The 144,179-nt window shown below is 46.2% G+C and overlaps 1 long non-coding RNA gene and 1 pseudogene across 1 annotated transcript; both read left to right on the forward strand.

The window, feature by feature from the left end:
* The first annotated feature begins 4,690 nt into the window (after positions 1 to 4,690).
* Positions 4,691 to 49,629, forward strand: LOC144139397 (uncharacterized). The gene is made up of 4 exons (XR_013316183.1): positions 4,691 to 4,769; positions 18,355 to 18,422; positions 48,496 to 48,567; positions 49,424 to 49,629. It is a non-coding gene; the product is annotated as an uncharacterized LOC144139397 (long non-coding RNA).
* On the forward strand, positions 22,622 to 27,749 carry LOC144138954 (uncharacterized; annotated as a pseudogene).
* Positions 49,630 to 144,179: the final 94,550 nt, after the last annotated feature.

The raw sequence follows: 144,179 nt of genomic DNA on the forward strand, positions 1-144,179 counted from the left end.
CTAATGAACCAATCGCATTCGCAGTTGTTTCCACTGTTACACCCACTTCCAAGCACACATTTGATGTCAGCGGGAGTGAACGCCGTCACGAGAGTGTGAACACTCGGACCTGAGTATGAAGTAAGTATACAAGAGTCAAAGCGTGGTACCCCAACTTGCTCCGCGCTGAAATTCTTCCATAATGCGCGCGCGCGCGATAGAGACCAATCACCGGACCACAACTCGCCGCGCGCGATCTCTTTTCCACTCCTACTGCGCATGTGCGCGCAAGATTTTTTCGAAGGTTTTTCGGCTTTCGTCGCGTCCTCTGGCGCGGGTCGTCGGCCACCCCAAAGGAAGCTCGCGGATAATTGTGGGAGAAGGAATACGCGCATGCGCCGCAAACCACACATATCACCCGGACCTCACGATTGCCCCGCTTTTTTATTTATATCCTGGCGTCAGGCTGTCTGCTAGTTTACAGCCGTGACACGGGCCGTTGGCGAGCATATAAGCGTGTCGCAACACCTGAAGGTTTGTCACGGAAAAGATGTATGTCAGGGCCTCTCATATCACTGTACTGAGGCTGCCCACCGCATATAAATAGTACGCCATCCGGGACGCGACTAAGACAGTAGCCTCAGCAGCCCTCAGCACCAGCAGGTGCTGATAATTGAAGTAGGAGCTGGTCATAGCTGCTTCTCAAAGATGGTAGTAAGAAAAACAGAGGAATTTCGACAATGTATTCGGGCGTGGGCACAGCCTGCTACATTATGATAGAGCGTCCCAGTGGCTTCGCACAAGCAGCATGGCGCTGAATATACGGTGGACTGCAATATACAGCATTTGGTGGGATGAGAAAAGGTATTCGTCTGGAGTGCACAGAGCAGCCGTTCCTCCTCTTTCGTTAGGTGTTGATGGAGGGCTGTATAGATGACGTGCTGTAACCTATAGTGTTGAGGTATCTCATGATACATGATCGACGCGGTTCGCATATCATCTTCCCTTCGCGGGGCCCGGCGGGATACTTCCGCGCCAGCAGGTGGGAGATTTTGTTGCCTGGGATGGCATAGTTGACGGGTGTCTAATAAGCATAACTGATCTGCCTGGTGGACGCTGCCAGATGATTTGGTGGGCTGTCTGGTGAATTCGGCCGCATGAGAAGTTACGGAACGCTGGCTGTTAATAGGTGATCATTACTTTGGCGTTAGTTTGCGTTATGGCGAGAGCGATGGCCGGTTTTTGGCTTTTAAGGGGTTGTATCCTGGTAGGGTTACGCTGATGACGTGCCTATTTAACAGGACAACAACGACTGTGATTGTTCTTACGGTGGTATAGGAACACGCGTTCGTGTATGCTGTGGTTGGTTCCTTCCCGTAATAAGTGTGGATGGCCTTGGCTCTTGCTTCCGTGTGCCGCGTGTTATGCAAGGGGTGGATGTTTATAGGGAGCGGCGCAATGCAGACCTCTTTCCTAAACTATTGGGAAAGAAATATCTCATTTGAGATGCATGACGCTGCAGAGGGGATATGAGCACCAAACGACATAGAAGAACGCTCCCTGTGCTCGTGACTCCCAGCTTCAATGTCGGCTCGAAAGATGGGCTCCTATGATGGCGTCAGCGGTATTGCGCAGGCCGAGCTTTAATTCACTGTCGGTGCCATTGCTGACGGGAAGTCAGAGAGCCTGGTAGTAGACTTCTTTAATAATAACGACCAGCTTCTCATTTATGGTTTTGTGAAAAGAGCAGTGGCTAGGATGTACGTTTTGTTTGAGATTATGAATGGTGCGACCAGGCGGAGGGTGTCGTCCTCCCGCATTGCCTTTCTTTTGGTGGTAAAACACCTTATGGAATGTGTGACTTGATCGCAGGTATATTTCAACGTACTATTAGAATGGAGTTTGTGCAATGTCCCGGCTGTTGCACCTCACGTGGATTTAGAAAATTGGCGCAGCCAGTTCTTCATGACTGGCAGACGTCGATCGCTTTGCCCGCACGCTTTCCCTTATCTCCAAAAGTGGACCGCGTTAGCACGTGCCGAACCCACGAAAACCGGCCTCATAAAATCGGCGTCGTATTATAAACTCGGGCACGGTGCACCGAACTTCAGAAGCGAATGCACGTGAACTGGCGAGGAAAATCTGCACGCGAGATATCACGGCACAAACGCAATCGCACAGAAGCCGCTATCATAAAGCGAGGGACTCAAATTGGGTTTCGACAACGGGAGGCGTTTTCTACCGGTTCGTCTTTTTGTTTGTTGTAATGTGCAGCTGTGTTGAATTTTTTTTGTCTTGGTTAATTTGGGGGGTTATGTAAGGATTCATTCTTTTGTATGTTACTTAGCTGCCTTATCCTAAAACCAATGTGTACAGTTACCGTCACGTCTCGTAAAGAAGCGGCCTAGGAAAGCCAGATAAAATGGTTTGTTAGGGTAATTCGTTGTTACTTTTATATATGTTTTCCAAATAAAAATTAACCGTATTGTCCTAATAGTTGTGAAATTCTCATCTGTGCTGTTTGAGTTGTAGGTGTTGCGCACTGCATTCCCGCCCAAGCTTTCTTTATAATCGGATGCACATGTTATTGTTCACCGGCGCTGCGATTCCCGTAGCAATTGCGCGCTTACACGGCCCTACTGTTAAGTTCCTGGTTCTGCGTCGTAAATGTACCGGGTTCGATTCCCAGGACCTCCCTAACCCCACTTTTTTTAGGAGCGTACACCCAGCACTTGCTCGCAGGCTCTTTGCTGATCGCCCCTTCCCTCACTATTCTCAGCCTAGCATTTTTCACTCTGTCAAAATTGGCCGATGACCCACGAGCATCCACCAACGTTCCACGCCGGAACAAAAATCCTAAACACTTCCACTGTTTAAAAAGTGGACACCTCGCCACGACACCATGCGGAGGTTGCACTCGAAGAGAGAGAAGAAATATTCTCCGTCGCCATGTTACGGCTTCTTTATGTCATGTAACTATTATATATAAAGCTCTATCTTCTTGCTTTTTATTACCTTTATATTCGTCACAGGGCCATTTGTATAAACGCAAATAAGGCGACTCGGCATGCATAAGGGCCGTTCTCCAATGGTTTTCCTAATGCAAAATTTTCCTCAAAATGTTTTTTTTTATTGAAAAAGCGAGAGATTCTAGTGATAGTAGACAATTCCTACCGCCCCCCCCCCCCTCGACCCTCTTTCCGAGACTTCATTGCGAATCGCCAAGTTGTGATTAAGGCCTACACGCAATAGACTTCGGAAAAAGCCATGTTCAACACACACTCTCAATGAGCTTATACGCAACATGGCCTTGCCTGCAGAATATTGCACTGCGTGCAGTGAATTCTAGCGTATGTGGCTCCCCGGGAGCTGTCGTCTGTGCGTTCCGGCATCGTATTGCGCGCATTGAACTGGAAAGTCGAGAACGATAAGCTGCAGTCCGTATCCATAACACTTGGAATTCGTCTACCGTAAAGAGGGAATAGTGATCCAGTAGTGTTTCCCCTCTTATGCCTACTGAGTACGCCTTCAGTATTCTATTCAGTTTTTGTAGTGTGCGTACACCCACTCTCTATTTATTTCTGTGGACTTTGTTGTCGACATGTGTATACCAAACGTGCTGCCATTTGTTTGGCGAACGTTTTTCTGTAGACGAAGCGTGGGTTTTGAAACGTACAAAAGACGTTTTACTCACGAAATGGTGGATGGCCACAGTAGTTTTGATCTTATCTACGACATCAGTAGTTCTGATACAAAAAGAAGAACTACAATAAAGATGCATACAAATCATAGTCTCAGTAAGAACAAAATGCCGAGTACCAATCGCCATGTGCCACCCTCTTCAAGGAACATAACGGAAAGATTGTGGCAGACGTGGCAGCTGCGGCGGAGCTCAGGCTACGACGTATTTCCTGTTGGTTCTTTGCACTCACTCTTCAGTCTAACAGCATGGCGTGCCCAGATTGGGGTCGGGGATCCTGCCTCTTTTTTCTGGAATTCCACCGTTTTTAATAGAAGTATTGTTAAAATATTTCGATAACAGGGAACTATTTATTGTGAGATTGCTACTGGTCATCATTTAGTTAGGTTCTAACGGCTTTTCATGCTCTCTTTAGTTTAGAAGGGAATGTAATTATAAAATACGTTTCTATTAAACTACGGTGAGACATTTTGTTGCTAGTAAGTTTCAATACCTAATATACTTCCTTTTGTCCGAAATTCTGAAAGCTACAAGCGTTACGGGTTTGGAATTCATGGGTTTAGAAGATCGTACCAGTGAGTGCATAGTTAAAGAAATCTTAGTTATTGCTGGTATAGATGCTAATACAATAGTGTAATTTGTATGTACTTGAGTTCGAAGAGAGTTTTGTGGATGAAAAGTTCAGTTTTCACGTCGCAGCAGAGAACTACCACTCTACTCGCTCCACTTCTTGAACACGCCCTTGAATTCAAAACCATTGGAAATTTCAAAAAATGGACAGCGTCGAATTTAGAAGCCACTAAATCGTTCACCTGTCACAAAGCATTTCAAAGAGAATGCTACTCATTATCTGAAGAGAGAGGCAGATGACCGCCGATGGCATGTTTAAACACGAGAATATTGCAAATGCCAAGATACTCAATCAAGATACTGACTCCCTCGCTCACACATACTCACGAGGGAATGCATTCTACGTCAGCCGGGCATCGGCACACCTATAAAAGTCAGTGCGTAGCGTTGGCAGCACAGAAATAGAAGAAGCCAAGAATGGAACGCTACCAATTGTGCGTCTTCGTTGGCGTTATTCTCCGTAAGTGTCCAAAGAGATGCCTGTTTTAACACACTTTCGGTTTCTGCTGTTAAACTACTGTGACACTGACAGCCACCTGAATTCAACAGAAGTAGAATGCTGAGACAATTCATAAACTAATAGCCTGTAACCGTTTGTGCAGGGTGAACCAAATTTTCTGTGAGAAATTGAAGTTCCCCATAATCGTTTCTTTTGGTGCTTATTTTAACACCAAGATACAATTAGCGGGTTGTTCGCAATGTATTCTAGAAAAAACTTCCAACTCAACGAAACCGCAACTTTCACTCTCCGCGGTTCATAATCAGTTACCTACTGTTTAAGAGACAGCGTGTGTGCTTGTATATTATCCACGACACAGATAAATGTACAATTAAGGTTAAATGACCTTTATAAGGTAAGTAGCAATCAGACACCGTGTTTAGAACTTGTGAGGAATGCTGCGATAGTTGTGAGTCTAGGTTATGCGGCCGTACACACAATGTAATATTTATGTATGAATGTTTTACGAATACCCTTGTTGGTCCGTTCGCTGTTCTCTTGTTTTAATACAAGTCTCGACTGTCACAAGGAAGTTATCAGAAAGCCTTCCTAAGCGGTGTTGGTATTAGCACATTCTGTATGAACGATATCCTCCTAAGAGGATTACTACAGTGCAACATTTTCCTTCATAAATAAATGACATCTGAAAAGTTATTTTTACCTTAACATTCCTGCCGAATTTAAAACATGTGCTAAATGAACGCAATAAAAACGCCAATTGGGCTTTCAACGGTCCTGTGGGAACTTTGCAATACGCTCAATAAACCATAAAAACAAAAGCATAATCAGGACTTTCTCCCCAAAGAATCATGTTACTAATTTGAGAGCCAACGCAGGCCATGAATTGATCCAAGCCCAAGCATAAAGACACCCAAAACGCCAAAAAGCTATCCACAGAGCTATGAGGCACGCTAGGGCAAGAATTCTTTGTATAGCCAAACGGAGACCATCTTCCTAATTTGTATATATTGCGATGACCTCGAACTGGCGACCACGTATAACTGAATACCCTAGGGTAGCGCAGACACCATCGGGTAATGCCTTATGCATAGGGTGACCATATGCTCGAGTTTGAAAGTGGGACACCTCAGAGCAGGAGGGATGGTGGGAAGCGTGCTAAGGCCAAAACGTTGAGATATGAAGAAGCCTCTTAATTGCGAGAAGTGGTTTAATTTAAAAGGTAACATTTTGCACTTTTAGCAGCCCTAATTCAGGCCACGGGAACAGGGACACTCACATTTTAATTACGTCATTCTTTTTAAAGGTCCCGTTTCAGGTCCTTCCTAGGCGTATCTTGCCGACGATTTTCCTTGAGGTACGAAGCACCTTAGGGGCTCGAAGTGTCGGTGTCTCGTGTCGTCGTCGTCTCATGTCGACGTATTCCCAAATGTTCACGATGTTAAAGCACCGGATCACACGTTTTGCAACAACTTGGGCTAGAAAGTTTCATCTCCATGGGCAAACACGAACTGATTGAACACACCGGGACACCAATTTTTCGTTTGCGCTAGCTCGCTTGCTTCTGTTTCGCTCCGTACTAGCTTTAATTATAAAACTTGCAGTTCTCCGCTTTGAATTTCACTTTTTCTCTGTCTTCGTACTTGGGATGTCGCCTATATCATTGCGTACCGAGCGACAAGGGAGAGTTGCAGTCTTTGAATACAGTTATGCACTGCACGCTTCGCCTCTGCTATATCTCACCTTAGTGGAGATGGTCAGGATTTTTTGATCATGCAAGGCTAAAATTGTAAAATACTCCACAGTTGTACAAAGCTCAGTCGCACAAGTAAAACTGTATACATTGTGGCAGCAGTTTTATGTCCACGTCGAGTGCACATTGGAAAAAACTGCGCTCAACTACAACCGGTCATTGATTGATTGAAGTGTTTAACGCGCCGACGCAACGCAGGCGATGAGGCGCGCCGTAGTGAAGGGCTCCGGATTAATTTTGACCACCTGGGGATCTTTAACGTGCACCAAAATCTCGTACACACGGGCGTTTTTGCTTTTCGCCTCCATCAGAAAAGCGGCCGCCGCGGCCGGGAATAGAACCCGCGACCTCGTGCTCAGCAGCGCAACACCTTAGCCACTGAGCCACCGCGGCGGGTGCTCAACTACAACCATGGTTCTGGGAAAATACAGCACCCGTTCAGCGCATCGAGAGATCTCAGCTCCGCGAGCATACCTGTTGTCATCTCTGAAGGCGTTTACTGAAAATACCTGAAAAGTTGTAAACTCTTGACAACGGCAGAGAGTGCAATGATTTGCTTGACAATGGTCACTAGAGAAGTTGTGCCTTATCAAAGCAGTCTTGGGGAAAACTCTTTAAAGCATTCTTCGGTTTGCGTACATCCAAATATTACTGACTTGTTAAATATTTTGAAATATTTAGGGTATTCTTAGTAAATTATACTTGTAGCGAGTCAGCACACTTATGGTTCTATTACTTGCTTTCCAAGTATTTTGAAACCATGCAGGCCTACGAAAACGGGACTGGATTTTTTACTGGTAAAAAAAGTCAGCATGGCCTCAACGGATCTCAAAAACGGGACTGTCCCGGCAAGAAATGGGACGTCTGGTCATCCTACTTATGCACTAATCGTTCCTATGACCGCTCGTAGACATAAGCATGGCCGAAGGACGGCCAGACTCCAACGCTGCTCATTATCCTCCTAATTCTGTGAACCAATAATGAATTTTCTTTCTGTTGTATGAACTCCGAACAAGATGCAGTATTTGCGAACAAAATATACTAGTTATTTCCTCGATTGTAGTGCTGACTTGAAGAGTTTGACGAATAACGTTTAAGGTAAAGGTTAAAGTTTGTTCGATTGTAGTTGTGGCAGAACAATAAATCACCACGCTTGTGAACCAAACTGTATAAAATTTATCTTTGGGCACAAATTATTATTGGGGAAGTGGCTTTGATTATCTCTTCGCGTCCAGAGAAAATTGGTTGAGAATCAAGAATTTAATTGGAGGACACTCAAAACATGTCACTTCCAGCATACAGAAACTACAGTTAGTGTTTAGTGAAATTGCATGCGTCATTGAATTTATAGGCTCTACTTTAGCCGCGATTACACATACTGTGTACCGTAGAGACAGCTGCTGTTACTATCGACAAGTGCTGCAATTTAGGTAAATGTTTTCATAATTCCTTATTTAAAAATATGCATACACGTAAACGTCTTCGAAGGGGCAGTCAATCTACAGTATATAAATATTTTTTGACGTCACTCTCCTTATACGGATCTTTACACTACTGTGGTAGATGTGAAAAAAGTAGCGACATTACAAAGCGCTTTATTACTAATGGTGCCTGAACTTGCCGGAGTAATTGTTACCTTTGATTATGAGCCCCGTTGTTTCCGGTTCAGTTTTCTTCAGAAGAACAGCCCTATAATGACGCAATGCTGCCAGCGGCACTGCCATCATCGGTAACCTACAATACATTGCTTAGCTCCGCACGTTATTGGTCAAACTTTTTTACATTCGGCGGCCTTAGTTTTTCGTTTAGTGTAAACAATTTTAAAAAGAAAAGCTGCGTAAATAACTTTTTTCTCTACTTTTATTCTGCATAAAGGGCGTTTCTTTTTCATGCCGCATAGCTAGGTTTCACAAAAACCTTGTGGTGGTCTGTCAGCCCAAACAAATGTTTTTGCGTACATCTGCTACACTGAGAAATACAGAATAATACGAAAGCTTGCACAGAAAACATTTTTCAGTGTTCTTTTATATACTTTGCGATATTTCTTGAGCGGTTCGTATTTTTTACCTCACGCCTCCTGCAAGCCAGAAAAAAATATCCGCATTGGCCGAATCTAACAAAACTGTTAATTTTGCCGCTCTGGTTATAAGAGCAGAAGTAAAGAAATAATGATAGGTATAAAACAAAAAATGAATTGTAAGAAAAAGCCAAATCTTTTTACTCCAATAACGAAAGATGAAACGCCTCTGAATATCATCCCAGTTACTTGTAATAACCCTGTCAGCGCAGTAGCTTTATTTAGAGGAAACAAATAACGAACGGAAATAATTACGCTCGACAGTACACTTCGAAGACAAGCCTATAAATATTTGAAATAATAAAGTAATAATTGACTTGAAAAACATTTGCTCCCCAAATATTAGGTTAAGGGGAGCGCTAACGAAATGCAAATGCAAGAGTACGTTGTAGGAGCACACGCGAACCCTTTCTGTGTAAAAATAAATGTAAAGATAAAGACGAAAATGTAGAATTTTGAGAATGTCCACAGCCCTCTACAAGTGAATTTGAACAAAAAAATGTTCATTTGGGCGATTACCTTTACACACGTTTGAATAAAAAAATTCCCCCGCATTTCCCCGAGGGGGAGAATGTGAAAGTGCGAATGCACGGTTGTCGGCCCGCTTGCGGCGCTTGCGCTCGGCCCCCGCAGCCAACCGCCTCGCCGCCTTCTCTTCCATCTCTTCCATCGGGTTTGTAGTATCACGTGTACACCACGCAGTTATCAAGCCGCTATAACGCCGCTGAGTCGCCAACGCACGCCGCTGACGACGTAGTTTGAATGCGTTAAAGATATAAGGCGCGTCTAACACTGATATCACCGTCGTGTCCGTAGCTTGGTCGGTAGAGCGTCGCGCTGCGGCCGCAAAGTTCTCGGATCGAAACCTGGCGCCGGATGCTGTTTCTTCTTTGAAGAGCACTGCGGACGCCGCCGACGCCGCCGCCGCCGCCGGCGGTGGATGGTTTGGGGTCGCTTATAAAGTGCATTCGCACTTAAAACGGATCATGTATTGAACTGTACAGTTTGTTGTTCGGGTTCTGTTTCAAGAAAAATCTTCCAGGGCCTCTTGGAATAGCTGCGAAGGGTGGTAATGATAGGAAACGCCGGGCAGGTACCATATAACGGCTGCTAATGTCGCAACGGCGAGTACGCTCCAGGAGTTCAGGCTGTTGGATACTTCCAAATCACTGTTCGTTCTAATGCCGTGCACCCTCCGTCTTAAAGATCCTTTTCGCCAACCTAACGTTATAACACTATGGTTACTTTTGGGCCCTATTTTACAATTCAGTGATTGACAACCATCTTCACATGTGCAGGTGAAACACAATGAACCTAAATAATACCTCTTTTGTTGCAATCTATGTGGAAAAGTGTTGAGGTGGGTGTATTCATGTCTTCCGATTGGACCGATTTCAGTAATGACTCAAAGAACGTCTTATTTTATTTTAGTACCTGTTGGAAATCAAAATTCAGCACACAATAAAAAACCCTAAGAAAACGCTTTCGCATGAATGCCCCCGGAAAACCATTTCAAACCCAAAATGAATTTTACAAGTTTCAGGGGGTTGAAAAAAGAAACTCGACAGTCAAGATGTGAGCTGTGAAATATTTTAGGTGTCTCCATAGCAAAGAAAAACATATGGCGTGTGAATTGTTCACTGAATGTCACATTTACAAAGGCAGATGCTTTAATGTACAGCACCACAACTTGCTCTATTTGAAAAGCTAAAGAAAGATTACTTGAAAGTTACATTTTTCAACGCTACGTTTCACAAGTTGACGACGTATTTCCATACAATGAACCATTAATTCCTACACTGAACACTAATTCTGATACGTTTAGCTATCGTTGTGGCAAAACTATATCTTTCAACTAACACAACTCGCTTGTGAACATATTTAAGTATACGAGTGGTAATGTAGTTGATAAGAATCAAGATTTCTCTGTGGGGAAACTGTCAGACTGTAGCAGTCCACGCACCCTAATTTTAACACCAATTGTCTCTATAAATTCCTTCCGCTATTACTTCAAGTGCGCACCCGCCATGTTGGCACAGTGGCTAAGGCGTTGTGCTTTCGTAGCACGAGGACGCGGGTACAATTCCCGGGGGCGGTGGCGGCCGCGTTTCTGATGGAGACGAAAAGCAGGAACACCCATATGTATGACATTTCGGCGCACGTTAAAGACCCCCATTTGGCAAAAATTAATTTGGAGCCCTCCACTACAGCGCGCCTTGTCGCCTGCGTTGCGTCTGATTGTTAAGCACCGCAATCTATCAATCAATGCTTCAAGGAAGCCCCTTTACGGCTCGTAAATATATTCTGAATATAAAATCTCTAATTATAGTACAGCTACCCCCCCCCCTCCAAAACGTTTTTTTCCATAAACAATATTTCCTGCGACTCACTGTTATTTTCAGATGATCATCCTACTTAAAATTTAGAAAACTAGAGGTGAGCTGTCCTCTTTAGTGCCATGATCTCGAGGTAAATAGCACACTTATTCTTAGGCATGACGTGGAATAAATCTAAAACTTACTTTAGCACAATTCACTGGAATTCTTCCTAGTGTACGACTTCGTGGCGGCAGATTGTGAACAATTTATGTTTCTGATGCTACAAAAGCTATCTAAAATATAACTGAACCTTTACGCCACTTAATGTTTAGGTACAGTTTATTGTCGTTTTTAGAGCATGCACCTAATTTATTATCACAACTGCAGTCGCACGTGGTAGAACAGTTTTTATAATTTTATGCACCAAGGGGCCGCAAACTCTCATTTATGAAACATTGGGCATCCTCGATTTACCAGTCCTGGAAGGTCCGCGGGAAGTCCGAGGACTGCTTACGGTTCGGAACTCCCACAGGAATACACAGAAAAATCGAGCGCCGGATCGCGTGTCGGGCAGTCCGCGGGCGATCCGGGTTTGATAATCGAGGAGGCCCATTGTTTTTAGTAATTTTCGGATAACTTGATTTCTTAATCACGAGGCTCCCTGCAGACGGATTATGTTTCTGTTGCATGGTTCAGGCTGTACGATTTAATATTTCCCACGTTTGAAAATTTCGCCACCCCTAAAGTGCCAGAATAATCTTGTCGCCTGCAAGGGAAGTGCACGTGGATCATATTCCATCAGCGCGTTTACTTATTTTTGAGCGTTGTGGCGATGGCTATATGCAAACAATCCGCAACGAGTGAGGACGCAGCAAGTCAAATGTTTTTGAACTTAGAAGGCTTGTTAAACGTTTGTTATAAACGATGCCCAACACTCCGAAAGTGACGGCTGAGACTGTATCGCTTTGAATGTCATGTCTGGTTTAGTTGTTACACTTTTAGGGGTACAAAACAGTAATACTTTCAAAAATTTTAACAAATATCCTACAACCATCCTTATTATAAATTAAATTTAGAAGGAGGAAGGTTCTCGCTTGTTTAGCTGGATCACAATTGCCGCGTCCCTCTCGCAAATGCTAAAAATCAGCGTTTTCTGCTACTTCTTTAAGGGAGAAAAATCTCGTTCGTGTTTTTTTTTCTCTTATTCGGGTCCCCTGTAGCAGAAAATATGCCCGCTAGTGAACCGCACGTAGCCTTCTCCAGTCCTTTAACCTTAACTTAAAGCTATAATACCCTATCGGCTTGTTAACCTTTGTGGGGTCCGTGAGCTCAACGAGAAGTACCGCTAAGGTTCCCTAGATAGACAACGTGCGGCCATTGAACGTTACCAGGGTGAAATTCCAAAGGCGGCCTGTCCGGACCGAGAGATTCATACCAACATCGGCTTCATCGCTGTCCTGACCACCACCGAGGACAGGTGATATAAAGCCCTGGGGAATGAGGGCCGCGAGTTGAGTTGGTGAGTCATGGGAGGGGGCGGGCGACTACTACACCGAGGTGGGGAGAATTTTTTCTAGTGAGGGAGTGCTGTTTATGCCCCTACAATCCTTCTAGCATGGTTGAACCTTACTGGAGTAGCCTCTTAGTTATCCGGGAATAAGTTTAATACCGTAGCAGGCAGCACTTCATATTTGCATGAGTTCGGCACAGAGAGCCGAAAGAAAAAGACAGAACGAGCAAGTTTCGTGCGGAAGACGTTGCCGCGCACGCCTGCACTGATATTGAGTCAGCATTGGTCAGTTTTGCATTTTATAAGTGTGGTTTTGAATTATTAGGCGTGGACGCTGGCTTGCTGATGATATCCACTGAGGTCTGGCCGTTGCAAAGTTAAGGCACTGTTACGCTCAAGTCTACCGCTACAAAAAATAGCTAGTTTCAAGAACAGCTGGCCAAAAGGGCCACTGAAGGTCTATTATTGACGTTCTTGGCTCCTCGCTGTTATAACCTGGAAAACTATTTATCGTGTGCGCCTGCCACCACAGTGACGTTTTGGCAGGGACACGCAAAGGTAAACAAGCTTGCGCTTTTAAAATTTCGTAAATATTGGCACCACGCCCGGTGTGCAACAGCTCTATCTTCTTATTTTCTACAAAGAAACGATTACCTATCTTGATAGCCTCTGCTCAAGCGGTCACGATGAGTGGTTGAACTTCTCTGTGCACCCAGAGATTGTTGAACTATTCAAAATTTAGCGATGCGACCTGTTTCACACCGGGTCAATTCTTTTCCTAGCCCGGTATGTGCCGGATGTTTGTAACGTGGCGCTGAAAGTATATCAAGTTTTTCTCCTTCGTAACTTAGTGCCCGATGCTGCGGAATGTATTATTTAGCTTTGCAAAGGTCTGTGACCCCTGCCAGGCAAAATATATCTTTCCTTTCAAATTAAACCCCGCCGGCTGAACCCATTCATGATGTTTTGATTTTAATGACGCAAGGCCAACTAAACGCAAAGAGGGCCTAACGAAAGTTATTTCATGAGAGTGACATGAAAGTAAAAGTAAAGCATTTTCGTAAAAATAAACGAAGTAAAACGCAATGTAATGAAGATGACTGGTGTAAAGGCCGGGTTGACAAGATATATGGTAAGAAATGGCATGTAAAAATTTTATGTCCACAAGAAACTTAAAAATCTCGTTTGATTGAAGACAAGCCTAACTGGCAGAACCGGTTAGGCTTGCGGTTACTGTGGGTTGTTTAAAAGGTCTCTCGGCCAGCGCTGGTATTACACAGCCTTTCTTCGTGTCTAAGTGCCTGTCTAATGCAACGGAACTGTTTTTGACCTGTTTTAACGGTATAAAGGCCCCTTCGGTGAAGTACTTGCTTATTGTGCAAGTTTGGACAAGCGGATTCGCCGTGAGGAATACGCTGAGTAGTTTCTGTATATTTGGACGTTTGCCTCTAAATTTACGAAAAATGCGACTAGCCAGCGCATTTAGCTAGAAAAAGTATGGGAACTGCCCCGCGATAACCCGTGTATGGCCGTCAAGGGGCCGCCATTTAGCCGACATGAGCTAGGTTTGTTTTAATTGCCGAGACGTAAGGTGGGACTCGAGCGAGACGGACACCCTATCGCTGAAAACAACGAAAACGAATATATCTCTAAAACCTTTGTTGCTAAGACATTAAACTTCGGTAAGAAAGGTGCGCTAGAAATTTAAGAAAGAGTAATGTGAAAGGATTAAAACGTAGAACGTAGATTTCCCGATAAATACCTGAAACTTCCGGCACCTCCGTCCAAGCACCTTCGCCATGACGGAAGGTTCTTTACGCCGCTCTCCGCTGTTATAAAACACTGTACGAATTTCAAACAATGAGGTCCGGAGTTTGTCTTTCGATGAGCAAACAATGGCACTGCTTAGGTCGCAAACTTCAGCCCAATTTCTAAACCACGACGACTGCCGGTTTAATGTGGTGCTTGAAAAAGGCGCAAACTCTCCCCCATCATTAGCTGATGCTAAATATACAAAGACCGGTAGGACAAAGACGGATTCTTACTGCACTGAGCTACTCTTGCCGAACTAAGCCACAAGTACCCTAGAGAACAGCGCCTTCCTTGAAGTAGATGTACCCACTCAGGAAATAATCCTTTGTTGTTCGGGGTTCTTTCCTCCTAAGCACTGTATATACCTTCAGTTTGGTTTCCCCAACTCTTCTAAATGTCGTCCAAATTCTCCTTGTTGATGAAGAATTTATTTGCGTTAACATCTGCTGTAGCCCTTTTGCAAAACATGATCATTTTTCGGAGAAATAACATCCCAGCTTTTTATCTACGCTAAGCTGGCAATATTTCTCGAGACGGCAGTAACATTAGGTAAACTTTACCATGGCAGTCACAGCATTTGCCAATGACGACCTTTTGGTTTGCTCTGAATGTCATTTCTAAACCAGTGTGTTCAGCACAATATCAGCGTTAGGTTTATTAGGGTTATTTCTTACTAAAAATCACGTTTGTTAGTAATATCACGAGCGCGAGTACTTTCCTCCGGTAGGCAGGGTAGCCGGTACTCATCAACCCCGTAGCACAATGTTGATGCGTCGCGTGCTTCAAAGTACTGTGCATTCTATACCACGTGGTTTCATGGGCGAGCGTTTTTTTGTGTGTATTTTTAACATTACTTCAGTCCGCACTTGCTTTACCTTGAAAGATTGCTGCAAGAGTCTCTCTTCGCGACACACACTCGCCATGTCCGCTCTCACACCACCGTTTGGTTGTCGTCGTTTGAAGCTCTTGCGTGGCTTGTTGGTTTCCTTCCCTCTCCTGTGGTGGCAGCTGCATCACCGCGTGGCACGCGCGTCAAAATTTTAGGGATACTTAGTTTCGTAAGGCACTTCACCACTACGCAATTAATTTACGGTAATTTATATAAAACCGGAAAGGTAAGGCAATAATTATTTGTGCGTCGCAATTGCCACGCGCTCCAGCGACCAAGACAATATACAAGTTCATACCCTTGCTCAAAACTGTGTAAACACAACTTCCCTGAGTACGAACGGCTCATGATATTGCGTAATTCTTCCCGATTTACCGCGTTTGTTGCTATATATGAGGCATGGCGAATTGGACAGATTCTGTGGTAGTGATCTCAAACAGTAATTCTATCGACCATTCTAGCAACTGTGTTTGCACGAGTCGTTATTCCCCATGATAATGGCGACGACTACTTCACCAGTTGTTAGCAGATTGGCAAACCTGCTGCCTCACTTCTACCTTGGCCGTGACAGGAGTGTTCAAATTGTAAATATTTAAGTGAAAGCATTTTTGGTGGTACCGATGGCGTCCTGTGAAAAAATCTAGAGCATTTCCCCATACGCCCCCTTGTCCACCAAAATGCTCTGGTTAGATCTATGGGAACACGACGCGTGCGTGAAACCGGACTTCTGTTGTGCTTTCACAGTTACTTAAAAATTGCAAAAAACGATCATTTGTATTTACGACAATACAGAAATCGATTATGAAAGCCTACTATCACGCTATACATTTTTCTCATAACCCCGTATCGGTATGCATTCAGATCCTTCATACAGCCGTTAATTAGCCCGCGGAAAATCGTCGCATGGGTTTGTTCGTAGTTTGCCGTTTCAGTCTTTTAATATCAGAAGATGGATTGGACTCCGTTTGAGCGAAGGTTGGGCGAACATTTCGCTTTCGGGCTTCTCATAAGTTTTGTTAGGAAAAGCTTGTGATTGCACGAAGAAGACACAGGAGGAGCTTTGCTACCGTGCACGTCTCGGCAGTAGCTCCTATGGTTCGAAATATTGTCAGAATTATCAATATAAATTAGGAACATACTGGACCAGTGTAGTTAAAATTACATAAGAAACTACAGTTAACCCCAACATATTTTCATAATACGCGATCTACAGGTATAGGTGCTGCGCAAACTACTAAAGCTAAAATTCTTGCGTACATCTACTGTTTCCTTTGCACCTAGACTGCAGATACATTCTCATAGGTGGGAAGCACAAATATAATACCACCTTTAGAAGAAACACGGCATGTGGAAAAACCCCAAGCCCACCGTTCTTACCATAGTTAACAGTGCGGAGGCTCTAAGTTTATCGACAATCATCCGATTTAGCAGTCTTAACGCATTAAGAGCTTTGCATTCGAGAGAATAAATACCACTGAACGTTCATTCTGCATGACAGCCAAGTCTTGTACTACAGCAATGTTTAAGGCATACCGGGAACCATTGAGTCAATTTTGCTTTGCTGGTTTATTCAGTTTTTTTTTCATTTATAGTGCACAGCAGAAGCTGTTGTCTCTTACACAGCCTTCTGCCATCTAGGCTGCTTCTATGTATAGACTCTTCCGTCGGCCCTCCATTACGGTGGCCACTGGATGAGCGGAGATGGAAACTCCTGTGACATTTTGTTAGGGAAAGGGCGAGACAGAAGTTCATTCTCCTTTAGATCTTTATTGGTACGTGTGGTGCTCTAGCAGGATGACTTATGGCCATTTTTATATTTGTGAGACGTTCTCGTTGAAATTAAGGTGTCTAGGCAACCCTCCTAAAGCACTGAATTGCAAGACACATTCCGGCACACTGATAGGTGATCACATGCCAAAATTAAACGGTTTTCGAAACCGTACTGAAAAGACCATTAGCAAGACAGAACAGGTATAAGACAGCCGCATAAAATTTACCCCTCATTCCTGGGTTTACTGTAGTTGAACTCCGTTTAGCATTATTCAGTCAAGCAATGAACACGTTTTCTCTAAGGTACACTGAACCGGTTTCGTTGCATGCCTATTTATATGCATGGTACAGAGCAGCTGAAGTAAATGTCGCTTGCGCCTTCATACACGCCCGAAAGCAGCATTTATTTTGTAAACGGATGAGAATGAAAACGTCATGCGCTTGGCTACTGTAACAACTACAGCATGGAAGTAAAACTGTGAGAATATTAATGAAATGTGACTTAGTGATGAGCACGTGTGTGACGTAGTGATGAGCATGCAGGAATATTGTTGATATTTAGTTGATGTTTAGTGTGGTCGTTATCCGTTTCGATCTAGTTCCTCGGAACGGCATACCTGAGGGCCCCTGCTATATTGTGTCCCGACTTCTAGGTGCGTCATAAATCGGTGTACAGCGCTTCTACGACGACGTATGGAGAATGGCTGAAATAAGCCTACCACCACCACTAAGGGTGAACACGTATCGTACATGTCGCTGCAAATTATCGATAGTGAAGATTGCACGACACGTCGCTGTTCTGAAAACACAGAAAGCCAGGCATTGCACTCTGAAGTATTTACCCTCTTCGTTCGAATTCAGAGCAGTAAAATCTCGATTGCCCAGTTAGATATAATTAGTTGAAACTGCAGAAGAGATTCCTCTAACCTTTGTTCTAAAAATGATAATATCAACAAATAAAATGACGTTGCCTTTATTGTGATAAATCCTGAAGTGTGCAAACAGCTTTAGAAAAGAAAATGTTTTTTTAAACTAAGATACACACACCTATAATTTCTTACCTGCAACATACATGCACCTGGTGCATTGTCGTGTAAATATATCTAAAAATCATATCACGCATTTCAAATAACCGCCAAAACAGTTGGTGCATTGTGTAGATACGTTTGGTGCAACGTGTAGAAAAAAATCACGGAAATTAGTTTTACATCACTTGTTCCACAATGCACTTGGGCTAGCAGTGATCCAGCGATGATTTATTCATTGAATTTAGTCTGTTGTAAAACCAGATTCCCAGAAATAAAATCAGAACATATTTTGAAATTTCGAAAAACGTTATGTACATTTCAAAGCAGTCGATTTTATATCAAATTTGGGCTGCTGCAGAAGCTCATCGGCTCATTGACCATAGTGTTTTGCAATAGGTTAAGCTGCAATAATCACTGTATGTTTATTATAGTACTGGTCCTCTGGCCTTGTGACCATGGACACATTGGCGTAAGAGCCTCCCATTATAGAGAAGATGGTGTAAGTAGGTTTTCGTTATAATTCATGTTTCGCTTTGTTTAAAGAGTGGCATGCAATAAATGAGTTTTTCGTTCGGCGCACGTATGAGGAAGCAGGCTCTAAGAACCACTGATGCTAGATGTTACGCCAGCCTGATAAACGTAACACTGCCCTTACCACAGGGATCAGTTTTCAGGTGCTTCTGTAACACAACATAGAGCCGGTTTGATAGAGTTCTGATTGTTAAGCTAAAGGGGACAGTCGGACAAAGCATAGACTTGCAGTGAGATATTGAAGCACTGCAATTATTATCCTCTTTAGAGGGGTCTTTGATCAATCTAAAATGGAAAAAATGTGACCACTGAGAACATGTCGTATCTTTGTAATTTATTTTTTTCATTATTCCCTGTAGGACACAGAATATACAAAAAGAATTTCGACTTTGTCATTGAAAACACCCAGCATTGTAATAGCTCTCCAGTGAGAAGGTCTTAAGTTTCGATTTTTGAATACAGTGAGAACGTTATCTGAAGTGCGCATTTGTAAGTGTAACGGGCAAATAAATTTGAGAAATGTGTATACAAACCAAGGATTGAGAAGGATATCCCGAACTAGGTTTTCCTCATCTAATACGCGCGAAAATTGAATTTAGGTTGAACACCACATGAACCTCTTACAATTTCTTGCGGGTGTGCGTAGGTATCGAGAGTTCATACGTGAAAACCTCTGAAGTAAAGCATGGCTCCAGTAATACGGATATAAGTAATGACCCATGGTCCTGATACCACTCATATAATGCAAAGTAATCATCATTAACATTCAATATTATTGTTTCAAATGAAAAATTACTTCGTGTGAACAGCACATTTTTGTACTATTTTTACTAAAAAATGTTAAACCAAAGTCACCAAGACTGCCATGTCCCCAAGACTTCATATACTATCTGCAAGACGTGATATATACAGGTTTCATTTTATCACAACTTCAACATTATAAAAGGCCTGATATACTAGAGGTATTGAAATGTAGATGTTTTTTGTTGACAATCCAGTAAACCCTGCCTTTTTTCATGCGTTTTTTTTGTCTACGTTGTAAATTTGCCTGCATCTGTCAGGAATATCGGCTGGACTTCGTGACAGGCTACTATGTTCGCTTTCGCTAGCCAACATTGTACAAAGGGGCGAACTAGCGACTTCTGGAAAGAAACATGCTTGGCAGATTGTAAAATGTGTTGAATGGATAGTTTATGAAGTTTAACATTTGTTTGGTCCGGGCAACGTAGTCTCGAGTGGCAGGTGAACCAACGGCCGCCTTTGAGAGCACGCAGGCAGCCCACACACGTGGCAGGAAAGTAGCCTTCAATGACACTAAAAGAACAACGGTTACTCCAAGCTAAGCAAACTCACCTCTTTCCGCGGGAACATGACCCCGGCTCCATTGAAACTATTGGGGAATGGGGGAAGGAGATGGGGTTAATGCAGAATGTCACCATTTGTTGCAAGCTTTCAATGGGAGAGTGTGCCTTGTGTGAGTTGAAAAAAGGTTTGTATAGTTGCGGCTAGCCGCGTTGATGTCTTTAAGGTTGTCGCTGCTCGATTAGACATTTCCATGTATATTGTGCACATCAATCATCTGACACTCTGTAATATTAGGGTGAGCCTCCTCCGACTATTTAAAACACCAATTTAAAATACCTAGTTTCTGTCGTCGCTAGTGTTTAGGTATTGGAGATGACGGAAAGTACTCGATAATAATGAAATAAGCTAGCTTTGTCAGTCCAAATAAGAAATCTAAAAGCAGTGCATGCTGCTGCTGTTGACATACGGAGATGAGACTTGGCGCCTTAATCAACAACTAGAAAGCAAACTTAGGTCTGCTCAATGGAATATGAAACAAATAAAGCTAGGAATAACACACAGGCACAGGAAACGGGGTACCTGGATCAGAGAACAAACCAGAGTGTAAGATATCTGGTTAAAATAAAAAAAAACAGTAATGGACTTGGGCTGGCTACGTAATAAGGCTAACTGACAACTGGTGTACAAATAGTGTAGCTGGGCGAATAGCAAGAGACAGGTGTTGAAGAAGGGGAAGGCTATCACCCCATAGTAGGGTGAAATAAGGAAATTGTGGGGTAAATTATGGAGCCGAGAAGCGCCGGACAGGAGCGGTTGGAGGTGAATGGGAGAGGCCACCTTCATTCGGCGGACTTGAATAGGCTGACGATGATGATGATGATGAGTGTATGTGTCCCTTTCGCAAGAATTTCTCTGCCTATGAATTGTTTATAAAAACACCTGAAGCGTATATTTACCACATGATAATCACTTATACAGGGTCTAACCAGACACGACGCCCTTCCATATTTGTTGTTCCGTCTGGAGGGTAATTAAACGATTGTTTCTTTAAAAGTCTTTACAAGAAAACGCATGTTCTAATGGTGTTGCCCCTGTGGAAAAATCTTGATATATTCTTAAGGGTAGGACCAGACACTTCTCAAAAGTAAAGCTTTTTTTTCGAATCTTGTTTGGTTGGGACTATACGACATGTATTTCGGTTAGTGCAAGCCTAATCACATTACCTCGGTGTTTTGATCACTGCGGGTGCGATTATTCTATATCTTGAATTCGCCCGCGTGGCACGCATGCAGGCACAAAGGGTGTGAGGCGCTAAGTGAGTGTGTTGCTAAGGTGACGCCGCCACATGGTGTGTCACTTTTACGTAGGGCTCCACAAAATGGCGGTACTTGCGGTGCTGGCACCCGATAAAGCTCAGCACCTGGCAAAAGCAAGAGCTGCTTCATGTTTTAAAAGGTGCCCCATGTAACGCCAAGTAATTCTGCCACACCAAACAGTGTTCCGTGCAGCACCCTATGGTCGAGCTATCAGTAGGCACGTTAAAAGTGTCGCACAAACTCACAGAGCAGAAAAAACTTCGGAACCTGCAGTACGCCTGCAAGGGCGTCTTGGTGGACCATGTCGCGTGCGTATGCTACTGAAAGACTATCGCCCCTTACGGGTATGCCCCCAGTTGAAGAACAACGACATAAATACTTTTTCAGAAACCTTTTTTCACAAGAAAACCACACTCAACAGATTTGTGCAAAGGGCGCTTTAGAAAGTCGAGCACTTATGCCGACTGATTAGAGCAAGCACGCCATGGCTGAGGAGATGGCATCGGGTGCATGAGCTTCTGCGCTACGAGCTTATTTAAATAGGCGCATGAGCAAAACGTTTGTTAAAAAGCATTATTGGGTTTTCTCACTGATCCACGCATTAGCGGAAACCTGTGCCGTCATTGCTTTGCGCAGGCGAGTGCACAGTCTGCCTCCGACACGCTGTGTCGCTTTCGTTCACAGCCGCGGTTTTATTCTCCCGTGACTCGAATTTCTTGATGACGAGAGCGAAACCACATCATGTGAGTGCGATTAATAATATATCTTTTGACAACAACGCCGCCAATCGGGTTGAAACGGGGCAGACGCACGCCGGTGGGTATCTCCTTCGAGATGCGTGCGGAAAGCACTTGGGCGGGAACACCTGGCTTACTCGTAGCCCTTTTCCAGTGTTTTCAATTGAAGGAAGGGCCTGCAGACCTTTCAGCGAATACCATGTATACCATTATTACCATGTATACAATGTATACATTGTAACATGTATACCATGTATACCACGTATACCAATACTATGCGAACACCATGACGCTGGAGCGTTAAAAATATAGGTAATGGTTGTTTTGCTGGGTTCCGTCACCGAAAAAACAGCAGCGAAACAAGTAGACTAAGCTCATTGTATAGATGGCCGTGTATCTCGCACACTTTTTAGCATATTCGAGGTATAACGGCCGGGCGTTCTCGGTGCTTGTTTTTAAACGGAATATTATTTAAGAAAGAAAGTTGTGAAGGCAAAAAAACGTGCGAGATATACAGATTAGAACAAAAAAATTCGCTGCCCTTTCAAGGCGCAGTACAAATAGTCCATGAAACCGGTTGGCTTGTTTTTAACAGTTCGCCAATATTCCTTTCTAATGAGGTCAATGCAACGGGAGGGGCTAAAGTTTTATTCTAGCAAAGTAACATCCGCAGTCCGTCTCCATCCCACGTCGTTGTCTTCCGACTGTCCGCGTAACTGACCAACCAAAATACTCGACGACAGAGTAGCTGTCGTGATGTATCGGGTCGTGAGACGTCCACGCGAAAATTTCCCACCAAAAAAACGACCATGTCATCGGTAAGAGCATGAAGCCTGGCTGCGAATGAACGCGTCACCCTCATCAGCACAAATAACCGGGAGCCAGTTTTGGTTCCCGGATTAGTACATGCCCGGCAATTCCATCGCGACGTAAATTCTCAAGTTATGCTGTTGATATACTGCCCGCTATCTACATCGACCTGAAAAGAAATCTAAACCACTTCTATTACCCAAAAGAATTCGAAGCTTTAAGGTAACGAAACATTTTAAACTAAAAAAATCAAGGGTCTTGTAAAATTATAACAATCCTCTTTTTCGAACACCTGGGCATTCGTTTCAAAACCGACCCTTCTCCACTGGATTACTGAGGCTATTTTTATTATCACAGGCTTAATACATCGAGTAAATGGAGCCTTCAATAGCTCCCCGGTACCACACGAAGTACAACCGGTTATACCCAATTGCAACAGTACAAAAATAGGGCCAACCGGCAAAGAGATTTTTGTCCACACGAAGGTGGAGAGAAATTAAAGGGAAAGACTTTCTTGCGACCCACCACCAGGGGAGCGGGCCCGGGAGGACCCCTCTTGTCCTCCCTAGGAAAAAGCCGGATAGGGTGGGTTGCTGGGAACGGGAACTTGGGCATCGGGTTTGGGTTATGGGAAAAGGGCGGGAATGAGGGAAGCAATTTTGCTCCAATCCTTTCGTCTGACTCTTTTCCAAGACTGATTGCTCAGCGAGGGCATCAGACAGTGCCAATTGCCAAATATGCGGTCCCTGCCACGGGTTACCGCTCACCCATAGGGTCCGATAACTGGGCCCCAACTGTCGGAGACAGGAAGTACCCTATTTAGTGGCGACGGTCAGGTCCTTCCCGACCCCCAGATCTGCGGCCAATGCGTACTAACGTCCTCGATCAACTGTCCCGCACAGGTACTCATGAATCACCAATGAAGCTTTCCACTATACACGGGTACTTGCAACACCTGCTTTTCACGGTCTCCGGACACCGGAAGTTTGTATGCGAACGTCACTTTCACAACTTGACTCCCTCGCCTCCTCCCACGCTGGATTACAGGGGCTCGCCATTTTCCCCCAGCCAAAGAAAGTCATAGTTGGTAGCGTTCGCAAGGGCTGTTCCGCCCCCAATCGCACGTAGCTCGTGGTAGCATGTCCCCCGTGGGAGCCAGAGAAGATCAATCTATAGGCCCCTCACAGCAAGGTTACAGGGGGGCGCGACCCCCCCCAGCCTCATACGGATTGTACAACATCTGGCCCCCTGACATGTGGTTACAGGGGCGAGGTCACTCCCCCCGACTTATAGCGATCAGGTCGCTGGCCCCGCCAAAGCTTGCGGTTACAAGGGTCGCCAGTCCCCCGGCCTGCAAGGTTTCCCGAATTTACTCGGTATTCCCAATGCACGACTTCACGCTTGCATCACTTGCTACTTGCACAACTTGACTCCCAGGCCTCCTCCCACGCTGGATTACAGGGGCTCGCCATTTTCCCCCAGCCAAAGAAAGTCATAGTTGGCCGCGATCGCAAGGGCTGTTCTGCTAGCCCTTTTCTTATGTCCTCCTCTTTGCCTACTCTGTCGCTCATAGGAACAAGAGCCTCTTGGCTTTGCCTTGCACGCTTGGGCTGGGCGGCTCAGCAGAGGAGATCGGTCCGGGCCTACTAGCCGTTACTAAGCCAGGAGAGGTTCCCCGGTGGTCGGTGTACTCACTTCACCTTTCCTCATTTTCCCCTTGCGGAACACCCAGTAGCTCGTGGTAGCACGTCCCCCGTGGGAGCCAGAGAAGATCAATCTATAGGCCCCTCGCAGCAAGGTTACAGGGGGGCGCGACCCCCCCCAGCCTCATACGGATTGTACAACATCTGGCCCCCTGACATGTGGTTACAGGAGCGAGGTCACTCCTCCCGACTTATAGCGATCAGGTCGCTGGCCCCGCCAAAGCTTGCGGTTACAAGGGTCGCCAGTCCCCCGGCCTGCAAGGTTTCCCGAATTTACTCGGTATTCCCAATGCACGACTTCACGCTTGCAGCACTTGCTACTTTCGCAACTTGACTCCCCGGCCTCCTCCCACGCTGGATTACAGGGGTTCGCCATTTTCCCCCAGCCAAAGGAAGTCATAGTTGATCGATCTCGGTCCGCTTTCCTGCTTCAATCGCATCACCAAGTGCCGGGTCGACACCCGACCGCCCGACCTCCGCGTAGGACCTGATTCCAGTTGACCAGGAACCTCCGCAGTGGCGGCCGTTTTGCACGCTCCCAGGGCAGGGATTGTGCGGCCCCCCCGATTCCTCGAGGAGGTCTGCTGGAATTACCGTACTTCCACGCTCTGGCCCCTATGACATTAGGTTACAAGGGTTTGTCACAACCCCCGGCCTGCAGACCAGTTCGCAAGTTCCAAAGAACGAGCCCCAAGCTATGGTTACAGGGGTGTGCACGCCCCCGGCTCGGTAGTGGTCTACCCATTGCTTCAGCAATGGTACGCCAACACTACGTACGAACTGTACCGCTTGAGCGCAGTGATTACGTTGCAACATTGACCCGCTGGCTTCCTCTCACGCTGGATTACAGGGGCGCGTTACCACCCCCAGCCTTTGGCCTCCTCCCACACTGGATTACAGGGGCTCGCTACTTCCCCTAGCCAAGAGAGTCATAGTCGCTCCAGAATACCATCTTTCGGGATACAAGGGATCCTCTGAGGAACTCCCTGTGGCTCTGCACACTCGCCCCCAAGACTGAAGGTTACAAGGGCTCATCAAGTTCCCTCGGTCAGCAGACCAGTTCGCATTAAAGGCCCCTTCCATGCTCCGGTTACAGAGGTTCGCTACACCCCCGGCCTCATTGTGTGTACCCATGCTTCAGCATGGCACGATAAAACGAACTGTACCGCGTGTACCCCTATGACTTGGGTTACAAGGGCCCGTCACCTCCCTCGGCGAGCAGATCGGTTCGTGTTTATAGGCCCCTTCCTAGCTGCGGTTACAGGGGCTCGCTACACCCCGGCCTCATAGTAGCGCTCACATTGCTTCAGCAACCGTGCGCCACTATAACACAAACTGTACCGCTTGGTGCAGTTGCACTTCGCAACATTGACCCCCCGGCCTCCACCACACTGGATTACAGGGGCGCGTTACCGCCCCCGGCCAAAGAGAATCATAGTTGATCCACAGAAATTTGCGACCGCTAATTTTGTTCGAATTTCCATTCCAAGCACCAACCTCGGTAGCCACCCAGGCTGTCCGGGCCTGCGTCCGCATCACGCATCGGTGTTCTTGGAAGGTACTTGCCCTCAGAATACCTGGGAGTTGCTCAAGCTCCCTTGGGCGTTGAATACCCAATACAGTGGGCCTGGTACACCACTGACTCCTGCCATTGCGACGGACCAAAGCAGGACAGCCGAAACCGACCGACACAGCCCAGTCCGCCGGCGGGGGGGGCCACGTGCAGGCCGGCAGTAAGGTTTCCCCCCCAGGCTTAATACAGCGGTAATGGAACAAACCAAAAAATGGCTGTGGTTTAACTTTAGGTAACCCTAGTTGATAGCGAATGCTTCACTGCACTGGCTAGGCCGAATGTCAAGATGTGGTTGAGGTGTGGTCTCGCAATGATATACAGAGAGGTTTGAAAAGTATACTGATGTATGTGTGACGTCACGCCAGCCGAAGCCGCCGTTATCACCGCTGCTCCTTCTCTCCATGTTAACCCCTCTCGCACAACGGTACATAAAACTGCGCTATCACAATAAACGCTTGGTCTTGGCCCAAACACAGCCCCGGCGTGTTCGTTTCAGTGGCGACGAGGATGGGATGAAAACGGGTCGTCAACTGAGTCCGTCAGGACCGCCGCAACCACGGGAGGATAGGGAAGCCCGCCGCAGTTCGACGTGACGAGCGACAAGTGGCTCGCTTACCAGGTACGGCTGGAAGCTCTCTTTGAGAGAAATGGCACCACGGAGACTATAAAAACGCGGGCCCTGCTGGTAAGTGCACTGCCCACCCACACCGTTGACGTACTGAGCGGACGTTGTGCCCCGGTTAAGGTGAATGAACTGTCGTGCCCACAAGTCGTAGCCTTGATTAAACAGCACTTTTCGCCGCAACTGAATGATACAGCACATTCTTATAAGTTCTTGACCAGTAACCAGCTGCCCGGCAAACTGGTCAAGGATTTTATCGTGGCGATTCGACAGATAGCGGACACCTGCAATTTTGGCACATCGTTGGATAGAATGCTACGAGATCGCATCGTGTGTGGACTGAATAGCGCAGGAGTGCGTCAGCAGCTACTGCGAAACCACAGCTGACGATGAGCGAAGCGGAAGAAATTGCAATATCCGCCGAAATGGCCGAAGCCAACGCGCAAGAGATAGGAAGCCCCGTCGCTGAGAGAAGTATGCATATGCTGGGAGGCAAGTCCTATCGCCCAAGAAGCCGGCCACAGATTGTTGCGTGCAACCACTGCGGAGCAAAAGGGCACGGACCCGAGTATTGCCACTTTCGCTCGGCGTCATGCTTCAGGCGCAGACAACGAGGCCATGTCGTCCAAGCCTGTAGCCGCCGTGGGAGTTGTTTCGGGGTGGTGCCACCGTTGCGCCAAAAGTATGCCTTGTCGTCGCGGGAGGAAGACATGGGCACGGATGGTGTGTTCGCGCTAGAGGGAGCGAACAGTCATATCGGCCGCGTCGGCATTACGCAATTGATCGTGCGCACCTTGGTTTGTGATGGGGTTTCAGTCGACATGCAGGCCGACACAGGCTCAGCGGTTTCGGTAATCACGTGGCCCACATATGAGCGGAACAAATCAGTATGGCCCAAGCTGCGTGGTTTGCCATTTAAACTGACCTGCTTCATGGGACGGCTTCCAGTTCTGGGACAACTTAAGCTCAAGCTTTCCTGCGGAAACATGTCGGCGGATGGAACTTTCAAAGTCCTTGGTTGCTCCGGCCCCACCCTCTGCGGACGCGACCTGATTCAAGCGTTCCACATGCTCGAGGCACCGGTCATGAACATGAACACGTCAAGTGCGCAACTGCCGTTAGTCGGTGCTCACGGGATTAACGGGGACAAGTTGATAACAGAATTCGCTGATGTGTTCGCGCCAGGTTCAAATCTTATAGGAGGGCCTCTGGTACACTTCGAGACGTGATAACACGTGGTGCCGAATTTTTGGGAAGCACGTGAAGTTCCTTATGCTTTTCGTCCAAAGGTCGACACGGAACTTGACCGCCTTTCGGGAGCGAGTATTATTATCCCGGTGCCTGATTCGAAGTTTGCCGCGCCAGTGGTACCGGTGGTGAAGCGGAATGGCTGCATCCGCTTTTGCGGCTATTTTGAACTAACTGTAAACAAAGCCTGTAACACTGAGCAATATCCTTTTCCACGGGTTGAGGATGTCCTGGCCACAATAAACGGCAGTGAATTTTTTTCCATGATACACTTGCGGGAGGCGTACAACCAGCTTCCGTTGGACGAGGAAGCCATGCTACTCACGACCATAAACACGCCGAAGGAACTTTTCAGCTTCACTCGCCTGCCTTTCGGAGTGGTGTTCGCGGCGGCCGTGTTCCAACGTCGTATGGAGACCATTTCGCATGGGCTTTTATGTGTTCAGGTATACCTAGACGACGTGGCTGAGAAACGCAATGACTGCACCACACTACGTGCAGTATTGATGCCTTTCCGGGAATATAGCGTGCGCTTGAACGCAGACAAGTGCATGTTCCACCAACCAGAGGCAGATTTTTTCGGACGTCGAAGTAGCGCTCGAGGTCTTCAACCAAAGATGGAAAACATAGACGCCATCCTTGAGATTCAGGCACCGCGGACGCCCGCAGAATTAAGGCCGTACCTTTGCATGGTAACGTACTAGCACAAGTTTCTCCCAACGCATAGACCGCCATGGCGCCCCTATATCAACAACTCCGTAAGGAAGCTAAGTGGGAGTGGGGTACCAATCAACAATAGTCATTCATCAATGTGAAAGACCTTCTCAAACCCGCTGATTTTTCGGCGAATTTTGACCCACACAGGCCGCTAGTCCTGGAATACGATGGCTCCTCGGACAGAATCGGCGCAATGCTTTCACACGATGTCGGGAGCGGGGTACTTCGGCCCACAGGGTTCCGTTCCCGGTTATTGATGGAAGCTGAGAAAAATAACTCGCATCTGGAGCGTAAACCCATGGCAATTGTGTTCGGTGCATCAAAATTTCGACAATACTTACTCGGCAATACTTTAGCATTGATGACGGACTATAAGGTGCTTGTGGGACTGTTTTTAACAGACAGACCAGTACCCGTGATGGCCGCTTCGCAAATCCAGCGATATGCCCTGCTGCTAAGCGCATACGATTACGTCATCCAACACCAGCCCGCGAAAGCTAACGTTGCAGCAGATGGTCTCAGCCGGCTCCCCACGTCAGCAACTTTCCAGCAAGAGACGCAGGCAGAAACTGGAAAGGGTGAGTATGTCCTGCTCACGGAAACCCTCAATGATGGTGTTATGTCCGCAAAGCAACTGGACACTCTCATGAAGCTCGATGACGATTTAGCAAAGGTGCCCAAATGGTAGCAGGAGGGGTGGCCCAAGAATTTGGGGCCTCCTTAGGACCAGCACTTGATGCCTTACTTCAACCGGAAGGCTGAGATAAGAGGAAGTTATGGGCGTGTCTACTGGGGCCATCGAGTGATCGTCCCTAAGAGTGCCCGAGCAATAATGTTACGCCTGTTGCATGGCACTAATCAAGGAATTTGCTAAATGACGCGGCTAGGGCACTCCTTGATGTGGTAATCCCCGGATCAATAATGACATTGAGTACAGGGTTAAGTCCTGCCCCAGTTGCATCCAACCTGCCCCTACGCCACACACGAAACCTCCGGTTGCATGGCCGGAAACGGATGAGCGTTGGTCGAGGCTGCATGACGAATTTTCGGGGCTGATCGATGGTCACGTGCTACTGATTGTGGTGGATTCGCACAGTAAGTGGATAGAAGCGATACCCCTGAAGAGTTCCACCTCGCACACCACCATAGATACTATGTGCACCTCTTTCAGTACATTCGGGTTCCCCCGGGAGCTGGTATTCGATAATGACCCACAGTTTACGAGTTGCGAATTTCACAGTTTTACGAAGATGAATAACATAGTACCCCTCTGAACAGCACCGCATCGCCGCCAGTGCAATGGGCTCACGGAGCGGGCTTTTCGTACAGTCAAGTATTCTTCGAAGCAGAAGGGGCAAGGGTCTCTGAAAACCCGCCTGGCAGGACGCCGCAGGCTGAGGGCCGGATACGAGTGCAACTCCTAAAGGGCTACAATCTTCGCTCCTGGCTTGACACCGCAGTGTCCGTTCCGCCTTCGCCAGTTGGCCGTCCCTCTCTCCATTTGTGGCAGCCCGGTGAGCCAGTATGGGTCAGAAACTTCGGGCGAGGTGACCCGCGGACTCAAGCCAGCATTAAACCAACAGACGGAGCCCGCCTCGTGAATGCCGATGGTCTGGATGGGGAAACCATTCGCCGTTACAGCGACCAGGTAAAGGCACTGCAGTTGGAGAACGACCAGGGAGACGCCAATGACTCCGGATGCCAGGAAACTGCGGGCCTACCCCTAGCAGGAGGAACACCGAGGCGAGTGCCAACGAGGAGCTAGATCCCTGAGACCACATCAAAACTTCGGTGTTGCGTCGGTCGGGCCGGCAAGACAAACCGCCAGACAGTTACTCACCGTAGCGGGAGCGAAATGATGTATCTGTGACGTCACGCCAGCCGAAGCCGCCGTTATCACCACTGCTCCTTCTCCTTCCCTCCCTCAAACTCCTATCGCACAACACTTCAATAACCTGCCCTATCGCGATAAATGCTTCGTCCTGGCCCTGTAACTGCCCCTGCGTGTTGGTTTCAAATACACTGCTTATTCATCGTCTTTTTTCGCCTCAGAGCGTTTTTTTAAGTTTACCGCTGTATGACCGACCACCGGTGGGTGTTCGTCTTCCTGAATTGCGTACGGCTGTATGCCGCATGATCGCTCCCCGCTTTCCAGTGTGGCGCGCTTATCGCTGCTGCGGCGGCCTCACAGCCTTGCTCCGGCAGGTGGTGACATGAGTTCGAGGATGTCTCCGTTCCGTCCTTGCCTATGTCTCTCCCGCGGCTACCTTTCAACGCCATCGGGCTGCGCTTCATGCTGTGCGCTCCGCTAGTTGACGACACGGGTCCCGCGTACGTCTCCTTTTCCTCCTCGCCTATTTCTCGCCAGAAGGGTTGCAAAATGAGCTAGTCGGAAACACATATTCGTGGATGAAACCAGCGCGAGCTCAAACAAAGACAAAGAAAGTGGTAAACAAGTTGTATCAAGGTGCGCTTGAGAGAGCAGGAATTGTCATTAAGGGGCTCCCATCATCCCATCTTTTTCCACATTGTACTTAGTGCCGCGGTTGTAAACCTAATTTTCCTGCCACTGATATTTTATTTAGGCGCAGTGAGCTAACACCCCGCGAAATTATGGCAGTTTTAAATATTATTTTAAATAGCAGAAAGTGTAGACAGCAAAGCAAGCGTGTCTTCGTCCCCAAGAGATTGCATATCTGCGTGGGCCTTGACAATAGCCGGTTCTTAATCTATTTGCCTTATAACCGTAGCTGTTGTAAACTAGCTTTGCTCATGCGCAATGTTTTTGTTTTTCTGAGTGAAGTGTTTATATCCACCCTTCTTGATGTGATTGATTGTAGTGTTTAACGCGCCGACGCAATGCAGGCGATAGGGCACGCCGTAGTGGAGGGCTCCGGAATAACTTTGACCACCGTGGCATCTTTAGCCCGCGCCTAAATCTGGTACACATGGGCGTTTTGGCTTTTCGCCTACATCAGAGAAGCGGCCGCCGCGGCCGCGATTCAAACCGGCGACCTCATGGTTAGCAGTAGAACGCCTTAGCCACTGAGCCATCGCGGTGGGTATATTCACACTTCTTGATAATAAATTTTAAGTTTTTGACCTCTGGCTGTGTTTTAAATGCCGAGCATTTCTTACCCTCGCCTCTTCCTGCGTCGGACGGCGTCCACAGCTCCGCGTCCGCAGCAGGTGCGCCTCTCCTGCTTCCCTCCTCTCTCTCAACAGCAGCTGGAGCGCGCATGCGTCGTAGTCAGCCCGTTCACTCCGTCGCGGTCTCGGCGTAACAGGTGCGTGATAGCAGCGTGGTGGGGCGTGGAAGGGCGCGCGCTGCTTGCGCATGCGCACTCTCCTTCCCCCCCCCCTCCGTACTTCTCTCCCTCTACTGCGCGCGCTGCAAATAAAAAGCTGCTAGTGGTCGCTCGTGCTTCAGCCACTGCGTTGCTCCTTCCTTCCTTGTTTGACGCTGGCTCCACCATAACGCGACTTTACTCTCCTCTCTCTACCCCAAACCAACAACAACGCAACTACGACCCAACTACCCACCCTAACGCGACTTTACGCGGCATTAACTATCCCCAATGCTCTGCATTTACTCGTGTTCCCCTCGCGGGAAGGCGCGGGAATTTTTTTGTTCCACTTTCTTTCTTTTTGTTTATGTTCGCGCTGGTTTCATTCAAGAATAGGCCTATCTCTACCCTGCCGCCTATATTTCCTCCCCATCGGGCCCCTGCTCCGAGCCGGGCGCTTGCCGGAGGGGGGTGTAGTTTGAACTCTAGCTCTTAAGGTCATAACTGGTCACCCCGCGAAGACTGGCCGAGGTAGAGTAGTGTAGCTTGCGCTACAAAATAATAACTCCCGCTATTGCCACACGATGATCTTAAAAAACTTCACCGCTAATAGGGGCGGTTTATATTAAAAACGTTTCGCCTAAGCTACCCAATCAGGCTACTGGTCGTGGATGTTCATTACGCCCCCGATATTAGCGATGCATTTCATCAAGTATACCATCACCGCTCTTGCATCCTGGTCATTGTGTCGCATGGCAGTACGAATTCTTCGGAGATTGCAGGTTAAAAGCCTTAAAAATGTCAAGTGGAATGAAACCGCCTTTGCGTTTCATTCCACTGCCGCTTTGCTATCGCATTCCGTAGCGTTCCTCGTATTTAATATGGGGCGTACATCAAAAAGAAAAAATCCAAAAAGAATTATTAGTCGCGGGTTGTTCTATATTAGTGACAAGAAAGAATGCACACGAAGAGGCACTTGACATGTAGTGTTTTATACAGTGCATCAGAAATAAAGATAGGAAGAAACAGTCGTCGCTCGATCAATTCTCTTTGTTTTACGATGCGCTTTATAGCACGATTAAAACAAAGAAAACGAGCCCACAGTCTTGATGGTTTGTCAGCTTTTGTGGACGCAGTGTTGCAGCAGCATGGATAGTGATTGTGGAAAAGAAAAGCTCCAGTGGGTCTGGTATCAATGTTATAAGCTACAGCCGACATCAGCAGAAGACTCGAAAAAAAAAACAGCCAAAAACGCATTCGTACAAAAATATGCTGAAAAATCTTGCGCTGCGTTTTTGCATCATATTGGAGCAAACATATGGTACGCAATGGTATTCTTTCCGTATTGAAGCATGACCTGTAGCCGCGCGATGGAGACAATTTATTTCCCACCTCGAGACCACTTTGGTAAGGGGGCAGTGGATCAAAAACAAAACCCGGTGTGTTCAGATAAGGTCAGCCAAAGGGGTGCCATGACCATTTTTTGTTTGAGATAAAACTTTATTATTTTCTCGATAATTTTACCTTCACCATGAAAATGGCCTTAGTTTAGTGAGAAATACGATCGCTGATTTATTAACTAAATATTTCAAACAGGATCAGACCGGGCTATTTTCCACATTGCTTGGTGTGGCAACAATATTGACTTGTAAAACAAAGCGAAAATTTTTCCAAATTTTCGTAATTTTCTAAACAAATATTTGGAAACTTTTCTGCAGGATTGGCGAAAATTGAATTTGAAATATTTATATTCTTTGAGAAAATATTTCCAAAACCTAGAAGAGAGAGCAATATTGTTCAAAAGAAACACTTCTAAAAAAATTATTTTTACACGTCGGCCTAAAGGCTAAGCTGCTAGTTTTTTATACCTGTTTAAGTGGGGCTGTTGAACACCTGATACTCTCCTCAATGCTCCAGAAAAAAAATTATCAAAATACCACTTCATAAAGTGCAACGAAAAATTAAACTTTGCAAAAAAGGCCCACCTTTCGACATCATTTCAAAAAATCATATTTCACAATTTTCACGATATTTGTAGAAAATGGCAATCAGTTCCTGAGTATTCTAGAAAGCTAAGAAGGTGTTGCATTATTTTTGTTCCAACCTGAAAAAATAAGGTCACATTCAACCCATTTTGTAATGTCCAGTCAACGATTGCATAGCAGTTCGCAGTGAAAAACGACAAATATATATGGCCGTTTTTAACATATTTTAAAAATATTGCGAGTGATATAAAGAAAGCTGATCGTAGTGGCGTAGTGATCGTAGTGATATAAAGAAAGCTGAACTTTTTAGTGGCGGATGGCATTAAAATAATTGTGAGGATTCTCAGGTTGGGTCTCCCACCAGCGTAAGGCTGCCATTTTCACAGCATTTCATTATCGCCTCACCTTAGCTGGGTCACAAACCCATATGTTCTATTTCTGACACTGCTTACTCGCACATTATTGGTACTTTACGTCATTTATAAGCTAGTAACCACGCTGCTGCCACTGAGAATATTTTACATGCGATCGTCAAGGTCACAGATGTATTTAAGTTCTACATGATACATGCGAAGTGCTAACTGGAAAACAACTTTGCCCTCCCAACTGTCCGTCTTTTAGGCTCCCGGGGATAATAAATAGATGTATTTCTTGCACATTTAGTTTTTAGTTGTTGGAAAGATAAACTTTTAACCTCCTACAAAATCTGCCAAGTGTTACTTTGTGAACTTCAAGATTAAGCGGAAGGTGCAGATTTCTAGTTCCAAGGCCCTTCAAAGTGTCGACAAGCAGATGTGAAAACCGTCGCTGCCGCTCCGAAAGCAAGTTGGATGTTTTGTACCTTCAATTTATTTCGCTTGATTTCGTTATTTCCGGGAGGGTACGGGATGCCGAGTACCGATAGAACATTTTTGCTTATCTCTTCTATGTTCTCCTGAAATGTGGTGAGATCGCCATCGTCAAGATATAGCACGACGAAATTCACTTTTCCAGGATGATGTCCATGAGCTGTTTCGTACTTTGTGCGGCTTCGCTGGAAGGTCAACGCAAAATATGCACCGCAGCTTGAGGCTTCACAAGGACCCCCACACCGTCTTACGCACTTATGTCATGTCCTGTTCCAGAGAAAGTCCACTTTGTCACACTACATTCGCTTCTGTGCACCTCGAGGAACTCATATGTGTTCTTAAATCAGGTGGCACCACAATTATTTAGATATAATTATAAAGCGTATATCGGTGCATGCTCTCCCAGCAGTCGCTTAATTTCGACTAACCCCAAGCATGCATGTGCTGAATCACGACTGTGCTCCCCAAACAGTCGTTGTAGTCTCTAGCGACATCGCGACTTACGTGAACACACTTCTTTGCCTCTTCGGTCAATGGTGTCATCTACCTTCATCGGGAAGTATTTCCTACAGCGCAAGCAAAGCTTCTGACCACTGTAGGTCGACTCTTTGAAGCTCCTTGGAACTAGAAATCGGCCCCTTCCGCTTAACCTTGAAGTGTCCGAAGTAAAGGTTGGCAGATTTTTTGGGGAGGATAACGTTTATCTTTCCAACAACTAAAAACTAAATGTTCAATAAACACATATATTTATTGTCCCCGGGAGCCTGAAAGATGGACAGTTGGGAAGGCGAAGTAATGTTGCAGTTAGCACTTCACATGTACAAGGCAGAATGGAAATACATCCATACCCAGCTTTCGCGCTCAAAATTTCGACCTCTCAGGTACCTAGGAAAACCACTTTAGTGAACTGATATTTGACATAACGCAAGACGTCAACATGAAATTGTAAACACTAAGAGAATACTTCTGAATTCTGAACAGTTTTTATGCAATTCGCTGTCATATCTTACTCCCCATGCATTTGTATGGGATAGTTTCTATGACTCGGGAACCTAGTCGCGGAACGCGCCAGACTTGAACCTGTGCACAAAGCAAGTTTTCACCCCCAATAATACCTGCGCAAAATACCTGCGCAAAATAACCTGCGCAAACATTTCGTTAAATAAATACAGAGTAATCACGTTGAAAGGACTGCGGTGAGCGGGAAATCTGCAGATGTTTGACCATGACGATCGCATGTGAAATATTCTCAGTGGCAGCAGAGTGGTTACTTGCTTATAAATGGCGTAAATTACCAATAATGTGCGAGTAAGCAGTGTCAGAAATCGAACTTATGGTTTTGTGACCCAGCTAAGGCAAGGCGATAAAGAAATGCTGTTAAAATGACACCCTTACACTGGTGGGAGACGCAACTTGAGAAGCCTCACAATTATTTTAATGCCTTCCGCCACTAAAAAGTTGAACAATGGGTAAATGTGATTACTATGATCAGCTTTCTTTATATCAGTCGCAATATTTTTAAAATATGTTAAAAACGGCCATATATATTTGTCTTTTTTCACTGCGAACTGCCATGCAATCGTTGACTGGACATTACAAAATGGGTTGAATGTTATCTTATTTTTTCAGGTTGGAACAAAAATAATGCAACACCTTCTTAGCTTTCTAGAATACTCAGGAACTGATTGCCATTTTCTGCAAATATCGTGAAAATTGTGAAATATGATTTTTCGAAATGATGTCGAAAGGTGGGCCTTTTTTGCAAACTTTAATTTTTCGTTGCACTTTATGAAGTGGTATTTTGACAATTTTTTTTCTGGAGCATTGAGGAGAGTATCAGGTGTTCAACAACCCCACTTAAACAGGTAAAAAAACTAGCAGCTTAGCCTTTAGGCTGACGTGTAAAAAGAATTTTTTTAGAAGTGTTTCCTTTGAACAATATTGCTCTCTCTTCTAGGTTTTGGAAATATTTTCTCAAAGAATATAAATATGTCAAATTAAATTTTCGCGAATCTAGCGGAAAAAGTTGCTAATATTTGTTTAAAATATTACCAAAAGTTGGAAAAACTTTCGCTTCGTTTTACAGGCCCCCTTAGTTGCCACACCAAGCAATGTGGAAAGTAGCCCGGCCCGATCCCGTTTGAAATATTTGTTTATTAAATCAACGATGGTGTTTCTCACTAAATAAGGCAATTTCCATGGTGAAGGTACAATTATCAACACAATATTAAACTTTCATCTCAAACAAAAAATGGTCATGGCACCCCTTTGGCGGTCCTTATCTGCACGCAGCCACCCGCAAGATAACTGCACTGCTCACCGCAGGTATTGACTGGGGAGTCGGGACGGCTGCCATTTGATCAATTGGTTGATTGATTGGAGGGTTTTACACGCCGACGCAAGGCAGGCGATGAGGCGCGCCGTATTGGAGGGCTCCCGATTAGTTTTCCGCAACTGGGGATCTTTAACGTCCGCCGAAATGTTGTACACACGGCCGTTTTTGCTTTTTCCATCTATAAGAAAGCGGTCGCGGCGGCCTGGAATCAACTCGCTACCTCGTGCACAGCAGCGCAAACGGCTCCCATTTCAGCTGGGCCATTTGTTGTTCTTGTACGCCATCGCTACGAAGCTCCTACAACAGCGCTCTAGTTATGGTGAAAACGCCACAGCCGCTGAAAAGGTTACCGTAGAGTAGTGATCCGTACTTTGGTAAAACATTGTTTCTTGCTAAGAATCACAGCCCTTCAACGTATAGAAGGTATATATCGGATCTGTTTAACACAAATTCTGGTCTTCCGTCTGAACCGTTGCAGTTAAATAGGTGAGCTCCGCTTACAAAAACACTTTCCTTTTTTGAAGCGAAAGTAAAAAGGCACCCGAATATTGAAGTTAAACAGGATTCATTGATAGATTTTAGGCTTTAACGCGCCGACGCAACGCAGGCGATGAGGCTAAACGTAGTGGAGGGCTATGAATTAATTTTGACCACCCGGCTATCTTTAACGTGCGCCAAAATCTCGTACACACAGGCGTTTTTAGTTTTCGCCTCCTTCCAAAAAGCGGCCGCCGCGGACGGGAACCGAACCTGCGACCTCGTGCTCAGCAGCAGAACGCCTTAGCCAGTGAGCCACTGCGGTGGGTAGTTAAACAAAATGCTCCAAAATAAGAATGCTATTCGAGCACAGAGATACCGTAGCAGTGTAGTATACATACTCTGTTGAAGTTTCTCTAGCAAAGAAGCGGGTCTACACTTAATCTTACATTCTCGGTGAAGGCCGGTATTGTATGTACTTATCCGTAAAATCTATTGATTGATAGTGGCGTTGTACCTTTTATACGAGCAGTCACACGTTGCACTTCAAGCGATGCGAAGCTGGAGAGTTCGGGGAATAACTTCCCACCATTTGACGGAACCCTGCAACCCTACGCAGCAATATTTCTGCAAACTGGCTCCCATTGTCGCCGGCAGCTATGGGAAGGTCGCTATCTGTAAGGCCAGTCGTCATCTTGAGTGACCGCATCTGCATCAAACATTGCCTTTTTATCGATCTTTGCTACATATTTTAGTTGATCTCCAAAAGCGAGTTTCGTGGTCGTTTTGCCTAACCGCAAGGTTTTCTCCCAGCCCATATTATCGGCCTCTCATACCTTTGTGTCTCCATAGGGTGGAGTTGTGTCTACTTTATACTGCCTGGGCTGGTTCCTTGCTGTGGGTTGTCGGCAAGTCACAAATAGTTCTGCCAACATTTACCTTCTTTGAAGTGCGGAGCACTTTAGGTGCCCGGCTTGTCATTGTAGCTCGTTCGGCGTCAGGGGGTCAGACACTCAACAAAGGCTTGGAAAACGGAGCTGCTGCCCTACGCCGGGATTGAACCTGAGTATCTCGGGTTACGATGCTAATGTCTATCCTGATAGGGCAAACAGGCCAACGTTACTCGTATGAAAATTGTTACCGGAGATTTTTGCTCTTAGCCGTTTCCACGGACTCTGCCGCTTGTAGGCCACAATTGCGTACCCAACATAAAATAATAGAACCATCAGGAAATCAACTATTAATTACCTCAAAATGATTAAAAATAAACGAGTTTCACCTTTTCTTCTATGGTTCCATGGACGGCCAAAAGTGTGCTTAACTCGAGCGAAAACGTGCTATTTCTCGTGAAAGACAGCGATGCCGGACTCCCTAGGTCATGTCTTCGGCCGTTACTATATGCCCAAATATTGCATAAAAACACATAAACACCAGGTACTCTACAATAGAAAACCAAACAATGCCGAACCACTGCTCCGCAATTATTACAGTTTTCATGTTGAGTGGAACTTTTTTACTTTTTCGTTGTTCAATTACTTCAATTTTGAACTTCTTTAAAGATTTTCTATAATGAGAAAAGCTTCGTCAGCCTTCCCCTGGAGAGTGGTGTAAATCATGTATTTTACCGTGCCTAAAAATGCCTCGGCCTCTAGAAGCTTAACAACTAACACGAACTGCTCACACTGACATTCCTGTTGTTCGTGAGATCTGGCGTCCAACGCCGCAACGCTGGGGTCACTTAACGTAGCTTGGTTCACGTGGTAGTGGGTACAAAAGATTCTAAGCTCTGTAGGACATCGAGGTGCCATCAAGGCGATCACTAATTCCGCCCTGAAATTGACTGAACTCTGTAGGCTTATCTTTCCGACGAGTACCGGCACGTCTACCAGTCTGCGAACATGAGCAATTGTTTTCAGGCGAACAGCGTTTGCATCAATTAAGTTATTTTGCTGGTATCCCCCTACTGCGTGGGTAAAACACACACATAAATTTGCCTAGCATAACAACATGTTACTCATTTTTGAGGTCTTTGTAAACGTGATCAATAAATGTTTCTTTTTGAATGCAAAGCATCTTACCCTCGGGGCTACGTCCGGCGTCCGTCCGTTGTCCGCACCTCTCCCCCTACACTATAAAAACAGAAATAGTTAGCGGCACCCAGTTTCGATCCCACGGCTGTCTGGCTTTAACGGGAGGTACGCGGCGCTCTTCCCACTGCGCTACAAAACCGAGACAGAAGCAAGTGCTACGAACGCACCTTATGTCCTTGACTCATTCAAACAATGCCAACAAGCTACTGATACAACGAAGGCACGCGCAGCTGAACGTCAACGGAAACGACGAACTGAAAAACTTAGAGGAGGACGTTGAATTTCCTGTGGGAAAGCTGTGTCGGGAAGCGCCACGCGCCTTGAAGCTCAACCAGAGAAGAGGACGAAGAGGGCAGGCAGCGGGGTAGGAGCGTGAACACGCAATAAAGAAAGACGAGAACCAGGAGGTGTTCGATCAGGTAACGCCAGTGTCGGTCTCTTCGCTGTCTCTACATTTCTCTTTCTCTACATGGGGGTTCACACTACGTTCCCATTCGTGCTCCGATAAATTAAACAACATAATGTCAACACAATAGAACCTACACGGAAGAAGCTACGGTTGGGCAAAAAGAGATTTTTTTAAATGCAATGCATCTCTTCGTCGACCCTCGGTCGGCCACCCTCGGTCGTCCGTCGGCGTCCGGCGTCCGCACCTCCCCTTCTCGTACCCCTCTCCACCCGAGCTGTGATAACGCCGCTCGCCTCCTCAACGCTCGGCTCATCTCGTGCCGGCTCAGGAAGACAGCGGCAACACTGTCGCTCCAGGAGCCCTAACCAGCTGTGATAACGCCGATTTCCTCGTCACCGCTAGGCTTGTCTCGTGCTGTCTCAGGAAGACACCGGCAACACTGTCGCTCCAAGAGCCCTAACCAGCTGTGAAAACGCCACTCGCCCCCTTGCAGCTCGGCTCGTCTCGTGCCGGCTCAAAAAGACACCGGCGACACTGTGCTCCAGGAGCCATCTCATGGTCGGGGCTATGTCCCTCCCTTGTAGTTGCGCCGTCCACACCCCCACTGTGCATGCGCGTCTCTCCGCCATTATCCTCTCCACCATCTGTGTAAAAGCAGGTGCGCGTGCTGCGCGGCGTTCAGTCTGCTCCGAGACACAGCCTGCGGCAGTTCTGCTCCTGTGTGGAACCTACACGGAACCCCCATGCTTTGCATCACCACATAGTTCCCTTCAGGGAGATGGAGTAATTTTTTTACTTTGTTCGTTTGGAGCGTAAACACAGAGAGCCCTCCAATTCTGTAACTGTCAATTGTATATCACATAAACATGTACAGTGTTTCAGGCGTAATCACTTTATAAACAAATTGGTGGCGATTTTTCGCAGAAGCAGTATAAATACTGTCGATTCAGCAACACAGAATACACAGAAACACAATAACTCTCGCACAAATGTTTCATTCACCACGCGATTCTCGTGTTGCTCACTGTCTACTTTTTTACAAATACCAAATGCAGTTCTTGTTCTACACCTAAGCGGGAAATTGGTTACTATTTGTTGTTCAAACCAGCCTTTACACGTAAGTGCCTACGCATATCCCTCGGCCTCCGGAAAGGGTCGTCGTGATTGGTACAATCGCTTAAGCTGGCTGTTGCCTTTCGACGTGATTCGACATAAGGAAACTCTGTGAATACATGTGCGACATCACCTGCACGCGAAGGGTCATATAATAAGACGCTGGTTCAAAATGATTATTCGAGCTTTGGGCAATCCTTCTGTTCCCTCTGAGCCACCAAAAGAAATGCTATCTAATTTTACACCCTGGACCTTTTTGCTCCTACGTAATAAATGCAACATCCCCGAACTTCACTCGAAAAAAAGCATGTCTCAAAGTGGACTCCTATAATTACAACTTTACCATGTCATCCGGCTGTACTCTGCCGCACACCACATCTTCACAGATGGCTCACGCACCCCTGAGCGCCGTTCCCCCGGAATATGTATTCCTTCTAATGGCCAGATGTTATCCTGCCGCCTCGAGCATGCGACATTATCTTTGTCCGCCTAGCTCCACGCCATCTAAGCAGCTATACTCTACATTTTAGGCCTGTGGCCAAAGCAATAAACTGTTTTCACGGAATCGAAGGCGGCTCTCGAGAACTTGAAACGCCGCGACCGCTACATCATTCTTGAGCATGCCTCTCGTGACGTCACATACCTGCATCACCTTGCCAGTGACGCTGGACACCGTATAACATTTCAGTGGCTTTCCGGTCACTGTGCTATTCTAGGAAATGAGAAGGTGAATGAAGCTGCTTGTACGGGCCTAGAAATGCGCAACGTAAGGAAGATTTTCCTCACTAAGTGTGATACCACAGCTATGTCGAGGCACTCGTTTAACCGGAATGGAAGCATCTCTTGTACCTTCCAGTGTGCCACCATGCCTTTCTACGCTACATCAACCCTGAGCTCTGGATGAGGCTGCCAGGCGTACTTCCGCACCGATTGGAGACGTTATACCACCGACTTCGTCTCAACACAGCGCTTACGAAGTCATGCCTTTTTCGACTTGGTGTCACCAAAACCCCTTACTGCGACAACTGCGGATCGCTGGAAATTGTTTAGCATTTTCTGTTGGAATGTTCCGCATATATTCACGCAATCTGAGGTCTAGTGCAGAAACTAGAGCGCCTGAGTAAGGACCAATTACCTTGAAAGTACTTCTTTGGTCCATGGCCATCTCCATCGGCTCAACGCAAAGTACTGGCGGCGGTGTTCGACTATCTGGACGAGATTGGCGTCATTGCAGTAATATAGAGTTTGGAAGACACACTTTGTAATTTACACTACCCACACAAGCTGAGTATTTTTTTATTTTTTTATCTTCTTTCATATCTTGTCGATGTTTCTTTTTCTGCTTCGCTGTAATTTAGCGGGCCCTCCCTTTAGCGCTTCAACAACCCCCGAGGAGAATCATGTCGGTGTCGAAATTCTGTCAAACATCTCGGCTACAGGCATATACGATGGACTGGCGGCACCAACACTTGGTTCACAAAAGTGAGGTTTATGCGATTGTTTCGCGAGGTAGCGACTGCTTCGGAGCTGTTATGAAGGAGTATAACGGGTTATTCACGCGCACGAGTAGTAGAAAATTCCCGTGTGTCTTGATATCTACATTATGTTCTCCTCACTACTGACATTTTTCTAGGTCGATCGACTGTGTTTGAGAGACTCAGGAAGTGCACTACGTCTTCGGTGGGCGCGGTAGGCAATAATTATAGCGCAATTATCAGCAAGCCGATGTCAAACTTTGCGCACACTGCTGGCCAACTTCATCAGGCGCACAAAAGATTTAAGTGGGCTTTTTTGCAATACCTATATGCAAGCGGATAGCCACTCCCGCCGCCCCCTTGCAGTTTTTTTAGGCTTATAACTGCTGTTTCAGCGGTGCGCACCTCTGGATTGCGATGTCGGTGGCGATGAGCTTCTGTTCAGGCGGCCACTTTAGCTGCAGTGGCCGGCGCAGCATATCCCTTGAATCAAGAAGGTGTCGCGTGATCGTCGAATGCACAACAGCACGCGCTATATATCACGCGGCCTCGGCATACCGCCATCCCAATCACACTTTTGCCATTCTGTCCGCATTCGCTTTTCTGCTCGCTCTATCTCTTCAATCTTCGGGTGTACTCTTCGTTCGCTCTGTTTCTGCTCGGTCGGCAGTGACGCCAAAGCGGAGGAAAGGGCGTTGGAGAGAATGCCCGTTAAAAAGCAAATAATACCTAGCGGCGGCAAAATTTATGACAAGACTAGCCTATTTATAGCAATATACATGTGATTTTTTTATTAGGCGATAAGAAAATTTTTATCCCTTGATTTCAAAGCTTCCGGGTGAGTCCTTCATTTAACAACTTGCGAGTGAGGGCTTTTTCTGTCGCAAATTGAATCCCCGGTGAGACGTAAAAAACTTCTTTGTTAACCTGTAGCAGCATCATAATAGCTCAATAATTATTATCTCTCCCTGACGACCCATTCTGCTGACTCCAAAATCCCAGTTGAGTCGATCCTGCCATGGCGGTGTTTCTTATGAGCTAAAGTTAAGTCACCCCCGCCTTAATATTTCGGAGCCCGTGAAATCTACCGGAGTGGTAAAAAGATTTCCGCAATTCACCACTACTTTCTTGCAGCTCGTACAACGAATGCGCCTTTGTTTTGAATATATACGTCGGTGAAAAATATCTCCAGAAATGTGATTACTCCTCGCCTGATAACCACTTCCACCTTTTATGGGAAAATAAGCCACGCTAAAATGCAAGCAATAGTGTGTGGCTCTGCCTCGGTTACTACGGGCACACTCACGCCTCGCAGCAAAAAAGAAAGGACATTTTATGAAATGAAGGAGTAAAAATCACGTTGATGCATCTTTCATAGGAATCGGTAAAACACGAAAGCGAAATGTGCCTTCAGAGGATCATTTAAATGTTTATTGTGTATCCATTAAGACTTGCACATCGCTACTTTTATTACGTTGGTATGGCAACGTTAGACACATAGACGTTTCACACTGGATTGCACTCGCCGGAACCTTGCATAAATCTGACTGAGAGTACAGCCCTTCAAAACTGTGCGAACCAAACGAACCGAAACTGAAACTGAAAGCAGCTGGGGGCGGAGGGTGCCTCGATTCAGCCACGTCCCGCGTACACGAAGGCGCTGGCATCGAGCCGCCTACTGTCGGAGCTTATTAGCGTCATGATGAACTACTGCGCTTCGCCTCTATTAGACAGCAGCACGACCTGAATGAAGAAAGTGGAGAAGATGTAACCTGCGTTCGTAGACCTACTTGCGCTTGCATCCATAGCGCAGTTGGCACAGCGGTTGTGAATTTCCTTCTCCGGTGACAGTCTTCGCTGCTCGAATCCGGGCGCGTAATGAAACTTTTTCTGCCGGTGTCATTTTCATAAAGGATGTGACAGCGGTAAGATATTGGTGTACCCGGCCGTAAAACGCTCTCCTGGTAATAAATGATTTGAAATTTGGGAAGAAACAGAATAGCTCGCACAGGAATTAAAAAATCGCACTTCTCCATTAAAAATGATGATAACATTCGTCACCACTTAACCCAGGTAGGACACACAAGACCCAACCAAAAGTGAAATGCACTGCTAATTCGAAGGGCATGGGCATGTGGAGGCGGCGGAATGTGAGACGATTAGGTGTCGTTTCGCCCACATGGGGAACCAAATCAAGGAGTGAACGTTGCAGTAATAAAATACACAAGCCGCGGGTACACTTTTTTTATTGGACTTCAACGTCAGCTGCTCAATTGGCATAAGAAGTTTATTTGTACAGTGTATACATTTCACAAGCATTAAAGGCGTTCAGAGGAGTTAAGTACCTGATAAAGCCCTCTGACGTCAGTTTGTACACGATCCCGCATGTTCGCTGCATGATATCATGATATTTTCCAGAAGGGAATAATCGCGGACCCGTCTTACTCGATAAGTCCGTCGCTGCGCGGTTAGCGGAGAATATATGTCCCATATGGTCAATGTTGCCAGGCCCTCACCTTAGGAAAACAAGACCCAGAATTAAATTATTTCTCTGATGCTCATCCCGGAGTATATTTTGTATAATCCACCGTATGACTTTCGTAGACGGTTACTGCAATTTACACCGCATTGCTTTTCCAAGGTAGGGATCAATATCCGAGTTGTGATATTTACACGAGTAATGGCGTGCTGTCAGGTATGAGTGCTCCGACAGATTAGGTGAGCGTACACAACCGATTTACATTACGTATTATAGCTTTAGCATGATCGTGTGAGTAGGCGCTGCTTACGGTGGCTGTTAGCACTTTTCAGTGCAGTGAAAATGCAATCAGTTCAGTGCATAGGCCAGCTTCGCGACACTAATCTAAGGCACACACCCGGTGCTTGTACAAAACGAGAGTACCAATCTTGTACATTATGCAACTTTGAGAATAGAGTGACTGCGCTACATAACGATGGGTTTTAATCGCATGCAAACCGTACAACTCCGTCGTAAACGTGCCGCATAGCAGCGCCGACACTGGGGATCGAGCTGGCAGGACTCACGGCTTCCTGTGGAAACGGCCTGGAAGGGAAATTCTAGTGGCGCACCTAAAGGCAGCGCTGATGGGCTATAGGAATCAAATATTCCTCTCCATAGTGTGAAGCTGAGCGCGTACAATTGTCCTGTAGCAACGCTTTGCATGTAACAAAACACTACTCTTTTTAGCGTGCGCGGCAATGAGGTAAAATTGCATTAAAAGTAGCACGTCACGGCATGCGAGCGTGACCTGCAAACCGCTCCATGGATTTGTAATTCGGTTAATATAGGGCTTTGAGCAAAAAATAGTGAAGAGTCTCCGAAGTTTTTATACTGCTTTCGTTTGTGAAGTTAAATGATCGCACACCCATTATCCCCAAACTCGCTGCCATCCGCAATCAGGAAAGACGCAGTGCGAGCGACAGGCTGTGGCAGAACTTGATGGCTGCAGAAGAGACAAAGGCGGGAGGCACCAAGGTAACACAACAGGGGCAGCTTTTATTGCAGCGTGCCATCAAATATAAATTATACATGTTCATTGTGAGCCATAACAATACCATTAGGAGCGAGTCAAAACAATATCCTCAGATCTGGACGGCTCAACTGATGAATGGGACACTGGAGCAGCGGAGCCATGCAAGGGCGGCGGCGGCATTGCGTTTCGAAAGGGTCGCAAATGGCCCACTCGCCCTCATGCCCACGGTCAAGGCTATAGGATTACACTTTTACACTGTACCTCGGTCCCTATAGCAGCTGGCCGAAAAGTCCACTCACGACGCGACGCTGAAGTCGAGACTCTCCGTTGCGTTCTCCGGTTTCCATGAGACATATCACGCCTGTTGGCTCTTTCTTGGCTCCAGTACGGTGCTGAAACTGGTCCTCGGCCGAGAGGTAGAAGGGCAACGCCACCCTTCCGGCCCAAGTGAACCCGCGTGGTGCTGGGGTGCTCCAGAAAAGGTTTCCATAGAATAAGCTAGCGAGTTTCGCAAAAGCGGCCGTGAAGAATGCTAGCCCAAAGGGGTTCCCGTGAAAGATGCGATCCCAACACGTACATTCGTCAGTGTGTGTGGCAGAAATTCTGCACTGTGTATCTTAGCGCAATCCTGGAAACGTTGGTGGACATGGAAGTGTTTCGAAAAAGGAAGCATATAAGCACTGCAACGCGAATCAGGGAGGACAGTGTCAACAGCGTAATTACGTGAACTCCACAAATCAGCGCATGCTTTCTCGCCGAAAACATTAGGAGATCAAGTGTATCGGGAGTTTTATAAGGCTCATTGCCATTAAGTGTAATTTTCTGCTTCGCAGAAATGTTCACTTCTGTGTGTATGTGCAAAGATTTAATATACGTCTTGGAAATGTTAAACTCTTACGCACCGACGACCACAGAATCTACGAAGCCCAACATTATTATGAAAACAAGGTCTCCGCAATTGAGACGTTAATACAAGTTGTTAAAAGTGATATTTCTTACTATGGCACGACAGTGTTTGAAATGGGCTCATATTGCCGTGGTATTATCCAAGCTATTAAATATGTCGTTCCAGTCCATACTTTATTAAATATAACAAAAAACTTTGCCACCCATTTTTGTTTTTAAAAGATTCTAGCGCAAAAGTTTCTGACAACAAACATGCGTGGATGTGCGTCACATTTGTCGCTAAAATTCCGTCAAACGTTCGCCGAGTGTGCGTCCAATATCCCGTCAAACGGTAAAATACCCAAGTAGCAGGTATAAATGACCTCATGCAACGATTTTTCGCGCGCGAAAAAAGCGCATCTTCGAAGGATGTAAATGTATACTGATACGTCGTGTATGAGATAACGATACACTATTGTAATCCTTCTTCAAGATATCGACATATATTGTTTTATCTTTAACCGGTCCTTTTTCGAACTTTATAAGTAGCCCTTCTGAAACAACGATATTTCGTTTTGACGTACGCGCCGTGTGCCCGGACGCCTAATCAAAGCTTTCGGTCTATAAACCCCTCCATGGGGCAATGCATTATTTTTTTTGCAGGACTCGATCAGCCCAACTAAAAAAACTTTTCTCTAAACGAGCTGATGATGGTGACGAATAATAACGGTGTTCGTTCTAGTCGGAAGGCATGTATTCCTTGTGAGGAAAAAGGGACGGGTGGGTAAGAAAAATAAGGAATCTTTTGTGCTACGTATTCAGGGCAGCTGAACAAATGATGGAACTGATTTTGGGCATAAATCTGCCCTGCTCTACTTTCTACATGAATGACTTACTTGAATGCTCTACTTGAATGACTTCACGACTGTTCGGTATTTGGACTCGGTTATGCATACATCACTTAAGTCTGCCGCAATAAATCATGACGCGGCATATCTCTAGACGACTGTTTGTCACTCTGGTTATTCCTATGCCTATACTTATTTTTGGAACTTTTATCTGGCAAGGAATCGTATGTAGCGATGCGCTAGATTTCTGGTGCGCATCTTACAGCGTTGCCCCGCACTGTCTTGGACCGCCGCAATAGATCTAGCTTTGAACTTCGCCTCAGTTCTTTGGATGCTTAGTCTAAATGGTACTTCAACTTCTCTGAAACTGTTGAGCACAAACTTAGTCTTTTTTGTCGATGCTGGGATTTCCCGGCATGATTCGTGTGGGATTCTTTCCCGCTTTAGACCCCTGTAACCTGATCCATCGTACACCGCTGTATGTATCAGTACCAAACGCTTCGATTTACGATAATGGTAGCGTTAGAGTACACTTAGGAAAAGATGACGGTGGCAGAAGAGAAAAGACCGGGGAGTTTCTAGGTATCAGGCGGAACAAATCGTAATATTTATCTACATTGTGCACGTGCAAGTCGCTTATCCGATAAAGAAAGGAGAAAACGAATTAGGCGTTTAAACCAACAAAGCAAAACAGTGCAATAGACAACTTGCAGTGGTTCCAGGAATAACGGGTTATGCGGCTTGTTTCTTTCATTATCCTACAGAGGCGAGTTGGGTGCCACGACACTGTTGGTGGGCGGTATGGTGCGGATGCAGATAATGGAACGCCTTGTGTGGTATGTACAATTACGTTTTTGATAAAGAGCGTTTAACTTCATATTCATCAATTTAACAGAACGCTTTTGTCTTCATTTGTATTTACATCAAAACTTTTTCTAATGTTCATATAAATTGCAGTAAAACACTGATTATTGGACTTTCAACTTTTCGGTACTGTGAAAACGCATAGTAAAATGCGGTTGCCACAAAATACCAAAACGAAACACGCCTAAAAATACAGTTTGCCGCGACAATCTATGCTAAAGTTCTTCCATGTGAAGTACAATGCTTTGCAGGGCTCGGAAACCCAAAATATAGAGGAAGGTTTTGAGAAAGGAATATGACAGTGCCGGTTTCAATCCCGCTGTATAAAAACAAACCTTTTACCTCACTGCATAAGCACGATTGCCGCCACTCAGTGTGAATCACAGCACATACAATCACGACAAACACATCAAAAAGCACAGGCCTGTCAGAATAACATTGTTGGTGATTGACTGCTGAGTTCGAAAAAGGAACCCACGGACACTGCTTTGCCCACCGCTGCACTATAAGAGGAGATTCAAGCGAACAGAGGAGAAAGGGTTTGTGCAAGCTAGCGGTTAGCTGCTGGGGCTGAGAGTGGCAAAAGGGGAGACGAAGCAGAACGCTATTCCAGAGAGAACCAACTGAGAGGGCTCAAAGTGTGGGGAGATACACCGTGGCACTTTAGCGAATTTCGACGGTACTCGAATACTTCGTTATGAAACTTGGGTACTACATAATAGGGGGTTCCACTGCGTAGGCGAAACTTGAAAAATATCCCGCACAATGTTTCTTTTTGTGTGCAACATAAGTTTTACTGCTGGTTACACTGCCTTTTTATTTTTTTAGCATGTGGTCACTGGAGCATACGGAACGTGCCAAAACGGGTATTGCGTTTCTTAAGCAAAGTAACGCATTGGTTTCCACTTGGAAGAGGCACTTGGAAGAGTCATTTGGAAGAGGCACTTTTGGAAGAGACACTTTGTCTGGACTCGCGGCCCTTTATTTATTTTCAGGCCGGTTATCAGTCATAATAAAGCACTATTCCGCGTTTATTGTGAGCATTTACTACTAAACATAATTGCAATAAAGCATGCGATTTTTAAGAACGACTGAAATATTTTATTTCTAGATAAAGGAAACATACTTGATTTTCTTTTTCGTGCTGCCAGGTTCTTCTTTCTGTGTTTTTTTAAATGCGACGCTGAATAAGGAGCACCCCTTACGCGCAGCCTGTCACTGCTGCGTGTGTCCCGCGTCCGCGATAGCGCGCTCTCCCCCTCCGCGATAGCGCGATCTCCCCCGCAACATCTGTGGCGCGTGCACCCGTCGGTGGCGGCGCTGCGCTCGCGCTGCACTCCGCGTTCGCTCAGCGGTTTGCGCATGTGCAGTGCTCTCTCTCTCCGCGGTCTCTCTCTCCTTCGGAGCCGGCATACAAGCGGCTTTCCGCGCTCCGGCAGCTCAGGCCGCTCTTTTGTTCGCCGGCGCTCGCTTACTTCGCTTGCTCACGCTTGCTTGCTCTCTCGACGATTGCTTGATGCGACGGTTCCCTGAGTGAGTGGGATGCCGACTCAGTGCCAGCAACACCACAACCCCGCCCCCCCCTGGAACCCCCTTCAGCGTCGCATCAGACCAGGGTTCCCGCGAGGGGAGATCGGCGTAATGTTTTCAGCTTTTGTAGATCAGTGTACTTGATGTTTATACAGGAGTGCGCAAACAAGACGTCTTTAAATTTTAAATTGTCTTTTGTACGTGTTTCAAAATCTGCTCAAATGGCAACGTGAAGGATAACAAGAATATTTTGGAAATTTCTAGCTTGTATTGGCAGACTATAACTGGTGAAGAGGAAAATTTGTGTTTTCAAATCAAATGCTTCGTCCTTTAGTTTCCTCGACGTGGTAAAAATCCCCACAAAATAAGAGCATTGGTGGGAATTCCTTATATTTGCACGTTGACGCCAGGCAGCCTTGTAGTTATCTATGAAAAATTGGTTGTGGTGAGCCCAGTTTGCAAACGCATGTCTGGGTACACGCTGATTATATTTCCACATAATCTTGATGGAGACGCCGAGGAGAGAGAAGAAACATTTTATAGAGCAAACGGTGGTGGTTGAGCCCGTCACTCGGTGGGGTGGGCTCGCCTAAGTCCAGGTACCCTTGGGCTTTGGCTGCAGCCCTGGGACGGGTGACCACAAAGATATGGTCAGCATGGCGGGAGCTGGTCAGCAGGCTTTCCCACTGCTCTGGGGAAGGTCTGGGATTGGGGGTAAGTGATGGGGTGTTTGACAGGCCCACACAATGTGGTAGGCAGTATTAAGAGAGGGGCAGAATTGACAGGTGAGGGTGTATTGGGTAGGGGAGATAGCGTGGAGGATGGGTGCGTTGTAATAGGTGTTTGTTTGTAATCGAAGCCAGATGACTACCGAGAAAAGGAATAAAATAGTCTCACTAGCGATGTTACACTTCATTTCCTTGTTTTTGCGGTGTATGTGCTACTTTCTTACCTTTGTTTAACTGATTCATGTTTCACAACCTTTATTTTTTAAGCCGTGGTACAAGTATCGAGAATTGTTTTGTGAGGGGTTGATGATTTAAAACCCTTCTGTTCATAAGTAAACTTCGTTAAGCTCCATGCGGTGCGTTCTGTATTTTCAAGTGATAATAAACTGGAGCCTCCTAGACTTTTAGCAACCCGGCTAGAAATTGCAGCACAATTCTCAAAACTTCTTCCGTCATTCCAGGCGCACCATCGCCGTACACATAGATGGCCACATTATCGCCTCTGCTCAAAGCATCAAGATAGTGGGCGTCACCTTTAAGGTTGACACAAATATCACAACAATCAACAAGAATAAGACAATGACGGAGCTAGTAACACGCATGCACCAGCGCATAACATCTAATACGAGGGGCATGGGTGAATCTTATGCACTCCGACTCGTACGGGACTTCGCCCTCTCGAGAATCACTGACGCAATATCCTTTTCTCTGCTCTCATTATTTGAACTGAAGACACTGGATACTATTATAAGAAAAGCCTACAAACAGGCTCTGAGCCTACCAGTAACCACTTCGACCGACATTTGGTTTCTTTCGGACTCAACAACACAGCTGATGAACTCATAGAGGCACATCTATCCCACCAGAGGGAATGATAAGGTACTATAGACACCGGCACATGCATTCTTTCGAGAGTGGGACGATCGATTCCGCTTCGACACCCAAACTCTGAAGTAACAAACTTCCCGCATGATATCAGTAGCCACATGAAAGAACCTGGACTCCCACCAAACATGCACCCAGTGTGTCACGCCGACCGGAGAGAAGCAAGAGCCACGTGCTATCTTAAAGCAGTATGAAAGCCGTCCTGCCGGTGCATGCACGGCCGCGGACCTCTATGGGGGAAGTGGGGCCTCACTAGCGATAGTTATACACCAAGAGCAACGAATCAGTCTATGACTGAACGGACCGAACCCCCTATTCGCCAAGGAAGCGCCCATTACCTTGCCGCTTGCGCAAACTCAAGTTGAGACCGTAAAACCGAATCTGAACCGGCTTGTCGCAACTTTTTCTGCGGCCGAATACACAACTCTGCCCCTCAAATACTGCAAAAGAAGCCACTAGCAAGACCTGTCAATATAATCTTGGCGCCTGCGCGCATTGAAGTCTCAGGGAACGAAACTGCCCATCTTACAGCTCGAGAATTGACCGACCGAGCAAACGAAGATGAACATCTGCGTCCGCTTCCTCTCGTCTCCTATCATCAGATAACCGGGCACTATCGGCTGCTGAGACCAACGTACGCCCGACAGTACAAATAACTACCCAATGGACACAATAGAATACTTCGTGCCCTGCAAGCTAATACTTACCCCCAACCAAGCAGAAACACTCAATGGCCTCGACCCTGTATCCCCGCTTGTACCGCATCTGTGGGGAATCAAGAACACATTCATATGGTCGGCGGCAGTATAAAAAGCCCACTGCACCCTCCCAATCTCTTCCACACTGATACGCTTTGGTAGAGCGCCTTGGCGAGCTCTCCCCTCGGCATCCAGCGAAAGTTGATGGGGAGGGCACATGACGCCGCCCGTGCTCATGGACTCCAGGAAGGAGGAAGTCACCCTAAAGACCCTTTAAAGGAAACAATTAATATTGTCACGAAGACAAAGATGACGCAGTTGTCTTGAAGGAGAAACAAGTTTATTGGAGCGAACTTGTGCTCACCTAGCAACTCAAAAGAATACAGAGGCGGCGAAGCAGCCGTCAACAAAGTGACTTGCGTCGGCGAGCGTCGCAGAATCGAATGCCGCGTTGTCTGCTTTGCAGGCTTTTATCTTTCGGCGCCAGAGTTTCTGGAACCGTCGATCCACATCCAGCACATTGTAGATCACGGGAGATTATTCTGGGCTAGTGGCGTTAGAGCGAAACACTCTGCTTATCTGAATGAGATAGCTCGTGCGGCATTAAAATAAAGAATGGAACACGCGCTTCGAATGGGACACAGATAACAGAGCCGGGCACGGCCGATCATTAAAAACAAACAATAAATAAACAAACCCGTTCATGGTTCGCGGCACCACCCCCCTCCAAGAGCTCATCGGCCCGATGCTAAAATAAAACGATAGTCCGAACAAACAGCCACAACAAAACAACAACAAAAAGAGTTCGTCATCTTGCGAAGTACGGTTTGAGGCGAAAAACGTGGACGACTTCCGGTCGCATGCGTCGTCATGATGTGCCGGAATCACTACTGGGGAACACTTCGTAGGTTAATTGGCCAACACGTCCTAGAATCTGGTAGGGTCCGAAATACCGTAGCAGAAGCTTGTCACTGAGTCCGCGTCGTCGAATGAGAGTCCAAACCCACACACGATCCCCTGGTTGGTACTCGGCGTCAGAGGTTGTAGCGGCCGGCATCCACCAGCTGCTGGTCCGTTATACGAACTCGAGCGAGCTGACGGGCCTCTTTCGCACGTTGAAGGTATTCTTGAACGTCGGCGTTGAGGTCGTCGTCTTCTACAAGCGGAAGCATTGGGTCGAGCATCGTAGTCGGCCATCTTCCGCAGACAAGCTTGAACGGTGTCATCTGCGTAGTTTCCTGCGTCGCTGTATTGTACGCAAACGTGACATACGGGAGGACTTCGTCCCAAGTCTTATGTTCAACGTCGACGTACACAGACAACATATCCGCAATCGTCTTGTTCAGACGTTCCGTTAGTCCGTTCATTTGGGGGTGGTACGCCGTCGTTCTTCGGTGATCTGTGTTGCTGTAGCGTAAGATTCCTTGCATCAGTTCCGCGGTAAAGGACGTTCCGCGGTCCGTGATTAGGACTTCAGGGGCTCCATGCCGCAGCACAACCTGGTTTATAAAGAACTTGTCGAATTCTTGTGCTGTCCCCCTCGGAAGAGCGGCGATATCTGCGTAGCGCGTCGTGTAGTCAGTCGCTACGACAATCCACTTGTTCTCTGATCGTGACGTAGGGAACGGGCCTAGAAGGTCCATTCCAATCTGTTGAATGGGCTTCGACGGGACGGCGATCGGTTGCAGAAGTCCGGCGGGTCTTTTCGGCGGCGTTTTTTGTCGCTGGCAGTCACGGCAACTCCGAACGTAGTGGGCGACGTCAGATGTCAGGCGGGGCCAGAAGTACTTCGCCTTAATTTTCGCAATAGTGCGAGCTGTGCCGAGGTGTCCGGAAGACGGGTCGTCGTGGGACGCTTCCAAAATTTCGTCACGAAGGTCTGCGGGGAAGACAAGTAGATAATTCGTTCGCGTTCCAGGGCGCAAATTCTTCTTCACGAGGACGGAGTTTTTGAGGCTGAATGCTGGTAAATTCCGCTTGAACGCTCTAGGCACGGGGACGTTTCGTCCTTAGATGTAGTCGATCATTACGCGCAAGTCGGGGTCGGCACACTGCTGGGCGGCAAGTTCGTTCTCCGTAACAACTCCGAAGAGCGCGCTGTCTTCATCGGAGTCTTGTGGTGGTGGGTCGAGATGGGCGCGGGACAAGCAGTCGGCGTCGGAGTGTTTCCTGCCGGATTTGTAGACGATTGTAACGTCGAACTCTTGCATGCGCAAACTCCACCACCCAAGACGGCCAGAGGCGTCCTTCAAATTGGCGAGCCAACACAGCGCATGGTGGTCTGTCACAACCTTGAATGGTCTACCATACACTTATGGGCGAAATTTTGAAATGGCCCTTATGATTACCAGGCACTCTTTTCCGGAGGCAGAGTAGTTTTTCTACTCCTTCGACAGACCACTGCTTGCATAGGCGATTCCCTTTTCGCACCCGCTTTGCTTTTGGACGAGGACGGCCCCCAAACCTATATCGCTGGCGTCCGTGTGCATTTCTGTATCGGCGTTTTCGTCAAAATGAGCGAGCACGGGCGGGTTTTTCAGGCGTTGTTTCAGCTCGCAGAATGCTTTTTCTTGTGCGTTTTCCCAGGCGAAAGGGGTGCAAACTTTTTTCAGGCGCGTGAGTGGCTCTGCGATGCGTGCGAAACTTGCGACGAAGCGGCGGTAGACTTCATCGTTAACCCAGACGTACGGATGGCCTCGAGTACAGATTCTAACCTTGCAAGGTGCTCGTCGAAAGTCCGGGCAAATACCACAACGTCGTCGAGGTATACGAGGCAGGTGTGCCAAATCAGGCCAGCTAGAACAGTGTCCATGACTCTTTGAAACTTTGCTGGCGCAGTGCACAGCCCAAACAGCATCACCTTTAACTCGTATAGGCCATCCGGGGTTATAAATGCGGTCTTCTCTCGGTCTCTCTCGTCCACCTCAGTTTGCCAGTAGCCGGTCTTCAGATCCATCGGTGAGAAGTACTTCGCATGGCAAAGGTGGTCGAGGGCGTCGTCGATTCGTGGCAGGGGGTATACGTCCTTTTTGGTGACTTTGTTCAGTCGCCGGTAGTCAATGCAAAACCTTAATGTGCCGTCTTTTTTCTTCACCAGTACAACCGGCGCAGCCCAGGGGCTTTTCGATGACTGTATAATGTCGTCGCTGAGCATGTCGTCTACTTGAGTGCGGATGGCTTCCCGCTCGTGGGAAGAGACGCGGTACGGTGACTGTCGGGTAGGTCGGGCTCCATCTCCGGTTATTGTTCGGTGCTTCGGTAGAGGTGTCTTACGTAGTTCTGAGTTCGACAAAAAACACTCCCTGTAGCGACGCAGCAAAGCCAATAATCTGTTTCGTTCTGCGTGCGGTAACGTCGGATTCACGTCGAAGGGATTCGGAACCTTGAAGGTATCTTCGGGTGCGCGTTCAAATTCGGCAACCGCAATCACGTCACTTGCTTGTTGCGTTTCTTCGAGGAACGCAATCGAAGCGCCCTTGTTTAAATGCCGGTACTCCTCAGTGAAATTGGTGACCAAAACGTGGGATTTGCGCTGCTTAAACCGCGCAATGCCTCTTGCGACAGACACACCGCGGTCGAGAAGCAACCTTTGGTCACCCTCCACGATAGCGGCAACGTCAGGAGTAGCACTATCACAGTAGACGGTGATCCTCAAACTTGCGCGGGGTTTCAGTATGACATAATCATCGGCGATCCTTTCAGCTGCACGGGGTAGGGGTTCGGCTCCGGCGTCATGGAGTGATCGAAGGAAAAAGTTATCGACTTGGCCTGCTGATTAATCATTGTGCCGTTGTCCGTCAACAAGTCCATTCCGAGAATTACGTCGCGGGAGCAGTTGGGCAAAACGACGAACACTGCAGGGTACGTCGTGCCGTCTATGGTGACGCGCGATGTGCACGTTCCACTTGGTGTCACGAGGTGGCCTCCTGCTGTGCGTATGTGCGGACCGTCCCATCTGGTCATACCTTTCTCCAGCTTAGACGCAAATCGTCCCCTCATTACGGAGTAGACGGCTCCCGTGTCCACGAGGGCGACTACATCAAAGCCGTCGATGGACACCTTGACGTCGGATGCCGCCTTCCTCGAGTTCCGGGTGCGCCGGGGCGTCGCATCTCGGCTTGTGCGTGTTGACGGTCGGGCACTGTGCGTCGTCGTTGTCGTCGTCTTCTCAGTGGACGTCTCGGTCAGGTCGGGTACGCGTCGCGCCGTATAGCTGTCGTCGAGGTCGGGAGTCTCGTCAGGGTTAGGTCGGGTCGTCGAGATGTTGGCATGTCGTGAATCACTGTCTTCCGTGAGTCGTTGCGACGTTGGAGGGTTTTCATTTTCCCGCGATTGTGCAACTTTACCTCCAGAAGTTGCTTCTTTTAGTTTCCCCCGCGTGGGCTGCGGGACCTTCCACGTGCAAAATCAGCACTGCTACGGTGGTTGGGCGACTGGTATGGGTAGGGCGACGACGATCGGTTGAAGCGGGCTGGGCCTCGGTTAGTGTTGGACAGGTATTCGTCGATCTCAGTAGGGCGCTGGCCGGGTCGGGGGCGTGGGGCGTCGCCGAGAAACCACGCAGTCCGAGTCTCCTGTGCGGGCGACGAGGGTAGGTGTGATCGGCCTCTCCGCAGTGGTAGCACAGCGGACGATTATAGGCGGTTCGCCATACGTCCGTCTTTCTCGGCACCTGGTTTTGGTGTGCAGGGGGTCGGGCGGGCGACAGTGGACGGTGGTACGGCGGGACTTCTTGAAGACGGGTTGGAGCAAGGCGGGGTCGTCGAACAGCCGCGGAGTAGGTCATAGCTTGAGGCTCACGTGGTACTTCGGGAGGCGTAGAAATCCAAAAAGCGAGTTGAATTTCTTCCCGAATCACGTCGCTCATCGAGGTGACTTGGGGTTGCGGCGTTGTTGGGAAGAGTTTCCGCAGTTCTTCCCTGGCGATAGCGCGGATTGTATCACGTAGTGTGTCCGAGCTAAGAGCCCCGGCATTGATCGTGTCCGCAACTAGCGCACTGATGGGACGGTCGTACTGCCTCGTGCGCATTTCCAACGTCTTCTCCATGGCGGCCGCCTCTGATGCAAATTCGGCCACCGGTGTTGGGGTGTTGCGGACAAGGCAAGCAAAAAGTTCTTGCTTTACTCCTCGCATCAGAAACCTCACTTTCTTTTCTTCCGTCATATCCGGTTCCGCGCGACGAAATAGTCGCTTCATTTTCTCAACGAAGGTCACGACTCATTCGTTCGGGTGTTGCGTTCAAGTTTGGTCCTAAGGAAGGTCCTAAGGAACTCGCTTTTGAATTGCGTCCAGTCGGTCAAGGCGCTCTCATGGTTCTCGAACCAAGTTCGAGCTGCATCCTCCAAGTAAAAGAAAACATGCCGGAAGGTTTCTTCATCGTCCAACCTGTTGAAGGTCCGCACGCGCTCCAGCTTTTTAAACCATTCCTCAAACCATTATTCAGCGGGAACTCCCCGAAGCGATGGCGGTTCCCGGGACTGCTGCAGGACGATTGGCGACGTTGTTTCTTGCACCATGGTGTTGGTTGCAGCGTTTCTTCTCTTGGGCCCTTCTGGCATAAGACCGAATTCGGGTAGCAATCCTTTCAGTCGGCGTCTTTCCCTGGTTGGACTGGCTTGGCGGCTTCCAGATGTCGTAGGGAGCATAAACGGGGAGTACCCAGCACCTTCACCAGATGTCACGAAGACAAGCACCACGCAGTTGTGTTGAAGGAGAAACAAGCTTATTGGAGCGAACTTGTGCTTCCCTAACAACTAAAAAGAATACAGAGGCGGTGAAGCAGCGGTGAACAAAGTGTCTTGCGTCGGCGAGCGTCGCAGAATCGAATGCCGCGGCGTCAGCTGGGCAGGCTTTCATCTTAAGGCGCGAGAATTTCTGGAACCATGGATTCACATCCAGAACATTGTAGATCACAGGATATTATTCTGGGCTAACGGTGTTAGGGCGAAACACTCTGCTTATCTGGATGAGATAGCCCGTGCGGATTAAAAACAAAGAATGGAACACGCGCTTCACATGGGACACAGATAACCGAGCCGTGCGCGGCCGGGCATAAAAAACAAACAATAAATAAACAAACCCGTTCATGGTTTGCAGCAATATGTTTACTCTCTCTCTCTCTTTGTGTGTGTGTGTGTGTGTATCTCGCTCCTCTGGAAGCATCATTAAATCCGGCACACTGCTAGCTGCTGCTGGCACAGCCAAAGAAGCTGGTAACCCTATATCCGCTCACTCCCGGTTTCATAGTTCCGCTTCATTTTTTCATCTTCTGCCAATATCTAAAGCACAAGAGGAAGCGCAGGGTGAGCTTTCGGGCCTTTCCCGGTTTGGATCCCTGAAACAAGTTGTGGGAGCCTCCTTCGGTGTACCAGAACAGCCGGGCGAGCGTTTGCAAAAACTTCCTATAATTGTATGCGCTTTGAGCTGGCAGCCGCCATGTGGCTGCCCGCTCAAAGACCAGTTTAGGGACCGAGACTACTTATTGTCCGGCCAGGCCAGACCACGACGAAGTGCTCGGTCGCCGGATGTAGGAGTCCTGCTCGTGGCGGTATCATCAAATAAGAGAAACAGCTATTGTTCTCATGAGTACGGCGCCGAAGTCCGAGGAGGTTCGTGAGCTCCGTCACACCTGAAGGCTTAGATCGCTGCCAATCCAGCGTGGACCCGGAGCTCATCTCCGGAAGCGCTCACTTGATTTTTAGTCAACCCATTGCCCCGTCACTGTAATCTCGATCTCCCGCGTCGCATGCCAGCCGACCTGCGAACTTGCTGCACGTTCGGCTTCCAATTCGGCGGCCCGTTTGACCGCATTCTTCTGGAGCAACTGGAGCAGTTTCGGGCAGCGGAGTCCATGTTTCCTGCCAACAGCTATCAGCCTTCTGAAATCTATTCCACCATGTAACACACGTGTAACACACGGGGAATATAAGAATAGCTAAAGCTAATGGGATACAATCGCGCGCGGGTGAAGAGCAAGAGACGGATAGAAGATCGCGCAGTTGTGTGAACACCCATTTCCAAAACCAAGACGATTGATGGGTGGGACGCGGCACTCGACGCACTGGAAACCGGTGCAGAAGTTACACGTGAGCCGAAAAATGCGCCGATACATGCCATGCGGTCCCTGTCCAGGACACACGGGATGCAGTGTATACGCTAAGCGCCGTGGAACAACACTTGCGGTGTTGTTTCGGCGTGGCGTCGCTTCGTTGACGGTCTCTATAGCGAAAGTGCCGCACTGAGGGCTCGGTGATAGTCTGCGGTCAGTGATGCGCTCCGCCCGGCCTCGATTTCTGGCCGGGCGGCGGGCACACTGCGACAGCCGACAACGCCAACAGCACGTCACCCTCCCCTATGCTGGTTCTCGTGATGATGATGGCGGGTGCACCTTACTCTTCACGATTTGACTTTTAATTTCTAAGAAAGTGAGAATATTATTCCCGATTTTTACAGCGGCCTCCAGGAAAGCCCAACGCACTATATTGATAAGAAGTATTAGACCACAGGCATGGCATATTTGCTCGAACGAGGCCGTCTGGATTTTAAATTGTTTTCTGTTTCTAGCGCCTGGCCACGTCCGGGCACGTGTTTCTAAACTTTTTCTTATGGCGCCAGTATGGAGATTGGCAGAAATAATATGTCACAAGTATACATTAACTCCCGTTTTGCGAAATAACTCAAGGAGGGAGCGATGGTGAGGTCCCCATATCCACCGATGAAGGTAAGCTGGTCTGCCAGGGTGGAGACCTAGTCGTCCGTAAGGGCAGCCAAATTAGTTGTGGCCAGCGTCTAAGCAGCGGTAGCAAAGCAGATGTTGATCGAGTGTTTGGCACCGGTCGGTGTTCAATCGAGTTGAGTGTGGCTCACAATGTGGAAGAGTGGGCAACAGAAGACTACGTTATGCTGTTTCCTGCTGGCTACACTTAGCAGGAGATCCCATACGATGACCGGCTGCCACGTAGACCATAGATTGGAGGTCCCGGTGTGCTTCCGGTGGCGTATATATCCCGAGTGCCTTACGCACTCCTTCCAGGCTGACATCTGTGAGTGAAGCGACAGAAGGCGACGGCACGGTCGGAGAAAGTTTCGGCAGATCGCGAACCACTTCGAAAATAGTTGAACGCAATGTGTTGTGACACTGACTGTGTACGCGTGGTTCGCCTGAAGTCCTACCATCGTTAGTGAAGGGCATTTTATAGTATGGGATACGGTTGAATTTAATATTTATTTTATTTATCATAATACCCATAGCGCCTTTTCAAGGCTTTACAGTGGGGGGAGAAAGTAGAAATTTGTAAAAAATACATGCAAAACAGAAATCATTTAAAGAACAATGACAAGAAAAACTCGCCATGTTCAACGAAGATACCCTGCAAAAAACACGAAAATACATCATTAGACATAACTGCCACAGCATTTTTGCATTCCGCATTCTATTCTCTATAGTTTCGGGAAAAAGCATGCATAAGCAATTCGGTTCTACAATGTATTTATTTTTTATTACAGGCGTGATCTATCCTTTCTGAAAAGGTCTGGACTCATTAAATAACAACTTCTGTCTATCGCTGTTTTGTTGTTAAATATATTGTTAAAAATGTTTAGTCTGAGTACTCTCCTACGTGCAGAAGCGAATTCCCATCTAGGCTGCGCTTAGCAGTGGACACACGGAAGTTCCTTGAGTAATCTTTAAGAACAAAGCAAGTAGCCAGGTTTTGCACTATTTCTATTTTCTCGATATCACATTTGATACCTGGATCCCATACAGAACACGCAAACTCGAGTATATGACAAAGATTTGTTTTGTACAGCAACTCTTCAGTCATCACGGAAAAACGTGTCGCGTTGAGACATAGAAAGCCCAAAACACGACAAGCTTTCGACAATATAAAATTTTCATGATGGCGCCAAGACAGGTCCGAGGTAAGATACATTTGAAGATATTTATTTTCGAACGTTAGGTTAAGACATGTACCATAAATGGCATAGGTATAAACGTGAGGCATTCTCTTTCTTGTGAAGCACTTGAACACAGATTTTGGCAGTTTGATCTGCATTCCCCAAGTTTCACACCAATCAAATATCCTATTCAGATCATGTTGAATCGTGCCACAGTCGTCCAAGTGAATACAAATCCTATATAATACACAGTCGTCGGCAAACAATCGTATTGTAAAAAAATACCAGTACAAACATCATTCATGATAATTCAAATTAATAGTGGGACCAAAACAGAACCCTTCGGTACTCCCGAAATTACATCGACATCTTCAGACTGCTGACCGTTTACGACAACACGCTGTCTCCGGCCGTTCAAGTACTCCTGTATTGAAGGAACAATTTCAGGGTTCATGTTAAACCACGTCAATTTTTTCAGGAGAAGTCAATGAGGAAATGCAGAAATATACAGTCAACGGAGAAACCTTCTTTCAATGAACCAGCAATAACCTGAGCCAATTGTTTTTATTGCGTCACACAAGAAAATACAGCTCGAAAACTATGCTGTTCCAGGCTAAGCCTATAGGTTTAATTTAAGTGGTTAATAGAGCGAGTAAAAAGCATGTGCTCGAACGCATTACATGCTACACTCGTCAAAGAAACAGGCCTATAATTGGGAACGAGGCTACGTTGTGCCGAGGTATACAATGGCGCAAGGTTTGCAAGTGTCCAGTCATCTGGTAGAATACCTTCTTTTACTGACCTTGAAAAAGAATTCGGAAATATTTTGATACCCGGCTGCACATGACGATAGCAACGCTGTAGGTAATTCATCGGGCCCCATGGCACTGGACGGTTTCAAACGTAAAAGCAGCTGCTCAATTACGCGATATCAAGCTCAGTATCACCCATGGGTTCTGCACGAAGGAAACCAAATCTAAAGTTATCAGTACCAGGCCGCCGTTCAGTGAAAAACGAAACTAAAAAAATGTTTTGAAGCATTAAACTTTGTTGCCACTATCAGATACTAATGCACCATTACAATCGAGAGCCAGAATCGACACTTGGTTCTTCGTAATATTATAAATAAATCGCCATAATTCCTTCGGATGGTTCACAACACGCGCGTTAACTCGTTAAAAGAATAAAAGAAGGTGTTTTTGACTTTCCTAACGGCTTCTTTAAACTCATTTGTCACAGCTTTCAACTCTACTTTATTACATGAGTAAGGATTTCTTTCAAAATCCGCGTAAATATTCTTTATTTTGTTACTGACATCACGGACTGCTTAAGGTCCCATGGTTTATTCTTATTACGGCACGTTGTCAATACCCAGGATGGTACGTACCTATCACCCAGTGCTAAAAGTTTACTTTTGAGAACTTTCCACAACTCTTGAACCCCACAACTTTCGGAAAGTGTTTAGAAAACGTCATAATACTTGTCAAGCGAAAGTGAAATTTCAGCAGTGTTAGCTTTCTGATAGTTATAAATGCGTCGATTACTGGTGTCTGGCATTCGGGCGTACTCGAGTGAAATCTCACAGAAAACTGCTTTGTAAGCGCTTATGCCGCACAGCATCGGCCGCAAGCTACCTCCTGCCCAAATATTCGCAAAACATTAATCCAGAATATTGTCACCTCACGTCGGTTCCGACCCTAGTTGAGAGAGCGAAAATGAGCAGCACATTTTAAACACTTCGATGCCCAGGGTGGTGCGCGCTTCTTGCAAAGTAGCTAAGTGGGACCAATTTACACCAGTTAAGTTGAAGTCAGTTCGTATAACCAAGCTATCTGCTTGAATAAGTTCCATTCTCTTTACAAAGTCTCTAAGCATTTTATCTTACGTACCCGGTGGACAGTATTAACAAGACACTGAAAAACTCACACCATTCGTGAGGTTAATTGGGGCTCACACAGCTTTACATAATCCTGAGTAAACTTCCAGGCGGCGGCAGTTTATTTTGTTTTTTACAAGAATGAACACGCCCCCACCATTTCCGTTCCAGTATTTCTGATAACCGACATAATTTGAAGGAAATATTTCATTATCTTTAAAATCAGTATTTAACCATTGCTCCGTACCAAGTACTAGGGGCGGAAATGTCATGTTAATAAAGCTGGAAAGCTTATCTACTTTATATATATTGCTTCGGCAATTGACAACCAAAAATGACAGGTTGCATTTTTTTTGGTTTTTCTTGTCAGGTAACCCGGTGTACTTCGCCGCTTCGTTTATCATAAATATACCTAGTTGTATTGATACACAGGGTGTCGTATCTAAGATATAGTTTGTCGGTTTCTTTTCGTACTTTCTTCGCATATTCGATGCGGTCTCAGAGGGGCTAAAGCTGCAGAAAGTGTGCCTTAGATTTTGCTGGATCATGTGTTTTTAATAACACTTTCGGCCACCTCGTTTTCTTGTCTCTGTTGCCCATGAAGTGCATGTTTCCCTCCATTTTTTTAGTAACCATCTAACTTTAAATGGATAATGTTTTGAGGACATCGAGCTGCTAAGCTGTCGAGAGAGGAGAGCGCACGTGAGGTTAGTATGAAGGCGTCAACTTGACTTGTGCGGGTGTAGCCAGAGCGCAGTACCTCTGCTCAGTCAATGCTGATGAAACTGATACTGGGCCCTGTGAGCTACGTGTGAAAATGAAGAAGTTCGAGCAATCCCCCCCCCTCTCGATATATTACGCTGGTTGGCTTCTAATGGGTACGTACAGTTGGTCAGCAAGCTGATGGACTGCTTTGCCGCAAGGCAACCTTAGAGAATATTGTTAAGGGGCAATAATTCAATTCCTTGCAAAGAGGGTGCTACATGTACTGTGCTATGCCAGGATCTACATAAGGACGGGAGATGAAGAGGACAGTGACGGTGAAGCGCGTGGAGTTGTTTACCTGGCTGTGAGTGGGTATGCGCCAGTTTATGGGCCACCACTACTACCGCCACCGTGGCAGGCAAGCTGCTGTCTTCCACAGGGTTTTTTAATAACTAGCCTCGAAATAAGTATTGGAAATACATCTTTCTAAATATTGCTTCACCTTGTATCGTTCGGTGGATAGTACTGTATGGGCCCGTTTTGCTCCATCCGGCCGCTCTTTTGTGACAAGTGAGCCATCAAAATGGCTCACTTGGAGATCCTGATCACAGACCTTCGAAGCGGTCGTCACCACCGAGACCCCACAATGTCACGGCTGTCTGAACCAACGAGCGCATTTAGGCCGCTGGTCATCGTGAGCTAGCCTCGAGAACCTGGTTTCGACTACCGCACCAACGATGTCGAAGTGGAAGACTGCGTCAGCTTGTACAACCGCTTGACTGCCCACAATCCCTGGGATCCCACCAATATTCTGGCAAACCACATGTCCTGCCTGAAAGGTATGGCGAAGACGTGGTAGAACCCCAGCGAAGCCAAACTTACTAGCCAAGGTAGCTGAAGGCGTAGATGGTTGCCATTTTTGGGAATTCGACTGGTCGCCAGCTCGTAGCGAAAAAGGAGCTTGCGTCGTAAGGGCAGACGTCAACCGAGCCGTACGTCTGCTACATCCTAGGCGTACTGGCCCTTCGCCACAAATATATGATCGCATGCCGGAGCAGGATAAATTTGGCTACATTTTGAAAAGCAGAGCTGATGATTCCTATATCCTGACCATGTGCAAGGACCTCTGTACCGTAAGCACAATTTTGAGTTTTTGCAACTATTTAGAGGAGGCAAAAAGCCGTCGACCTACACACCAGCTCATTCGCATTGCTTATACCGCCGCCAGTTTACGTGCGAGGCACCGTTTGCACCTTCACGCCCACTAGCCTTGGAGACAACTGCTAAAACAGTAATACGCATTGTACGCCACCAGGTCGATGCGATGATAGCGGTTACCGGCTCACACTCCACAGCTCATAAAATTTTTCTAGCGATCTCGGTGATAGAAGCGGTTATGTTGGATTCAATAGCGAGCATGGCCTGCAGTCAGTCTCTCTAGTAAGCTACCCAGCCAATCATCAAATTACCTCCGACCGGCTTCATGAAATAAATCGCTATGGTCAGGTCCACTCTCCTCCGAATTGCCGCGCCCAGCGTCGGCCCCCGTCTTACAGAAACTAGGCACAAAACAGGACGTCCGATCACAGCCCTATATGTAATAATTGCCGACATGTCGGTGAAGCGGCACGGCTCTGTCGCACTCGCAGAGTTCCTCCCGCTCAGAACACCTGGAACGACAATACAATTGACCAGGCATCGCGTCGTTTTGCATCTTCCTCCCATCAGCGCACTGCCGACACCTTTGCCTCCTCCATACTGAGATTTGGCCGCTCGACCTCTCCACAACGCAGACAGTCTCGCTCTTCGCTGCGCCGCCAATCTTCCTCGCTGAACAACTACCGATGCCCCGCGTCGAAAAACTAGCGAGTTATGCTCCCGAAAGTGACGCTTCATTCCCGAACTTGACCGACAATCCTCTTTTCATGTTACCAACCAGAGAAAATATTATTTACGGGAATGTTGACGGCGAACTTGTTAGTGCGCAAATTTAAACCAAGGCACATATCTCGGTTATAGGTGCAAATCTGCACGCCGTCTACGCAAAGTTCTGATACCGGCTCTGTCGCATATCCAAGTTGGTAACGGTAGTATGCCAGTCTTTGCTGGAATGTGCACCTCTCGAAAAGTATCGCCGGGCAGAACACCTGTTTTCTTCTTTGTTAACGGCTAATCACCTCACAACATTTTCCTTCACCGCGATTTCCTGTGGGAACATGCCGCGCTCATTGATTGTTCAGCGGGACTTCTCCATCTCTAGTTACAAACTCCTGATAGCGACGCACCCCCGCTGCGCTCATCGTCATCATAAGCTTGTTTTGTCCACAGCAGCACAAAATCCTCTCCCAACAATCTACAGCGACGTCTGTCAAGTGCTGAGTCCATGTTTTCCCCCAAAAGTTTGGGGCTCATCTCTCCATCGAATTCTCGGCCGACCCCTATTGCGTTTGCGGTCTGTTGGTAGCCACTGTGTCAAACGGATGGTCCACGTATTGTCACTCATTTGCATTACATGAGCATCCCATGCCCATTTCCTTCGAAATATTCGCACTAGAATGAACTTTACCTTAGTCAGTTCCCTAATCCAAACGGCTGTTTTACTGTCCCTCAGCCTGACCCTTATCATTCGGCGTTACGTGGCCCTTTGTACCCACCTAAGTTTCCTTTCAAGTCGTTTTGGTGAGGCTCCAAGTTTCTGCACCGTAAGCCACGACTGGAAGTACGGATTTACTAAATACAAGCTTTTTGAGTTGCAGAGAAAGTGTGCCACTCAGGATATCTGAATTCTTACCAAACGCAGACAATCCCATTTTTATTCTGCGGGTAATTTCCCGTTCATGGTTTGGATCAGCAGCTTTGACTTGCCCAATTATACGTTTTCGGTGACTGTTTCCTACACTTCATTGTTACCTGAAAGTGACGTTCTTTGAAGGGTTGATTCGGCATTATCTTGGATTTTTGTGTTTATATTTAAGCACATTACCTGGGATTTTTTTTGTTTATTTTTAGGCCTGCAAATATACCCGCAGTGCACAACTGGCAAAGCATGAGCTGCAAGTCGTGGCTGTTGTGACTGAACAACACAATGTCATCTGCAAAAGTTAGGCGTCTGTGCTTATGCTCCTCCCAATACGTTGTCCTGCCACGTCAACCAGCGACCTATGATCCGGTCGCTATTTCTAATGTGATTCCTCATGGTGACAACCTTGCCGCTCCCATCGTCGACGTTCTCCAACGTGCAGCTTGGCCTTCCCAAACATTGTTGTTACCATCAAGCACAACAGCGTTAGCTTGCCTCTCATCAGCTTTGGCTTTTACACTCAAGGCCTTCCCGACGGAACTACAATCGCCTCTCTTACTACTTCATGTGCGACCGGCATTTCTAGGTTTGCTTTGAATCATCCGACCATTCCACACACAGTTTCCGATCACCTCCCTGCCGCCCCAGATAAGTTTTGCGCAATGATCAATAAAAAAGTCGACGGGCACAAGCAAGACGGGGCGCTATCTGCTGACATAATTTGCGACGTCTTTGTGTTTGGTGGCAAAGCTTTGAGTGTAGAGCCGGTCACGGCAGGGTTGGGGCTTGTCGACGCGACCAGCGTACCTTCGAAGATTATGTCGCAGATGTGACAGTGCCAAGCTGGGGCCACGACAGGCATGCCGCGGCAGGACACGAACAAAGAATGATCACGAAAGTCATATTTACACTATTTATAAAAGCGCATTGCAGAGCCCGCTCAGTACGCATGCCAGGCTTTTCCTCGTATCTTTGACGCCGGGCTATAGTTCCATGGGGCGTTGTCAACCTGCCGCGTGACAAATTTGTTTTTCTTCTTAGTGTATTGTGTGCTTGTGTCGATCCGCCGTTACTGTGTTCTTTTACGGCAAATGCTGTGCGCTTACCATTTGCTTTTATTTTTGCCCCGAGTGTGATTTCGTTTATGGCTGCGGTTATTGCATTTTTTTACCAGTTTCTTAAACATTGTTTTATATTTTTGAGTGTACAATCCTTAAACTTTTGTCGCGTGCTTTTTACGTGTTTTTTGCTGCTATTTAAGTCCCTCCCCTCTACAATGCTTGTATGCCCTGAGGGTAAAATAAATAAATAAATAAATAAACTTCATCATTTCTTCTGCGATTCAGTACTTAGCTCATTCAAAGAGTCGTTATCTGGATTCGGCTTTTCCTTTCACTAAATAGACCCACCGATCCGGTTTTAAATGACTCAAGAGCCTTCACCTCGTAGACAGGAAACATCTTCCGCTCACTGAAATAGTTTTTATGCCGGAGGGTCAAAAACTATTTTATACAATTTTCTCTGCACAGTGTTTGAATGTCATCAGATGATTTGTCAGGTTCATCCGCAGCTTCGAACGATGGCAGTTCCGTAAACCTTCCCGTGATAATACCCGTGCAAGAGGCAGTAGACGGGGTTCATTTACAGCGGTAAAATCCCATCACAGGCCCAGGGTTTAAACTGCCATCGGTTAGAAGTGAAATCATCTCCGCGTAAGTTACTGGACTCCTGCCAAGCGCTTTCTCTAACCACATTCTTTCGTGGCAACATCCGTCTCTCGCAGAAGCCAACCAATTATTAGCTTAAGCAGAGAAGCTTCGATTGTATTCTTGAGATTGTAACAAAGTCGACGACGTCCGTCTGCCAGTTGGCTATTCGGAGCCTTTGAGCTCCTTGTAAAGCGCGCCCAACAGTTTGTTCGTCATTTCTGTGAACATTTTTAGACACCCCACACCGTCATGTATAAGTCTGCAGGCCATCAATGAAGCATTTTATGAAGTCTTGGACGAGCTCCTTGAAGAACAGCTCTTGTGACCGCACAAGCGAACTGAACACCGTAGGCGCGTCCTTGAAGTCAGCTTTTTGTGGCAAAACAAACTATGGCTACAGGAAATAGATTGATTTTTTTTATGGTTTGATTCAGAGGTTTAGCGCACCGACGCAAGACAAGCTATAAGGCGGACCATAGTGATGGGCTACGGAGTAATTTTTACCACTTAGATACCATAAATAACGTGCACACAGGGGTATTTTCGCTTTTTGCCTCCGACAGAAAAGAGGCCGCCACTGCGGGGAATCGAACCCGCGTACTTGGGCGCAACAGCGCAACGCCCTAGTCATGCAGCCACCGTGGCGTGTTACAGAGAATAAACCAACCCGCTAGTGTTCCGTCTCTGCGGGGTTTGACTGCAGTCGTTGGCCGACAAAGTAAGGTCGGGTTGCCCGGCGCGTGTAATCCAGCACTACATACGAATATGGCTTAGAGTACCTCCTGCTCTCCCGTGTAGGAAGTGTGTATGGGCGTGCTGGATCCAAGGGTAAAGTGTGCGCCGTTAGTAACAATTACGTAGACCTGGGCTTCCTAGCTGTCGCTTTGAAGTACCCTTCCCCGATCTTGCTACAAACCATCGTCGTTGACTAAGGTTTGCCGCACTTTGAGTGAAATGTGCGAGGTAGGAGGTTTCATGTTGGAAAGACAATTTGCCGCTCAGGTAAACTAATTCGGTTGTTCTACGCAATGAACGTGACGCTCTTAACGCTGTGCTTATTCGCTTGTTAGCAGTCCAATCAAGTAGGGTTCTCATTAATGGTTTATGTATCGACGTACTGATGCAGTGACGCGCAGTAAGTTGAAAAGCCAGCTGAAGCCTTCGTTGTCAATCACATGTGACACCAAACTGTCGCATACGCGGCCTGAACGCAGGTCGTTGGAGCATGCTCCGCTGCGTATAGTGGCCCGTCTTATTTCTGAAATATTTTTCGTAGCAAGGCAGGATCAGTGAGCCGTGCCACCAGAGACGCCTTGCTTTGGACAGTCGGCTAACATTCCTTTTGTAATTATGGGGTTACAAAGTGGGGTCTATGATACGGTCACCAATGATGTTGTCTTAAGTTACTCCGCAAATTATTCCTGGCATAACAAGTAATCCACAATTTGTCATTTCATATCTTTGACTGATCTTTGCATATGTCAGTGCTCATGGTGGCAAGTAATACAGACGCTTGCAAAGCGAGTTTTATATCCGTCCTAATTTTCGGCGGCCCCATGTACAGGGAAACACTAAGGATTGCCTCATACATCTTCATCAGCTTAGTATCCTTAGTAGTATTAGGCTCCAAAGAACCATTCTTAGCCTTGGTAAAACTTGCCGAAGTAGCGCTGTCTTCCGTAGCCACTCTGCTGCAGGGAAGAGATGCGCTTTCACAGGAGCTCTCAAGCAGTTCGGCCTCCTTTGACGGCCGACATCATCAAAGTCCCTGAAATTTTCAGCTGAAGGCAAGACATGCCCCACTGGCCCGCTCTTCCTGGAATCTCAAAATCCACCATCGGGTGGTTTTGGTTCCCGAAGAACCGGGTCAAGCTGTGGGGTCTCCAAGTTTGCAGATTGAGACTGCTGGGAAATGGTGGCCAGGTCTGGGGCGACGCTGACTTCTCCTGAAGCATCCACCCTTTCAGATGCATTCATAAGTGTTCGGAAGTTTCGTCGTGCGTAGTCTTCGCCTGGCCCTGACGCAGTTTACCAGCCTACGTCATTACACAGTTTTGCACCGTGTGTCCATAGCGCCGGCATTCGTAGCACCGGGGTGTACGGCACGGCCGTCGCACGTGCCTAATCTTGCTACAACGAAGGCATAGCGCTGGTCTTCACGGAGTGAGTACCAAGCTCTGGATCCCTTCGACATCTAGCATGTGCGGGGTACTGCTCACGGAGACACCTACTTTCAACTCTAGGCAGACATGCCGGTTTGACGTTTCCATGTGTTCATTCCAGGGCAACACGAATTCATCCGGTTTACAGACGGTAGAGTTCCGTACGGTTCCAGCGCTTCAACGATTCGTCAGCTCTCCATGTGGCGGGGTAACCAAAGTAGCTTTACCTTGACCTCCCGCGAATCCAGCTCAAACACCATACACTTTATTGACTTCACTGGGAAACTTCCGAGGTCTACAAGCTTCTGCTTCGCAAGTGCACTGAGGCACGTTAACATCCATACATGGCTCACCTAGTATTGAGACACTTGGGCCGATGCTAGTCTAGTTTTTATTATTCGAATATTGTCGGAAGGCACTCTAGCCATGCCGGCTGCGATAAGCTACATGGCCGTCGGACGGCACTCTAGAAAATTGGTCAAGAAAATATACTGTTCGAGAAATTCGACAAAAAAGTAATAAATAAACTGTGACGCTGCTCGGAACCATGGGATTTAAATAATTAATAAAAAATTGTTCTACAGCAATAAAAAATTATAATAATGTGTAAAAAATTATATTATAATCTGAGGTGAAATGGGTTCAAGCAGTTCAAAAAGGTGAAAGTTCTGAAAGCGTGAAAGCGTGAAAGCGTGAATCATTCCTCTGCTTGAATCTTTGTGTGCAGAAACACCGAAACACGTTAAAACAACGAAACACGTTAAGCTGCTTGCATACCAAACATATATTAGACCTAGACTGGAGTACACCTCCGTGGTTTTGAGCCCTCACCAGAAACACTTGGTAACCAAGTTAGAACGTATTCAGAGGCGTGAAGTACGGTTTGTTTGCTCTAGATATAGAAGGCGGGAATCAGTAACTGATATGCTCAATTCATGCAATTTAGAACCACTGGAAATTAGAAGACAGAAACAAAAACGTAAAACGCTATTTCGTATAATGCAAGGTATATTAAAAATACCTAAAGACGAGTACATACGCCTTCCCGGAAAACGTAGCGCCAGATTGAATCATGATGCCCCGCTTAAACCTTTCAACGCTCGCACTGACATCTTTCGGTGGTCATTTTTTCCGGATGCTATAGAACCATGGAATTTTTTACCCCACCATGTTGTTAATAGTATCGATGTGCAAACGTTTGACAGAGAAATTAATGCTTATTTTGCTCGTGGTTGAACTACTGCCAATTTGGTTTTCCTGTGTGCATTGCTTTGTGAGTGCCCGTTGTTGTTGGTTTTTTTTTGTTTGTGCTCACTATTGTACTCTCTCCATGTTATGACCCTCAAGCGAGGGTTGAAAGTATTAATCAATAAATAAATAAATAAATAAATAAATAAATAAATGGTTGTGTACCTAAACATTTGCGCATCGAAAGATTTGTCCACAGAAGACACTGTACCGGAAAGCCCTGTACTGAAACGTCTTGTACATATATACCATAGGCGTCACTTTGCCGTTTAGAGCACACCCGTTATTATTTTTGTGCGCGCGAAAAGAAATAATTGGCGGAAAGAGCCAAACGTCTTGCTTGTTCTTGGGCGTTTATTTCACAACGCAAACGTAACATGAAGCAGAACTTGATGTGAATTTCTTTCGCTTCTGTAAAGAACAAGTAGTTGCTGATCCCGCACCACCCTGGCCCGCAAGGTGCAGGCGATGCACCCCGACCCTCGCGTTGTTAGTGGCCTGGCACCACAGCCGCTGCCTGCACGTATCAGCAGGGATGCCCGCAGACTGCTTCTCCGGATGCGGCTCGACTGCTGCAATTTGGCGGAGCGCCTGCACCGACACGGGCGCAAGGACTCCCCCACATGTGTGGACTGCCCGGAACCAGAGACGCTTGAGCACTTACTCTGCTTCTGCGCCCGCCACGCGGCCCGAGAGCAGAGCTCCACCCAGCGCTCCAGCGTCGAGGCCTTCCCAGCGTCGGCATGGAGGGCCTTCTGTTCCCGAAGGGGCCTGCAGCAACCATGCGGGAAGTCTTCGACCGGCCTCACGCAGCGGCTGTAGTCCGGAGTGCAGTGCCAGAACTGATGTTCCCAGACTGACAGCTTTCTAGTACTCACTCTTTCTAGGCCTGATTGACTGGCTGTAGGACTCTTTGTACCTTATCTCTCTCTCTCTCCCTCTGTCACTCTCCACTTTATTCTGTCACTCCCACTCTACTTCCCTTCCCCTGCACTGGGTTGTATGCAGGTGAGCTCCCTGCCAAGCTCAAAGTATCCCCAGCGCCTTTCCTTTTCTTTTCCTCTCCCTCCAACCACAACCACCACTACCACCCTGTCTTACTGAGAGATGCTACGAGGAGCAGGAGTCCTTAATACTCGGCTAATGGGATTTATCTTCTTTAAACCAAATCGGCATGCTTATTTTTTCTCACATTACACATTCTAATGGTGGGACTGAAGACGGAGGGCTTTCGGCTGCCATCAATTCGTGTTCAGCGCTGTTATTAGCCCATATATTATCATTAGGTTTACCTGTAAATAATCTGAGAGTACAGTGTACACCGAAACAAACGAAAGGAGTGACAGAGCATGTGTTTTCGCGAAAAGTTGTGCCGTTGCTTACAGGGCAATATATAGGCGTCGAGTCAGCCATGAGAGTGAATGGCTGTTGAGTAGAATACGGGAAGCCGTCACTCTTGAAAGCAGCTGTTCTCTAGATGTATTCCATTACGTGGGTGAGTTGACGAGCTTGTGCGTGCGGGAGATGAGGCATAACATCAAGGACGGTGAGATTAGGCTCACCGTCAAACCAAAATGAGCAATAAAGCAGATACGAAAAAATATGGTTTTTGTGATTTTTGGGTGCCATATCTGCGTCTTCGTGGAAGTAACGTTTAAGACTTACGTAATATAATTAATAGGCTTATACTGTAATAATGGCTCAATATATTCTTCCGCGCTATTTTAGACTCGGTCAACAGTTCCAAATGTTATTTACCGCATTCTGCTTAGACAGACCTACAATACTGGTTCTCGGCTTCAGTTTATTGTTGCCTGGCTGGCTATATTTCTTCAAGACAACATATTTTCCAAGTGGCGATTCACCAGTGCGTGACGATGTTCGTGACTGTTTTAAAATTAGGTGTGTACGTTTTTCACCATAGAGCAACAATTTTATTGCAGAGCACTCACTCAATACAACACTCTTAAAGAGTGATGGATGTATTGTGAACGTGCGCTAAAATTTCAGCAATGTCTAAGCAGCTTCGGAAAAGCCCAATTGAGCTTTTTTCAGTAGCGCTCTGCGCATGCGCTGCCCTCGCTCCCAGCGACCGACCCGCCATTTTTGAGGGGTAAAATGAAAACACAACGATGCCGAACTGAGATTTAATTAGGCTCCAACCAATACAATGCAAAAAGGCAAAAAACCCGACGTTTCGAAGCCGGCTAGGCTTCTTCTTCAGGGGTGACAGTGGCCACGCTGCAGCTCCATCTTATAGTCTCACATTTGCTGGCCTCGCACAAAGCCCCTCGCTGCGGCACGTAATCCGTGTGTGTACACCGAGGGGAGAGTGCCAAGCGAGCGATTAACATTCCCAGGTGTGCGTTGAATATGCCACGATTCGAGGAAAAGCCGCTTCCTCCAGTTCGTTTCGCTTTGGAGGATGGCCGATCCGGAGAAGTCAATTTTGTGGTCGGCCATTTCACAGTGTTCGGCGACTGCGCTGCGAGCTCTATTCTGCTTCCGGACGTCGTTCTTGTGTTGCCTAATCCTCTCCGGCAGGTTTTTGGTTTCACCGATGTACGTGGCGTTGCACCCCGCGCACGAAATGCGGTAGACGACCCCGGGTGCCTTCTCTATTGTCGTCCGGTCTTTGGGGCGGGGGAATAAGCGGCCTATAGTTGTCGAAGGCTTCTGCGCTATGTGTACTCCTACCCCTTTGAAAATGCGGGCCAAGGCCTCGCTTGTTCCGGGGATATACGGCACCGGCACGCGTTTCAGGGGTCCGGCGGTTGAAGTTCTTGAGGCGTTTGTCACCCTCTTCTGCTCTTTGCGGCGGGTTAAGGAGTGAATGAACTTTTTCGGGTAGCCGTTTTTTTTGAGGTCCGCAAATACACGGCTTGCTTCTTTCTTACGTTCTGTTTTGGACGAGCAAATTGCATCAGCTCTGTTAAATAAAGACGACACAACTGAGGCTTTGTGGTTAGCGGGGTGGGCCGAATTAAAATGAAGGTAGCGGCCGGTGTGCGTCGGCTTCCTGTGAACGGAGAACACCAGGCCCCTGCCTCCTATTGTCACTTGGGCGTCAAGAAAGGGAATGAAGCCGTCTCGTTCACATTCAACCGTGAACGGGATGGCGGGGTGAACAGAATTTAGGCGTTTTTTTAGGCTGTCAACTGCGGAGGTCTTCACTATGCAGCAGCAGTCGTCTACATACCGAAGAAAAAGTTTAGATTGCTGGCGGAAGGAGCTCAGAGCCTTCCCTTCCACGTGTTCCATCGTCAAGTTAACCATTGTTACAGAGATGGCGGCCCCCATTGCGGTTCCAGTTTGTTGTTTGAAAATTTGTCTATTATGCGAAAAATATGTGCTTGCCAAGCAGAACTTCAGTAGGCGGCATATCTCATCAGCAGTGAGCGGCGTCCTTTCTTCTAGGGTTGCGTCATTTTCGAGGGCAGTTCGGGCCCCGGATACAGCCAGCGGTACAGGAACACTAGTGAACAATGACACGACGTCGAACGAGACCAGGCTCTCGTCTTCGTCAATGCACACTTGTGACGCAAGTTGCACGAAGTGGCTGGAGTTGCGTACATGAGTCGCCGTCTTCCCGGCGAGGGGGGCGAGGATGCGGTGCAGGAAATTTGAAAGCACTCGGCACGGGGATGATGTGAATTCTACGATCGGGCGAAGGGGGATGCCAGGTTTGTGGATCTTCGGTAATCCGTAGAAACTTGGTGCGGAGCCGTTTCGACAGATCAAGCGAAGGTATAGAATTTTTTGTTCCGGGTGGTTCTTGAAAATCGCCGCGAGTAACTTGTTCAGCTGCGTCTGCGTTTGGTTTGTAGGATCCCTCGTTAACTTCGTATACGCGTTTCCATCCAAGAGAGCCGAAATCTTCCGGTCGTAGTCCTGGCGGTCTGACACCACCGTCGAGTTGCCCTTGTCGGCAGGTAGTATGACAATGCTTTTGTCTTTTCGAAGTTCCTGGAGTGCTCGGTTTTCCTCTGCGGTCAAATGTTTTCCCATTTTAAGCGGCAATTTTAAACCACTACGTCCCGGGGATTGGTGACCCTTGTAACCGCAAGCTTGGCGGGGCCAGCAACTGGCTCGACAGAGTGGTCGGGGGGAGTGACAGACCCCTGTAACTAAACGTCATTGGGGGCTAGATGTTGTACAGTCCATATGGGGCCGGGGGGCCTTGTTGCGAGGGGCCTATAGACTTATCTTCTCTAGCTGAGGCAGTAGGCGAGCCTCGTCACTCAAAAAAACAGCAGGGACCAGCTACCACGAGCTACTTGGTGTCGGCACAGAGAAAATGAGGAAAGGTGAGGTTAGTACACCGACCGGGGAAACTCTCCTGGCTTAGTAACGGCTAGTAGGCCCGGACCGATCTCCTCTGCCATATGTAAGGCAATGACCGAAGACTCTTGTTCGTATGAGCGACAGACTAGGCAAAGAGGAGGACATAAGAAAAGGTCCTGATGCTGTCGAAGGGACCTTGCGAACGTTGATTTCAGTTAGCGTTCGCATACAAACTTCCGGTGTGCGGAGACCGTAAAAAGCAGGTGTTGCAAGTACCCGGGTATAGTGGAAAACTTCACTGGTGATTCGTGAATACCTGGTGCGGGACCGTCGGTCGAGGACGTTGGTACGCATCCGCCGCTGAGCTGGGGGTCGGGAGGGAAGGGGGGAAGGCCGTCGCCACCAAATAGGGTACTTCCTGTCTCCGACGGTTGGGGCCCAGTTAATGGACCGTATGGATGACCGGTTACCCGTGGCAGGGACCGCGCATTTAGCAATTGGCACTGTCTGATGCCCTCGCTGAGCAATCAGTCTTGAAAAAGTGTATACACCTGGATCAGAGCAAAATGCTCCCCCCCATTCCCATCCTTTTTCCCATAACCCATCCCGTTGCCCAAGTTCCCGTTCTCAGCAGCCCACTCAATCCGGCTTCTTCCTAGGGGGTACAGGGGGTGTCCGCCCGGGCCCGTCCACCTGGCGGTGGGTCACAAGATAGCTTTTCCCGTTAAGTTTCTCCACCTTCGGGTGAACAAAATTCTCTTTTCCAGTTGGCCTGTTTTTTTACTGTTGCAATGGGTATAACCGGTTGTACTTCGGTGGTACCAGGGGGGTATTGAAAGCTCCATTTACTCGATGCCCACACACGGTCGGGCTACAGCGGCAGCGTACGCCGTTCTATGCCGGCCGGGGCCGACGCTGCTGCGTTCGGGCCTGCCCCTTCGTGAATTCCAGGTAACGGCTGACAGAATCTCTGGTTTTGATTGATTGATTGATTGATTGATTGTGGGGGTTTAACGCGCCGACGCAACGCAGGCGATGAGGCGCGCCGTAGTGGAGGGCTCCGGATTAATTTTGACCACCTGGGGATCTTTACCGTGCGCCGAAATCTCGTACACACGGGCGTTTTTGCTTTTCGCCTCCATCAGAAAAGCGGCCGCCGCGGCCGGGAATCGAACCCGCGACCTCGTGCTCAGCAGCGCAACGCCTTAGCCACTGAGCCACCGCGGCGGGTGAATCTCTGGTTTTAATATTTGAGAGCCACATGTGTGAATTCGAGTGATGTCGCATGGGCAGCTCTTGTCGGCGTCATTTACAGCTTTGCTTTCCAACCCCCTTCAGATAGTAGACTCAAGCCTCTTTTTCCTTTTTTTAGAAACACATGAAATGAGTAAAAGTGATTACTGCGTGCAAAACACCAACTGTGTGAATGCTTATAATGAATAAAGATAAACGCTTGGGCATAAAACGTTTCATTGCTATGGCTTACGGCATTTCGGTTAAGTGGTGAGGAGGTAAGGTAGGACGGTTGTACGATTTCCCCAATCCCAATTCCCCTCTTCCCCAACCAAAGGCCGTCTACTTGTAAGGAGGAGGGGAGAAACGTTTAGTTGAACGAAAATTGCTGTTGTGGGTCCGTATAGCCGCGACTCGCGGCAGGCGCTCTTTCTCGAGACACAAGGTCAATCTGCGTCTGTAGCCGGGTACTTGTAAGAGTGAACAGGAATACTTCAGTGAATTGTACCCAGCAGCATCTGGAATTGCTTTTGCTTCTGAAAACTTCGCTCTGGAGGAAGTGCCAATAACACCTCGTCTGACAAGCTCGCATTCTGGATTGCCTATATCTTCCGGAACATTGCTAATCTGCCACCGTTCGAGCACTAAAAAAATGCCGTCAGCGCACAAGTTATACAGGCTATTTTTGTCTTCCCACATTACATCGAAGTTTCGCGAAATATTTTTGTACCACACAAAGCATGATGGGCTCTGCGTAGAAAGGACTGAGGGTGTAGGGTGAGTAGGGGGGGGGGGTCTTCTTTGCCGCAATTTTTATTCTACTCGGGGATGGATGAAATACCGTATTCAGACGATTCTAACGCGCTCTCAATCGTACGGGCTAGTATTTTTTTCTTAAATTTGTAAAAATAACTCAACGCCTATTCTACCGCATAGATGTAAAAAACATCAGACGACAGGCCTGTCAGAATGCCTTTTATTTGACGTAGTCAATGGCGGGATTAAAAATTTCTTGTGCATCATAAACGTTCTTCTCCAGCTCCTGCGAGCATGAAACCTAAAGAAGGGAATATTGACTGTCGATTCCGGTTTCGATACTGATTGTACCGCGCACCAATATTAAAGATAGTTCTGGTATAATGGTCCGTGTTAAAATTGCGGGAATCCAGTGTTGACACGCCATTTCAATGAAGACTGAAACTATTTTTCTCTAGAAAGTGATGCAACAAGCTTGCAGTTGTCCCACTTCCACTTTCACCCCTAACTGATCCCTCATTGTACAATACGGTCGGTTTAGTTGCGCAAAGGCATCTCCGATTAAAGAAAGTGAAAGAAGGCTCGTTAAGAAAAACTAAAAGTAAAGTTTTAGGTGACTGGAGAGCACACCTACGGCGTACCGTAGTTTTCAGAATTTTTGAATTGATTTCTTGATCAGTCTTGTGTTTTATTTTGATTTGATATTTCTTCGTACGTTCGAAATTGGATCTTGTATGATACATTTTTCTTCCAACCCGAGTTCTGGAAATTCGCTTCGCCATACTTTTCGGACTGGCGCTTACAAAAGCATTCGATCACTCTTATGCGCTTTACACCTCTGCTTGATTAATTAAGCTGCTGTCGGGTTAAAGAACCTATTTTTACCGTTGGCTCTTGAAACACATATGGATCCTCTGCAACTGCTAAAAGCACGCATGCAATCAAAAATACAGGAGCCCCTCCGTTTAACCACGATGATTGCTCTACGCGAAGTTTTATTGTGACGGAGCATATTCGTTTGTACATGGTGGGGTGCAGATTCATTCTGCCTACCTTTAGACGTCCCTGCAGCACTCTTTATATCAAAACCACTTCCGCCGTGTCGAAATAAAATAGTCCCGCGCACAACAAAATAGATGGAACAATCGGAGAGACGCCGGCTTCATAACGCCACGGAGCCATGTTCGGTTCCCAACACTGTAAGCGATTTGTTTTCTTTCAGTTCACCTGTTTTCGCGTTAGAGACGCAATCACTGGGAACAATAAAGCTTCAGTCTAAAAGGAAACACAAAGCCACAAATGCCTCTCCGTATTTGACGCCTCGCTCTTTAAAAGACGCGGATAAAGATGGCGGTGCCCCAAGGCATCTTGATGAGAGAGAATCGAAACCTGTATCGAAATCGAGAATCAAAATCCTAGCGTAACACAGCTCTGAAATAATACAATACATGTAACCCTGACCGCAAGTCGGCTTCAAAACAAATTTTTATTACGCTCATTGCATATGAAGAAAAATTGTTCCACGCCCGGAATCGACCTCACTAACGACAATGGCAAGACGGACACTCCATCCACTACACTATATCTCCTCCAGTATTCCCGAGTAGTGCTCCTAGGGGATTTCCGGACGTGTGGTCTCAACTTTGCGGTGCCCAACTTACCGCTAAACCAATATTATAGTTGGCAAGAGAGGTCACAGATGCGTTCTCCGCGTGAGCTTGCCCGTGACCTTCGTTTGTACGTTTTCCAATTTTCTAGCAGTTTTCTTCACTGGGCCTGTCCCGAAAGGGTGAAACAAACATGACGAATTTGCAAAATATAACAACTAGCAAAAAGAACCCATACCCAAAAAGGAGTGGCCAACATCCAGGCTACAGTTTGAAAAAAAAAAATAGGGGGGCTATCTACTTTCTGCTATGGCGTACGTATTCCAACTCGATGTCAGAGAGCGCTGCGTGGGGGCGATAGCAGCACAAGCCGAACGTCTTCAACGGAGCGGACCCAATACGGCCCAATAAATATAACAAGCGCTGGTTCGAGCCGTTGCTTCAATTCCGATTGAGGTGTATCGCGCGCTCCACTAGTGACACATTCTTAGCTCAATCAGCTGAAAACTGGGTGGCAGGCTGATCTCTGGACTACTATAATAGCCCCCCAGCTCTGCTGATAACAGAGGAAGTTTCCTTTAGTGCTTGGCGGGAATAGTTCTATAGTAGTGGTCGCTCGAAGGAACGTTGAAGCGAAATTTCCAAGGTCCTGTTTTTGCTTGCACTGCGTAGTCCAGCTCAACTAAACACACTTTTCATCTTTTATCTTCTCGATGAGGCCGAATTTATTTTATAAAGACTAAAAGAAGGAAAACTATCATGCGCGCTTTGCGGTCGCCGCACCAACAGCAGGGACGTCAAACAAGGTACTACGTGATTGAACGATGCACAAGATTTGATTTCAAAACGGTTTAGGTCACTTCTGCAAAGCAACATGCTTGGCATCAGACGTTTTGTTTCGATGGGAATTCTTGATATCTCCGTAATGGGCATACAGTGTTTCTTTCATGTAATCGGAGGTAACACGCGTCAGATAACTCTACCAGCAATGCTTAGAATCGTAACAATGACTAGCCTATGCATACGCGGTGGATGAACACCCTCCGCTTCACATCAGAAGCTCAAAGCGATGATCTTTTCGCCCCATCTTTGGAGCTTGCCTCGGTCAAGTCTGCATTGTATGAAACGCGTTCGCCCCATGCCAAGGGTCCGCTGAATCGGGACTGTGCCCGCAAGCGGTCGGTTGTAATGGCAACACCACGCCAACAAGAACTCGCCCGGGAATGACTGTCAGTCAGCACGCCTTCTAATATCTCACTCGTTGAGTAATGCACGTTACAGGGCAAAAAACAGTGAATTCATTATACAAAACATTGCTCAAAAACAAAGAAATCAACCTCAAAGAACACCTGCGATATCGAGGATACGAACTTCCAACTTGCAAACAAAAAACCTTCCCTAGAGCTCCATACTAGCCGACTATTAGCCAACGATGCCAAAGACGCCATAATGCAGTATAAAATGATAGGTACATTATATTTTAGTTTTGTTTCAGCATTTCAAATTAATTAGCTGACTATTTCCTGTATCGCGCTCTTGGGATAAGCGTCCCCTACTTTCCCACAATATCTCATGTCTAGCGACTGCATTCCTTAGACGGAAAAACGTTCGCAGATGCGTGGTGGTGCTGCTGACCACCGTGCTAGTTCACCCACTGCAAAACGTGTTTTAGGTACAGGTTTATAAAGTTTGGGTTAATTTTTATTTCCTCGTACTTATATAAACTTCGCTGATTCTTCTTCCGCTATTATTTGGCCTTAGATTTTTCTGCTAGTGCACTAATTGGAGAAGCGTCGAATGTGCGCTTGTGTGGAACGACTTAAACTTACAGCTTGATACAGCATACAAAATAACAAACTAAATGTGCATTAATCAGGCACAAAGGTGCCGTTGCTTAGTTTCAACTGAACGAACGAAGTCCGACGATTCGCCGGCCGACTATGCGCTGGGCAGACTTGTTCTATCGGAGGTTCGGCGAGCCTCGCCATAGAAGTCAAGCCTAGCCATCTCGGTATGACGTCGTAGAAAACGTTTTAGGAAAACGGCGAGGACGACGCAGAGAAGAGAAGAGTGTTTTCGAATTGTTTATTTTTCTGAATAAAGCCGCGTAAACGCAGCGAGAGTGGTCGAAACATGGCCTAGAGACTTTACACTAAAATTCGCTAGTAATCCGGCAATGTTTACAAATCACTTCAGTGTCCCTTTTCGGAAGGAAACCATTGATTGATTGATTGATTGATTGATTGATTGATTGATTGATTGATTGATTGATTGATTGATTGATTGATTGATTGATTGATTGATTGATTGATTGATTGATTGATTGATTGATTGATTGATTGATTGTAGGGTTTAACGCGCCGACGCAACGCAGGCGATGAGGCGCGCCGTAGTGGAGGGCTCCGGATTAATTTTGACCACCTGGGGATCTTTAACGTGTGCCGAAATCTCGTACACACGGGCGTTTTTGCTTTTCGCCTCCATCAGAAAAGCGACCGCCGCGGCCGGGCATCGGAAGGAAACCAGACTAGAAGGTAAATTTCAACCTTTTGAAAGCATCTAGGAGGAAAGCTGATGGGTTGAGAAATACGTTTTCTGTCACCTGGTGTGATTCCCGCCACTGGGAGTCGTGCAGCTCCGTTCGTAGTCTGAAACATTAGATGTAGATTGAGGTCAGTGGTAGGTTAATTTTATTTTCCAAGCCCACGGGCAATGCCGAAGAATCCGGCGGACGTTTCGCCATCTCAAACAAAAGACATTTTTCACGAAGGTGTGCCGAAGAAGAGCAGTCAATAGTTCTCATTCTTCGCTAGAAATGTTTCTTGACGAAGACACATACTCAATGAAAAATAGATGCAATTTTCGCATCCAAGCCGTTGGTTGAGGTACATTGTGTACTTCAAGGTGGTCGATCAGTCAGCGCACTATACATCGCCGAAAGAGAAACCAGCTCGTCATCGCTGTGCCCCTTGCGGCGGGTTTATGGGTGTGAGCGTTGGAAAGGCGCAGTCTGAATATTTTCTTGCGGATTTCTTAACAATGTTGCAATAGAAGTCTTGTAGGCAAAGGCTCCTTCGCCCGAGAAGGCCGGAGGGTTTTTTTTATATTTGTTAGCCAACACAGTGCTCCATGGTATGATATCATCTAAGATAGGTTGCCACGAACAAACAGGCAAAATTTAGAAAGGGACGTTACAATAACGATGCACTCATTGACAAAGAATTAATATATCTTCTGTTGAGAGATGAACTCAGGCAGTACCGATAACGTGCATGCAGGTGCTTTACCTGCGAGGTCAACATCTAGGTAAAATGTCGCGCAATTGCACAAAGCAAATTATTTTTATGTTTTCGGATAGGTAATTTTGTTTACCACGCATCTTCGTACGCGACAACGGCGAGCGAGAATTTTTGGATTACCGAGCAGAATAAAGCTATATAAACATTCTCTCTATCTTATCTTTGAATTGCTGTGCATTTGCTCGAAAGCATCGCGGGATACTCAACTTTGGAGTGATGTGGAAGATTTCAAAAAATAAAAAAACATATTCTGGTATAACAGAAGTAGCGCGGAAACAGTGAGAGCTCACGTCAATTCTTGCTGTCTTTTTCCGACTTCCAATAGGGAAAGCAAAGCAAAAAAAAAAAAATAGGCATACTCTTAAGAGATCACCAACAACAAATACAGAAGCAGAATGCTGACAGCACTTCAGAAAATTGCTATGGGTTGGCCATACGTTTTATTTTTTAATGCAGTTTTTCCTGAAAACGGGGAAAGACCTAGTTGAGCACTACTTTTTGTAGTACAGGTTAGACATTTCACAAGGTTTCTAGTTGTTATCTCGCCATACGTACAGCTCACATTGTATGAAGCCTGAAAACAAGAAATTCCACGAAAATTATTTAAAATAAAAGCACCACAATGCGCGGTATTGCGCAAACTTCAATAGCCCAAATTGACTTCTTAAAAAAAACATTTTAACGACTTTTTTCTCACCAATAAGAGAACAGTCCCAATCAATTTCAAGGTGATCATGGGAGCCCCGATCAGAGCACCTTTCAAAATGCATGGCAGCTGTTTATAAAATATTTTGTGTTAAAGGTAGTGTAAACGTAGGGCAAACGTAGCGATACTCTGGGTAGCATTCTCAATGCAGAAGCATGAAAACAGGAATGCGCGATTGTTTCTTTCTCTGAAGCATCCCTCAAGTGAAGTCTTATTTCAAATATTTTGGGGCCAGCAAGTCTGTCAAATATGATCGACAACTGCAGCCTATAGCCTAAAAGAAAATATATATGCTCGAACCTGCAATATTACTCAATTTTTAAAGACCAGACCTTTTCTCCTGTTTAGTAGCTGCTATAGTGCAGGTGGAGCCCCCATTCCCTAAACAGATTAGTATTAGTATGCGAAATGGTGTATTATAATCTGTACTGGATCATTTGCTGTGCGCCCTAAACATCAGAAGTCTTTATCAGGAAAGTATGATGGGTGTTGAGATGTAGAATCAAATGTGGTTAATTCGCACTTTCCATTTATTCAAACTGATGCTTTGATTTTGCTACCACTACGTGCATTGTAATCCCCAAGATGAGAAGTAATTCCGAGGAGCCCAATACACGAGTAATTCCAGACTACCGCACCGCTAAACATCCAATCAGTTTGCTGCAGATGAACGAACCGGGTGCCGCCTTTACGAAGAAATGCAGCCACTATTTACCATGCACAAGCTCCTGTGTTAGGTGCCATGCTGTACAGGCCACATTTTTGTACCCTTCGGCACTAAACAGTACCAATTGTGATGCCAGCAAAGAAATAGGCTTCCATCCCGTTCTCCCCGAGTTTAGTCAGTGTGCGTTAAAGCTAGCTTGCAAGCCATAATCGACATTTGCTCACTTACAACAGAGAAATTGATCACAGGGACGCATAACTAATCACTTCAGTTCTCATTCGGTATAACTACTCTAACCTTCCAAAGTCAGATGAATCCACATGTGAAGCCTGATGCAGCACTACCCAATATGGTTTCATATTAACCTTCAATTTTGAATTTCAAATTCAGGTTTTGACATATATGCTATGAGCAACCCCGCAAAAAAGTATGAGCGTCACCGTCAGCAACCGAAGACTTCAAAAAAGGACCAGAAGCACTAAGGGCCAACCCAAAAGGAACAGGAATGCGAGGGCTCATAAGGAAAGGAAAGGAAAACAGAAGAAAAAGAAGGGTAGGCGTTTCTCTTGTGTAACAGACCCCAGCTTCCTCGGACCCTCTCCAGGGCGTGACGACACTTTGCACTGCCATCCCGGAGTTAGACCATCTGGAAACGCTCCGGCAGCTTCAGAGTTTGGAGCTAGAACAAGCTGGCCTATTGGGCGAGGAGGCTTGGACTTTCATCCAACGGCAGTTCTTGAACGCACCAGAGGCTATATGGACCCCTGGCTCCTGGCGGTGACGGCTTTACTTGCGACAACAAAGATTTAACCACAACAATATTGTCCGCATTGACACTACTAAGAAAACCTGGAGACTAACTATGACTCCCAATGGGAGGTACCACTATTTATAAGAACTACATCACGTGGACGGTGACTCTAAGCCTCTTTTAGCCCAGCACACCGATAACTGTCCCATCTAAACTTTCAAAATATTTTTGTGTGATTCCTGATCGCTTGATTGATTGAAGTGACAATACATACACGAATAAAACCATGAACACAAAATCTGGCAATAGGAAACACATATGCACCAGAACGGAAACATCGCACTGGAAGTATACGTCTTGCACAAGAATGGTGAGCTAGGCTAGTTTGTCGTTATGAATTAATCAAACTAGGGCAATAACCTTTTACCGCAGAAAAATATTCAAAGATAAGCTTCCCTTAATTTAAACTACATTTATGTGAGATTTCTTTTGGACATAGCATTAAAATTAGTGAGATTCGAATTCTGTTGTTCTTGCCGGTTTAAGCATGTTTTAATTAAATTATACGTGTTTTTCTCAGGTTTTTTTTCAATGGACTTTACTTTTTTAAGCAAACAATGGCCATGTGGTGGTTGTGGGTGTAGGCATTGCACAAAAAGTTGACGAGTATAAAACCAAAGTAGCAGAGCTTGAATTACTACTGCAATTACTGATTCGTGATCCCAATCAGGCAGAATATTTTTGCGATTAAACTTTGCATCAATTGCACAGGTAATAAGGGCACTTAAGGACACCTACCGCAAAATTATTTCAATGCACTGCAGGGCTGGGCATGAGATTGCCTTGGCTTGCACCTGGAGCTTCATGGGGCAAACAGGATAACAGTTCCACATCTCAATAACACAGAATATGCAAATTTAGAGACAACGGGAAATGAAGCACGTCTTCTTATGCAGTGCTCGGGTGGCGCTTAAGCAACAAACATGACGGCCAGACATAAATATCAGGACGCAAACAAGATGCTCGCAAAGTCAAACGTAACACACGCAGTTTTCTTTTGATACAGGCTCCATTTTATGAGATGCAGCAGGCTTTGTTTGCTGCATGGTTGGAGTGATAACTTTGTATTGCCTGCTATTCTAGAGAGTTCTTCCCCGATTAAAATTTGGCAGTCAGTCTTGTTACGTGTTTGGTGTTACGTGCGTACTATCGTGATAAATAGAAATATAAAAAACGGAGCGTGTGGATTTCCGTACATGCCGCTCATCAAGGCGACGACGGGCCGCGTATGGGTAGTGGGAACATTTTACGAGAGTTTGTGTCTAACGTTGAAATAGAAAAACCGTCGTTCGGTGTGCGAGCGTTTTCGTTTGTCTTCCCACTGCGTTCCACGGCCGCTCAGGAAACCGTTTTTAACTTTGTTGCGCCGGTGAACGAAAACGGCGCACGCAGCAATGTTCTTTTATTTTTTTTATTTCGCGCTAAGAGCCCAACTAACGATAGGAATACGACGGTATTTTCATATCAAGGTTGGTCATGAACTTTCATGGCTTGCTCCTACTGTGCATACACGGCCCGAAGCCAGAGGATGCGTGGCATGTCTGAAAGCCACACCCTTTATTGTTCGTATTTCAAGTTATCACATCAGTACTTCTGTGCTAGACATAACAGAGACACCAACTAAATGACGGAAATGTACACACAGAAAATGTAAAATTCAGAAACATTCGCACACGTGTTCATTACATTACCCCCGCACATCAGGATTTCGCTGTTCTGGTGAATACTGGCTCGTTGTAATGTTTTTTTTTCTGACTGTACAAAAGGAGCCTTCTATGCTGCGAACACAATAATCCCGCGAGACCCTTCTAAGTCGTAGTGCCTTTACGAACGAGTGAAAAACGAGGCTGTGATAAATAATATGGACAAAACGCCCACACAGCTAGACCACTTCTGCGAATCAGCAAACTGTCGCAAGTAGGAGCAATGGGTGTAGCTGGCACTGCGCCAAGTGATAAGTGTTAACGTTAGGTGCAGTTTCCTCTGCTAATAAACGTTTCCCGGGTTATGTCTTTGTTGCCTGAATAACACTGAGTTATTGTTCATCGCTTTGTCATACATTCTCTTCCTCGTAAGTCCTAGGCTACGTGCGCTGTTAATCCCTTCAAAATGGCGTCGCCAACAACCGGTTGCGATGAGGCGCGCTTCACAAAGGTTTTGAACTTGGGCAGGTTGGTATATAACCTCGAGAAAAGGGTGGAGCCAATCAAGTGAATGGGTTGGAAACTAAACAAACAAAGGAGAAATGTTTATCTAGTAATCTCTCAGCCCACCTACAGGCACCTGTTGTCTTTTAAAGTCACGTTTCACAGTACGCAAGCAACAAAGTACAACGTATATGCCTTTTCAAAGATACACTGCCAAAACTAATATTGCGTCATGTTTAATTCGTACTGTTGAGGGGAAAAATACTCACGAAGGAAAGGTTATGATTGCGATGGCGACTGTCGGAGTGCTGTCGACTCGTTCAACTCTTGCAGACGAACTGAGCTCACAACACTATTTACGCGGCTGCACATGGTCTTTGTTCAATTGCACCTGTAACAGTAGGCGTTTGAATAAACTTCAATGTTCTCCTCACGATTAGCGTTTATTTTTAACTGTCTACAACACGCGTGACACGTCACCTCCGAAGTTCATAAATGGCAAATGGGAATAACCCCTATGGTTTGCCTTTATTGAAGTTTCATAATTTCGCACTTCCGAAAAAACATATCAAAAAATAAAATTTTCAACGGTTAAAACTATAGCATCAGTACACATTTTGTGTACTTTATATGGTTTCTATCTTAACAACGGGAGCTATTCATGCCGCACTTTGGGTATTATGGCAGTAATGAAGCATACGGCGCTCATTGTACCTAAAAATGAGAAAAAACTTTATTGGTCGCGTACCTTGAGCTATAAGTAAACCCGTTCCTTATAAAGCATTTTTATCCCTAAAATAAAATAAATAGGGTGGTTCATTTCACCTAATCTTTCATATAAAATCCGAGTGGTTACTCATACGCGAATAGCGGTAAACTCAAACCATAGAGTCAAACGCGGAGGTAGTATGTTTTGTATCTCCAGACGTTATGTGTAAACAAGTTTAAATATAAAAGAAAACGCATGAAAGCGACGTCTTACTTCATAAACTAAAACTACGCATCTGAATTTCCTATCCAAGAACATACAAAATCGCGCAAATGATCCCGTTAGGGAATGATTAGGGAATGGCACTTGGGTCATCACCGGGTCCTTTTGCTTCAGAATTTGTGAAATACACGTGTAACACGCTTAAGAATATAGTTTTTCTCTTCTACTGACAATTAAGACACAACAAGAGAATTGGTATCAAATTTCGGCGAAACATACATTACTACTCCTTTTTTGTTGCAGCATAGACTTTTACCAAGCCCTGTGACATAGCTGATTCATATGGGCGGAGTGCATGTCGTCGTGACATCACTTACCAAAAAATTCTTGCTTTACCACGTACATATGCGGCCAGTCCACTTTGTGTTGCAAAATAGTTTAATTTGCGACCAAGCTGAAGAGTGGTACAAAGTTAGCAAACTTTAAAACTCACATCAAGAATTTCATGCACAATGAGCTTTCAAAAGTTGGGCAATTACTTCTGATACTCCAGGAGTAGGATAATCTCACTGAGGGCAGAAATGAATTTCAAGAAATTAAAAATGCTCCAAACTTGCGAAATCCTCAAGTAACTTTCTTTCAGCAAGTTCGGAAATTCATGTCAAGCGGAATACCCGGGTCTCCGACGAAAGGAGCAACGCTCTCCTCTTCATCGAGCCTTGCACATTGGTACAAGCTGCGAAACTTTTTTGTGAACATTTGTGGCTGCACAGTGTCACTAGTGACTTCGCAGGCCAGAATTCTTCTTTTCATTTCGCAGGTAGAAGGGCCAAGTAAAATAGTGGTTTGACTGATGAAAAACTCCTATGAGAATCACATTTTTGGGCGGCATACGTAGAGACTAATTTTTTTATTACAGCCTCCGTATTTATATTTCCAAAAAAGCAGTGTTCATGGATTACAAAACTCGCACATTCACGTACCGAACCCCTAAGTAACCTTCAAAAAGTGCGACTGCGGTGAGTTTGAAAATAAAGTTTAGCCTATATAGCTAAAATATAACGTAACGGCGATAGACATGCACGATCGAAGTAAAAAATTGAAATACCGGCAACATCTTGACTACGTCAGAAAGATATATCTAAATACCGTCTACAAATATATTGACCGCGAAATGGAGAGTGCATCTTGAACAAAGTCAAAATAACGTCACCAGCAACATATTCTTAACATTCAAAATGATTGAATAATGTATTGCGTGTTCTTGGGATGTCTAACAGATATACTGCAGCGATATAGATGTTGTGATATTTGCGGGACGTCGCAGAGATGTTACTGGTTTGCAGAGCATAGATGCAACTTACGTAGCAGATGCTGAATTGGTGGAAACGGGGTTTGTTTTTAGATTAGCGTTTGGAGCTTCTTTACGGTAAACTTCGGTGTGATTCAACTGGTTAGCTCGGGCCATCGCGTCGTTAATAAACTGCTGCGGTTAATTTTAACTCAGTAGCGAGGTTTTACATTCCAGGCAATTCGAATCAACATGAGCTTGGCTAGTGTATATTAACCTTAAACAGTGAGCTTGGCTATGAGCTATTGTGGTCTCGGAGTGCCTGACTTGGCTGCTGTGGAAGTGCAAAAACTGGCGTGTATCCGTCGGTTTCCTATAGAAATTAGTCTGAAACCTGCCCTGAGAAATCGTGACGGTGACAACCAGGAATTTCATGCTGTGCGCAGAGTAGGAATGAAAGAGGGTGATATAAGGACGTGCTAGTTTAAAAGCTTCAAACAACGCTAAACCTTCTTTTCACTATGATGGCATATTATGAATAAATGAAGCTTTTATTTAAACTTCAGCCAGATCCTGAGCACAAAACTGCAGTGGCAATAAAAACTCGGCAGGTTTTCTCTAAAAAAGTAGGCAAGAAAATCGGTGCGAACAAACAATGTACACGTGTGCACAGATCGTAGTAAATATCGACAATGAGTCTGATCGTGCTGCTTAAAATCAAAATAGGCCGAATACATTTTCTCACTGAGAGTCTGCTTTTGGCTTGACGGTTTAGTCTGTTTTTTGGGTGTTTACAGAAGATTTGCCTTTCGGAATTGGCTTTTCATAATTGAGAAGCAAAATAGGAGATCATAGGAAGATCTGTCCCAAGATGCGACGTCGAAGTGCACGGAAGTGAGTGAAATAAACTGGACGAGGCGAAACAATGATTTCATCTCGTCTCCGCGGCCCTACGGAGTAACTTTGGTTACATGTACTTTTTTACTGCCATATTAACCATTTCAGTGCCCAACAAAATACAAGACCTGGCAACCCCCCCATACAAGACCTGGCAACCCCCTTCCCTTTTTAGCCTAAGAACCACTTATTAAGGTGATGAAGAAGATACGAGAAGCCTTCTTGTGAGGTGTTTTGGAAAGTCATGGCAAGACAATGAAGAACTTGATTACTTTGTGAGTGCATTTAGGCGTACCCAACAAAATACTCCTACCGAATAATTCTGAAAGAGCTGGTAATGAGGCCAACAGGACTCACCTGCTCTCCATGCATGGTGGTAGTGTTCTTCAAGCCCGGTTGCGTATGTTTAATGCCTTTAGCGTCAAATCTTGGTCACACCATTCTTGAAAGTCAATTTAACTAGCGCTTTCATAAGTATGCCCTTATCAATTTCAGTGTTTCAATTCATTAATAACCAAACCCAAACTGATAATTCCAAAATTGCCAAACCAAACTGCATAATTTTTAATTACACGGGGTCATAAACTTCCCCTAACTGATATGTAAAACGTATCATACAATAGCTTTGACAGCGTTGAATTTAGTTCCGTTAAAAAAACTTCTGCTTTTTTGGATCATTTCGAAAAAAAGCCTCATATTGTCTAAATGGGTACGCGACACTTCTTCGAAACCGCTTTGTCAAACTACGATTCATCGAAGGTATGCCTGTGTTAATAAAACTATTTTATCAAACGCCAATTTGTGAAAGTGTCATCGCCGGTTTACCCAATGCTTTTGGAAAGTTTAGGTTGCCATCGGAAATGCTGCTAGGAAGGTTGGAGTCTATGTCCTTATTAAGAGACTTATGAAGCATGAAAGTTCCACAATCTTAGGGCCCCTTAGAGAAACCGTGCATTTTTTAAGCAGACATCTTTCTTACTGCCACTTGCTGCGGGGATTATCGAAGATTCACAAATTACCAGAATGCTCATACTTTTTAGGACGCACTGAAAATTGATAAAATCAGCGGGAAAAATAAAAGTTGTTTCTTTCAAAGACGATATGAGCTGTGAGTACAACTACATTTTACGACAACAAAAAAGTGTCTGAAAACGCAGTCACTGTTTTATTGGACGAGCGATTGGTCTCAAAATTCCTTCAAAGGCAGGTTTCTCTGGTTATTCGAGGGGTGCTCGAGGGCCGCCTGTTTGGCTAGCGCAGCCTTCCTCGCTTTCGGCGGCTGCAGGCTACGCAGGAGTGGTTCTACGTGGTCGCCCCTCGAAATTTATTCCTGCTGTAGGCTGGTAAAGATTGGAGATGTGAGCGGTTTAAAAAAACAAAAGAAGTATCAAGAAAAACATTTTTTGTATTTTTTTTCAAGCACAGTAACATACAAAAACAAGCAGAGCTTCTCCTGCGAAATTCATAGCGAAGCTGCCAATTTTCTGCGAAGAAAACGCTTTCTGAAATCAATGGCTTGACGCAAAAATGTCTGCAGATTTTGAGAGCGGAAGCTCTGATAGTACTTCAGTGATGCAGCATGAAACGATTACATTCTTTTATGTGTAAAAGGAAACATTCATGGAGTACTTAGGCTTATAAGGAATTAGAAAGGGAAGCCGGCAATTATCCCGCACTTCTTATCTGCTGCATCGCGTTGGCGGTGCCATCACGATCACCCGTTATGCAGCACGCATCCGGAATATTTTTGTTCCACCCCTGCAGAGCAGTGTTAAGGTTGCAGTTACATATCTTGCCTGCGACTGTTGGCGACCCGGGTTCACAGCGCAGTCGAACCCAAATGAGCTTGTATGTATGTTTTATTTACCTTTTTTCTTTTACACAGGCCGTACTTGGTTTCTTTTTGTAGTCGCCAGCAATTGTGGTCACGTTTTTGTTTGATGAGACATCCAAGCCTTTTGCCATTAAAAGTACGTTAATTTTTTTTGTAGCTCTTTGCGGAATCGTCTTTTTTCAAGTATTCATATTTTTCTAATCAAAACACACGATACCCTTTACACAACACAAAAAAACCCTTTTGAATGTTCATGTCTACTTAAGAACCGCCAAAAGCCAGTGTTTGAGATTGCAACAAGTTTTGAAATCCTGCTGTACCAGCTTTTTACGGAGTTACTTGCACGGTTTAACCCTCGTTCCGCTATGAACTCCAAGGAGCAGACGGTAGGAGGAAACCGGGTTGGCGCTCCGATCACTAGTCCACAGCGCAGCTGGCGACGTTTTTCTACTACGCAACTCTGCTCGAATCAGCGTGCGAACTCCAAGGCCATTCGCGGGTATTCGTTGTTCAGTTCGTCAAACCCATGCGAACCAGGAATATTTCATCACCGCGCAAAGCAACTCCAGTCAGTCAATATACCCGTGGAATTCGATGGCGTGCCAGGAAGGCCAAAGCGCAGAGTTGTCGGAAGGACGCCGAAAGGTTGGCGTCACTTGCATGAAGTGTCGGTAGGCCAAGCTTTTCCACGCGTCTGTAAACAGTTTGAGAAAATAAAAAAAACATCTTGTACTTTATTAGGAAATTAGGTGTGCAGTGCACTGGTTGCCACATCTTCGCAATCAGCAATTATAAAACCCGGCAGCAACACCACGCAGCCGCGCCTTGAGGTGTTAACGGGGTCGTGCAATGAAAATGAAGACGAGTAGTTTTCTTTCTTTTTGGGGAAGGTATTCTTCATGCTAAGGGTGCATAACACCTGTGCACCTTGAATAAGCACACATAGGCGTGTTGCGTCTTCGAAGAATCTAGGGTGAAACCAAGGAGGTTGTATATACAACCTCCTTGGGTGAAACCCAGCGCAAATTGTAGTGCTCGGTCTTTGGTTTCTAACCCTATAGACAGTGTGTATCGGGTGGCAAGGTCGTTGAACACCTTTGAACGGTCCGGGACACAACCCTTTTGGCGACTGTGGTTAAATAGTACATATGAGTATTTATTTGACAAGGAAAACCTCATGTGCAGCTGCCTAAGGAGTTGCTTTATGGTTTCATTCATTTCAAATACAAAAACTCCGGCTCAGTCTGTTGACGTCCTATGACGTCTCCAGACGGAGGCTAGAGACGTTGAGGATGTCCTTAAATGATAATGTTTCTTCTTGAATGGGGACCAAGAGGCCTCTGCTCTGGGTGTAGCACTCACACCACCAATACGGTCGGCATTCAAGCCTTGTTCATGAAATATATGCGTAGCAGTCGCGACATAGCTATGTCTTGTCACGCCCTCTAATTGCAAATTTCATTTGTACCGCCGTTCTGAAATACCAATATCTGTTGCAGTTATATACCTAGCAGTACATAGCGAATTCGTCAAAGCTTGTGCACTTGCCAAAGCACTTGGCGCAATGCTTGAATAGAAAAAATTAGCAGTTTCTACCGCATTAAAAGACGCTAACTTAAAGTCTCAAAACGAAAAGAATCAAAGATGCAGTCGGCAAAAAAATTAAATTCAAGTAGAATAACTTCGCTCAATTGTACCCGATGAAACTTCCGTCTCCTAAAAATGCGTTCGATAAAAATGCTACTATAAAGTGACATTCTAAATCTAAAATGGCCTTTTTTTTGCCAGGAAGCAATTAGCTCTTCACGTAGCTACATCGTACAACGGTAGAAAAGGATACATGAGTACAGTCACTGGTTTTATTGGTTAGCAATATCCGTCAAAATGTCTCTTCCCACATGTTTCGCCACTTGTTGGAGATACGCTCGAGGGTCTCTTATTTGGCCAATACAGCTTATCTCTGCATTGGTGGCGGCTGCTTTTCACAAGTGCTTCGAACCGCCCTTTTGTAGTTTTCTGCTCCGGTTGGAGGAGGCTGAGGAACCCCGCCAAAATCCGGGAAGTGCATTTCCGACCACTATCGGTAGCCAACAGTGCCACTTTTCTCAATATATTTCCTCGTGGAAGCCATTGCTCATTTAAAGACGGAACGGGCCGCACGATATGCGGGAAATCGGGGTGGTGCGTGGTTAAGCTGTCCTGAAGGTGGTCGACCCGTGTTCCCCATAACGTATTTCTTTTCGAACGAACATTCCATCTTCGAGGCAGCTGATGAGAACTTCTCCTTCAGCTCGTCCAGGCTGTCCGAGCCAAAAGTTTTAAGAAATTTGTGAAGTAACTCTGGTAAATTTCCGAACCCGCCTAATATAAATGGAGGGAATTGCTTATATTTGCCAGGAAGGCGAAAGCACAGCATTCTCCGAAGAAGGGGAAGCATTTGACACCGCTTTCTTTTAATATTTGCGGGTCAATCTTCTAGTCGCACAAACAAACACTTAGAGACAAAAGTTTCAGTGCAACAAAAAAACGCAAAAAGCAATCAGAAAAATAAACAATGTCGTTTATTTCTGTTCATGCGCGCTAAAGGCCCTGCTCCAGTGTGCACGAACTAACTCAATAAAATGTTCTCGATGAAGCATCCTCCTACCAAACGCCATTCGATGACGTGGCTCTTATGATAAGGTGTTCCATGTAACGGCGTACGATGACTAGTTGCAACCCTTCCAGGGTGAGAGCATCGATGCTTTTCACACGTACACTGCTCATCTGCATGAAAATTGGTAGTGTATAATGACATAACCTCGGTGGTGACAAGTAGGACGTATTGAGAACTTCAATCTTGACATCTGAGAGAGTATCATTTGCATCCATGATGAAAAATAGAAAGCTGGAGGAAGCTCGTGACTGAGAGAATGAAAATAGCGGGAGAGCTTCTTGGTGAAAGTACCAATGCCCACAACAATGAATCAGCCAGGATTTTTATTCTTAGGAATTTTAGGAAGAAGGTGTAATCTACTGGCTGGGTCCAGCGACATGATAGATTAAGGTCTGTTTGTCGATTATTTTATTTTGGACAAGCCAATTCAGTTTATCTTCAGCCATGTCCATTTTTTAGCTGGATCATTCGGGAGTACTATGGAGATTCCTGACACCGGTAGTTGTCTACGAGCCTGAAAAACATATTCGGCTCTGTTGAGGATTCCGATAGATTCTCCTTTATCTGCGGGTTCGATTACTGTTTCAGGGCAACTTGCAGGTTCCTCCAAGGCTTTCTTTTTGTTTATTTGTAACGTTACGGCAGGAGGACATTTGCTTTCGGTGTACCGTGGTACATCGCGGCGAGCGGCTTTATTCTACATGTAGAGGTCATCATCAGGCTGCGTGAGAATGGTCTAGTGATCATTTCTAGGTAATGGGAGCCAGGCTACGTCGGCAGCAGGACGATCGTGGAAGTACTCTCGTAGTCTGATATTCCTGGCTGATTTATAAATGTCCTTAGAAAGATGAAATACGTCGAAACCACTGGTTACCAGGAAAAGTTCCGGCATTTAAAAAGTGGCTTGTCTGAGCTCGCGAGAGGGTAAACTTGACGGCATGCGGGCCGTTCAACAAACGAAAATTCGTAATGGGGCATTTCGCAATAGGGCAATTTGTCCCAATACACTCGGTCACGTAAGGAAGTTCGTCATTGGGACATTTGTTGAAACAATTTTTTGTTAGCTTTAAAGCATAACGGACTCTTCGAAAATAGTTTTCATGGGGTAAAAATCCCGGCTCCGATTTCGAGGCCCTCATTATCCATATTTTTTTAATAAGGCGCGCAATCCAAAAGTGAGGTTTTTGAAATCCTTGAAACTTACCCTCACACGTGCAGTTTATAACAGCGAACCTGTTTATCAAGTCGTAATATCTCGTGTTCGCCTGCGAAAATTCAAAACAAATTTCCTGCGCCCGCACGTTATCACGGGCTTCACAGCGACCCCCTGGCAAATAACAAGAACGACAAAAGGCCTAGAGCTCGGGTGTGCCTGCCTCTCGAAGACCGCTTAGCATCCGTTGCGCAAGTATGTCAAGCCAAGTATACCCACTTAGGAAGATTGCCCACGATTGACCAAAAACTCCATTGTTCGCTTCCCACGTGCCACGGAAAGTGTGTCCCAAGACCGGCCCGTCTATGGCCGCTTTCTGGCATGTCCGGCCAGAAGAGCGCTCTGAAGTTCAACTTAGCACATAAGAGAAGGGCTCCAAGCCTTCCCAAGCAGGACTTCAAAATCCTCATAAGACTTAAGGGAATGCCAATAAGTTCGTTCACGGTGCCCCCAATCACCCGAGCTATAGCGAGAGCATGCCTCAGTGGGGTGAAGAGCCTTCAAGAGGCCATAGCAATACCAAAGTGGCCTTCCAACATCATCTTGGTTAGCACACTGAACCAAGTAACCGCACCACAGACTGAAGCAGGTAACAAATTTGGAAAAAAAGAAACCCTGATCACCGCAGAAAGAAAGTTTGATGTAAAATTGTAGGTGGCTTACTCCGAACAAGATGTTAAAGGCATCGTTCCTGGGTTTGCACCAGGCACTACCTCAGAAGAACTTATAGGCGGCGTGCGCGTGCTGACCACCGACATCAAGATAGTGTTTGCACGCATGTTGAGCAAATTGACCACCTCTCTTGTCACCTTCGAGGGCACGACGGTTCCCCGTGCCGTCTACTTTTATGGAAGGGCAATGACGTGCTACTATGCAAGGCTACAAGACTGGTCTGCCAAATTGCAGACCAGAACTCAGGCCCAGAACCCAATGGCAAGGACCCAATGGCGACATCTGCTGGTCATGCGGAGAAGAAAACCCTGCGAAAGACCACTAGTGCACGCCCAAATACGCCCTGGCAAAGAGGAACACCACACGGGCTTCACCGAGCTGAAATTCTGTAGTTCGAGCTGAAAGTCCGTAGCCCAGAATCTCACCAGGCAACAGAAGCAAAATTTCAACGAAGGAACGCAGACGAAGTGGTTCGACGACGAGTGGCCAGAGCTGTAGCACCACCGGAGCCAGAAGACCGAGAGGAGCAACCAGCCCAAGGGAAACCCAAGGGTTCGGGGACCAAGGCCCCAAGAAGAAGAGAAGCAAAGAAGACGACAGAACTAAGCTGAGCTGGGCAGATGCAGCTTCCCAGGACTATATTTGTCATACACTAAACATTTTCAAGCGAAACAAAGATAACGATAAAATTGCAGCACTCGAGGAACCTATATTAGATATGAATGCAGAAAATTTATTGTTAAACAATAAATTTGAGACATACGAGAGATCAGAAGAAAGAAACCCAACCCAAACGGGAACTAAAATTTCCCCCTCCACATTGGGCGCTCGAACCATACCATAGCAATACTGGACGACACAGTAGATAGTCGAATGAAGAAAAAGATTCAAGAATTTAAAATAGAAATAGACGCAGAGTTAAAAACCTTCATGAATTGGAGCAAAGCCATCGGAAAGAGAATGCACAAATTCCAATGCACCAGGGGAAGAAATAGTTAGAACAGACTAATAACGGGAACCTCGAAGACACACGAACGAGCAAAGATCCAAAACAAAAATTTATTGAAATAGACCAACGCCTAATGAAGGAGGAATCCGACGACACAGACTCAAAAGGTGACCCATAGACGGCACCAAATCCAAGAACAAATATTAATATGGCAATAGAGTTGTAGATGCCTACATAATAAGAAATACTCGTTAAAAACGTGCATTACCACCATAGAAGCAAAACTGGATGTCATATGACTGCAATAAGTACAGGTGCAAACTAGCCTCCGAGGATACAATAGGAAGGACCTTTCAAAACACTTCAGAGAAGCCGTATACGTAAAAAAAGACATACCTTGCCGGAAGCACTAATTATCCACTAGAGAACCGTCAGAGAGCTGGGTTTAAATATACCCCACCCAGAGAGGACAGAAGAGTTTCTTCATATTGAACGTATACCCCTCTCCCCGCAACCCAAAAGAGAATTTTACCCTTCTTTTCCAATAGACTTGACCCTAATCTGGAACAATAACGTCTTGATGCTGGGACTCATGAACGCTCCACATAATGAATGAAACTACAAGTATAACTCTGTAAAAGAAAGACATTTATTCAATACCAGGGGATATTAAATCTCCAAATGATCGAAAAAACGGCATACCCCACCAGTACGGGTAACCACAAAAGCAACGATACATGCCCTGACTTGACCCTTGTGCCCACAAATGACAGACTCACGACCTGGACAAATACGGGTAGGAATCTCGGCAGCGATCACAATATAGTAGAGATCAGGATGAAATGAGACAACTTCAGAAGAAAGGCAGCAAAACAAAACGTGATTAATTGGGACGTCTTGCCCGAAAAGCTAAGAGAAAAAGAAGACATTGAAGACACAGACATCTGGCGTCATGACAGAAGAGAAGCTCTCAAACAGTCTAGCAAGGAATGTGGACAAAAGAGCGAATACCTGTGCGTCGCCAACCATCTGATCAGTCTAAGGAACAAGAAACAAAAGCTAACTAAGCGATGAAAAAATAAGAGACACAACAAGAAGCTACAAGCAAGAATTAAAAATATCACGAATCTAGCTAGGAACTACGCGATACCACTCGCGAATCAGAATTGCCACGACTTCTTTGACACAGAAAAGAATACCATAAATATCTCGAAGGCATGGGCAATAATTAAAGGTATGCTGAATCCGGAGACAACAAAAGGGAGACCGGACACATCAACCGAGTGGCCAAAGGTTTCGAAGGCACCAGCTAGGAACGTATTAGAGCCCTAAAAGACAGATTTGAAATGAATGCGAAAATTGCCCTCTCTACAAGAGAATACTGAGGTTCCCAAAATACAAAGCTCGACAGTGACATAACAAAAGAGGATGTATATCAACCCATCCTTGCCAGCAAACGGAAGAGTTCGGCAGGAGAACGTGGAATTACCAATAAAGTACTCAGGAACCTAAATGACTCACAAACAAAAGCATTAGCTGCATAAATGAATGTAAAGCTTTGGAAGCTGAATCGATTACCTATACAATAAAAACACTCGACCTTTATGACAATACCCAAATTAGGGAAGACACGGGTATTGAAAATCTACGACCGATATCACTGATGTCACGCGTGGAAAACTTGTAATAAAAATTATCACGACAAGCTTTCGAAGAACTTCGAGAAAAACAACATTTTTCCACACTGTATGACTGGTTTCAGCCGTGGGCTATCCACCCAAGATGCCTTTCTGCAACTGAGACACGACATCCTCATTCGCAATGACGACTACGATCAAATTGCATTAGCCGTGCATCTGAAAGGGGCATTTGAATACGTATCGCATGAGGCAATTATGAAAGCATCTGAAAAGGCAGCATGCGGCATAAAAGTATATGACTACATCAGAAACTTTCAGTCAAACAGAACAGCCACTATTGGCATTGAAAACACTGCATCTGAACATTTCGAAATGCCCAACAGGGGAACTCCACAAGGGGCCTTGATCTCCACATTGTTGTTCAACCTGACAATGATTGAAATAGCCAAGAAATTGGAAGAGAAAAAACCCATAGGCCAATCAGTCTACGTAGATGACATCACTATCTGGGCCAAAAGTGGAACCCTCTAAGAAAAACTACTGACCCTACAAGAAAAAATCAATGACATAAAAGAGCCGATACGAAGAAATGGCCAAAAATATGCCCCGTAAAAAAACTGAACTTATTAAATGAGACCCTCCAAAGAGGAACTTCCCTCTGGTAGCATAGTAATCGACAACCAAAACATTCTCTTTCAATCGACAGCAAGAATATTAGGCATGCACATACAAAACGACAACAACGCCACCACCTTGGACAAGCTAAAGAAAACACCACCAATTGGCTACAGTCATCCGAAGAATCACAACAACTAGAAAAGGCACGAGAGCAGAAGACACTTTCAAGCTGGTGCAAGCATTAATTATGAGTAGAATTACCTACAGCTTACCGTACACCCGCATCGACGCAAATAAACATCAAAGAGTCGACGTCCTAATCCGAACAGCCTACAAGGCAGCTCTCGGACTTCCCATATACACCTCAAATAACAAACACTGCAAGTTAGGAGTGTGCAACACCTTTCAGGAGGTCACAGAGACTCTCCTGGAAACCCAGAAAAAACGACTACTAAAGACGAAGACTGGAAGGGAAATATTGAGAAGAGCCAGGTAATCAGTCCACCCAGACTACAAACAGCGAACGACAGAACTTTCTCCTCAACTAAGTGCAAGGCTCAAATATCCACCTATTCTTCCCAAAAAATGAATCCTACATACAACAAAGGTAGGAGAACAAGATACATTAGGAAGACCTGCGGTAAAGACCCGGAAACAGTCTACACCGACGCGGGAACTAACAGCTGTGGCAACACCTCAGCGGTAGTAGTGAACTACCACGGAAAACGCTAGTATTCTATATTTCCATAAACGCTAGTAGGCCATAAGGTGGGTCGAGCACAAAAAAAAATCTCTCCATAAATACTGAATCCACGAGAGTAATTAGAATACTAATTTGCGGAATCATTCCTAAAACAGCGAAGAATATAATGCGTCTGACACCAAACACCAAACACAAAATAATATGGATCGCAGACAATCAGGGACTGGAAGGAAACAAAAAAGCGGACTTTCTCGCGAGGCAAATCATGGCTCGCAGTGAGTCTGAGCATTCATACGCCCTTCCTCCATCCAGTGCGGCAACCGACCGACCTTGGTTTTGCCGACTAACCAGAAAAACAATGCCGACACCTCACATTCTACTAGATGCAGAGGAGGCCAGAAATATTGCTTCACATCTCTTTGTATCATGTCGTTCACTTTTTCTTCCGTTCACTTTGCTGTCCACGTCAGGTGAAAGATCCCTTGCCACTCTACTAACTGCCGTCTGAATTTTTGATAAACCATTTCCGAGAAGCAAAACAAAAAATCTTGAGAAAACAAGAAAACCGTGCGAAGAGTCAAACAAAACCAAACTCTCATTGGGCAAATGAATTTTGCTCATTTCGATCGGTGAAAAAGCACGGCCTGGCTCTTTTTTTGTATGAACTTCCATCTGTGTACTCGTTTGCAGGGCGTAAATTTCCTTTTTCTTTCCGCCTCGCATTGAGGGGATAGTTGGCAAGAATTTTTTGCCCCTGCATTTTTATCTGACTTAGTTTGGGTATGCGGATTTCGCCCATTTTAAGAAAAAAAAACAAATTTTATTCTCGTGATCATTATTCTCATGAACAACTGAACCTACGCTTTATTTAAAATTTCTCGCCGCTGTTCCATAAAAACTTTGTGTTCTACCAGTTAATTTTACTTATTCCTGCTGGGACTTCAAGGAACCAGGATGCAGAAGGACCTCAGCCAAACAAAAGTGTGTGTGTATTGCACCGTTGGGCTTAGAAACAATCACGTTTATCGCACAGTTCTCTTTTGTGCTCGTGAAATGCAAAACATTGATATAACAATTGCTAGGTCCGAAACGTGTCATCATAGATATTTTTCGGGCAAAAGTTTCGCCAAAAAAAATTGCCCAGACGCCTGCCGAGGATCCCTTGTGATGCCGTGATTGCAAATGCAGTATGTTATATTTGGAGAACGAGCGCGATTAGTCTTATAATTACCATTGTATATATTTTGTGTATTTTTCTATTTTCAGTTACTCTGATTAAATACACACGTACATCCGCGTCGGCAAACACAGATCTCTGCTTTTAAACTCGTACATGCTAATTGCAAAATTGCGGTTCTCGTGTGATGAGTTACAACGTGGGAGGCCGCACCCTGAATGTTTTATACAGCAGCTGAACACAGTCGCTTGAGAGACGAAGACGTGGCGGCGCCCGCTCGGACGTGGGCATAGCCTCTCTCCCATGTGCACGCAAGAACAGGCGACCGCCAGGTGACGTGCGAGTGCTAGGCAGGAAAGTCCCCGCTCTATAGGTCGCTTCAGGAACGCTTCACGAAAGCAAAACAGATACTGTGACCGCTCGGCCAGGTTTTTTGTTCCGATATTCGATATCCGATGACCACGAGAGTTTCGACGAACAAAGTTAACTACTGTTTTCGCAAGAAACTGTGCTAATCATTGGATAAACATTGGAGCAATTGCTAAGGTTTATTGCGCAGAAATTTGGTTGCCAATGAAGACAAAACGAATCGCTACTAGGGAGAGCAGTTTATCCATTTGAAAAAGATAACAAGGGTAAAATTGGCCTATAAAAGAATAAATTGATACCAAAGATTGGCGTTCTAGTGGCACTCGCGCTGGATTGTTCAATCGATTTAGAGGTCGTAAAGGCTATCACAAAACCTCTTCAAAGTGGTCATTTTAAACACACTGTTTCTAAATGATAAATTAACAAGAAGTGCAACGCAGAACATCACATCACTCTACTTTAGGCTTTAAAACGAATTGTAGCGGCAGGATGAGATGTTTAATTTTATTCAGAATTTTTTTCATTTTCTGCAATTTATTCTGCGCACAAAGCAACAGATTTGGAGACACTAGCATCTAAGATGACCAAACGTTTAAACAATTTTATAAACTAATATTTCGCAAGTTCTGAAAGTCTACTCTTTCTTCAAAAAAATGACCTTAGTAAGCAGTGGGATAATCAATCAATCAGTTATTCATTCAATTAAAGACTTCGATTTCTACGAATAAAAACTGCAACTCTCGATGCAGCAAATGTCGGCACTGTTTCTCAACGCAGAAGTGACAGGCTGAATCTTGAGATGCCCATTGAGGATATAAATATGCAAAATAAAGAAAACAAAGGACTTTAGAGTGTGATTGGCTTCCTTCACTTCCAAATTCTTCGAAAGACTCTAGTCGTCCGCTGCTATTGGCGCATAACTATTTCTTAGCTGTCCAATCACAGCCGCCACAGTCCTCTTCTCCCCTGTCACTTTTAGTGGTAATTTAAATGGTGGCTTGTTCAATGCGATTCAACTTTTTTCCCTTCAAAGACCATTGCATGAGCACGGGAATTTTTTTCAGCTTTGAGTTATTTATCGTGACAAGAAATTTTCTGCACAACGTTTAACGCATGTTTTACCTTGAAATTTTATTGGTTTAGGCAGTGCATACTTCGGTAGCTGCTGTCGCTAGCGAATCAGCGTTAATGGCTGTATCTAAAGCGACCAAATCGGTTTGCATAGAGAATACTTCCTGTAGATGTGTAGATTACCCAAAGTGTCTTGTTTGCCTTATTTCATAAGTAGCTTGATCAAGCACTTCTGGTGCGGAAGATACAGAACGAAGACCACACGACCCATTGGTTACAAAAGCACTTACACCCTTGAACACAGGCCCCACACTGTGCAGCAGTCGCGATTGCCATGCGCTAACCTTCCGACTTTAGTGAAATCGATAGTTCGGGGGCTTTTACCTTTTCTGATCCGAAAAGAAGCTACTGCTATTGAAATTGTACAAAAATCCAAATCATTAAACGGGGAGAGCCCCAACGCCCAGCAGTGATAAGTGCCTGCTCCTCTGGTGGAACTTTTACACAGCCTCCATGGAGTTGCAGCCGACCTTAATGAGTGCATCAAAAGCGTCGATACCAATTCATTAACGCTTTTGCTACAACAAACACGGACAACGCAGCCCAGTTTATATGGATACAGAGCATTACACAACACCCGACATAAGAGCTAGCTCATACCGGTCAGGCCCTTCACAAACGGTTGTGGAGAGCAAGAAAAACATTTACGGCCTTAATACAGTAGCGTACTCCCAGGTCCATACTGCCGCCTTCTGTACAGACGCCCGAGAATTGCGGCTCCCTGGCTGCGCTTGGGATATCGCAATTTCACAACTGGTCCACATGCGTGCCCCACGCACTGCTGAACTTGAGGCCACAAGCGTGAATTTGTTCTGGATGCGCCTCATCCGTGCGTGTTACCCACGTGATGATGCTGGTTCGCTGCAATTTCAATGCCAGCACAAAGTCTTGAGGTACCACATTTCAGGTGGTCCAGAAAAACAACTGAAGGAAGACGCGGACGTGGCAGAGTTACAGCTTTAAAAAACCTTAGACAGCCGACTCCACAAGGTGAGAAACGTGTACGACATGTAACAATCCCAGACTTGACATGAAGAACCCCCAACGCTGTGGCAACATGGTTTCGCGAGATGGTGCCTTGGAGCTACGAACAATACCCCACCGGGATCGAGCTCTCGCTTAGAGACAATATGTGTATGAAGCGCGTGCTTTACACAAAATTGCAGTGTTTCGTGGACCTTCTTGCCCAGCGGACAGAATACGACGGACCAGACAAAATCCGTCGACAATTGGTTGACAACTTTCTGATGGCTGCAGAAGACGCTACTAGCGCTTTAGGCGTAGAAGAATACTTCACACTACTAGATAGTCCCCGAAATCGAAAACGAAATCGATTCCTATGATTAGCTTAACCTAACGGATTACTCATTCATTCACTGGAGCTTCTTCCTAAGGCGTCGCCCGCCAAATAGCTCAAGCCATCCTTGTGAGCAAATGCTGCTACGCGCCCCCCTCGTTTCTTCACACGAAACATGAGACCAAAAAGCTGGAGACGCTTTCCATTCCTGCCCTTCGTGTGGTCACGGGGCTTCCAAGGTACGCGAAGGTAACTGAGCTGTACCAGTATGCTAGGCGTCGCACTCTTGAAGAAGTCCACTTGCATGATCGCGAGAAGTCCACAATTGCCAAGAACTCACACCGCAAGGGAGCCCGTTACTGATCGCTCCTGGCCATATTCCTCCACCGGACAAGCCGCTTACACAGATGCACATTCCACCATGAAAAGACGCGCTTAATACAGCACAGCCGCCCGGTCGCTGTAAAGCTCAGTGTCGCGACACGTACCGTAGCGAGCCTCGCTGGTTGTAGTAGGTGCTGCTTCCCGGCACACTCCGCTTCTGATAATACAAAATCAAGTGTAATCGACTGTATTACCACAATGAAAACCCAGATAATAAAAAACTTGACCTTTCTTTTACAATAGGAGGTATTCAACTTGCATGCCAGGTTGTCACCAATCACTCTGAACGAGGCGACTACCAAGAACATATATTCATTGACTGTAATGAAGCACTCAAGTGCGTCATTGGTCCAGCGAGGGGCAATGGCACTGCCCACGCTATCAACAGGCTTGCGAGGCATTCACGGCAGACTCTGGGACACTGGTAACTGTAAGCTGAATTCTTGGGAATCTGTGACATCCACAAAACCACAATACGCATGTACTGTTGAGCAAGGGTTCATCACAGAGGTCCATTTCGTGATCCCTGCGAGAACAATTGCTCTCCCCTTGACCCAGATTTTGAGCGCAGCCGTCGATGCAATCGGTGGAGGCAGGAATTATCACACACCATTCCACCATGTGACGACCCCGCATTCCTATGTCTAACCCGAGGTACTCAGGTGTTGGTAAACTGGGAGAGACGCGGAGACGCTTATATTGACTGCGTGTTTGCTCGATGGTGGAATTTCCGGCACCAAACAAATTCTCATAACTGCCAACTCCGTTCCGAGGTACGACTGAAACGCCACCAAGAAAGGTGACGTACAGCGGGCAGTGTGATGTGCCACAAAGTGTTGATTGGGTATTGAGATGCTGGCTAAAGTATGCGCCAGAGCCTAACGAATCCAGTGTAGCGATGTTGTCATCGGTTCCAAATATTTCAGATAAGGCAACTGCAGATAATAAGGAGAGGTGTGCCTTCGAATGTGTCGATTGCCTGTTGTCGAAACGTAGCGCGAATAACCCTCGCAACCTTGTAAAAGACACAGTTTGCTACCTGAAGAAAAAAGATTTGGCTTTGCTGGTGTCAGATAAAGAAGGAGGTTTTGTCATTTTGCCCAAATGCATGTTTCATGAAAAAGCGGGGTTATCTCTTTCCAAAACGATTTCCACTTCATAGCATTCGGGCGCTGAATTGAAGAAGAAAGCCACCAACCTTTGCTCCGAGTTGGATTGTCTGGTGTTAGCAAGTGTATCTCCAGTGCGAAAACGATTCCTTGAATGGTTTCTTCTCACTAAAAACACACAAAATCGACATGCCTTCGCGAGTGATTGTAGGCCAGAAGGATTCGCGGCAAGGAGCATTGTATAAATTTATCCAGCAGCATCTGAACCTTTTACCAGTCAATGACCTGTTTTTAGTGCGGAACTCCCAGCATGTTTTAGACATTTTGTGTGGACATCACTTTTGTGGGGAATCGTTTTATACGTTTTAAGCTGACGTTGAGGGTCTTTTCTATTCACTGCCTCAGAATTCAATTATGTGTGGTGTCAGAGAGTGCATAGATGCTGATTAATAAGTGTCTCTTTCTCTCTCTCTATGTGTACGTTTATTTTCTAATAAATCCAGTTGATATCTAGCGTTCGTCCTTTGCTTTTCGTATTCGTGTGGTCCATCTTTTGCGCTAATAAGAGTACCCTTTAACAATAAAAGTCCAACTAGGCTGTTCCCTTGACATTCTTCGCAACTTTCAAGCATCCCCTATCAATTTTTCTGTTTCCACAAAGCACCAAATAAGGTGCACCACCTCTTACATCGTTTCACCGGTAGACTAGTACAGGCCGAAGGCTTAGTTCTGTTGGCGTGCACCTCTTTGGCGCCAGGTTCAAGGGTTTCGCGGTGGTGGAGGCGGCGGTGTCCACGGAACTGAGCGTCCGAACTAGACATGCCAGGGATGTTAAAACGCAATACCCAACAACCTTCTCGGCGGATGCGAGACCTCCGAGACTAGGGCAGAGTAGAGTGCGCCGCCTCTTGTTCGCAGATCACTCGATGACTTCACAAGAAGCCGCAGTTATGCGCCGTATCCGGCAACCCTGCAGGTCACGTTGGACGCTAATTTTGCATTAGGGAGTACGGTAATCGTCATGTGATTTCTTGTACATGTCGTTATTATTTTTGATGGTCAGCACAGCGCTCATAATCGACGGCTTTTGCAATTCTTGAACTCCTGTTACATTCGAAGTCCGTGTGTTAAGTGAAGCAGACATCAATCCAAACTGCCAAGTTTTAGGCTTTTATATTTGGAAGTAACTAATAAAAAACAGTTAGCTAGTACTGATGTCGCTGTGGTAAATTTGTAACGTAAAGAGCAAAAAATTACCACAATTTCAATATGGAAAAGCTGATGCGACCTACTCACATTTACGGCATAAAGCTACGTCATGGCTCGGGCAAAAGAGGAAAAGGAAAAATTACTTTCTCTCTTTGATTGTGAAGCGCTGCTGTAGTTTGTTATTTGTATAATTGTCCACCCTGCATGATTCCTTCTATATTGTAGAAATCAATAAACTATCTTTCTTATCGTGACGTTGTACCGCACGTACCTTTGTTTTGTATGCTTTCTTTCAGAATCTCGCTATTTCATGTCTTTTTTACACGGGAAATTCCCGACGTAAGGCAGAGTAATTCTGCTTTTTGCATACGACGCGAGACATCGTTTGTAGGAATAAACTAAACGAAATAATATAAAGGGAAACAAACCGGGTCAGGCGAACTGGGACGCTCTATACCTTTGTATCTATCAATTTATTATTTCCAACATCACACTGTAATATTATTTACTCATCAATAAGACATTTACAAACAAAACATATAGACATATTAAGTGGAAACTTTTTACGAACCAGTGACACTGTTCAAAAAATGGTATTACCGCCACCTTATTTCTAAAGGTACATCTGTTTTTTGAGCACTTGTCTTTGTTAATACGACTTTCAGACGAAGCGAGAAATTGGTAACGTAAAATCGCAGACAGGGATGAAATAGATAAGGAACCAATTTGCTTACATTTTAGGAATCGCTAGTCCAACAATACATATACTGCGTTGGATCGGTTTATGTGCAGCCACATAAAGTGTGAGCTTCCAGATAGTATCTGGTGAATTAAAAATTGTGGCACGGTTATTACTACTGCTTCCTAAATAATACTCAGCTTCATGAAATAAAACAAAACCACTCACATTGTGGGCGTCAGAATTCCGTATCAATGTTGCAAGTCAAACTGGCGGCATGGTGAAAAATGGAGCTTAAGGCATTTGCATATTCGATCTCACGTAGGCTAAGAGAGGTGAAACGGTTGATTTATTTATGTTTATTACAGTAATTTCGGTTTAGTGCTGTAAAGAAATAAAAAAAAACAACGTACACTAGAGGTCTTGCCTTGGGGAAAATAAAATAAGTTACGATGCATCATCAAAAAGATTCTAAACTTACCATCAGCGGTGACACAATGGTCACTCTGTCATCAATTTCCTGGCCTTTATTTGATAAACACTCGTTCCTAAGCATTTCCGCGGTGCTTTCATTTCTCGTGAAACTGTTTAAGGGGAAGATCGAGCAACTTTTTTTTTTCTAGACAGCGCTCCCACTAATGATTTTCAGCGTAAGCAACAAGTCATAAAAATAAAAAAAACATTAAGGCCTTCATATTACGGTATAGGCTGGCGTATAGTGCCCCTTCTAAAATGCCTTCACGAAAATATATATATATATACATCTTTAGCGATGGAACCGGCCTTCACCAAATAGGTGCAAGCACACTCTTTGTAAGCGAACTGATTCCAATTCTTTCAAAGATATTTCTACAAAGGGCGCTGCACGGTGAAGCACAGCCATTTAAAGAAAAAGTATAATTACATCCGCACTTTTTTCTCCCCTCCACTACCGCCACCTGTTTTTCGAGTGATGTACCCTTTTTACCAACTGTGGTGTCCGTACACTTGACATTGCTACGTGCCTCGGTCTCCTCCGCGGACACTTGTTTTTTACTAAAGCCTGCGCCGGGTTTGGAGCGGCCGTGCAACAATTGAAGGTCATTATGCCTATGGGGTCCTTCTCAGTAATGTAAAAATCAGACGCGGTCCACAGAAGTTATTAGCCACACCACTATAGCGTTAAAGGGACTCATTTGGTTTCAAAATTACATTTCTATAAAACTGCTTAAGATGAGGTGCTTTTCTTTGGCATGCTTCCTTACCTATGAAGGCCACCTGAAGCGCTGCTGCAAGTCAATGCAATAATGCGAGGCCCTTATATAATAAAACGGCGAAATAATTTTCAGAACAACGCAGTAACGTCTGGACTAAACCCAGAGAACGCACCGTAATAATATGGACATTCACTCCGAATTTTCACTCACATAATATTGATATAGACACTGCCGTCTAGGAAACAAGAGAGACGTATTCACAGCATATTCAGTGAATAAGCAGGATACGTTATATTCGCGTCCGTCGGAGGAGCGAATTGAAACATGCGATTTTCTATATAGACATCGCTACGCATGATGTTCCGACAATTCTGTTAATCACATTGTCGATAGATCAAGCCCTCATCATTGCCGCATTGTGTAATGCGTTTACCAGTTCATTGTATACGTTTTTTTATATCGGCTGCAGCAGCATGTTTAGTATCTTGCTTTAAATTGAGCATTTTTTAACGAAAGTACGCTACTGCATTTACGCTCTCGGCCGCTGGATAATATTGTTTTATTCCAAAACATCAATTTGTTTGTTCTTTGAATTTAACAATGCTTTAGGGAAATCAACATTTTGCCAGTTCGGTTGGGCTAGGCGCAAATGCTCGCTCACGCGCCTTATAACAAACATTTTGGCAGTGACTGTGGCAGAAGAAATATGTTAATGGTGTGAAGACGTAACACACTAGTGCAAATGAGTCATTAAAATGTCTATTAGATGGCGGCTATTCCACCGTGACTGCTGGGACCAAGTGGACTCAATGCCGTTGTTCTCATTCAGCCGCCAGAGCGGTCGCTACGATTAGATTTGTTGCATTCAGTAGCCAGATTTCAAGTGATGTAAGCTGTCTCACCACAAGAAAGGACAACCCTGTCCGTCGAAAGTAACAATAACGTATCGACGGCTCTTCACAAATGTATGGAAAAGTAACAAACATCGGACGCCCGCTAGCCAAAACTGTTTTTTTCACCTGTCATGATTAGGTGATGAGCCAGCATCCCCCTACCAAGGGTAACAAAGTCGTGTTAACCGCTCTTCTCTTCTATGAGGAGGGTATTTGCTTACACAGAAATGGATGCTGCTGAACGCCATCTATCTGTGTCACTAGTCCAGTATTTATCTGGCATAGAAGAGTTTGTCCAAACCAGCCACGCTACCTCCGAAGGCAGGATCAACGGGTTCAATTAGAGAACATGAGACAGGTCACCGAGATTTTTTGTAGAGATGAAGCTCGTGCACCATGAAAGCCAGGGTATGCCACACATCCGATTATGTAATTGCAACTTTAATGTTCACGCAGCGGGGATTGACAAGACACTGGCCCAAACCAGAAATTCAGTACAACGGGGGGTGGTGGGACAAGTGCAGCAGTAATAAGAAGTGGTTGCGAAGGAAAATCGTGTATTTTGCAGAAACCTTAAGGATAAAGAGGCGGCTGTCAGTGCTCATTCAACGAAATTCTGTAGGTATACTTGAAAGTCACTTTAATTCGCAGAAGATAATATGCTTGTAAGAAGCTCTGCCTTTAGGTTGATAGCGTTCCACTCGAAGAAATTGCAGATTTCCAAGTATACCACTTCTGTTGTGGCTACGGAGCTGTTTGCAAAACACCTCTCCAGAGAAGATGACGCCAATTCTGGCCTTTACCATTTGTTGCGATGAGACGTTTCTAGGGTTCAAGAAAATATTGTGTTTAAATTCAAGAGGGAAATAACATTTTCCCGCGTGTAACGTGAATCAGCCAAGACTTCTTTATATTTCAGGTTGCCTTTGTGTGGGTGTCTGGGGGTTCAATTTATCTAACTCGTTTCCGGGTGTTCTATGGACGCATTTTTAGAATTTCTGAAAAATATATAATGTCCGCAGTGTGTTAATTAAGGGCTATTGCTTCCGAGTATTGCAGAGGCTGTTTCCTGGAGTGCATTTTACTCATAGCAAAAAATAATGTACGTTATTGTTAAAAATGAACTCCCAACCCCCAAAATGTGAAACAATTGTTTTTGTTTTTTATCAGGGAAAACAAGAGGCGCTGAATTGCTGTGATGCGGACGTTTTGACGAGTCTGCGCTGACGAGTCTGCCGGTTCCTGCGACCCGTATCGGCTCTCAGGATCATTATTGGGCCTCTCTGAAGTTTAATAAGCAAGCAATACGAGGTTGAAATAGCCGTAGTTTGTGGGATTTACAATGCGGTAGTACAGACGTCGGCAGAGTTAGCATTCGTTACATATTCAGTTTCTGCTTTGTGGCTTACCAAATATGGCCTTCATCTTTGTAATGGCAAGGCCATATCAGCAAGTTGGGGCCGCTTACATCGAGTTTTTTTCGCTTGAAAAACTGCCCTGTTATAAAACTCTTAGGATATGACACCGCGAAGAGGTTTCTAGATAGGTTCATCGGTGACTTTTCTGCCCAATGCGATGCGAAACCTGCAATCTCTGCTTTAGTTATGGTGCGCCATGTTCCTGCAATGCCGCAACACAAGCTGCTGCGATATTGCCTAAACAGTCAACTCAGTCAACTCATTTAACTCAGAGTTAACTGATAGTCAACTCAGACACAAGGTAAAGTTTTTTGAACAAATACTTTTGTTGGTGTTTTGGTTTTGGAAGGAGCCCGCTATGGAACGTCTGGCAAACTGTGAGAATGGAGGAGAAAACGAATGCTTCTGTCTACTTTGCTTTTCTTAAGCATGCAATTTCGACATGAATAAATCAATATAATTTTACTGCACACCGAGAGTTAGAGTACTCGGAATACATTTATATCACAGCTTTTGAGGTCTGCACTTTTACGCCATCGGTATTTAACGTTCTTTCCCTAATATACAAAAAATTATTGTGCTCGCCGGTCGAGCCTTTGCTACGTGTCAACCCGTAAGGCACCCCGTAATCTGGCAAAAAAGGCGGTGGCAAACAACCGTAAAACCATCACATCATGAGTGAGACACTACACAATAGCAGATGTTATAGCACCTTAGCCTAAAATAGGGACCTACCTGTGTATAAATCTCTATATGCGTGCAAGTATATCATTTATTAGGTTTCTTTTAGAAAATGTGAGTTTTAGTTGCTTTTAATAGTTTTTTGTTTTTTTATAATTTCGTCCTGTTAAGGCCAGGTGTATTTTTACTAGTACTGTTCCATGTTTGTATGCTTTGACTCTTGTTCCTACTCTGCCATGGCACCCTTAAAGGAAAAACAGCACTTCAAGCTTGAGTTTTGCCGCTGTTTCCTTGTCCTTGCCTTTATATGTACGAAACGCTCAATAAAGTTGAAAGTTGAAAGTTGGTTACAGCAGAGCGCAACAGCAGTACGTTGATTTATTGATTGTGGTCTGTAACGCGGCAAAGCTACACCTGGGTTATGAGGCACAGCGTATTGGAGGGCTCAGGAACAATTTTTACAACCTGGGGATCATTAACGTCCCCCGAAATCTACACACATCGGCGTTTTCGCTTTTCGCATCTTTCAGAAAATGCGCCACCACTGTCGTTATCGACCCGCCTCCTTGAGCTCAGCCGCACAATGCCATACCTTATGAGCCTTCGCGTCGGGTGCCACAACAGTGCGTGACAAAAGACAGAGACAAAACCCTCCAATGAAAAAGCAACGTGTTTAGCTGCGGTGCCAAAATATGCAATTATTTCCTGTTTTAACAAGTTTACACAAATCTTTGCTAAAGCAAAATGATCTCGATAAATTTGTCTACCACAATTCATTTCTATTCCGTATGAAGAAAGTGTTCTATTTTGCTGCTCTCAGCCACAACGTGTATGTTTGTGTCCCCTGGGGCGCATATTGCAATAAATAATAATAAAACAGAATTTCCGCTTGGTGATTTTTATTAGATGCTTCGTTTTCATTTTTCAAAAAGCTTGTCATGGGTTTTGTCGGAACCCAAAGAACGTAAAACGTCTTGTTTCAGGAGGCCTTGAGGGTAGTTCTCCTCGTTTTCTGTAAATTGAGCGAAATGGACAGCCTAAATTTTTTTTGGCAATGTAGCGAAACCTTCAGTTGTTTTTACAACACAAGTACTGTATTTCGGTTGGCGGGACCTCTCCTATCCACCGTGTGTTGGGTGTTCCGCAGTTGAAACGAGGAATCTATCAAATGAAACATCTAGGTAGCGCTGATCTCCGCCTGTAGTTAGACAATAGTTGTCTCCAAACATTCCGCTAAAGATTTGCTGGCGCGATATTGTGGGAAAGAATCCGGCAAGTGCCGCCATTTTCTGTTCATAATGTAGGCAACAACTTGGATCCGAAACGAAGTTTTTTGCCCTTTCTATACCAACTTTTCTGTTAAGACAAGGTGGTAAGAAAGAGGCCTAGTTTACTGAAGGGGACTATGTGACGTGGGTGATTAATATCGCATACACCGGTGCGATAAAAGGAGTTGCGCGTCAATTATCTAGCAAGAAAATGCAGAAGAAAGTTTCATTTTGATATTGCCAAACGACAGTACCTAGTAAGTTTCACTGGCTCATAGCTCCACACCAGATGAATTTACCATGTGATAACAACTTTTTATTTCCCAGTCAATATTTAGATCTGGTGTTCTTTGAAGTAATTAGGCCTTTTACTCTGTTTGATTTCTCGCAGCGCGCAGACGAAGCAGTGGCAAAAAAGAAGTGAATGCAATTCTTCGACCTTGATTTTTTGTCCTCTTATTGTGTTTTTGCAAGTTTGTTAATAATTTTAATGATTTGGAAGAACCCGGCTTAAGGCTTATTCATACTGCGGAGTCAGGCTGGTAACATCAACAAAAAAATGTTCACTGGCATTTCGCCAACTTGGTTCTCAAAGTACCCCACCCACGTTGTCGCAAAACAGCCAATGATACCGCGGAAGCCCGTGATAAGCGTAAGAAACCGCTACCATGTTGCCTTCGTATGAAGCTTATGGCAAACAAAAGTCACGTGAAGCAGTGTTGGGAGAGACACGTCCGTGCCGTCGGAGGAGCGTATTTTCTTCCGGCGAAACAACAACAAAGCGATCTATGAATACTAGCAAGACCGCAACTAGGTATATTTTGAGTTTAAGAAAAAAGCACATATACTTGCCGAATGTAGCCAGAGAAGACTGTACAATTCTTTGTGGCTGCCCCTACTGGTTCACGCAAATGCCTAAACGTAAAAAGTATACTTGAAACCTGATATACTATAGTTTGTAAATTCTCTTGCCTGAATAATCATTATTGGGGAATCATCGAGTCAGCGTGTAGATTTTTTTGAGAAAGAGGAGAAAACTGAGCTTTCGAAGTAAAATGGCGGGAGAAAAAAATTGATACTCTCCAATTGGCTTTGGAAGACAATAGCCTCCGGCCGCGCATATCATGTAGCACTTGTTCCCTCTCTGCAATGGCCCACTTCTCTTCCACTCCAGCCATAATTAACCCAAAAGAGCTTTTACAAACTCAAATTTTCCCGCGTTTTAACTGCTCGCGTGCTACTTTCTGAGAAGCGGCGCTCGTTTCACAGCAAACGTATCTTTAGTGCTGACTTTCCTCCCCACTCTCTTCGGCCTGTCCTTCTTCAACACCCTGCACGCAAGAATCGAGTGAGTAAACTATATGTTTAAAACGTTAATATTACTTTTGCGCAGAAGGTAGGCCAGACATCAACGTTACTTACTCGCGTAAAAAACTGGGATTTGGACGAACACGTTTGGGACGCAGCCAACGAAAAATTGGCGGCTACGATTGGGAGCCGATGCGAAACACGCAGTAGTCTTATCTGTGGCCAGATTTGTAGTGGCAATTTCAGTTCCACCATTAATGAAATTTTCCATATCTTTTGTGCAGTGCATTTGAAGTTGATGTTCGTCTTTATGGTGAGAGTGTCGTTTTCAGCGAAGGCAAATTCTTAATTTCAACAGAGGCCAATCTGTCTTGGCAATGTGGCTAGCTACATTGCAGGCTTGAAAAAAAATATTTTTGATTTACCTGCCGTTAACTACCACTGATTTATCTTCCGTTAGACCTTGGTGCATACGCAATAAATACTATCTAGGTAAATCAAGGAAACTCACAGCCACGTCAACGGTAAGTTTCAGGCTGCATCACAGTCCTGACGAAGAGTTAAATGAATAGGTCTGTTTTAAAACTTGCTCATTCATGAAAATGCCTTAAAATCGTGCTCCTATCAAAAGCGTCACAGGTTTGTTTTGGAAATCTCCTTACATTAGTAAGTCGGTAAGTTTATTCTCTTTCGCACGGGTTTTACTTAATTTTAAATAGAGAATTACATGCTTTTATGCAAATCAGTAGCGCCTTGGTTTTAAATTTTAGTGTCAATTTCGCATCGAGGTCGTCCACATGGAAAACCAGCGCATCATTCAAGCAGAAATTCCAGCAGTTCGACCATCACTAGCAAATGCGCCGCACAAACAACGTTTGAGGCCGTCTCATGAATGCAGACAGCCGAAGTTGCGCCAACGTTCACTCTCTGGAAAACAAGTAAATGAATATGAACCATTCTGGGGGAAACGCGAATGATCACTACTGCTTGAAGCCACCAAAATTGGCAGCGCTGCTTCTGCTGCGGCTATGGGATTCTTGTGGAAAGTTGCCTCTAACTACGGTTCGCAGGTTATGACCCGTTTTATTAAGGCACATCTTTGTTTCCCTCACGTATCAACCTAATTATGCTGTCTTGGCGACCTGCGTTTCGCTCCGTCACTCCCTGTAATGCTTCGGTATGACAGGGCTTTGCGGTTTGCGCATCGGCGTTATTTCTTACTCCTGAAACCATCACAATTTCTCTCTTGGCCGTACAAGAGCAGATCTCTTACTTTAATATAATGCTTCCACTGATACTGCAACCCTTTGTAGGGCCCATCTTACGTGTCATTACAGAAGGAGGTTTGTCTAGGAATTTTACATTTTAGCGCCCTACGTTGGGTTGCGGCACTCGTTTTCTGCTTTTAAAAGCAAGCTGTCTACGCCTGTTGGATGGCGTCGATGTCGAGGAGAAAACAGTGCAGAATCGAAGTCTATACCATAGGATTCATAAAACGCTGATGATATTAGGCGGAGCTGTGTCACGCTGATGGCGTCGATCTCCTAGCAAAACACAGTGCAAAAAAGCCAACTTCGCACAATAGGTTTCACAAGACAATCATGATGATGACCGAACTTTTTATGGCCCACTGCTGGCCACATTCGCTTCACTGGTGTACTCAATCGTTGCGCCCAAATTTGACTCCAGGAAAGGCCCCTACACAACGCCTGGCACAGCAGCACATCAAGCCCATCAAGAAAAAAAACGCTCTTCGGGGTAGGTATCAAGCCGGGGTACCTCGCTTTATGAAGCCTAGGTCTAACCGATTGCGCCCTTCCGGCACGATCGAACAAGTTTGCTTTTAGGACTTCGACTGAGGTTGTACTCGACAAAGCGCCACGTTTTAACCAGCTTGCTCGCAAGAAATGGGCTCCGATACTTTATTCACTATTTTGGGTTTTATCGCAAGCAGCACACGCATGTACGTCTAAGCATAAGCTCTTCATCTCTGGCCAGCTAATTTCTACGTGGCCATTCCTCCATCAGAATGTAAAGCCCGTACTCAAAAGTGGGCCTTGGCCGTGTGCTGAAAGTTCCCTGGTGTAAGCTGAACAGCTGCTCACCTTTGACCAACGAATCGCCAATGGGCCTACAACCGCCCTTCAGCCGCCAGTCATCGCCACCGTCCTGCCATTCCTTTGTTGGCCTACAGCAGTTCAACCTTTAACAACCCACGGCCGTTCAGCTTTCACAGACGACGGCTATTCATCCTAGCCAGGGGGCCAGCTGTCAAACCATAGGTGGTCAGCCGTGGTTGAAGTTTAGCCGTGCAACTTTCTCTTCCAGCCGTTTTATTTAGCCGGGGTTTTAACTGTGGTGTTGCAGCTCTCATCCAGCCGTAGAATGGGTATACCCGAGCTGTTTCTAAAGCCAAGTGCAGAATTTATAACCTGGTAACAGCAATCATTCGTACTTTTAAGGAAAAAATTAACAACTTCAGCAACTGACAAAGACTGTGTGTATTACAAAATGTGGGGCGGATTTATTCCCTGAATTGCTGCCTATACCGTGATGCTGCTTCCATTTGATGCGACCGCTATGGTGGTCATGCACCGAGTACAGTTGCTTTGTTCCAATGAAAAGAAAAGCTGTCATGTTCAGGAGTGCCTGCAGCAAGGAACAAAAAGAAAGAAATGACGAGTTACAACACTGCACAGCCCACAGTCACCAAGCTCAGCAAGGCAGTTCGAGCCCCTACAGATATTTAAACTGCAGATAGGCATGGATATTGCTTTAAAGGGACCCTGCAACACTCTTTGAGCAGTGGAATTAAACCTGCGCGACGTTTAGACAACACATCCAGGGATACCTGAGCCAAATATTATACATGTACGTGAAGCAGTGGGTGCGTAAATCACTGTGAAAGACGCGAAAAAACCAACCGCGCTCTCCATTTTTGTGATTACGCACCCCTGGCATGTCATAAACGACGCCATTGCAGCCATGGCTGTCCTATTGGCGGCCGCTGGTCAACTTCGTGGCTTATTTCTCGCATTCCCTGTGACGATCCACCGCCGTGGGCGCTGTGTACCAACACCTTCTAAGCCTGAACCTGTATGCACAGTTTTGGGATTTGGTTTGTGTTTTGAGTGCGCGGAGTTTCAATGATGAACTAACTACTCTCTTTTCAACAAGCCAACTCGACAACTAACGTTCATTGCTATAAAAATGCCCTAGCAGCCCGAGCGCGCACTTGAGAGCAGTCTGCAATGCCTGCTTTTTTGTGGCACCAGACCGGAAATAGACTCTTCCACAATCCGGAGAAAAGAAGAAAACTCTCCGGTCTGTGATATAGCGAAGGCCCCCAAAGAAAATGCCGGGAGCCACCCCCACTCTGGAAAGAGCGGGCAGCCTTCACCGCATTGTCTGCAGTCGAGTTGAGAGGGAATAATTTTGCGTGATTTTCCATCACGCGTAATTTCGTTTATAGTGAAGAAATTTTCATAATTCTTGTGGGAGGAGATTGCTGGGACAATAGACTTTAACTCAAAATACATTTCAAGTATTCGATGGTAAGTGCTGCAGGGTACCTTTAGGAATGCAAAAATTTCAGAAATAACAATTATCATGAATCATGAATAACCAGTACTTGTTGTCTGGTTACAAAGAATTTCCACAATCTTTAGGAGAAGTTCAAGTAATGTATGGCCCAAAGCCATTTTTCAAAGATACAGCTGGTTCAAACATGTGCTGGTTCAAAAAAGTCAACCTGTACATAGAAAATAATACAAAAGAACAAGTCACAATGTTTTAGCAGACCGGGCTCCCCAGCCCCACTGAGTGAAGACAATGATGAGAGTTTCTGAATTTAAATTATAGCTATCATTTAAACCATGCTTGAACCATTACAATTACTCATGATGCACAGCTAGGCAGTTTCCTTCAGTTGAGTGGCTGCTCCCTGAACGTTTCAGTCAGACAACAAATAGTCCATACTGACAAGAGCTCACTGACAATGACTTGTTTGCTGGACAAAACAAAAAGCAACACACTGCTACAAATTAATTTACGCTTGCAATGATTGTGCCTTATTTGTAGTTAGGAAACCAACTGCAACTACAAAAAACAACATATGCTCCAATTCAATATTTTAAAACTAAACTGCATTACTTCATTGTGAAGAAACTTGAAACCTCTTTTTGAGCACAAGTGCTACAGCTTCAATTGGCAGACTGATGGTTCGGTGAAAAAGGTTTATCCAGCTATTCCAACTATGCAAGCTTGCTGCAATAATAAATAGAGCTGGGCAATTGGTTCCGTGGCAGTACAATGAAGGCTGCAAAATAATTTTTTGACCGTTTAGGCACTCTAATCCGATCAGCTAACCTGCCAGTGTACTGACCCCAAATTCCCTGTGAACCGGATGGGAGACAGAGAGCGCAAGCTGTTTCAAATTTACACTAAGCAAAACATGCTTAAGCAACATTTTATCTTGTGCACGGGAATGGTAACCACAACTTCACAAGTGCAGCAAGAAATGAGGAAATGGTAAATTGCATTACCTCTGTTTTCATGCAAGGAAATGACCAGAGTTCATACCTAAACTGCTGAAAATTTCATTTCCTTGCAAAGGTTCCAAGCGCAGGCCGCATTTTTGTTATATACAGGGTGTCCCTGCTATCATGCACCAAGATTTAAAAAAAGAGCAATGGCGTTACTCGAAGAAAACCGAGTGCGCAATGTTTGCAGTACTGTGGAGAAGCGGACAGTATTTTTTTCGTTAATGATATGTAACTAATATTTGTAATTAATTATCTAACTCGAGAAATACTGTCCTAATCACTGAAGTGTCAATGAGGCACTTGTAGGTACCCACGAGGGGAATCTATCTGCGGTATTTTCAGCGTCGAACTAATTGCGTACTTATTTATTCTGACTGATAAAGAAAACCAGCGAAATGTGAAAAATACCACGTGACGGCGCCTCCGCGCGCATTGTAAAGCAGCGTCCCCAAACAACCTGATTGAAAGCAACTGCTTCGCCTGTCACCCGCTCCAAGAGACAGCGCATCACCTTGAAAAAGGCATACATGGAAGGAGCAGCAACAGCAAGATTCGCGGAGTGCCTGTGCAGATAAGGCACAAACTCGGTCGCGATTTCTTCTATCTTTCTTTCGTTTATTTCATTCTGGCTAATTCAGAGGCAGCCTGTTTGAGGGCATTGCTTTACGAGGCACGCAAAAGCGCGCGAAGGCGCCGTCACGTGGTATGTTTCATATTTCGCGGGTTTTCTTTATCAGTCAGAATAAATGAGTACGCAATTAGTTCGTGGCTGAAAATACCGCAGTTCGATGCCCCTCGTGGGTACCTACAAGGGCCTCATTGACACTTTAGTGATTACGGCAGTACTTCTCGAGTTAGATAATTAATTACAATTATTAGTTAGGTCTCATTAACGAAAAAAATGCAGCCCGCTTCTCCACAGCACTGCAAACATTATGCACTAGGTTTTCTTCGAGTTACACCATTACTCTTTTTTTAAATCTTGGTGCATGATAGCTGGGACACCCGCTATAGCAGATATTGAGTAGTGATCCAGATAACTTTCCAACTGCTGGGCAATCCAACAGTCCGGTTACACAACTGAATGCATGTTAACAACTGCCTAAAACATCCTGTACCCAGAAAATGTGCCTCCATGATTCAACTTGTCTCCGTACGTGTACAAAATTTTTTTGGGTTCTCTGTCATAGGTACCTAATTGTCAGGACAACTGTACACCAAAAATGGTGTTATCTTACTCTCCTTTTGCTATTACATCTACAAATCAACAAATCTGTCTTTCAAATGAATGCATAAAAAATCAGGCAGTCTGACCTTTGCAAATAATGAAAAAAATTTTCTTAATCTTATGCTCCTGTGCATCATATTTCTTCACTTCTAATGGCACTCACTGAATTTTTGTATTTTAAATTGGGAAACCCTTTTTTGTTGCAACAATCAAAAAGCTTTCCTTTTTTCCTCAATACTCAATCAAACAACCTGACTGTTTTTGCATCTTTATAGCGTGCCTAAAAAGAAGCACACAAAGATTTTGGCCAGCAAAAAAAAAGTAAAAGTCTCATGTGGTAGATATTTAAAAGATGATTATTAACTAAAGCGAAAATATGGCAACTCTGAACAAAAGCGGCTTAACCGCTGGGCAGTGCAAAGGAAACAGCAAAAGCAAAATGTTCGCAGTGAAGTCTGCTATGATGATGCAGATGGAAGAATATTCAAATGCCGTTTCCAGACATGAAGTTAAGGTTGATTTTTTTGCTCTATGTGTGGAGAAGGCACTGACACCTTGTAGTTCATTCCTTTTGTGGCCAATGATTCTACGATTTCCAAGAACCGAAGCTATTTACACTGCCTCTTTAACTCAATTTAGTTAAACTCAAAGGGTAAATTATTTAAATTCTGTACTGACCCCGTACGTACTTCATGTGTTTTTGGCCGCCTACATGAATAACTTAAGGTCTGACGGGATCACTTGAAGAAGCTACACGCATGTCCCTCCACTTTTATCCAGGCCTAGTGCATCTAGTACCAAGCAGTGTTTTATGAGTGGTAAATTCTCTTGTCCAGAAATTACACAAACAAAGCAACAACAGAGCTTAGTCTCAAGTTCAAAACTGCATATGCTTACAGCAGAATCAGGTTAAAGGGGTCGCGCAGACATTTTTTGAAAAACGTTGAGTTGTTTAGGTACTTATAACTGTGGAACCTTAATAAACAATACATAACCGGTCTGCTGCCTGATATTGTCAAATATGAAAAAACGCAGCTAAGGTTTCACCGAGGCTTTCCTCCCCAAACCGTGAAGTGACGACTTGGTAAGGCCAATCACAGTTCCCCCTTGTCTGCATATGTCCGCAAAGCGTGGGATCGCAGAGGGTCAGATTAAGTTACAACGTCTGCACCATAATTAAATTCACCTTGCAACTGAACGGGAGATGTCTGATCTCTGATGCGACTGATCACCATGGTCGAACTCTCAGTTAACACTGCGGGCGAGTGACGGAGGCACAGGTACCAGGGTAAAAGTAAACTGGGTAGTTCTAAATATTGTACGCTGTTTCGTACGACTAAAAACTACAGACGTCTCTCTCAGGTAGCCTGTAATGTGAGTTGCGTGAACGTGAAACCTCTGACCTGAGAAGATATATGACCAAAAGCTTAAAATGAGAATTTACTACTTAACACACCAATCGAAGAAACTTCGAGTAGTAAAAACTTAAAGCCACACGTCATATACTCAACAAGCGCAATAATAGCTAGCGAGAAGCAGGGACACAGCGCTGAGTCTCACCATCATGCAGTTCGATTGCTTTGCTGTTTCCCGCAATAAACAATGCGGTTAAAGCTGGTTTGTTGATATGAATATGTTCCCTTTGGCACATTGCAGAAACGTTTAACCATTAGTTGGCGGTGAAAGCTCTAAGTTGATTATAATTTATGAAAACACACCTGAGTTCTGGATAACAAATGTGAAGCGGATTTTATGCTGCAGTTTTCTGTCGCGCGCGCTTCTTGCGTCGATAAGGTAGTGAGTAAAGTGTCCGACATCAATGCAGGCTAGCCGTAACGTTTGGCAGGCGCGGCGGCCTCAAGTTCCAATTACAAATGGGGCGGTTTTTTTTTTTTTTTGCTTTGGCGATTTTTCGCCATTTGATATAAAGAGGTACGATTTCTAAAGGGACACAGCAAAAAAACGCGAACTTCAGCAGGGAAACCGCCTACAAATCCTACAAACAGCCAGTAAGTCTGAGTATGAGCCTCTACAGGAGGCTACGTCTGAGTTCTGTTACAATGGTTGCCAGACAACAGAAGCGGTAGCGACACCGGTTACGTCAATAGAAAACTGGTTTGGTATCGAATAAACCGTGCATTATTTTTAAAATATCAGGTTTGCACTTGTGCACAACAATATCACAAAGAGCATTTAACTTTTGAATGTTTTTACTTTGACGTAACTGCTTGTTGCGCTGCCAACTGGGGAGGGGCGCATGGTTGCTTCCGATCCACCTCAAAACAAGAATGAAAAGTTGTCTCCTGATTTCCAGAACCAATAAATTGCCAAAATATTCGGGATTTGCATTCTTAAAAGGTCATTTAAATAGACAAAATTAACCAAGGACAAATGCATTTTCTCTTCATGACCCCTTTACATTTCCGTGAGCTTCAAATTTCAAGACATTCGATTTGAAACCAAACTTCCCTTTCTTTCACTGCGCTCTAATCCTGCTTTTTTATATACACAGGATCCTGTTAGTGCCAAGGCTTTATTTGATCGATGCTGCCTATGAATATTTGCATTACCTGTGTCTGCTAATGAGCGCATCAATGGCTTAAAACAACACTTGTAAATACGGCAAAATGTTTACAACCACAGAGAGTGAGTAGCTGAGAAGGACTGGCACCGATTATAAACTATTAGGCAATGCAAGAACACAATCAGAGGTACATGGCTGCACATGCACAAAAGAAATGTGATAAGGAATGTTTTCACTATTCTTAATAAATGCCCCATTCTGCATACTTCATCTCTGCGCTATACAGGCCTCTTGACACAACCATATTTTTTTATAGGGTAAGACACGTGCGTTTGCCTCAAATGTGCGCCGCTGCACTAACACCGTATGTGTTTTTACGCAAAGGGGTACTGGGATTAACATTGCCACTGCGTATGCCGGATGCTCAACACCCTTTTTTTAGGGTATTCAGCATCCTCAACACTCTTTTTTAAAGGTGTTGATCCCAACACCCTTTTTAGATGCGGAGCGTCTTATGCTCGGGGTATGTCCCGCGGCATCGGCGGTGGTCCGGCGTCCGCACACCACCTGCGCATGCGCCACCGTCACCATCTTCCCATAGGGGAACCGCTGAAGACGAAGGTGGATAAGAAGACAGTCTTATGCTCGGGGGTATGTCCCGCGGCCTCGGCGATGGTCCGGCGTCCGCACACCACCTGCGCATGTGCCACCGTCGTCATCTTCCCGTAAGGAAACCGCTGAAGACAAAGAAGGGGAAGAAGACAAAGCTGCGAAGAGGAGGGCGTGTACGTTGCTGTCGCCCCGTCCGCAGCACTTCTGATGATGATTTTGGCAGGATGCCCCTAGGGATTGGCCTAGGGATTGGCCGCATGCTTCGCTTGACTCCGGTTGTGCTTGCGCTTGACTCCGTGATTCTTCAGATGAAATAGGATGGAAGCAACAGCCCCGTCAGTGAGTGTGCTGACGCAATTAAGTGAGAGCATCAGCGCAAACACTAACAGACCTTTAGATACCACTTCAATCTCGTCTCACTCGCGTATATACACTCGCAATAAGGAACATTATTCCCATCTCCCCGAAGAGAACCATACGTAGGATATATGAGCATTACGGGGTTCACTACATTTCGACCAAATTTGTCTAACCAACATCACGGAAACGCAAACGGAACCCCCATGACGCTCCGCATCCTACTCATGGTTCCCTTCGGGGAGATGGGTGTAATTTATTTCATCCGCACACCCTTTTTTTGCCAAAACACCTTTTAAGGGTGTGAGCCACGGGACAAGATTTTTAATCCCTTTTCGGCCAAGAAGGGGGCAAAAAAGTTTAGTGTGTAGGGTGCAGTCGTTCATTTTTGTGGCCCTTGAGGTGTGGTCCACAGGGTTTAGCGTTGCCGTACTAGTCCGGGTGTGGTCAAGGGGTGGTACCGTTTAAGCCAGCATGTCGGTGCGAGGCAGGAAAACCTTCACGTGGGTGGTACAATGCCGCGCGGATGGTGCGGGTGATTTTAGGTACGACTATAGCGTGCGACGAGGACTGCGTGGACTTCGTCGTAGGGGCGGACTCTAGGCTACGGCAAGGTGGAGGTTACGCTATATGGTAGGAGCTGGTTCAGCGAGTAACGATCCTTCTGCGCTGTAGCGCCGCAAGTGTCAAAAAAGAACTCGATCTCACAAAGCCCTTCGTCGGCGTTCTTGTGGTTGCACTGAGGACGGGGGGAAGGCCGCTGCACTTATTGGAGCGTTGGGAGCACTTCGAGGAAAGTGAGTGAGTGCAGCTAGCTTGGAGTGGCAGAAGGTCAGCGGATGACGTTCAGCAAAACCGGGTGGTGCACCAACGCTTCGCTGTCACATCGGAAACACGTTAAGAAGCGAGGGGTTCTTCAAGCCAGGCAGTGGGGTTCTTATTTCATCGTCCGTCACGGCGTGCGAGGAAGCAGTGGCAGGGGGCGATGCAGCATCCTTGCGGGGGGACGTACTCGTGCCGAGGTGCGCCATCCCGTAGGCCTGCAGTATGACGCAGGGCCGCTCATGGTGTTACAGGAGCTCCCAGCATAGGTCACGCGGAAGCAGGGGACTGGGGATGGGGTTGCGCTCAGTCTGTGATTCGATACCTCGAAAGACGAAGTGCGCTCCTATTTTGAGGAAACAGGCTTGTGGGTAGCGCCGCTCCAAGTTTTGGAAAAGCGGCAGTGGGGAGGCAAAGCGGGGCTCCATGCTGCCGAAATCCGTGTCGCCAATTGATGCCGCGGCTGTGTGGTTCTTCGGCTGACCCTACATTTATTTGCAAATGCGATTCGGTGGCAACCGGAACCCGCGAACTGAGGAGTCCCCGTAGGTTGCGGCCGAGCAGCGAAGAGGCCTGAGTGTTCTCTTCTCTGGCGCTCCTTGTCGAGTCCAGGCGCAGCTGACGACAGAAGCAGCGGCTAATACTAACGGTGGGGCGCTTTCCTTTGGCGAGGAGGTGGCTGCTACGCATATTCACGTGGTCTCCACCAATGGCGCACGCCGTAATTGCGTGATTTCGACCGAAAGCATATATGCCTCTTCAATTAAATATGCACCACTTTCAAGAGCTAAAATTACTTGGAGTGCTATACCCTAAACCATACGTATCATCACTTGGATATGCACTTTGAGCAGACTAGTTAATACGCACTATTTTCGAGATCAATAGTCAAAATACAACTGATCTATGTATTCTTCGAAATCACCGCCACCCACTCTTGGAAAAAAAGTTCTTACCTGTCCCCTACACACCGCATCAGTTCCATGTTGTGTGCTAAAAAATGTTGGGACAGGTAACAAACAGCTAGGGAGAACACATCAATGATTCACAAAAACAGCAGCCAAACTGTTGTGATTTAACAAATATTTTATTCAAGGAAATAAGGAATACAATAGCATGGCCCACATACATAGAAGCCACAAGCCCGAGCCCTACCCGGTACCGTAACTAGTCCGGGCAGCGCTATTCTGTTTCGTCTACTTTCCAACGGGGGCGTGGCTTTCGGGGCCTCTGACGTATCGGACGTCGAAGCCGCGCAGCCGCCACATCCGCTACACGCTTTTTAGTGGAAGTAGCAGCAACGGAGCTGTCCCAAATATATTTACAATTCACCTGTAGGGCTTCTAAAACGCTCATCGGGAGCATCTGCGCTTTTGCGATGATTTTGTTTTGTATAACCGTATTAATGTGTCAGCATTCTTTGGAAAGTCTGCCCTTAATGAAAAAAAGTGCAATACCTAATACATGCTACGTAAACACATAATCAGACAAATTAACATGCGTAATAATGATAGCCTAGTACCTTCAGACTCGATAAGAATAACAAACATGATGTAATGCACTAAATGGGTATTTAAAAGGCTTTGGAACCCTACATTTTCTTGTCACACTGCTCATGATTCCCCTTATTAGATGTCTTTCTGGCAATGCTTTTGTGCTTAGTGAAGTCGGTTTTACAGGGCTGTATTTAAAGCGATCCACTGGGATGTGTTTGCTAACCCATGAGACAAATACAGAGAAACTTATTGGGTTGGCCTAGATACAGGAAGCGCCAATTAATATTAGATTATACAGGTCCACTGTTGACATGTCGACGTTCGGATACAGCTTGAAGCACACCGGCAATGAAAGCAATACAGCTGCTCGTCATCTAGTACAGTCAACGTCATTCACGGCACCTGCACACTAAATACCTCTATCCCACAGAAAAAGAGGTCACAAGAGATAAGAATGCTGCGCACCACTTTTTCAGGAATTACGAAGCACAGCACGATATTTGGCCTTCCGCAACTGCCGGTAAGATAATAGATGCTCACCTACCAACAGTTGCTTGGCAGAGCTGGCACGCTACATTCCAATTCACCGACAGAAAACAGACAGCTTACCTAGAAATCAAAAAATCAAGCCTGAAGCATCACAAACTGGAACGACGATGCGGCTGCCACCGCAGGCATGCCACCGCAGCCGAAACCTAGTAGCCCGCATGTTAACGGAAGCCGCAGTTTCGCAAAAAGCTACTAATACATTGTTATTACAAACTTTACGCAATTTAAAATGTAAATAAAAGCATATTCAAAACTTGAAAATTGTGCAGTATATTTGAAATAAACAAGTGTGTTTGCTACAAAACGAACAAGAGCGGCTCTGGCATCGGCATTATGTTTTTATTTTGGGAAGTACTACACGCGATTTTTCGTCTTAAAGGCATTGTTAAATGCCTTATTGAACGTATTCAACCAGTGGGAGCCTTGTACGCTCGATTAGGCTGAGATGATAAGCCTTGTTTGATGCTTGCAGCTTGGATACACGAACACAGTGCACTCTATCTTGGTCGGTACAAAAACCAGAAGATTAGGGGCGATGCGTTCGGGCATACGAACTATGTTTGCCCAGGCGTCGAGCACACCGTAATGCATAAATAAAAATCAAAAAAGAAATGAACACATCAAGTCCCGCAGTAAATCCTCCGACTATGAAATGGAAGATCGCAGGTTCGAAAAGTTGGGCTGCGAATCTCGCATGGTTTCTGAGCACCTCACAATACAACGGCGTATGAAGCACACGGCGCACTTTCATCACAGTCACCCCCACCCACCCAACCCAGCAAGGGGTTACGTATCAGCACAGCTCAGGGAAACTTTACGACGCAGCAGCTAGTGTAGCGCAGCTTGTGAATCGCACACGGTGCACGACATTTTGCTACTCTCAGCGGATAGGCTAGGCTAGAGCTTGACTTCGCAATGAATGCGGGCGTGGATTCGAAAATTTTTCGGCGAATAACGTAATCATTTCAAAAGCGCATATGTTCCCGTTTACAGTTTAGAATTTTGACAGGTAAATCGTAAAATTTATTTAGGGAAGCTCTGTTGCTGCCACTGCCACTGCAAAGCGTGCAGCGGATATAACGGCCGTGCGCCGTTGACGTCAGAGATGTCAGAGGCCCCGAAGTCCGCGCCCCCGCTGGAAAGTAGACGAAACGGAATAGCGCGTCCGGGTCGCCACCAGGAGTGGAGAAGTGAGCCCAGCTCGGGCAGTTCAGCCGTCTCACGCCCAGGCCCGGGCCGGGCCAGGTAACTTATTTCTAAACCTACGGAAGGCCCACGTGCTCGTGGCCAGGGCTGCACTTAGACGCGAAAGGAAATTTGTTTAGTATATTTCGTGGTTATATTTTGTCGGGTCCCCTCGCACGGGCAACCAGACGAAGCATATACGATACGTGTACAGCTCTTATGAATTCAAAGCGATTATTTAAGGTAAAGTAGTGCCCATACACTTACAGTGTATGTGGACACTTACAGTGGACACTTACAGTGCCCATACAAATTACAGGCCGATCAGCTTACTGTCAGTCGTCTACTAGGTATTTACCAAGTTAATCGCTAACCGAATCTCTGCAACCTTAGATTTCAGTCAACCTAAAGAACAACCAGGGTTCCGTAAAGGTTATTCAACAATTGACCATATTCACACGATCAATCAGGTAATAGAGAAGTGCGCTGAGTATACTGAACCCCTATATATAGCCTTCATAGATTATGAGAAAGCATTTGACTCGGTCGAAACCCTAGCAGTCATTCAGGCATTACGGAACCAGGGGGTAGATGAGCATTATGTAAGAATACTAGAGGATATCTACAATGGGTCTACAGCTACCATCATCCTCCATAGGGAGAGCAGCAAAATACCTATAAGGAAGGGTGTCAGACAAGGAGACACAATCTCTCCAATGTTATTCACATTATCCTTACAAGAAGTATTCAGAACGTTGGATTGGGAACGGGTGGGAGTAAGGGTTAATGGAGAATACCTCAGTAACCTCAGATTTGCTGATGATGTTGCCTTGCTAAGTAACTCAGGGGACGAATTGCAAAGCATGCTTTCCGCACTGGGCGAACAGAGTATAACCGTGGGCCTGAAAATTAATATGCAGAAAACTAAAGTAATGATCAATAACCTCGGGACAGCACAGCAGTTTGAGATAGGTGGGGAGGCAGTGTAAGTGGTAAGCGAATATATCTACTTAGGCCAAGTTGTTACGCCAGATCCCAACCATGAGGCAGAGATAATTAGAAGGATCATAATGGGGTGGGGTGCATATGGCAGACATTCTCAGATAATGAATAGCAGCCTACCGTTGTCGCTGAAGAAGAAAATGTATGGCAGCTGCATCTTACCGGTACTCACCTGCGCGGCAGAAAGTTGGAGGCTCACTAAGAGGGTTCAACTTAAATTGAGAACGACTCAGCGGGCAATGGAGAGGAAAATGATAGGTGTAACATTAAGGGACAAGAAGAGAGCGGAGTGGATCAGGGAGCAAACTGGTGTTAAAGACATATTAGTATAAATTAAGAAGAAGAAATGGACGTGGGCAGGGCATGTAATGCGAAGGCAAGATAACCGCTGGTCATTAAGGGTAACAGAGTGGATCCCTAGAGAAGGCAAGCGTTGCAGGGGACGGCAGAAAGTTAGATGGGCAGATGAGATCAAGAAGTTTGCGGGGATAAATTGGTCACAGTTGGCACAGGACCGAGGTAATTGGAGAATAATGGGAGAGGCCTTTGCCCTGCAGTGGGCGTAGATAGGCTGGTGATGATGATGATGATGATGATGAGTGCCCATACTTTAAATTTGAGCGTATTCGGTTCACGATAGATGAGCGTAATAAATGCGCGTATTCTTACTTCAGAACCACCGCGTCTTGACCAAATTCTAGGCGACATCACGCGGTTACTTCATGCACAAGTTACCAAGCTATATTTTTGGTGCCTCGTTTCTATAAATGAGTACTGTAGGTGCATTGAAATGTTTTTCCTGCAGTCTTTACTCATCAGTGCTAGTTCTCTAGCGCTCGATTTTGATTCGCTATCACGGCCGCCAAATTTGGCTAGGTGCAGCATGTAATACACCGGTGTACGTGGACATAGAGGCAGAGCTCCAGGTCATTTGAAATGTTACGTTCCCCACTTCCGCGTTCCTTTTATTCATATCTTCAGTATGTTATGTCCCAAAATAAGAAATCGCCATACAGTGTGTGAAATTCTATTAAAATAATAATAGAGTTACCTTCAGTTCAAGCAAAAACGTTTTTGAAACAACACCTACAACTAACCATGAAGAAGTGCACCGAAGTAAACCCCGAACATTCCTTCTTATACTGTTTTCCACTCTTCACGTCGGAAATATTAAGGGCCCAAACCAATGACAGCTGGATCCCGGCCTGGACCCGTGGCGTTGCGCCCGTTTCGAGGAAAGCGACGCAAGAAGGGAGCCTGACAGCCGTTGCCCATTCCCTGGGCTTGTCGCGAGCAACTCACCCGAGCACGAGGCGCAACCTGGGCCCGTGCCCCCGTTGCCGTGCCAGTGGCTTCTTTATTGCCATCATAAATGTCGTTCCTCAACACCCTTCAAGGCCGCCCATTCTGATGAACTTGACGGGTTAGCCTCAAGGATATAGATGCACTGAACTGGACGTCTGATTTCTTGTCCGGGTGAGACGCGCAAACGACACACCCGTACAACCCCGTCGCGGCCTGCAAACGTTTCCAACACTCAGACTAGTTGCCACAGCATTGGGGGGGGGGGGGGGCGAGATATCGTCCTGGATAACCACTACTTCGCCGATCTGCACCTTGGGGCGGATGGCGATGCAGCTCTGTGTGCAGAGCGCAGGAAAAGCAGGTATTACCGGCGCCAAGGGCGCCACAAGTGCGCCATGATTGCCCGTCGATGTCGTGTTCGACGTTGTTTCTCCCCGCTGGCGGACGTCGGCTCGGGCAGCCCCAGGCTTTGGGGCAAAAAGGCTGTGCACCTGCCAATTACGAAGTGAGCCGCTGTCAGGGGAGAGAGCTCTTCAGCATCTCCTAATAGCGAGGTCAACGGACGGCATATGACGGCTGTCTTTGTTCGCAGAGAACTGTCTCAATCTCTTCTGGGTACAATCAACTCCGCCAAGAGCATTCCAGAGCTTTTTTGTGATCCTTATGAGCCGTTCCTACCATCTGCCTCACGTAAGTGCCCTTTCGACGCTAAACTTCAACTAAATTCTGCGCCCGCCGCAGAAGCCAAGGACCGTGGCCTCAGAGATGGTGTGGAAAGACCTGGCGCAGTGGTGGAATATAAGGGCGTTGTCCTGGGATATTGGGGTTGGAACTCTACACCGGGATGTAAAATGTCTCAGAGAGAGCAATAACCTCGATGTTGCCATGCCAGATGGGAGCTCCAGGTGAATGGCCCGTGTACCGGCGCAAGGCAACACGACGATGTAAGCCTTCGCATATTCTCGTTGTGATGACTGGCAGTATAAACGCCCGCAAAAGTCAATGCCAGCCACAGTAAACGGGTCAGCTTCTGTAACCCGATCTCGGGGCAGAGGGGCGACAGGCGCTGATTCGGCCTTGCGCCTACGTCGGTGACATGCAGGCAAGCATTTAAAACGCTTTTCACAACCTGACGGCCGTTCAATATCCAAAAGTTCTCCCTAAGTCGAGCGAGTGTTAAATGTACGCCGGAGTGGATCGACCGCTAATGCGTGGCTGCTATCACGAGACGCGTGAAGTCGCCTCTGTTCGGCAAAACAATTAGATGAAGAACGTTCGTCGGAAACTGCAGTTCTTGCAGGCATCCTCCAACGCGGATAAGCCCATTTTGGTCAATGAATTGGGCGAAGCAGTGATACGCGGGATGTCGCCCTCCTGGGTCGGTTCCTTGCCAACGCCTCTAACTCCCCGGAAAAGGCTTCTCTCTGAATGTGGCGTAACCAGTAGTCCTCTGCTTGAGCCAACTCTTCAGTTGTCAGCAGCCCGGCTGTCGACTGTCTGCTTGTGGTCACGTTGTTGATGAATCGGTGAACCCAGGCAGTTACCCGGAGCAATCGTGAGTTGGCTGTACCGGTTAATTTGAAGCAAAGCCTCAGGATGCACGCTGCAGATTGTACAACCAGCATTTGGAACGACTTGCACCTCGTCGCTGTCGCGTAACATTTGGAAATGTTCCACTGGCCATTAAGCTTCCTGCAAAGCAAGCCACGGTGGCCCGCACCGCCGAAGTTAAGAATTCCTGAGAGGGGCTGCTGGCAAGCCGCGTGTGAGGAGGTCAGTCAGTCTTTGCTTCGGCAGTGTTGCCGTCAGCTGCATTACTTCTTCACGCGCTTTCCGATGTCAGGTCGCCATTGAGTAGGTGCTGCATAAATCCAAAAGAGGGCAATGTGCGCGTCAGTCCAGAAGGACAATTTCGCTGTGGCACAAGACCGAACCTGCCCCAAATAATTACATAGCCGCGCTGCGACGTAACATGCAACAAACTCAAGTCCGGGAAGGATCATGGCCCTGATTGATACTACGCGGCTTTTGCTGATGAGGAGGTTTGTTTCGTACGAATTACCTTATCTGAGTGGTAGCGAACGTACAAAGCGTTTCCATATGCCCTAGGACTACCATCGGGAAAAAATGCAACTCCATGGCATCCCTCCAATCACCGTTCATGACGCATGCCTGCCGTGGCAGTCGGAGTCCCTCTATATCAGGGAGCTCGCTCCACCAGGGGTTCCAGGCCGTAAGTTGAGCCGGCGAAAAGCTGCGCACCCTGTTGTAGTCGGCGTTACCCTGATGCCCGATGCATCGATTGCCGTCCCGGTTGCCGGCCTAGTGTCTACCAGCCTGGCAGTTCTACGAACCGCCGGGATCGTTGGGGATTCTGCCTTCCTGGAGCTGCCCTCTCAGGTTGCAGAGCTCAGTCTTGCTTTGCCCATGTCAGGCACACTTGTAGCAGGTGAGGGCGGTCTATCCAGTATCTGTTTGAATTTGAGCACTGGTCGTTGTCGGCACGAACCATCACCGTGAGTAGCGCCACCATGCTCCCGGAACAACAATCCGTTTTCAGCGGATGGTGGGGTTTCCAGGAGTTATTCAGGGGACCCGCAAACGCGGCCATTCAAGCTTACAGGGGGCTGTTCACGAGTCCGCAGGCTTCAGGTTCACTTGGTGGTTCCCGTGATCCGAGCGAGAGCGCGGGTGCGTAATTCCGGGGCGGAGGCTTCTGGAAGCCAAAAGATCAGAAGAGATACCACCGCCGGGAACGCTACGGCCACCGTCTTGCAAGAGGAAGCAGCTCCCGGCGGCGACGCCCAACAACCACTGGCTCTCTCAGCAAGGAACCCTCACTAGCGACAGCGGCGTCTGAAGCTCGACCGGACGGGGTCCGCCCCATCATCGTACATCGGGGCCACTGGGACCTTGTAGAGGACGGTTCCCTGGGCGCCCTTGATGAGGACGCTATCGCCGCAAGGCGGGCTGCTGGGTACTCCCAGTCGTCCCTCGTAGGAATCCGTTGAATTCTTCGCTGGTTGCTCTGGACATTCAGGCTCCTCGCACGACTGAGGGCGTTTGGACGCTCAGAAACGCACGTATGTTTGTATGCCTCTGTAAGAAGGACGCCTAGCTTTTCGCGCTCTGATGCCCCCAAAACCGCATAAGGAGCCACTTCAACGATTCTGGGGACAATGAAGGCCTGCACAAGACGGACCATGTCGTTTTTCTTGAGAATAACCTTGAGAATAACCTTCTATGCAAAGATTCGTATAGATTTGGTATTTTAGGGGATTTGGGGCTGTTGTCTAACTGTGGTTTCACAGGGCCAATGTTTCTTCGATTGGCAAGGCTTCACTGCTGATTGTCCTTGGCGGGGCTGCGTGTTCCGCCACGGGTCTTCCTCGGCGGCACCACGGCGTTGTTTCGGCGGGCGCTCCTGTGTGGAGGTCACGTAGCAACACTCCATCGCCGGCGGGTCGTTTCGCCTTGCTAACTCCGTTCCGGGAAGTTTAATCTTATTCTGAGACAATGTTGATTTTTTTGGCGGGGCTAGGCATGGCACTACGCCCAACTTACCGGTCAAAGTGGCGTTGCTGTGAGGTACCATCACTATATAGGCTAAGCTCTATCGCGCAAAGACGCGAGACGAGAAATCGCGCATACTCGTTCCCTCAAACTCGACTATTGAGTACGCGACAAAGGCTGCGTGCTCTCTCCCAGAAAGTTGGGTGGCTCGTGACGCTCTCTTTGGAGGTCTTTGTTGCGTCCCAGGCCGGGGAGTTTTCTCTTGTTCTCGGAAACGTGAAGTGGTCCAGTTTCGGTGTAATGCGAAACAACCGAGCCACGTCTGGCTGCTCACAGCGCGCTTTCAGGTTTTAAGGGTGTTTTAGAAACCATAAACACTTCTTGTCGAGTGGTCTTGTTCAAAGTGCAGCATTGAGTTCGTCACTTCATCTCCCCGCGCACTCATAATGCACAACAAACAACAAAATCCTACATACACGCTCAGGCATAGAAGAGGTTAGTTTCCAGTGCCGACGACGGCGGGTCATCACGCGAAGTGCAAGAAATAAACGGGGACGTTGACCACCAAAGGCCAATTGGACGGAAATAAATCCGTGCATATTGAGAGAAGTTGAAAAGCGCGCGGTTCATACTCCAGCATTTTTCACATAGGTGTCCGAGCGGACAGCTTCAAGTTCACGTGTAATACTTGCCTCGGGTTTTCCTGGCAGTGTAAATAAACGTCAGGCCGGTTTTTTCGAACTATTGAAAGCTTGCTGAGGGGTCCCTATAATGTATCGCTGGTTCCCTACCGGAACATAAACCCGCCAATACTCCGTGCACTCTAGAAGACTTCGCCTACAAAATATATACATCCACGTAGTTTGCGTAAAGTGCTTTCCCGGAGAACGCCATATATGCACTGTCCGTTGCAATGTTTCTCGTAAATTCGGCTGCAGGCCATACTACAATCACCGCTTGCCACATGCACAAGAGAGATTTTTACTTTTTGGAGAACGAACAGAGTGTGGCACAGCTCCTTTCTACGCCGAATACGCCAAGCCCAGCGTTAATCTGTTCATTACATAACGTGTTTCCGTTTACCGGCTGAAAGCACGGTGGCACTACAAAACACAGAGATGCGCTGGGGCATCCCCGCGTATTTTAGGAGAACTTAGGCCTTCACACAAACAAAAAGATGGCTAATCGTGTGAAGAAACACGTGCTATAAGCCGTGCTGAATATGATTTATGCCGTATTGACACCATGATCACCACGCCAAGCATGCGGCAAACACATCTAGAGAAACTGCGCGAGAACCCGTGAAAAAAATGGAGGAAGCTCACACTTACGCGTAAGACTTGAAGATAGCGAAGCCGTACGCAGTCTTTACAACTATCACGACAGGTTAAGTCCACGATTGCAGCCGATTTCCTTGTTTTTTCCTGTTGTAATGACCTTTACCGCATCACTGTTGCTATAAGTGTCAGCTTCCTTCAATTCAGTTGCCAAGCACCTTAGGGGAATCGGCTGTCGGCGTCTCCTGTCGTCGTCTTCTGAAGTAACGGTACTAAAACACCAGGACGCTCGTTTTCCAACGCCTCGCGCTAGGACGCTTTGTGCTTCAAAGACGCCAGACTTTTACAGCAAAGCTGTACTCACCTTACCAACAACGGTTTCATCTCCGTGGGTAAAATTATGTCCAGTGTGTCTTTAATTCAATTGCGTAAGTCCGTTTCAACGCACGAGCCTGCGCCACCTCCTCAGCAAGTACGCGATTGCTCCTCCAACCGCTGCCGAATGGGCGCGCCCAATCAGCGCGTGCCGCGTGGCAAGCGGGAGACTGAGTTATGTAAAACATTGATACTCTACATGCTTTGCCCCTCCCCAGGTTTCACGTTAGTGGAGATTTTTTTCATGAAGTGATAATCATTGGACATCACCTTGGAGGGGCGTACCACATGGCGTATCCTTCTTATTCCAATCAAGTATTGCCATGATTACTGCAACCGTTGAAGTTTTTTTGGGACAACCTTGGCCAATCTCCATAATTGGGTATGAGTGGCTTGCAAACGTGCGCCTTGCACGCTCGGTGATCACCGTGAGACACGCACACACGAGCGCTCGGTATATTCTTAGTTTTGTTGACTGACGAACGGTTGCCGCGATGACCGCGTTCAGGTGCGTGCGCTCGGTGATTTCTAGGTATTTTTGACTGGGAACACAAAAAATACAGTTTCTAAACAGCTTTTCTGTTAAAGAAGTAACAGAGCTCACACTAAAGCTTAAGGATTGAAGGTAGCGAAGCGGTACGCAACCTTCACGACCACCACTGCGTTTTGAGTCCACGGTTGCAGCCGCTTTCCTTCTTCGCTGCCGCAGCGACATTTAATGCACCACATTCGCTATAAGGGTGAGGTTCTTTCATTTAAAGGGACACTGAAGTGAATTTGTCAAGCTCACGTTTTTGCTTGCACTGCGTAGACTGGCTCAAATTAGCACACTTTTCATCGTTTATCCGGTTGACAAATCGGTAATTATTTTACAAAGCGCGAAAGAAGAAAAACTACCATGCGCGGTTTGCGGCGGCCGCACCAACTAAGGCTGTGACGTTGAGAGGAGGGGCGCCGTGATTGGACGATGCCCAAGGTTAGCAATCACACAAGTTTCGGTTTCGGTTTCGGTTCTGTAAAACATAACCAATGGCTTTGTTGGATGGGCATTCTCAATATCTCAGTAATCATCGTACCGCGCTTCTGCCATGTTGTCGGCTGTAAAATGCACAAGATAAGCCTCCCGGGACGGCTTGTAGTCGTAGCATTCACTAGCCGAGACCTACGCAGTGCATAAACGCCCTCCGCATACCCGCAGACGCCCAAATGTCATGCGCTTTTCCCCCATATTTGGAGCTTGCCTCCCTCATGCCTGTATCGTAAAAAGCGTGTTCGCTCCAGGCCAAGGGTCTGTTCATTCTGGCCTGTGCCCACTGCCTGCAAGCAGTCGGTGCTTATGGCAACAGCACGCCAACGAGAACTCGCTAGCGCGCCATGCATGTGCCAGCCTGCGCGCGTTTTGTGAACTAGTTCGTGTAGCCATGAACGTTGCGGCCCAAAAAAAGGTGAACTCAATATAGAAACCATCGGCGGAAAACAAAAAAGTTAACTTACAAAAAAAAAGCACGTACCCGCGGGGATTCGAACCCGTGACTCGCAAAACATTTGCGGTGAAATCCCAGCGCCCCACACCGCCAGGCCACGGAGCGGGACGCGAATGCCTTGCTAATATAGGGTATATATTGTACAACCGGTTTACACTTTTATTTAATTTTGGCATTTCAAGCCGCTTAGGTGACTATTTGTTGTACTGCGATCATGCAGTAAGCGTCGCCCGAGTTTCCACAGTAGCTCACGTCTAGCAATTGCATTTCGTAGACGGAAAAGCGTTCGCAGATGCGTAGTCGTGCTGCTGACCGCTGTGCTTGTTCGCCCAGCGCAAAAAAGTGCTTCCCGCGCCCTATTTTTACGCTGTACGGTAAAAATATCACTTGATTTTATTTGCTTAGTACCTATATTGACTTCGCTGACTCTTCTCCCGCCTTCAAGAGGCCTTATATTTTCCTACTGGCGTACCAGTCAGCGAAGCGTCGCATGTGCAGCGCATGTGTGAAGCGACCTTGACTTGGAGGTAGATACAGTGTACAAACAAACCAAGTAAAGAAAGGCACATTTTTCCATTCACAAACGTGTCCTGGCTTCGTTTCAACTAAGTGAACGAATTGCGACCAAGCAATTTTTTTTTAACCTCCTTGATTGCGACGACCCGCCGGCGGCCGGCGGACGAAACGCTGGGCCGACTGACTCTGTCGGCCGGGGAGCCGTGCAGTAGCGCAGCCGTGGCGCAGCCAATTGCCAGCTCATCCCCTCCTGACGTCACACGAAAACGCCACAGAAAATGGGCGAGCGTAAAGAGAGGAGGACAGCGTTTTCGAATTAGTTTTTCTACTAAATAAAATCGCGTAAACGCGCCTAGAGTGGTCGAAACATGGCCTGGGGACTCCGGACTACAATTTGCGCTAGTAATCCCGCAATGTTTACATATCACTTCAGTGTCCCTTTAAGTGGCAAAGCACCATAGGTGTTCGGGCGGCCGGCGTCTCCTGTCCTCCTCCCCTAGAGTCATGGTACTAATAAATTGCGACAATTATTTTTTTAATCATTCGCGGTAGTTCGTTAGGCGTTTTAAAAAAACACCGGGACACTCGTTTTCCAACGCTTTGCGCTCGAACGTTTCATCTCAGTGGCAAAAAACGCGTAATTAAATAACACACAGGAACACTCGTTTTTCAACACCTCGTGCTGGAACGTTTCATGCTTAATATACACGAGACTTTCACAGCAGAGCTGTATACCTCTACCCCCATTGGTTTTATCTCCGTGGGCAAAACTACGGCCAGTCTGCTGTTTAATTGCTCAAATCCGTTTTCACCCAGGAGAGGGAGCCACCGCCCTCAACAAGCACGTAATTGCTCATCCCACCGGCACTACTCCGGCGCACAATCATCACGCTTCGCGTGGCAAGGGCGAGAATTACAATCTTTGAATACACTTATACACTGCATGCGTCATTTCTCCCCAACGTGTGGGTTAGTGGAGATCGTCGGGATTTTTTTTTTCGGCAAGGGATAATCATTAAACATCACCATGGAAATGCGTACCGTATGACGTGTCCGTCTCGTTTCGAGTAAGTGTTGCCACGGTTACGAGAAACACTGGAGTATTTTTGGCCATTAATAGCCAATCTCCCTAACATGGTATGCTTGGCTTGCAAACATGCTCCGGGGACGCTGGGCGCCCGTAACGACGCACGTCCTTACGAGTGCACGGCATTTTCTTGGCGTTTTTTTAACTGCCGGGTGGTCACCGCACTCTTGGCCAATGTCCCTAGTCGGTATGCTTGCTTAGCAAACATAGGCCGCGGACCCCGGGCGGTCGTCGTGAAGCCCGGGATTACGTGCGCGTGCTCACGTGATCCCGGGCTCACGTAATGTCTTGGTGTTTCTGACGGCGGACACAAAAAGTACGATTTGCTAAACAGCTTCGCCGTTAATAAACATTTCACGCCAACATTACTTGGGCATGCGAAGAAAGCCACCAATGTTCATATCAGAGCATCTGTAATGCAGCGTAAGAATAATCTATGTCACCAAAACAACAACTTCGGGAAACCTTCGCATCGCCCTGTCCGCCATACAAACGCCCGCAATTACAATTACAAAAAAAGAGTAATCGTTTGCGCTTTGACAATCAAAAAGCTGTAAAGCGCTAATATAGGCACCCTTTTGTGAGGTTCGGAGGGCAATAATAAATAGAAGAAGAAAGTTTTGAAACGAGAGTAGTTTATATATGCCCAAAACTCAAATAAGTACACACAGAAGAAACAAAGACCACGAAATGATAAGAGGGAACAATAGAAAGCTAGCGAACAATGTAGAAACTACCGAGAATGCGGCACAGCAAACGATAAAGGTTTCAAACAAACGGGACAAGTAAAAGTCCGGGAATGACAAAGTCGCAATACTCGCTCGCTGCTGTAACGGGTTAATCGCACACGTCCGAGAAGCAGCGGCGTGGTGTTGCGGCGTTGCGCAGTCCAGGCGACGTGTCGTGTCCCCGCAGTAGAGCGCACTCCGAGATCCCGCTGCGCAGTAGCCGACGCAGCTCTCTTTGGGCGTGGTGGTCCTCTACCGATGTCCGGTGAGACGACTTCCTTGCAGAGGAGATATCCTGGAGGTTGCGTCTGTGGAGGACCTCTTGGGGCACGGCATGGGTCCTGTCGGCCGACCGCCGCGCATCCCTGTCACTCTCCACACTTCACAGCCTCTCTTCTTCCTTGGTGTTGTCTTTCGGGTTCGCTTCTCTTCCACCGGCCGCTGTCACTGGAAGCTTCTCATATGCCATTTGCCGGCGCGAGCTCGTGCCGTGGTCGCGAGCAATCGGCGCCGTAGCAGATGTCAACTAACTTGGCGGAAAATCTCGCGCGTGTCGTCTGCTTCATAGTTTTTCTTCGTTTTCTTTTAACGGCGCTTCGTGTATGTCGTTGGGGTTTCCTCGCATGACACCTTTATACGAAAGCTGCACTGGCAAGCAGGCAAAGGAATTTTGAAGAACGGGGTTAAAGCGCCGTTCAGAGAAAATACCAATTCCGCTGAAACAACTCCCGCACAAAAAGAAAGCCAGTTATGCGGATGAAGAAATGTCGCACAAACCATTGCAACCAAATCTGAACTGCCAATCCCAGGTTTCGAAGTTTACCAAGTGAGCAATACTCCAGCCATTGCTCCAAATGAGCTAAACATCAGTACAAGCGGCTTATGGCGAGCTTCGATAGAAAAAGCCAGCTCTATGGACCCTTTCCAAAATCTGATACAGTGTAGTCCAGTTATAAAGAAATCGGCGGAAACAGGAAATAACTTCGCTGTAACCGGTTATTTGCTATATCTGAACTTTACAAGACTGCCAGTGGAATGAGCAGAACATTTTATTTACACTTCTTCAAAAAAGTGGTCGAATCTACCCTGCCGGTGCTTCGCGAGCGCACCTTTCAAAACAGCTGCCCTAATAATGCCCAAGTGTGATCCGACGCTCTCTTCTGAACTCAAGTAGATACGCAACGTGTCAACGGCTGCACTGGCTGAGGTGCTTCACCGGCGTCACCTTCGGGGTCCGAAACGCTGTCATCGGCGACCGTTTCCTTTTTCAGAAATACCGCTGACAAGTTCATCGATCGAGAGTTCCTCAGTCGCGACTACGTGTTCGTCCACAAAGGCCAACTTCATGCCTCGTGGTGCAAGGTTTGTTGTGGTGGGCGGCTTCCAAAAGACGGGTTTGCGAGACAAACCTGCCAAGCAGCCCATTCAGCCGGTAGTGGGCCTATCGGAGGCTATCGCTCGCTCTAAAACGGCCGCCGAGCAGTGCTGGCTATGTCACGCGGGTATGTGAGTGTTTGCAAAGGGAGCCGAGGTTGACAAAAGGGCAAGCGGTGCTGGCGGAGGCACCCGGTAGTAAAGAGATGGCGTTGATTTTGGCTTTGACTCACCAGAAAGCGCGAAAGGGTATTTAAACATGGTATTTTTGTTTCATCCGGGAAAAATACTTCGCTATATCCGCTGATTTGGACTTCTTTACTTCGTTAAAATTGTACTACAAAGGCATTGAATGGGCAAAAAATGGAACGGGAATCCAAAATGACTTCGTTGTAACCCATATTTTGCTTCACGTGGCTTTGTTGGCACCACTGTACCCAGAGTATAAAAACGAAGCACAACAACAACGCACGTAGCTGAAGTTAGGGCACCAAATTACATGGAAGATTTGTTTTCGCAATACATGAAATATTGGTTTTTTAAATACTTGGCAGATTGATTTTGAAATGAAATAGTACATCCGCTGAACCACCCTGTCGCCTACTGTCACCAGGGTCACTGTAGCCCCTGGCGGCATTCCAAGTTCTTGAAAAGTAATGAAAAATTTAGCAGATGGCGCGCGGACCGCGCATGAGTAGGCCGCCTGGATGCATTCTCTTCCGCCGCTGGGAACCGCGGGAAGCGGTGGAGAGCGCGTGCATCCAAGCACCCTAGCGTGAAGGGCCTCACAGTGGAACGCCGGAACACCGTATTTATTTCCAGGCTAGAAGTTCACAATGGGAGTGAACGGGTTAGTTAAGAGACAAGATTGCAATACTACTGGAAAGTCACAAAGACGCTAAGGTTTAGGGGCGAAGCTCCTTAGGGCGTGGGTCTGTCCATCCTCGACGTATGTATGTAGCCACCTCTAGTTTAGTTCTTGGATTGTTTACTAGATGGCGTGGATACCTCTAGTTTAGTTCTTGGATTGTTTACTAGATGGCGGTACTTGTATATGATAAAAAGATGCGCTTGGATTGTTTACTAGATGGCGTGGCTACCTCTAGTTTAGTTCTTGGATTGTTTACTAGATGGCGGGGAGCGTTGTAATAAAATCCGTTCGCTGTTGGCGCGCGCTCGGAGTCGCCCGATGGATAAGGCTGCAGATGTGCGAGCCCGCGAGGCAGAAGCGCTCCGTGAAGCTGCGCGACGCCGCCGCCAAGATGCTGCCGTACGAGAGCGGGAGGCCGAAGCGTGTCGTCTGGCTGCGCGACGACGCCGCCAAGATCCCAGCGTTCGAGAACGAGAGGCCCAAGCGTCACGGCAACGGCGCGAGGACCCTGCCGTACGCGAAGCGGCACGGCTGCGGCGCGAAGAGGATATCCAAAACGTCAGAGAACGGGAAACGGCCAGAAAGCGCGCGTATCGGCAGGCAGACCCCGATGCAGTGAGAGCTCGTGAGGCGTCTGCAAAACGCATCAGGCGAGCTCAGCCCCAAGGTGCCGACGCGCGGTTTAAGCGAGACTTTCTAGACGTTACGTTCGGACACAGATGTAGTGGGCGAACTTTCACTGAAGAGTAACGCTTTTACCGATGATTTCCCCTCAGGAGCTTCACCCACTCATCATCATTCACCCCGTGGATATGCTGTGAATTTTTTTTTAATCTGGTCCGGCGGAAGAAACTCGCACCGGTCACTATTAGTGCAGGTAGATTTGCCATCATGGCCGGCCTATTTAAGTCCCCTGTAGTACAAAGGACATTTCCATTACTTCCAACTGCTGCTGGCCAGCGCCTTCGAAATCCCTTCCATGCCCATAAAATTTCTACAATGTCTCACCATTGAGTTATCTGTCTTCCACCGGACCCACACTAATTTACGGGGGCAGGGACGTGAGACCTCTAATGTCTCGAAACACCATTTGCAACGGAGTGTGCAGATGGGTGGCCAATTTTAATACGAAAGTGTTTTATGCCCTGGTTCACCAAGATCTGACCGGCGTCATATTCGTCACTGAAATGACGTCACCTGAAAAAGTTTCATTGACGCCGCCGCGCCCTGATTGGAGCCACGAACTTCCTCGCCGCAACGGGAGGTACACAGCGCTCTGCCCAATGTGCTTCGAATTCGAGCGCTAGTAGGTATACGAACGCGTCTTATATATTTCCCACTACTTTCTTCATTCAGGTGTCATCTAGGAGATGCTGCCGTCTCAGAGAAATGAAGCAAATTAGTTCATTATGACACTAATGAGCTCCAACAGTTGGCGCCTCGATGCCAGCGTCTTCGAGTACGGGGGACATGGGTGAATTGAGGCACCGTCCGCCACCTACTGTTTTCGGTTGCGGTTCTGTTTTGTTCGCACGGTTTTCAAGGGGCTGGGGTTTCAGTCGGATTTGCGCAATGTTCCGGCGCGTGCAATCTAGTGTCTAATGTTGATGCGTCTAACGTGTCATAACTACGTAATATAATTAACGATGTGCAAGTTCATATGGATGCACAATAAATGCTTCTGTGAGGACAGATTTCACTTTCGTATTTCACCGATTCCTAGGAAAAAGGCATCAACCACAATTTTTTTATTCCTCTCCCACTCAAATATACTATATACGCCGGTCCCATACTGATGGTTTAATTAGTGTTTTGAAATAAACGCACCATTTTTTGACACTCTGATATCAAATAGCGACTGCGAATTTTTGAACATACTGATGTTAATTATATCCGCCGTACTATTCGCGCTTACATTTTTTTCGCCGATAATTACACGACATCGAGGGTGCTACCATACCACGTAATACTGGTCGCAACCGTTTTGGTCTTCATGTTTCATGCGTTTTTTTTTCGCGCTGCGACTTGAGACTTCGACCGGAAATAAATTACAAAAACGAGGCTTACGTTATATTCACGCCGCTTCAACCGAACCTTAAAGATCGAATGTCAGTAGAAAAATATTCTTCAGTCGAGAACATAGCGCAGTTAATCGGGACCTTCATGTGTTATTATTTACGCAATAGTTGGATAGGAACTTTGTATCGTACCTGTGCATTGATTGTAGGGTTTAACGCGCCGACGCAACGCAGGCGATGAGGCGCGCCGTAGTGGAGGGCTCCGGATTAATTTTGACCACCTCGGTATCTCTATGGTGCGCCGAACTCTAATACTCACGGGCGTTTTTGCTTTTCGCCTCCATCAGAAAAGCGGCGCCGAGGCCGGGAATCGAACCCGCGACCTCGTTCTCAGCAGCGCAACGCCTTAGCCACTGAGCCACCACGGCGGGTTGTATCCTACCTCTA

The sequence above is a fragment of the Haemaphysalis longicornis genome, unplaced genomic scaffold, assembly GCF_048455015.1.
Source record: "Haemaphysalis longicornis isolate Haplotype H1 unplaced genomic scaffold, Haemaphysalis longicornis Haplotype H1 scaffold_5, whole genome shotgun sequence".
Taxonomy (NCBI): domain Eukaryota; kingdom Metazoa; phylum Arthropoda; class Arachnida; order Ixodida; family Ixodidae; genus Haemaphysalis; species Haemaphysalis longicornis.